This window comes from Dama dama, chromosome 26, assembly GCF_033118175.1.
Source record: "Dama dama isolate Ldn47 chromosome 26, ASM3311817v1, whole genome shotgun sequence".
NCBI classification, from domain to species: domain Eukaryota; kingdom Metazoa; phylum Chordata; class Mammalia; order Artiodactyla; family Cervidae; genus Dama; species Dama dama.
In genome coordinates this window covers 29,701,142-29,845,320 of record NC_083706.1, presented here as the reverse complement: position 1 = coordinate 29,845,320, position 144,179 = coordinate 29,701,142, and the positions used below count along the sequence as shown (strand labels likewise).

General features: G+C 40.1%; 2 protein-coding genes across 2 annotated transcripts; both read right to left on the bottom strand.

Annotated features, from left to right (window-relative positions):
- Positions 1–46,683: 46,683 nt before the first annotated feature.
- SLC35D3 (solute carrier family 35 member D3) lies at positions 46,684–49,812 on the bottom strand. Its single transcript, XM_061130207.1, has 2 exons — positions 49,339–49,812; positions 46,684–48,347 (listed from the first exon to the last, which is right to left on the bottom strand). The coding sequence occupies exons 1-2, from the start codon at positions 49,778–49,780 to the stop codon at positions 47,518–47,520; spliced, it is 1,272 nt and encodes a 423-aa protein (XP_060986190.1). The 5' UTR covers positions 49,781–49,812; the 3' UTR covers positions 46,684–47,517.
- A 5,749-nt stretch (positions 49,813–55,561) lies between these two features.
- PEX7 (peroxisomal biogenesis factor 7) lies at positions 55,562–130,837 on the bottom strand. Its single transcript, XM_061129981.1, has 10 exons — positions 130,625–130,837; positions 128,808–128,865; positions 127,634–127,784; positions 116,703–116,780; positions 116,207–116,315; positions 102,900–103,006; positions 101,187–101,300; positions 99,142–99,197; positions 74,433–74,532; positions 55,562–57,388 (listed from the first exon to the last, which is right to left on the bottom strand). The coding sequence occupies exons 1-10, from the start codon at positions 130,752–130,754 to the stop codon at positions 57,320–57,322; spliced, it is 972 nt and encodes a 323-aa protein (XP_060985964.1). The 5' UTR covers positions 130,755–130,837; the 3' UTR covers positions 55,562–57,319.
- Between the last annotated feature and the right edge of the window lie 13,342 nt (positions 130,838–144,179).

Here is a 144,179-nt window from a genome sequence, read left to right as displayed (position 1 = left end):
CAAAAGAGTCCAAAATGCAGTATTTGGATGCAATCTCACAAACGACAGAATGATCTCTGTTCCTTTCCAAGCAAGCCATTCAATATCACAGTAATCCAAGTCTATGCCCCAACCAGTAATGCTGAAGAAGCTGAAGTTGAATGGTTCTATGAAGACCTACAAGAACTTCTAGAATTAACACCCAAAAAAGATGTCCTTTTCATCACAGGGGACTGGAACACTTCACATAACCATATAAACCCTCACTAAGAGTATGTCGTGCTTCCCTTGTGGCTCAACTGGTAAAGAATCCACCTGTAATGCAGGAGACCTGAGTTCAATCCCTGGGTTGGGAAGATCCCCTGGAGAAGGGAAAGGCTACCCACTCCAGTATTCTGGCCTGGAGAATCTCATGGACTGTACAGTTCATGGGGCCTCAAAGAATAGGACACAACTGAGCAACTTTCACTTTCACTTTCAAGAGTGTGCCAGCTCCCTGACCTGGAACTTCTAGCCTCCAGAAACATGATAAATAAACATTTGTGTTTAAGTCATCTAGTCTATGATGCTCTGTTATAGCAAACTAAGATACTAACAAATTTAAAAGTAATTTAAAAGCCAGTCAGTTTTGATGTTTGTTATACATTCAGGTCTTTAGTGGGAATAAAGGTATCCTTCTTTGCATCATGCAGAGCTCTATCCCTCTTCACACATCCCGTCTGATAGCAGCCCAGGAATTTTTAAATACTTCAAATATAATGTGATACTCCAAATAAACATATATTTATTAGTTTGAAATTTATAAGAAATATCAATAACTTCAGATATGCAGATGACACCATGCTTATGGCAGAAAACAAAGAGGAACTAAAGAAACTTTTGATGAAGGTGAAAGAGCAGAGTGAAAAAACTGGCTTAAAACTCAACATTCAAAAAATGAAGATTATGGCATCCAGTCCCATCACTTCATGGCAAATAGATGGGGAGACAATGGAGACAGTGACAGACTTTATTTTCTTGGGCTCCAAAATCACTGCAGATGGTGACTGTAGTCACCATGAAATTAAAAGATGTTTGCTCCTTGGAAGAAAGCTATGACAAACCTCGTCAGCATATTAAAAAGTAGAGACATTACTTTGCTGATAAACATCCATCTAGTCAAAGCTGTGGTTTTTCTGGTAGTCATGTATGGATGTGAGCATCCGACTATAAAGAAAGCTGAGCACCAAAGAATTGATTCTTTTGAAGTGTGGTGTTGGAGAAGATCAGCAAGGAGATCAAACCAGTCAATTCTTAAGGAAATCAGTCCTGAATATTCATTGGAAGGACTGATGCTGAGGCTGAAGCTCCAAGACTTTGGGCACCTGAGAGCCAACTCATTAGAAAAGACCCTGATGCTGGGAAAGATTGAAGGCAGGAGGAGAAGGGGATGACAGAGGAAGAGATGGTTGGATGGCATCACTGACTCAATGAACATGAATTTGAGCAAGCTTCAGGAGATGGACAGGGAAGGACAGGGATGACTGGCGTGCTGCAGTCCATGGGGTTGCAAAGAGTCAGACATGAATGAGCGACTGAACAACAACAATTTCATAGGAAGCAAATGTCACTATTTTGATACTAAAAAGATGAATATAAAATAGATGATAGCCAGATCTTCCCTGGTGGCCCATTAGTTGGGACTGAGCTTCCACTGCAGGGGACCCGGGTTCAGTCCCTGGTCAGGGAGTTAAAATGCCACAAGCCATGCAGGTGGCAAATAAATAACATTAAATCAAACTAATAGATGTCAGCCAAAGTGTTGATTGAGGGCTATCTTTCATACTTCACAGCCAGTGTAGTGTGGGGAGCACTCCAATCTGGCGCTGGCTCTAGGGGGACTGCAGCTTCTTACCTTTTAACCTCCTCATCACTGCCCAACACTGTACTTTCTTGATCCTAAAGTCCTAAACTTTGCTGCTCTTTGTTGGCCATTATTGGCATTTTAGACTTTTGTTCTTTGTGTAAGAGAAAACTGAATAACTTTATTCACAGCCTGATTCTCTTTTACCTTGATGCATGCCCTTGATGTCAGAAAGCCTGGGAATTCTTTTTAAAGGCCTGAATCGATCCTCTCATTGAGAAGACTGGACCATGTGGGTTTGCAAGCTCAAGATGAAAAGCTGACACCCTTTCCAACAGCTCAGTTCTTAAGGCTGAGAGCAGGGCAGATGGCTCAGTGTCCCTTGATATGATCTGATTACCAGTCACTGCCAGATGCCCCGTCTGGGGTACGTGAAGAAAAGCACAGACAGACCGCTGGATTTACCCTGTTTAGGAATCAGATACTCTTTCAGTTCAGTGACTAAGAAGCAAAATGCTCCTTCAGGTTTTAAGAAAACATAATTGCCACTTCTGAAGAGTCAGGAGCAAAAGGAGGGTACTGCACACGCCCCCAACATGCAACACCACCTAAGGGGCTTCCAGATGGAGACAGTGGTAAAGATTCCACCTGCCAATGCAGGAGATGTGAGGGACTCAGATTCAATGCCATGGGTCAGGAAGAGCCCCTGGAGGAGGAAATGGCAATCCACTCCAGTATTCTTGCCTGGAGAATCCCATAGACAGAGGAGCCTGGCAGGCTGCAGTCCATGGGATCGCAGAGTCAGACACGACAACAGCAACAAAGGGTGGGCAGATCATCTAAGTCACCTCCCTGGCCAGACCTCTGGACACACCCCTCACCCCATAAAAGTAACAAGCTCACCTCTGCTGAAGTAGTGAGCAAGCAAGGGAACTGTGTTTGTTCTCGCTCCTTCTTCCTGTAGCAGGGGCCCCAATAAAGCCTGAATTTCTTGTCCAGCCTCTGATCACTTCCTATTGACTAAGAAGGTCAGTTGGGTTTCCCAGGTGGCAGAGTGGTAAAGAATTCATTTTCCAATGCAGGAGATGAAAGAGACACAGGTTTGATCCCTGGGTCAGGAGGATCCCTTGGAGCAGGACAACCCACTCCAGTATTCTTGCCTGGAAAATCAAATGGATAGAGGAGCCTGGTGGGCTACAGTCCAGGGGCTCACAAAGAGTCGAACACGATTGAACTCATACCCACACAAGGAGGCAAGTAACTTCTGGTCAGTAACAAGTCTTCTAGGGACATGCATACAGATCATGCATGCAGAGACAGTCAATATATTTTGACTCAGTACTTTCCTGATTTTGCTTTCAGCCTGCCAGAGACCTACCACTTAAGGGAATTTAAGGCAATTTAACACGCCACACACCCCATTAGTGTGGGGTACGCTTGGCTTGCCACTTTACCCTCCTATCTAAGTTTCTCCACCCAGAATAATTACTTGATTTTGGTACATAGGCTTAGCTTTTTGCAGTCCTGTGTCCCTTGCTATCAGGTAGAGCTAGTTGGAAAAAATGAGCCTCTGCTTATGGAGTTATATTTAACAATTTATATATGGTCAAGTAGCCTAGTGATGCCATTTGACTATATTAATTATATTCCATCAAGGCAAGAACTATGAAACTCATGAGGCAAATAGTAAGTATACCATTTGCAAATAAAAGGCAAATGCAAATGACTGACCCCAGCTCAGTCACAAACCAGAAACAGTAGGTTAAAGACACTGAAACCCTGAGTGTAGTTTACTTTGCAGATCAAAAGGGATGGTGGCCAATTGACTCCAAACTTGGTACCCTCTAATATACAGGAATAGTTTCCTTACTGTCTTTGGTCACTTCCCAAATGACAGGCACAGTGAATTGGGGCAACTTCATTCAAAGAACCACTGACCTTTTTTGAGGAGTAAAGAGAAATTAGAATAATGGCTATGAAGATTACCGGAAACTTTTTTCCAGTCAAAAAGAAAAAAAAAAAAAAATCATCTCCCCACCCTCTATACAACCTACACACACACAGTGTCTTACAAGCAAAATTTCCTTAGGCCTTCATTTAAGATACTACCAGAGAAACACACCAGTGATTGAGTGACTAATTGCTTTGCTTTTATACTCCAGCCAGATGTACTAGAGAAGCAAGAACTGGAATCTTGTTGAAGAGAAGAGAAAAAGAGCACCCTGGAGTATGAAAGAGTTTGGGGAAGTCATCGAAAAGTCAGATCCTGCCTGGAGTCAGTCTGCATATACCTGACCCTGGTTCCCACAATCAGATTCTCAAAGAACTCTTGGGAAGCCAAGCCACTTAAAGGGCCCATTTAAAGCCTCAAAACTAAGACTGGTGTGTACTATTTGCTCTGAAAAAGAAATTCAGAACATTCAGATATGCAATAAAACCAATAATATTACACACATGTATTGCCAACATACTAGCAGTCTCTTGAGCCAACTTTGTCATTTTTGGATTTATGTCACATCAGTTTAGAAAACTAATTTAGTATACCAGGGCTATAATTCTACATTAAGCAATTCAATTTTAGCAATCTATATTTGCAGAAAAATAAATTGGAATGGGGAGCCTTTAAAAGAAATTTTTTATCTGTAGAAATAATACATGTGTACTGGGTAGATACTGAAAACAAATGGTAGAAAATAAAAATCAGCAGTAATTACAGCGGCAAGGGAAAACCCATGTTGACATTTTAAGGTATTTATCTTCAACTCTTTTCTACTCATATATCTACTCATGTACGTAGTTATCTTATTGCTTTTGCAGGTTTTACATTTAAATTTATTTTTGAATGTGTAAAACATACATCTGGCATTAAAGTCTGATTGAACTACACTAACTGTTCAGAATTTTGTACCTTTTTTCTATTGTTTCCTTAGTGCTTTTTTCTTGATAATGAAGAAGTCTGCATAAGTTTTTCACTTTTATTGCAAGTCTTTTCCCTGTTTAGAATTTGTTTATTTTTTTTAATTTTAAAGGTTTCTAACAAATTTAGACAAACATCTACTACTGCTTCTATAGTTAAGAGTCTTTGATCTCCAAGGATGTAGTCATTTTTCTTCTATTTTTCTATTTTACTTTTTCATATTTTACATTTAATTTTAATCCATTTGAAATTTATCTGGGACTAAGATGTACAGTATCCAACCAACTTTATTTTTTTTTTCATAAAGAGTTAAATAAATTGTCATTTCTTGAATAATGGTTTCTTTCCCTACAGTTTTATGATACCACCTTTTATGGATTGAAATGTGTCCTCCAGAAAGATATGTTGAATGTCCTAAGCAGCCTCGGTATTTCAAAATGACCTTATTTAAAAAAAAATAATAAAGCCATTGCAAACCTAGTTAGTTAGGCTAAGGTCATGCAGGAGTAGGGCGGGCCCTTAATCCAATTTGAAGAAAAGAGTAGACACAGAGAGAACACCAAGTTAGGACTAAGAGAAGACCGCCAGCAAAGACGGCAGCAGAGACTGTGGGCATGCTGCCCATGCCAAGGAGCACCAAGGATGGCCACCAAATAGCAGAAGCTGGGAAGAGGCAAGGAAGGGTACTTCCTCAGAAACTCCCGAGGGAGCACTGTTCTGCAGATACCTTGAGTTTGAGCGTCAAGCGTCCAGAACTGTTAGAAAATAAATTTCTGTTGTTTAAAACCACCCATTTTGTGGTTCTTCATTACAGCAGCCCTTGGAAATGAATGCACCCTCTTCAGCAGATATAAACCTCTTATAAACTTGTATTTTCTTATTTAGTTCCATTGATTTATGTCTATTACTGTATGAATATAATGCTATTTTATTAAGGTTTTTGATTTAATATTCTGTATCTTTCCCCTCACTACTTCATCTTTTCTGAGCTTTCTTACTAATCTTACAAATTATTCTTCATAGTAAGTTTTATTTTTAGAATGAAAGCGTCAAGTCCTATTTCTTCCAAAATACAAACTTGATAACTTTTTATGTACAGTGATTCATCACTTAACAACAATAAAAATTCACACTCTGATTATGTTAAGTAACAAAATCTCCAGTTTCTTTGAAATAGGATTTCAGTTTTTAAAATTGATTTACATTTAACAATTTACATTTATTCCATAAAATTGGACCAATATGCAATCATAAAGCAATTATAGATCTTAAGGAATAAAAGTCTTCCATTGCATACAGTTGAAGGAAACTGTATTTTTAAATAATAATTTTATTATAATGATAATAAATATTCCCTTTTGATTTTCACATTATTTTAATGTTTAAAGATTCTTTGACGTCATTTAGTTCCGTGAACAATGTAACAGACATTCTGCCTCAAGGATGTTACCACATTCACCACCTACCCAGCCTAATGTCTCAACTCCAATTATAAATGTTTTTCTAAAATACTTACCCACCTTCCCTGAAGTCTTCCCCCTCCCTATATCCTGAATGTTTAGATTCTATCAATCCTTCAAGGCACCCTCAGGAGTTGCCAGTATCTCAGAGCTGTGAAATCACCTTAGTTGGAAGCACTTTCTTCCTATTGCTTAACTAGTCACTTTCTGTCTATAGTTCATCTTATATCCTGTGTATTGTGTAACAGTGTTATCTTTTATCTATGTGTAGGGTTTGAACTATGATTTATTAAGTCACCGAGTTTGAGCAATATATTTTGTTACAATGTATACTAAACCCTTTTTGAAAAATCAGATTGGCTAATTCCATGTACTCCTCCTAAATTCATGCGTCTAAATTACCTGTTCCTTATGTAAGAAACAGAGAATTGGCCTAAGACGTTTCTGTGGAGGGGAACGCCCAGCATCTACAGGGCATCTCTATGTAGGTCAGGGTTGGCCCTTATAGCTGTCTCTCAGACATCAGTTCTACAGTGATGCTCTCCAACAAAACTTCATACATCACTTTCTCAGTGTGATGGGATCTGCTTTGGGCAAAGGGTCAGAAGGACTGGATTCAAGTTCTGGCTTTGTTCTCATCTTTCCTTCTCTGGGCCTGTTTGTTTCTTCTTCTGTATCACGATGTTATTGCAAGGGGATCACTGAGAAGTGGGAGGTTTTCGTTGCGAGGTGGATTTGTTGCTTAGTTGACTTTTGCTTTGTTTTGTTTTGATTGCAGCAGTAGTAAAGACTTTCAAAAATTAAAGTGGGAGAAGGGGCAATAATTGATTAAAAAAAAAAAAAAGAGCCTCCCTGGTGGGAGCTTGGAGAACGGCTGGAAACCTGTCTCCTGACCTTCCCCACTTCTCCCAGCAGCCTTGCAGGCTCCTCTGTGGCCTGAACACCAGGGTGGTTCCTGAGAACACACTTTGAAACCATTAAACTAGGTCAGGGCTTCCGAAGCTTCAGGCATCCACGTACCAACTGATTCAGGCACGACTTTTGCCTGAATCAGCAGCTACCACGTGCTACTTATTCTTCCATTCATCCATTCAACAAAGATTTGTTGAGGCACATTACACTTAGATCAGATGTTATTTTTCTAACCTACCCACGTGTTTAACTTCAGTAATTTCCTTAGCCTCATTCTAAGCAAATAAATCTAGTATAGAACATCAGCTGTGTATTTCTAGAATATTTGAAAATATGTACACAGCAATTCCATTTGGAAATGTTCCTCTTCACACTTAAGTCATTTCAGCATCCTTATAGTATGTGGGACACATTTGGGAAACATAATTGCCTTCATTTCTTCTAGCATGACCAGCCCATGCTCTGGTCAGATGCAGTGGAAGGATATCATTCTCCTCTGTACAACGTTGTCATTACTATCCATCTTCAGAAAATAGTCATCAAGTGCTTAATTGCTGCAGTGTCTCATATCTAAGGAATGGCCTGCACTCATTTCTTCATCATCCAGATGGTCATCAAAGGCATGTGTATGTACCATAGCCTCTTGACCCATTCCTCTGTTGATGGACATTTAGGCTGCTTTTATGTCTTGGCTACTGTAAATATTGCTGCTATGAATACTGGGATGCATATATCTTTTTGAATAGAGTTTTCTCCAGATGTATGCCCAGGAGTGGGATTGCTGGATCATATGAGAGCTCTCTTTGTAGTTTTTTAAGGAACTTTCATACTATTCTCCATAGAGGCTTCACCAATTTATTGGCTTCACCAATTTCCACCAACAGTGTAGGAGGGTTCTTTTTCTCCACATCCTCACTAGCACTTGTTATTTGCAGACATCTGAAGATAGCCATTCTGATTGGTGTGAGGTGATATCTCATTGTAGTTTTGATTTGTATTTCTTTAATAATTAGTGACTTTGAGCATCTTTTCATGTGTCTGTTGGTCTGCATGTTTTCTTTGGGAAAATGTCTATTTAGGGCTTCTGCTCATTTTTTGTTGTTAATTTGTGGTTTTTTTTTTTTTTTTTTTTTATGTTAAGCTGTATAAGCTGTTTGCATATTTTGGAAATCAAGCCCTTGTCAGTTGCATTGTTTGTAAATATTTTCTACCATTTTGTATGTTGTCTTTTAGATGTGGAATATATATATACATACATATATATATATGTATACATATATATACAATGGAATATTAGTGAAAGTCACTCAGCCGTGTCCGACTCGTTGCGACCCTGTGGATTGTAGCCTGCCAGGCTCCTCTCTCCATGGAATTCTCCAGGCCAGAATACTGGAATGGGTAGCCATTCCCTTCTCCGGGGGATCTTCCCAACCCAGGGATCAAACCTAGGTCTCCTGCATTGCAGGAGGATTCTTTATGATCTGAGCCACTAGGGAAGCCCACAATGAAATATTCACTCAGCCATAAAAAGAATGAAATAATGTTATTTGTAGCAACATAGATGAATCTAGAGATGATCATACTAAGTGAAGTAAGCCAGACAGAGAAAGACAAATATCACATGGTACTGTTTATATGTAGAAATCTAAAAAACCTAAAGAAACAATACAAATGAGCTTATTAACAAAACAGAGATAGACTCACAGACACAGAAAACAAACTTATGGTTAAAGCAAAGAGGGGAGGGATAAATTAGGGGTCTGGGGTTACCATATACACACTACTGTATATTAAATAAACAACAAGGATCTAGTGTATAACACAGAGAACTATATACAATATCTTGTAATAACCTATAAAGACAAAGAATCTGAAAAAGAATATTATATCTACAATTACTGTGCTGAACACTTGAAACAAACACATTATTATAAATCAACTACATTTCAATTTTTAAAAAGAAACAAAGGCACCCAGGGTGTGATGAAACCATTTGCCCAGGTCAGGCAGGCACCTTGACAAAGAATAAACCAATATATGGAAAGCTGATAGAACATTAATATCACATAGTGCTTTAGAAGGACTTTTCAGGGTTAAAGACAAGAGTAGGGTCCTGAGAAGCTGGCAAGGGGAGCTTCAAGTTCAGATCACAAGTAGTCCCACTCCCTTTTCAAAGGCCTGGCTGCTTCATAGAGAGCCCTGCAATTCTCCCTTTCTCCTGCCTCCATTGTCCCCACCCACCCTCCAAGTCAAAGCTTGGGGACTCTACAAAGGCAAGGAGGGTCTCGAGTGAGGGGATCCCAGGCTGGAGACCTCCCTAGCCTCCTATTACGGAGAAGCACCTAAAACTGGTCTTTTCTAAAGGCCAGACCTTTCCTGGGGCCTGCCTTTCCAACTCTCCCTTCACCCAACTACACACAAACTTTCCGGCACCATGAATTACCTGCCAGTTATTGAAAGAGTCCCACAGCAACCACACAGAAGCAGAGGATCTTAGAAGTAAACGCAGAGGTTTTCTAGCGGCTGGGCTGTGGCCAGCCCTCTGTGCAATTCAGGATCTGTGTCTGCAGACATTCATTTTCCGCTTCAGCCCTGCACAGAGGCTACCAGCCGCGCTCGCTCCCCACATCCAGTACAGCTTTACAACCTGCTGGGTGGCCATGTTTGGGTATAGCTCAAGGTCAGTGTTCTCGTCCTGTCCTGGCTCTACGACTGGCCTGTTGTGTGACAGCAGAAAAGTGGAACCCTCTCAGCCTCGTTTTCCTCCTTTGTAAACTGGGGAGTGTGTCCGATGGGATTTCTAAGGTCCTTCCCATAACTATCACTTGACTGATCTGATTCCAACCACCTCTCTTTCCCATGACAGCCCTTCAAATATCTAACTGCAGCATCCATGTCATCTCTTCCTCAGCAAACATTCCCTTTCCCCTCCACGCGTCCCTGTCACGCCTGGTCTCTGGATCCCTCTCTGCTCTGGTCATCCTCCTCTGGAAGGGGGCCAGCTCATCAGCTCGGTTCAGATAAGGGGCACAGCAGAGCCTGCCTGGGACTTCTTCCAGAGCACCTGCTCATCGCCAGAACCAAGACTGTCTGCCTCAATTAGAACATCTGGTCACCTTCCCTTGTCCCCCTAATCCCATTGCAAACCCACGGGCTTCACTAATAGGAGAGGTTAGATTTTAAATACTGGCTGTTAGGAAAAGACGGAAGAGTCATCTGCTAATGCCTAACCTCATTGTTTCCAAGACATTAAGAAAAGAGAAACATTCAGAAAACTCCTTGTGATAAGTACAAATGAAGCTCCTTGGGTTCTCAAAGAGCAATTTGTTTCTGAAAGTACAAGCAGAGAGAGAGTCATTTCTTCTGCAGTTAAAGAAATGTGCCCCCTAAGCAAGTAGAGCATAGCCAAGAAGATGCCTCTGCCACCTTGTGGAGCAGTTATTACATTGCGTCTCTGTCCATCAGCAGGACTTAGGGACGAATCACTGAGCAAAATGCATGTCCACTGGCTTTCATATTAGGAATCCTGAGACAGAGAAGATGAATAGAGATGAATAGAAATGGTAAACTTGACCAAAACATCACCCAGATTCCTTCCCCTCTCTCCATTCTTTTCATCTTTCAGACCAATCAGCCTCCTCCCATCCCTCCTCCATCGGGAACCAGCTGAGCTTTGACAAGACCCCTGCAGCACGGTGTCCACTCCAAGGTGGAGGACAGCATATCTGTGACCACCCCCTGGGACTCCCAGAGCCTGGGTGGTTTCTGGACCACAGTGGCTGGCACTCTCTCATCTGCTTGCCCCTGCCAAAAAATGATATAGGCAGTAAGTAGCTGATTCCTTCAACATTCTCCACTTTCCTCCCAGTGGAGGAAAATCCCCTGACTGGTGCCTCAAATAACACCAACGAGGAGCAAATGTCCACAGTCCGCTAAGCGTGGCCCTGAGTTCTGACCTCAGTCCCTGTAGGGAAGATGAGTGAGTGTGTGCACAGCTGCCTCAGTGGTGTCTTGATTCGTTGCGAACTTCTGAACTGGGAGGCTCCTCTGTCCATGGGATTTCCCAGGCAAGAATACTAAAGTGGGTTGCCAAGCGCTCCTCCGTGGGATCTTCCCAACCCAGGGATTGAACCCATGTCTCCTGCATCTCCTGCATTGCAGGTGGATTATTTACTTCTGAGCCACAGAGAATTCCCTAGGGAAGATGAGCCTCCTCCCCCTTGTAGTATCATGGCCATATGATAGGTGCATGGTCTCCATCTTCTACCTAGAGATCTGCGTGCCTGAGCAGGGGAGTCTGGGGCACGCAGCCAGGACTCCAGGCTGGATGGGGCTACCGGCACAGATGCCAAGGTTGGTTCCTCCAAGTCCCAAGTGGGGACTCCAAGTCCCCACGTGCCTGTCTCCATTACAGTCAACACCACCAGCTTCTCCCCTCACAAATATGTCCTTCTTTCCTCCCAAATGTCCTACCGCTGGGCCATGAAGGGGTGGCAGAACCAATGTACATGGAGTGGGACGACAGTGCATATCTAGTCTACTAATAATCCCCGGAGCTGACTTCAGGGAGTTTGTCAACCTTAAAATATATTTTCTCCATCACTAGCTCACAAGTGCCATTACTGATGAAAAAGGTGCAAAAAGGAAGGAGGCAGTTAACAAATCTATAGTAGAAAAGTGCTATCTTAAGCTTATTTTACAGCACACGCTGATATTTACCTAAGTACTTTTCCTAGGCCATGACAAAAAGAACCGTTGCTGCCCTAAAGAGAGAAAGGGACCCAAGTGATCTGGTTAAAAGGGGATGAGGAGAAATGGTGTAAAGAGGAGAAGGGGTGGAAACATAAATCAAAAGGAATCTGGTGAATATTCACTGCAGAGAACCTCCTGCACATTGGCAACCTGCAATTTATGAGAAGGGTTTGCACACCAGCCAGTTACCAAGTGGAGCTGCTTAGCTACAAACAAGATGCGGGCTTGTGTCACGGGAGGTCATCCAGGCAGTGGTGAGGGCTGAGGGCACTGTGTCGGTCCCTCCAGTGCAGGGGTGAACAAACAGCCGCCACTACTATGAAACACTTAGAATAAGACCTGGAAAGATCCACGCCAAACTGACTGTGGTTACATGTCGGGGTCAGGACAAGAAGAATAGGAATAAAGAGGATTAGTAGGAAAATTAAGTTGTAATATCTTTTTTGTTTTTTGCAAAAAGAAGGAACTCTTTTATCATATGTATAATTTTTAAAATACATTAAAATATATTACAAAAATCCAGTCAAAGGAGCCTGAACATAGGTGGCAAACTGGGTTTAAGTGTCAGCTCTGTCTATATATAACTGGTGTCTAACTTTGGACCAATCACTGAAACACTTAAGCCTTAGTTTCCTTGTCTGTAAAACGGAGGCATATACGTAATCCACATAGTTGTTGTGTTGCTTGAGACTGAAATAGGAAGTATTTAAAATACAGTTGGTCTTAAGTAAATAATCTTTAAAAAGAGAGAGATGATTGCCCAGACCAGAGGTAACACAGGCTTATGAGGATGGTGGCAAAGAAAACGAAAAAGACAAAAATGAGAGAGAGATTTCAGAAACATGGCAGAAAAGAAGATGATTTGCCACCAAAACTGAGACTTCTGACTCAAAGCCTGTTTCCTATACCCGCTCCCCATCCCTGGCTGGAAAAGAAGATGATTTGCCACCAAAACTGAGACTTCTGACTCAAAGCCTGTTTCCTATACCCGCTCCCCATCCCTGGCTGTCCTTGGGTTCTGCTTTTCTTCTCTCAGGCCAGAAGGTGGCTGTGGTGGGAGAATATGAAGGGGAAAGAGAAAAAAAAGGAACAGGATGAATTTGAGACCCGATACAGTCCAAGAGAGTTCCAGAAAAGCATCTGTTTCTGCTTTATTGACTATGCCAAAGCCTTTGACTGTGTGGATCACAATAAACTGTGGAGAATTCTGTAAGAGATGGGAATCCCAGATCACCTGACCTGCCTCTTGAGAAACCTGTTTGCAGATCAGGAAGCAACAGTTAGAACTGGACATGGAACAAACAGACTGGCTCCAAATAGGAAAATGAGTACGTCAAGGCTGTATATTGTCACCCTGCTTATTTAACTTACATGCAGAGTACATCATGAGAAACACTGGGCTGGAGGAAGCACAAGCTGGAATCAAGATTGCCAGGAGAAATATCAATAACCTCAGATATGCAGATGACACCACCCTTATGGCAGAAAGTGAAGAACTAAAGAGCCTTTTGATGAAAGTGAAAGAGGAGAGTGAAAAAGTTGGCTTAAAGCTCAACATGCAGAAAACTAAGATCATGGCATCTGGTCCCATCACTTCATGACAAATAGATGGGGAAACAGTGGCTGACTATTTTTCTGGGCTCCAAAATCACTGCAGATGGTGATTGCAGCCCTGAAATTAAGACTCTTACTCCTTGGAAGGAAAGTTATGACCAACCTAGACAGCATATTAAAAAGCAGAGACATTACTTTGTCAACAAAGGTCCGTCTAGTCAAGGCTATGGTTTTTCCAGTAGTCATGTATGGATGTGAGAGTTGGACTGTAAAGAAAGCTGAGCACGGAAGAATTGATGGTTTTGAACTGTGGTGTTGGAGAAGACTCTTGAGAGTCCCTTGGACTGCAAGGAGATCCAACCAGTCCATCCTAAAGGAAATCAGTCCTGGGTGTTCATTGGAAGGACTGATGTTGAAGCTGAAACTCCAGTACTTTGGCTACCTCATGCGAAGAGCTGACTCACTAGAAAAGACCCTGATGCTGGGAAGGATTGGGGGCAGGAGGAGACGGGGACGACAGAGGATGAGATGGTTGTATGGCATCACTGACTCAATGGACATGGGTTTGGATGGACTCCGGGAATTGGTGATGGGCAGGGAGGCCTGGCGTGCTGCGGTTCATGGGGTCGCAAAGAGTCAGACACGACTGAGCGACTGAACTGAACTGACAGTCCATGGTCATATTGTTAAAAATGTGTGTGTTGCAATGAGTATTTTGTGAAAGAGTTTGCTGTGTCCCTGCTTTCTGTGAGGGCATGGGTGCTCGCATCCTGAGGATGTTCTCATCCTAACAGTCCTCAGCATGACTGCCTGCTTCCATCTTGACCTCTGAACCATTCTCAACACAGGCAATATCACTCCCAAGGAGGCAAAAATTGCTTCTCAGGAGTGTGGGGATGGGGAGGACAAAAAAACTTCTTCTTGTAATGTATAAAGCTCAGAGACAGATAGGTATTATACACACACATAGGGCATTTGAAAAGTGTATCTATAAAAGGCTCTTTAGGGGGATGATAATGGGAAAAAGTTGGGAAGCCTGCTTTCAGCATTCTGGGGGCTGGGATTCTAAATTCACATTCATCCTCCACATTGAGGAGGACACCTGTGGATATCAGCGATTAATAACAATATACTAGAGGGGAAAGGGGGGCCAGGGAGGGATGGGAGGTGGAGGGAAGCACTCCTGGGCTACAAATAATGGACTTAAATGATACACCACTGGCTCGCTTTGTTGTTAGCTTCTGGGTGGGTACGAGATGCCGCTGCAAATCTCAGTCCTGATAAAATAATCTCAGACAGAGAGCATCTTCTGAAAATTTGCCCCAGAGCCTCCAACAGTCTTCCCCTCGGGTCCCATTTGACTATCACATGACTTTCCCAAAACCAATGAAGGACAAGGAGGGTGTAGGCCTCTTCTTAGACCTGCAGGGACAAGCTCTGGAGCCGGGAAAGGGTCTGGTCTACCCAGGCACAAAGGGGCAGAGAAGTGGCAGGAATCCAAATACAACCGGAGTCTGTAGGGAAGGAGGAAGAATCGCGTGGAGCCTGGTTGGGGAAACAACAGAGTCCGCTGAGTTACTGGCTCAGATGTTCCTGAGCAGTTTCATTAAGAGAAATGGTTTCCACCATGTTCCTGCCATATTTTAGTAGCTCTTAACACAGCAAACAACCTTTATTTTTTAATCGAAGTATAGTTGACTTAAAGTTTTAGTTGAATAACAACCTGTAACTATTTCAGTATATATTAACTATTTCAGCTTAAATTTTTGAGTTAAGTGGACGACATCAAGGAAGTCCTTCCCTCTCTCACAGATTTGGTTTACTCACTTGTGAAACAAACAAAAGATTATTGCAGTCTCTGCCATCCCCAAGGGTCTGTGTCTTGGAATATGCTTCTACTATAGTATAGATTATAGAGGTTTGTGCAGTTTTACTTTTATAGGTGATTTTGCCAAAGAGTTTGAGTCCTGTTTACATTTTTTTTTTTTTTGGTATTTGAACATAAGCAAGCTCTCCATTATAATGCCATTTTGATAGGAAAATATCATCCATTTAACCATAAATCATGTCACCTCATGGTTTCCAAGAGGGAATATTTGTACCTACGGAAGAAGCCTATTGTGCACAATTTTAAAAGATCACGTTCAGTCTTTTGGATGGATGGTTGAGTTGATAGACAAACACAGATAATTGAATGAACAAATGATCTCGCAGTCTAAGATTAGGTATAAGCCACAGGTGATATTGAGGCAATTAAACGGCAGGTGTATGTCCTTCTGCAATTCAGGGCGCCAGACACTGTCCCTATTCTAAGAATAGGTCTATGAATGGAGCTTGTGTCCATGTCTGTCACACACTCTATTTGCCAGCTTCCCAAAGAGCTTACTGGCATTTTCCTTAGATTGTCCACTTTCTTTCTATTACACATCTGCACGCTTTGTTGTCCTTGCTGAGAGAAGCCAATGACTACACTAGGTCTGCAAAAGCAGGCAGCATCTCTCCTCCTAGCTTCCTTTTTCTGGTCCCTTTCCCTTAAGAATTATGAGATTTACAGGTTGCTACTAAAGAGACAGAGTGACTTTTCTTCTTATACAATTTCTCATATCAAAATTTAAAAATAAATATAGAAACACCACACACCTTGAACCACTTCCAAAGTTAGAAGAATTTTTAGATCAAGAGCAGTGATGCACTTAATAATCAAGTCAATTTCCCAACTACAATAGCTTGTTTTGAAACTATGTTTCAGGATATATGTTTATAAAGAGGAGACATCTGCAAATAAATTATCACAATAAGGGAATGTTTTTAATTCTACACCTTGAAAGTCAAGAGTTAAACAGAATCAAGAATCAAAGATAAACTTATAAAGCAACTTGTTGGAAAGATATATTTACCTGATCAATATGAAGTAATCCACAATACATTATATGGTAGAAATGTGTTAGAAAATATTTGGAGAAACATCTTGTCTTCTTTTCATTGTACTCCAAATAAGTTTATAAGCATGTAATTTACCTTGTTCATATTTATCAGTTAACGCGGTGGCCTACCATTAAAAGATGTTTTCAATATTTGAAAGAAAAAGAAGAGCAGGGACAAATTATCAATGTTTCTGGGATGAAATTGTAATCTAGAAGGGCTGTTTTAGAAGCACTGTTCTATCTTGGCTCAGTTAATGAGCAGAATCAAGCGGACACTACCCTCGCGGGCGCAGATGCCCCCTCCTGCTCCCCGTTCGGCTGAAGACCTGCCTGTCAACACTCCGCGGTGATTGTGGCTCTCCCGGCCGCTTCCTGCAGCTGCCATCTGGCTGATTAGAAGGGCGAACGCCTAAGTGACAAGCCCTCGGGGCACTGCTCCAACCCTTTGGGAAACAGAACCAGGAACCACTGATAAATCTTTCAAGCAGCCTTCAAGAGGAGAGGGCGTCGGGTGTGGAAGAAGTTGATCCCTTCATGGTCCATATTTCACCATATTTCACTTTACAGCAGAGGCTCCACGCACGCACGCCCCCGCCCTCCCCAGCCCTGGCCCAGCCCCGCGCGGGAGAAGAGGAGGAGGGAGGCTTCAGGGTTTCCGGTCCAAACTTCACTGTCCCAGGGGACTTCACTTCTTGTCGTTCGGTCGCTCAGTCGTGTCCGACTCTTCGCAGCCCCATGGACTGCAGCGCGCCAGGCCCCCTGTCCTTCGCCGTCTCCCAGAGCTTGCTCACACTCATGTCCATTGAGTCAGTGATGCCATCCACCCATTTCGTCCTCTGTCGTCCCCTTCTCCTCTGTCGCCTCCTCTTAAGAGCACAAATTCAAAGATATATCAGAATGGCAAGACAGCGACAGCAGAAATTGGGAGTGCGGGTGGGGGGTGGGGGCTTCTGGGCGCGGGACCCTGAGTGACCGCACGGGTCGCCCGCCCACGTGGACAGCCCCGCCCCAGCTCCGCTCTGGCTGGGAGCACTGCCTTCCTTCCCGAGCACGGGTCTGCCTGCAGTGGGCCACGTTTATCTTTTTTCCTCCTGTCCCCACTACCCCAGCCCACCACCACTAAGCTGGTTGCGATAAGCACAACCGGGGGAAACAGGGACGCCCTTCTTGCGGCGCGAGGTCTGGGAGAACACCGGAAATGCATGCCGCTTAATTACCAGGAGAAATTCTCTACGAGTGCTTTTGATACTATTCCTAGAACCAATTAGTCAGACCTTTCATTTAGATGCAACTTGAAGATGCAAAAAAAGAAAAGAAAAAAAAACTGTAGTACTGTATTTAACAGCTTAAACAGCTCCATTTGTTTAGCTTAAACAGTGGAATAGCTTTCCAGAAATACACGGAAGAGCAGCCCTTTGGGCCTGCTGAAAGCATAACAATGACAGTTGCAAAGTCACAAAGGAAGTACATTTAGGTGGCGTTTGCTAATAAGCTGTGTTCAATATTTAAAGAGAGAAAGAAAATAAAAAGTTAAAATAATGAAAGTTAAAGGTGAAAGACCTTCTCATCTACTTTATTTTGTGAATTAACAGCTGGATCATCAGTTGGAAATATGATCTAGTTGGCATTCGGCAGGAGAGTGTTATATAAAACATTTAATAAGGAAAGTTCTGTCTCAAAAGTCTTTTTTGACTTATTAAAACAGAAATCACATACACAGGATATTTTTATACCTGTGTGACTGTAACACTTGCTTTTATCTTGTGAAGATATATTTTAACAATGAAACAAATACATATACTTGAGTCATATTTAGAATACAATTTCTACAAATAAACAAGTGAGTTTTACAATTCCAGTTAAAATCAGTGCTAAAAAATAATTTGAAACATTTTCAAATATTTTCTTCAATTTTAACCTTATGTGTTAAAATATAAGTTCACTAAAGAGTCTCATGAACTTTGAATTCAAGCAAAGATTTTAAAAATTAATCTTATTTCTTTTCATTCAAAAATAGTTTTAAAAACTTAGCTTAATGAGTTTTCCACTTAAAGAGCCTAATCTTAACATAGGTAATTTTGGATTAACAATGTAAACCTGAGGGCAAACGTGTCCCAGAATTGATGCCCACCTGTCACAGAGAAATGGCCTGTTTCTGAATGACGCTGAACAACATTCATGTATATAACACACAAAGTAAAGGTTACACACAAAATGAAGGTTACACATAAATAAAGGCACTTAGCAGTTTTGAAAGGACCGAGAGATGGTATACTCTGGTTGAAAGATAACTGAACTGCATTATTCCAGCTCTAAGGACATTAAAATTTAATTTGAGAAGAGTAAGCAACATCTGCTGCTAACAGTGCTAATGACACAAACCAGGGACACAAAATCAGCCTGCCCAGTCTTTATCTTAAGTCCTCTCTTCTTTTTCCCAATTGAACTCTATCTTCTAATCTTGACCCATTTTGTAAACCACTTATTCTAATATCAATTCCTTGCTTCATTGAAACCATGAATAAAAATCAGCTCATCCAATACACACAAGACAAAAATACCAGGTTCTAAATCTTGGGCTGGCGAGGGTGAGTCAATGCCCAATATATGACACAGAGGGGCCAGTGACAGGCAAAGGGGGATTCGCCCTTTTCTACCCTTTCAGTTCTCCCCCGTTTTCCTGCTGGACTGCTACTTCCTTCCTCTTCCCCACTGCCCTCTGCACACCCTGCTCCACCCTTGTCATCCTAACTTTTGAAATAGTTCTTATCAACTCTTTCATGAATGTCCATCATGCTCTATCCCAGTGGTCCTCAAAATGGGCACAGGTAGTATTGTAGGAACCAATTCTCAGATCCTTAGCATCCACATAAGCTTGTTATTAAAACCATTCTCCCCGAGAAACAGCTTGTGATCAATGTGTCCTGGTTCTCTGTTCCTGTCTCCTCTTTCATAGGCACCCTTTTCTCACCTAAAAAAAAAAAAAAGAAGAAGAAGGTATACCACTCATCTATCAGGACTCAATTCAGAGTATTACCAGAAAGCTTAAAACTCTCTGAGGCACACAAAAATAAAATCAACTTAAAATAGTAGTGTTGGATGGAAAACAGTTTGGAGGGTCCTTAAAAAACTAAAAATCAAGTTACCATGTGATCTAGCAATCCTACCCTTGGGCATATATCTGGAAAAGATGAAAACTCTAATTCAAAAAGATCCATGCACCCCAATGTTCATAGCAGTACTATGTACAATACCCAAAAAGCAACTTATATGTCCATCGACAGATGAATGGATAAAGAAGCTGTGGTACATGTATCATTGGCATATTACCCAGCCAAAAGAAGAATGAAATAAGGCCATTTGCAGCAACATGGATGGGTCTGGAGATTCTCATACTAAGTGAAGTAAGTCAGAGAAAGGCAAGTATCATGTGATAGTCACTTAATATTCCACTTATATGTGGAATCTAAAAAAGTGTATAATCGAATCATTTTGCTACACACCTGAAACATTGTAAATCCACTATATTTCAATAGTAGCGTTGGTGCTGTGACTCTAATGACTGGCTAACAAATCCTTTTGCAAGTCAAGTACTTTCTTATTCTTTTGAAAATAGGGCTAATGAATCATTGGAAATAATTTTCCACAATAGATCACTATGTGATTTTGTCAGGATACATCTTGGAGAAGTGAGTGGCTTTCCTAACAACAAAACTCTTTCCATTACCACTCATTCAGTGAACAAAATTCCTCAAAATTTCAAACACCTATAAAAATGGCATAATGAAAATTAGAGCTGAGCCCTGTCTTTTTCTAACCATAAGTAATATTCATTCATGAATTCATGAAATAAGTTTTCAGCACCCCCTTTATATCTTTAAGAGATGGGCTTCTAATAGAATTCTATTTTTATAATTAGCAACTATCAACGTTTGTAATATATTTCTGTTGAGAACCCACTGAGCCCTGATAGTAATCGTGTTGATAACTCAATTCTAGAAGACAATCCTTACAGTTAGGATCTTGTTGGTCAAAAAATTAGTTTCAATTGCATACGTACTTTTGTTTAAGAAAAATATTTAAGACTTTCAAACACAGACAACACTAGGATAAAATTTTTATTAGAACGTAGAATAAAAATACAATTTCAAAAGGTTGTAGCAAAAAGAGAATATCAAGGTTCCCCTTGATTCTATGCCCATATCTTTCTTATCATTATGAGATTTAAGCTTTGTTGACTACATTAAAAATTACATATCAATTTTATTTATTTTTTATTTTATTTTTTAACTTATTGGCCATGCTGAGAGGCATGCAGGATCTTAGTCCCCCAACCAGTGATCGAACCTGTGCCCACTCAGAGTCTTAACCACTGGACCACCAGGGAAGTCCCTCAGTTTTATTTTAAATGAAAGTGGAAATTAAATCCTTTGCAACTACCTAAATTTGAAAACTTTTAGATATCAACTTAAACAGGTGCAAAGAATGCATAGCTTTTGAAACTTTTTCCAATCTATACCTCTCCCTCCCTAGCATTACCATCCAGAATGCTTTGTGTATACTCTGGACCACTACACCATAGAGGATTAAAGTAAGGAACATGCAGAGTATTTAGCAAAGTGCCTGTCTGCGGTCACTAATCAATAAAGGGCAGCTATTTTCTGTCTCCAAGGAGAGGATCTTATAAACCAATTCATAATGAGGCAATAATCACTCAAAGACTTAAAGGGTTATTATCCTCAGAAGGTTTGATTCCAGCAGGCTCTTGGAAAGGCAGCATTTTCACACATTTGCACATGTGCCCAGTTGCAGACACACACATATGTGCACAGAGAGCCAGGTGGCTCACAGGTAGAGGTTTTCCCCCTGTCCTTCTGTCCGTCCTCTCCCACTGCCCTCTGACCTCTGTTTACCCTGTGCTTACATTTCCTGCTCAAGAATGTCCCTGTCATTTACTTTTTTAAAATAATATTTATTTATTCATTTATTTATTTGACTGCTCCTGGTCTTAGTTGCGGCATGTGAGATCTTTTGGTTGCAGCATGCAGAATCTATTTTCAGTTGTGACATTTGAACTCTTAGTCACAGCATGTAGAACCTAGTTCCATTGTAGTTCAGTCACTAAGTCATGTCTGACTCTTTGTGACCCCATGAAATGCAGCACACCAGGCTTCCTGCCCTTCACTATCTCCGTGAGTTTACTCAAGCTCATGTCCATTGAGTTGGTGATGCCATCCAACCATCTCATCCTCTGTTGCCCCCTTCTTCTCAGGCCCTAAATCTTTCCCAGGATCAGAGTCTTTTCCAATGAGTAGGCTTTTCGCATTAGATGGCCAAAGTATTGGAGCTTCAGCTTCAGCACTAGTCCTTCCAATGAAAATTCAGGATTGATTTCCTTTAGGATTGACTGGTTTCATCTCCTTGTTGCCCAAGGGAATCTCAAGAGTCTTCACCAGCACCACAGTTCAAAAGCATCAGTTCTTCAGCGCTCAGAGTTCCCTGACCAGGGATCAAACCCCGGCCCCTGCATTGGAAGTCTTAGCCACTAGACTGCCCACAAAGGACCCTGTCTTTTTTAAAAAAACCTGAAAAAAAGGGAACTTACCTTCCCTTTGTGCATAGATATAAGCACTTAATCCACAAAATACTTTAAATAGAATACAATATAACCTAATAACATGGTCTTCAAAAAGGTATTATTAGTTGAAATACTAAAATCTTCAGGTAGGATGGTTTCCACATGGGTACAATGGAGAATTCTGTAAGAAGCCTGGTGAAGATTGGCAAAGTCTTCCTTTCCTCCTTTGGCTGTCTTAGTCTATTCAGGCTGCAACAACAAAAATACCACAGACTTGGTGGTTTATAAACAGTAGAAATTTATTTCTCACAGTCCTGGTGAATGGGAGATATCAGCAGATTTGATGTCTGGTGAAATCTGTATGCAGGTCAGGAAGCAACAGTTAGAACTGGACATGGAACAATAGACTGGTTCCAGATAGAAAAAGGAGTACGTCAAGGCTGTATATTGTCACCCTGCTTATTTAACTTACATGCAGAGTACATCATGAGAAACACTGGGCTGGAGGAAGCACAAGCTGGAATCAAGATTGCCAGGAGAAATATCAATAACCTCAGATATGCAGATGACACCACCTTATGGCAGAAAGTGAAGAACTAAAGAGTCTCTTGATGAAAGTGAAAGAGGAGAGTGAAAAAGTTGGCTTAAAGCTCAACATTCAGAAAACTAAGATCATGGCATCCAGTCCCATCACTTCATGGCAAATAGATGGGAAACAGTGGAAACAGTGGCAGACTTTATTTTGAAGGGGCTCCAAAATCACTGTAGATGGTGACTCCAGCCAAGAAATTAAAAGACAGTTACTCCTTGGAATCAAAGTTATGACCAACCTAGACAGCATATTAAAAAGCAGAGACATTACTGTGCCAACAAAGGTCTGTCTAGTCAAGGCTATGGTTTTTCCAGTGGTCATGTATGGATGTGACAGTTGGACTGTAAAGAAACCTGAGCATTGCAGAATTGATGCTTTTGAACTGTGGTGTTTGGAGAAGACTCTTGAGAGTCCCTTGGACTGCAAGGAGATCCAACCAGTCCATCCTAAAGGAGATCGGTCCTGATTGTTCATTGGAAGGACTGATGTTGAAGCTGAAATTCCAGTACTTTGGCCACCTGATGTGGAGAGCTGACTCATTTGAAAAGACCCTGCTTCTGGGAGGGATTGGGGGCAGGAGGAGAAGGGGACAACAGAGGATGAAATGGCTGGATGGCATCACCGACTTAACGGAGATGAGTTTGAGTAGACTCTGAGAGTTGGTGCTGGACAGGGAGGCCTGGCGTGCTGTGGTCCATGGGGTTGCAAAGACTGAGCGACTGAACTGAACTGAACTGAGGGCCTGCTTCCTGATTCACAGACAGCATCTTCTCACTGTCTATTTGCACAGTGGAGGGGTCAAGGAAGCTCTCTGGGGTCTCTTTCCTAACGGCACTAATCCCATTCATGAGGGCTCCACCCTCATGACCTAAAGCCCCCATCTCCTAATACCATCATATTGGGCATTAGGTTTTAACATATAAATCCCAGGGTGGGGTGGGGGAGAAGGAAGGGAACAGAAACACTCAGACCCTTTGAGTCTGCTGGTAAGACTTAGTTCTACCCATAAGCATCTCATTACCATCACTAAGTGTGAATTACAGAGGGTACAGTTCTGTGCTGGATACAGAGATGAGTAGACACAGCATTTACCTTCAGTTAGATTTAAATTGAAAGGGTATATGTGATTTCCTTTCTTTGCAACCCTGTTCTCTTTTCTAGCCTCACAATATCAAAACTAGTATTTATGCTTGTTTGTTAATATGTTGAGTCATGCCCAGAGTCAAAGAGATACAAAATGTTCATTCAACCCTTTTATGTAAGATAATTTTATTCACTCAAATATGTACTCATCAACAAATGTTTTGGAGTGCCAGGCAACTGTGTGGGTGCAGAGGATACAGCAGAAGCAAAGTAGAAAAAAATCCCTGCTCTCAAGACTTTTTGAGAGGAGCGAAGTAGGGAAGTATCTCTCTTAGTAAATTAAAACCCAAACACTCAAGGCTTTGGCAGCCAGGAAGATCTCAGCCTGTCTCCTGAGCCACCTGTGCTTTCTGCATCTCTTACTTGGTTCCTTCTGCCACCACTACCCTGGCCCTCAGGGATGGGTCATACCCCCTTTTCTTATCCACAGCACACTAAGGTCAGTGGGCCAATGACAGCTTGCTGCCTATTTTTTGTAAATAAAGTTTTATTGGAACCCAGTCATGCTCATTTATTTATGTGTTGCCTATGGCTGCTCTCACACTATAATAGCAGAGCTGAGTAGTTGTGACAGTCACCACTGGCCCACAAAACCTAAAACATTTACTATCTGATCCTTTAGGGAAAAAAGAACAACTCCTGGTCTAGAGTGTAACTCAAGTCTGTATCTTTTCCCTTAGTTCCCCTAACATATCTGGGGGAAAAAAGTTCAAACTTTCAAAGGGATTTTACTAAATATTTTCAGAAAATAAAATAGAAAGGAATACAGAGAATAAAATAAGCAACAAATATTCTGACACTGGACTTCAATATCTGATCCTGCCATGGTTTACTCCACATAGCATCTCTAGTCTCTGCCAACTAATCCAGCCCCAAAGGCAAACTGCAAGCTGCAGACCCCTGGCCTCTTCTACTCCCAGCCTAGTTCTTGGTGGACATTGCCACCTTATGATCCAACATTTGGGAGCTAATTCCCAGACCTCTTGAGACCCTCTGGTCAAAACCCCAATACATTCCCCCAATTTCCATAAGCATCTAAGTGCTGCAGATCTTCCTCAAACGACTGGCCTAGTCAGAGACTTCATCCTTCAGGCAAGGGTGGTGTTTAGACTACAAAATCAACAGTCTGAAAACTCATGGTTAATTTGATATCCCAATGAGGGTCTGTAAAGAGATGGCTCTATTTCTTAATTCCCAACTTAAGAAACCAGATCTCCTAGAGAATATATAAATTACTGGAGGTAATCAAACCTACTGATGGCCAATAATCTGAAAGGGACATGAGAAAAGTCTGTAAATAAGCACAGATGTGAATGTAGTTGCTGAAGGGTATGGAACTGCAGGGAGAGGCAAGGAAGACCTCTGGAAGGATGGAATTTGGATAAATGAAGGATAAGAACAGACAAGGAAGATGTGTGTTACTAAGAGTCCCTCTGCTACACGTTGTCCCTCCCAACTTCTCTACATTATTTTCTCCCTGGTAAATTATATTGAGGTTTCCCCAGTGGCACTGTGGTAAAGAATCCACCTGCCAATGCAGGAGATGCGGGTTTGATGCCTGGGTTGGGAAGATCTCCTGGAGAAGGAAGTGGCAACCCACTCCAGTATTCTTGCCTGGGAAATCCCATGGACAGAGGAGCCCAGTGGGCTACAGTCCATGGAGTTGCAAAAGAGTCAGACATGACTTAGTGACTAAATCTTACGAAATTATTTCCAGAGCAGCAGATACAACATCAAGTAATGAGGGGCAGGGGGCTTGGTCAGAATAGCTGAGGCATTAATGGCTGTGTTTACTCAAAACCAAACAAAATAGAGAGAAAGAGAGGAAGAGAGTGATTGAGAGGGAATGTGAAGAGATCTTAACTCTGTAGAGAAAAATAGACTCAGTCATCAGCCATAAAACACACTGCTCAAACAATCACTCTTTTATTCCCATTTTATAAGTAAACACCTACAAAAAATGGAAGAGGTCTGTGACTAAATAATAATTCTAAGTCTCTCACCTAAGCAGCATGAAGTTTATAACTATAAGGTAGCTATCTACAGATACTGATGTCCACAAAAGATAACAAATTTCCTCAACATTGCATTCTCTGTCTGCCCAATAATTTTTTAAGCTCAACAATTTTCCTTATTCACTGGGTCATGGAATAAAGATTCTTTTCCTTATGAATTAAGATGATATAGACTTTGAAGTAAAATAACAATAAAGACACTTATTAATAAAGATAAGATTGAGTTTAGTCATTTGCCTTTGGATTTTTATCTTCTATACTAGCATTTCTAAGGAAAATGGATGAGGTAAAAAACAGCATAATTAGCATTTATTTAACTTCAAAGGAACAAACATCTTTGTTTCTGTGGAATTGTTGGGCCCCTGATCAGCATCAATTTCATTCTAATGGACACTCTGTTTTCTGTTTTATAATTTACATTTGAATTCCAAGTATTTCCCTTTGATACATTCCCGAAGGAAGATTCAGACAAATTGTCTGTTTTTTCTTTTAAGTATAATATTAAAATCTCCTTCTCTGCCACCCCTCTGGGTGCCTCATTAAAATTTTTAATGAGCCATCACCTTTGTTCTATCCATGGAGGTTTTCGACGGGAGAGGGAGGTTGGAACAAGATGAAGAGGATGTTTTCATCAGAGGAGGATTGTTCCAGGATGACAAAGCTCACAGGAATATATGATGTGTTTCAGAAGAAGGAGGGGAAAAGCAAAGATTGGGAAGATTCTGCTCCTGTGGGTGTCAGCCCCGCCAGAGACACTGCTCACGAATGACATGTTTCAGATCACTTGACGCGGTCATGCAAGCAATAGAAAGTTATATGGTTTTTAGTCTTCAGGTAGCATTGAAATGATAATGTGGGTGGATCAGGGAAAAAAATGAACTTCTCATTTTGTATTTAAATTACTTTTGAGCTAGTTCTAGACTGTGGAGGAGTCGATAAGCTACCCCAATTCATACATACTCACACCTCCCCCTCCTCCACAGCCTCACCAAAGTTTCCCACAGACTTGCTGTAGCCAACTCATCGCTCACTCAAATTGCATTTATGGAGGGACTGGTACCTGTGGGCATCATGTTATGCCCTGGAAAAACAGATGAAAGAACACATTTCCTGCCTCTAATGGGAAAGTCAGACAAGGAGCCAGATAACCAAAATACAGAGAGGGAAGTCTCCTGTTATGAGATGGACACTATGCGCCAGGCATCCAACCCAGCTGGGGATGGACTGCAGAAGGTGAAGGAGAGGGAATTCTTCCTGGAGTTGACTTTTTTGAAAGATGGACAGGTGTTGTTCAAGAAAAAGGAAAGATATTGCTAGCAATCCCAGTTGTACAATAGCAGGATATAAGATATGAACTGAAAAAGTTAAATTTGGAAAAAGGAACTGGGGCAATCATAGAGGGTCTTGAAGGCTACACTACAAGTTTGAACTTCATTCTGGAGTTGATGGGAAGTGATGACCAGTGTTTTTAAGAAAGGATTACCCTGACTAGCATTCACAGCATCAGTGCAGTGCTTAGCCTGTCACCTCCACTCTAAATGACACCAATCAGGAAAACTAACTGATGAAAGTGAAAGAGGAGAGTGAAAAAGTTGGCTTAAAGCTCATCATTCAGAAAACTAAGATCATGGCATCCAGTCCCATCACTTCATGGTAAATAGATGGGGAAAGAGTGGAAACAGTGGCTGACTTTATTTTTGGGCGCTCCAAAATCACTGCAGATGGTGATTGCAGCCATGAAATTAAAAGACGCTTACTCCTTGGAAGGAAAGTTATGACCAACCTAGACAGCATATTAAAAAGCAGAGACATTACTTTGCCAACAAAGGTCCGTCTAGTCAAGGCCATGGTTTTTCCAGTAGTCATGTATGGATGTGAGAGTTGGACTGTGAAGAAAGCTGAGTGCTGAAGGGTTGATGCTTTTGAAATGTGGTGTTGGAGAAGACTCTTGAGAGTCCCTTGGACTGCAAGGAGATCCAACCAGTCCATCCTAAAAGAGATCAGTCCTGGGTGTTCATTGGAAGGACTGATGTTGAAGCTGAAGCTCCAACACTTTGGCCACCTCATGCGAAGAGTTGACTCATTGGAAAAGTCCCTGATGCTGGGAGGGATTGGGGGCAGGAGGAGAAGGGGACGACAGAGGATGAGATGGCTGGATGGCATCACCAACTCGATGGGCATGAGTTTGAGTAAACTCCGGGAGTTGGTGATGGACAGGGAGGCCTGGTGTGCTGTGGTTCACGGGGTCGCAAAGAGTCGGACACGACTGAGTGACTGAACTGAACTGAACCAAACTAGCATAAAAGGCAGGGCTAGAGCAGTGAGTGTGAGGACCAAGAATCAACGTATATTTCAAGAGGATTTATAAGAAAGAGGGGTACCAAAGCTGTTGACGGATTGGCTGCTGGTAGAGAGAGAAAGGTAAAATGACAGCATAATTGCTGGTACAATTCAGGGCTCAGGAATATGGAAAATCATAGAGGAGGAGGAAGCGAAGAGAGTGGACACAGTTGAGATGATTTTACTCATTGAAACATCCCACAGGCAGCTGATACAGAGATGCAGAGGTCAGGAGCCCGGACAGGACAGAGAGGCACATCTGGGTACCACGCGGCAGGTAGGAGAAGGCCAAGGGGAAACAGAGAGCCCAGAGACCACCTGCATTTCAGGAACGCTAAAAAAGAGACTGAGACGGAGAGGCCAGATGGGCAGAACGAAAACAAAGAACCATGCAAAAGCCAAGGAAGGAACATGTTTCAGAGACAGAGTGATTGACAGGGACAAATGCCACAGAAAAGTAACGACGATCAAGCTAAAGAAGGAACTTGGCTTTTGTAAGCACAAAACTTTGAGGATCTCTGCAGAGAAGTTGTAGTGCAGTGGTCAGGCTCGAATCTAGACCTCAAATTCTGAAGACAAAATGGGACAAGGAAAAGCAGAAATGACAAAGCAGACACGAATTTCAGGAGGCTTAGTATAGAAAGCTAGGGGAAAGAAGGGGCAGAAAACAAGAGACCCAGGTCCAGGAGGAATGTGTGTGTGTGTGTGTGTGTGTGTGTAGAAGGGTAGGGAGGGAGAGAGAGGTGAGTTTTGCTTTAAGAAGGCGCAGTCACCTTTTATTTCCTGCCCGCTGAGAACTCTGGGACTCATCTAATCCAATACTCAGGTTTTAAATGAAAGAAGAATCATATTTGTGGTGCAGGAATTTACAGAACACTCGCTGCCATCAGAGCTTTGTCTGTTTTCTCCCCTTTATCATCCCAGCGGTTCTACAGCATGAGCATTATTAGACTCTCTCTTTCAACTTCTCAGGAAACTGAATCAGCAAGGTCCCCTGGTTTGCCCACAGCCCAGGGTATGTAAACAATTGAGCTGGAATTTGGTTCCATTTCTGTGTGAATCTGAAGCACCAAGGTCCTGGGAGTGAGAGGGTCAGCCCTTCTCTAGCAGCTTCCCCCTCTAGGAGCCTGGTTCCTTCTCTGTGAAATGAAGGCTGTGGACCAAGAGATGACAATCATGTCTTGCTTCTGGTGCACCAGGCAGTCAAGACCCAAGAGCTCCGTCCAAGAAGCAAACGGCTCGGTAAATGCATGATGTGAAAATCCATCTATTTATCTTCTTGCCACTTAAACTCCCATCTACACACACCTGAGCACACAATTCTATTCTTTTCAAATACCAATTTGAGTCTAGGAGGAATTGAGTTCGCTGCAACCTAAGCAACTGGCTCGGCAAGATGAAGGCCCATTACACTAAACACAAAAACTTTCCCTGGGTAGTTTCAGAAAAGTTAGCCTGGAAGGAGATCTTTCTTCTTTCTCTTTATACCAGGTTTCTTAATATAGATATGTTTTTAAACATTGACTTGTCATTGATATGTACTATACATTCACAAAGATTTACATACCCAAAGTAGGCAGCTTTATCAATTTTCACAAGATGAATATATCCTTGAAGCCAGCACCCAAATGGCTGCCACTTTTCGAAAATTATTTATTCATTTCCACAGTTATAAAGCTTCCTTGGTAATTCAGCTCTCTACCTCACAGTGAATTTAGAAGGGCTAGCTAATTATAGCTTTAACTGTAAAACACTTTGACAAACTTGAAGTAGCTAGAGAGCTGCTTAAATTGATTATAATGTCACATGGTTTCTACTTAAATTATTTCACCTGGGAAAATGTCAAACTGTCCTCATTAACAGATCACAAAAGAGATGTGTTTGAAATTCATTTTTAATGGAGACTTGTGAATTTTTTAAACTATTGTGAGGCAGCTTGTAACCTGAAATATTCCTGTTGGAGTTCTGAGTCAGTACCCTTCCCTTCTCATAACTCTGTCTACATTCCTTTTTCTGTAGCTATGGGAAATCTTGTGTTTGAAAGTAATAACGGTTTCCTAAAACCTCCATGTATTACAAGTTGGTCATATGGTTGGCTATCACCAGTCCTTGGCTTCAACTACTGGTTTTCAGGCATTGTTAATAATATTTTGTACAGAGCCACAGTCAGATTTTAACCTTCTCCAGGCGTGGGCCACCTCTCAGTCTGAAATCAATCTGTGCTGTGCTGTGCTTAGTCATCCAGTCATGTTTGACTCTTTGGGACCCCATGGACAGTAGCCCACCAGTCTCCTCTGTCCATGAGGATTCTCCAGGCAAGAATACTGGAGTGGGTGGCCATGCCCTCCTCCAGGACATCTTCCCCACCCAGGTATCAAACCCAGATCTCCCACACTGCAGGCAGATTCTTTACCATCTGAGCCACCAAGGAATTCTAGGTCATTTCTAATCTGGAGGAGCATGGTTTGAAACCATTCAGGAGGATTCATCTCAGTGTGGGACAAGTGAGCAGAAAAGCAACCGGCCTCTTTTGAGGTTGATGCTACTACCTTCTCAAGGGGAAGAGGGGAGAGAGAACCCCCTATGTGACAAAGACTCTGACAATAAAATCTAGAGAATTTCAGAGTGAGCAGCAAGAAGAAAGGATAATTTAGCTGCACAAGACTTTGGTCCCAGAAAGTCGATAAATAGTGCATCAGCTACTGTGGTTATTCCACAATGATATGAATGGAGGAAGAAAAATGCTTTTTGTGGCACATAAGAAGGAATCTCCTTAATATTATTTCTATTTACAGATGTTTGGTGTCCAATCATTCCAGCCTGACTGGGAATTGCTAGAATGATTGGTCCCCTTTCCATTAGTTCTTTTGAAAAATCTAGTCATTTCACATTACCTCTAATGAATTCATTTTTCTTTCACTTGCCAACCTGTCTGAAAGATCTAGCTCACAATCTAAACTTGAACTATCTGTAGACCAATAGTTCTCACTGCCAGTCTGTACACCTCTAATCTTTTACTATAGTTAAAGCTATAATTTTAATTAGCTAGCCCTTCTAAATTCACTGTGAGGTAGAGAGTTGAATTACCAAGGAAGCTTTATAACTGTGGAAACAAAGAATAAATACTTTTCAAAATGAGGCAGCCATTTGGGTGCTGGCTTCAAGGATATGTTCATCTTGTGAAAATCGATAAAGTTGCATACTTTGGGTGTGTGCACTGTTGTGAATGTACAGTACATATTAATGACAAGTCAACATTTAAAAATATATGTATATTAAGAAACCTGGTATATCACCAGGGTAAGGTGACTGGAGATTCATACCCTGAGGATTGAAACTTCACGACAGGAATAGCAGGACAATTGAGGGAAGAGGCTGGGCCTTGACCAGACCACATATTTCTCATTCTTGAAGTCAGGAGACCTCCCTGACCACACAAGCACAGAAAGCCTCCTTAGAGGTCAAAGTGGAGTGATGCTAACTAACGCCAGGCTACCCACAGGCCTTAGCGGGAGAATCCATCTTGGCTAAGAGATGCGTGCACACACACGGGAAGATAATGAGATATACCAAATGTGGACTGTGAATTAGGCAAATCAAAATTATTGGCCAAAGGAAACCCAGAAGGCATGCCCCATATCAGTGATTTAAACTGCCACGAGGGGGCAACTCAGGAACTATCCCTCTGAGTCTGCCCATGTGTCTATCCACATGTACTGTATTATTTTTCCCTTAACAAATACTTATTTGCATCAATACTTTCTGTCTTTGTGGAAATTCTTTTCTGCAAACTGAAGGTCCAGGGTCCTTGTCACTGACCACTGGTCTAGTAGCTAGGATTTGGTGTTTTCATGCTGTGACCCAGACCCTATCTCTGACTGGGAATCCAAGCCCTACTTCAAGACTTGCAGGCTGAGGTCACAGAAGATCAGACTTACCAAGGGAGTAAAATTTAATCCAGCTTTGGTAGTTACCAACTTTATTCTGCCTTGGAGTAAACATCTATCGTTGGCAAGTGAATAGTCTGTTGCTTTGCTTTGCTTTTGGTACTGATTTATGTGCTATTTTGGACTGTTAGGTCACTCACCAGGTACATATGTCTTATCTTTCCAAGGAGAATGTTAGCTCCTTGAGAGCAGGAACTAAGTCTTACTTACATTTTTTTGTGTGCCCAAAGTGTCTTACTCAATGTAGTGCCTAAGAAATATTTGTTAACTGGATGACTGGTCAAAGAAACAGCCTGAGAGATCATATTCATATTTTTTAAATGTAGAAATATACTCTCTAATTTTGATCTGTCATAGTAGTTGTATAAATCCAGTCTTTTTCAAAATTAAACTACTGTTGCAGACATTGAACAATTCAACCATCCAACAAAGTTGAATACCTTTCCTTTAATATTAGGAGAGAGAGATTAATACCTTTCCTTTAATATTTCTGATAATCGCTTCAGGCGAAAGTGAGAGTCACTCAGTCATGTCCAACTCTGTGAGTTGACTCAGAAAGAGATTAATAACTTTCCTTTAATATTTCTAATAATCACTTCAGATGAAAGTGAGAGTCGCTCAGTCATGTCCAACTCTGTGGCCCCAAGAACTGTAGCCCACCAGGCTCCTCTGTCCATGGAATTCTCCAGGCAAGAATACTGGAGTGGGTAGCTATTCCCTTCTCCAGGGGCTCTTCCCAACCCAGGGACCAAACCTGGGTCTTCCACACTGCAGGCAGATTCTTTACCATCTGAGCCACCAGCCATCATAATCCATCTCAGAAAAGATAAGCCTTTTCTCCCATAAGCAGCCAACAAAAGCATCACAAACAAGCTAAATGTTGCTCCACAAAATATTTTAGGTCATATTCTTATTCTCAGCTTTGCCAACGTGTACAGTCCCAGGAAAACATCATTTTACATATCTGACAATGAAAATTATTCTCTCAGCCAAGTGCAACACCTCTTAAGCACCTCTATGAGAAATGACATGAAAAGCAGGAAATAAGAAAGGTGCTTTGGGATGCATGGAAATGAACAATGCAGGGACTTCATTGACCTTCTCAGAGAAGACACTCTTTATAAATCTTGAATGGTGGTATTATTAAGTATTTCATATGCAAAAATATGAATATATCTGTTTTGCTAATTAAGATGTCTGTTTAACACAAGTATTTGGCACCTCATTTAAATAATTATCTACTGAGGTAATAACCTGTGCTTCTGTGTTGTATATTAAAAGTGTTCAATCAGGAGAAATTCTAGCCTGTGTAAGAATGTTTGTTAATTAACAAATTTGGAGATTTAATCAGAGTATCTCCAGCTTTGGAAAGATCCTCAAAGTTAAGCCAACAAAAATTAGAGCTTGCATTGTTCATCCAGAACTAATAGGCTCTGGCAGGCATTTGAATGTATCCTCAGCCTTAGTTCCATTGATTAAGCCACTTTAGAAAACCACCTTTTCTATCTTTCCATAGCTGGACTCTTCCTACTCACCCTGCTTTCCTAGTTTCCCAGAGGATCTTTTTCCATTTTGAACCTGCAAACAAAACAACAAAAACCAAATTCTTTGTCTGTGAATGTCCAGCTTGAGTAACAATAACTTGCCCAGATTTGAGGACAACATAATTTGCAAGTAAGAAATGCATGGCCAAATTAGTAAAAAGGGAAGAATAATTAACTAAATGTCTGTGGCATAATTTGGTTTTTAATATTATGACAACAATGCCATAGCAGGAAATTGAAGGAGGATTTTCATTGCATTACTGTTTTTTGATGTCTGCCTTTGAAGGGCCTATTACAAGTGTTTCTTTGACTGAAACACATTTTCAACACAGAAGGAATTCATGCTTTGAAGCAAACACTTACTAAATACATACTAAGTGCTGGAAGAACACGGTCACTAGAAATACAAAATGAACAAACCCAAACCCTGTTCTATGGAAGCTCAGAATATTGGAGACACAAATACAAAAACATAAATAAGAACATAACTGGTGGAAGATGAGAAGGGAGAGTCCTCTAACAGGTGTTGATATGGATCTTACTAGGGGAGGCTTGAGGAAGTTGAATAGGTTCTTCCAGTGTAGATGTGGTAACTTTCCTTTTATAAAAAAATATTTATTGATTTGACTGTGCTGGGTCTTAGTTGCGGCATGTGGGTTTTTTAGCTGTGGCATGCTAGCTCTTAGTTGCGGCTAATATGGGATCAAACACAGCCCGCTGTGTCAGGAGCAAAAAATCTTAGCCACTGGACCACCAGGGAAGTCCCCAATGCAGTAACTTTCTAACCTAACCAAACCATTTTAGAATCTGTAAAGCAAATCATTGATTTTGTTTTTAATCAGATTTTGACATATTAAGCCTTTAAAAATAACCAAGGTGTATACATAGCTCTTAAAACAACAAAAACAGAGAAACATAAAACTTATTACTGAATCTCTTTGATTATCCCAGTTTTCAAAGAGGAAATCTGAGGCCACCCTGGGTAGTGATGGGAGCCTGGTATAAAGCATCAGCTCCTGCCTTGCAGTTAATTCTTCGCACACCTCTTTAACTTCTTCCTAATGTTGAATGCAGACTTGGTAACTAGATTTGATTTCTATTTCAGCAATCAGTCAATCGTCTTCTAAAGGGAAAGACCTCCTTAACTTTTCTTATTGAACCATTAAACCTTAAAATTCTATTGAAACCAGAATTTCTATTGGATTCTCAAACAATACCTCTAACAATATGCACCTTCTTCCTTGCACTTGAGCTGGTGACTACATATTCCTCTATTTATCATTGTGTTTTAATCAAAGGTTCTCTTGGATGTGACTTAGATTGTGTTAGCACTGGTTGTAATACCTATATATGCTCAGTCATGTCCAACTCTTTGTGGCCCCATGGACTGTAGCCTGTCAGTTCCTCTGTCCATGGAATTTTCCAGGCAAGAATACTGGAGTGGGTTGCCATTCCCTACTCCAGGGAATCTTCCTGGCCCAGAGATCAAAACTGCATCTCTTGCATCTCCTGCATTAGCAAGCAAATTCTTTACCACTAGCACCACCCAGGAAGCCCAGGGGTGTGTGTGTGTATATATATATATATATATACATGAGACACCTTTGGGGTCACTGGTTTACTCCCAATATCAGCAAACTCTTCTGTTGTCCTTAAAAAAGTGTCCTTTGTCAACACCAAGAGAGCAACCCCATTAAGAAAATGGGACCAAAGACCTTAATCAAAGAAGGTATACGGCTGGCAAATAAGCATATGGAAAGAAGTCCCACATCGCATATCATCAGGGAAATACAAGTTAAAACAACAGGAAGATACCACTATACAGGTATTACAATGGCCATTACCTGGAACACTGAACACCAAATGCTAATGACGATATGGAGCAGCAGGAACTCTCATCCATTTCTGCTAGAATTCAAAATGATATGGCCACTTTGTTGTTGTTGTTTTTTCCATTTATTTCTATTAGTTGGTGGCTAATTACTTTACAATATTGTAGTGGGTTTTGTCATACATTGACATGAATCAGCCATGGAGTTACATGTGTTCCCCATCCCGATGCCCCCTCCCACCTCCCTCTCCACCCAATTCCGCTGGGTCTTCCCAGTGCACCAGGCCGGAGCACTTGTCTCATGCATCCAACCTGGGTTGGTGATCTGTTTCACCATAGATAATATACATGTTTCGATGCTGTTCTCTCGAAACATGCCACCCTCACCTTCTCCCACAGAGTCCAAAAGTCTGTTCTGTACATCTGTGTCTCTTTTTTCTGTTTTGCATATAGGGTTATCATTACCATCTTTCTAAATTCCATATATATGTGTTAGTATGCTGTAATGTTCTTTATCTTTCTGGCTTACTTCACTCTGTATAAGGGGCTCCAGTTTCATCCATCTCATTAGAACTGATTCAAATGAATTCTTTTTAATGGCTGAGTAATATTCCATGGTGTATATGTACCACAGCTTCCTTATCCATTCGTCTGCTGATGGGCATCTAGGTTGCTTCCATGTCCTGGCTATTATAAACAGTGCTGCGATGAACACTGGGGTACACGTGTCTCTTTCACTTCTGGTTTCCTTGGTGTGTATGCCCAGAAGTGGGATTGCTGGGTCATATGGCAGTTCTATTTCCAGTTTTTTAAGAAATCTCCACACTGTTTTCCATAGCAGCTGTACTAGTTTGCATTCCCACCAACAGTGTAAGAGGGTTCCCTTTTCTCCACACCCTCTCCAGCATTTATTGCTTGTAGACTTTTGGATAGCAGCCATCCTGACTGGCGTGTAATGGTACCTCATTGTGGTTTTGATTTGCATTTCTCTGATAATGAGTGATGTGGAGCATCTTTTCATGTGTTTGTTAGCCATCTGTATGTCTTCTTTGGAGAAATGTCTGTTTAGTTCTTTGGCCCATTTTTTGATTGGGTCATTTATTTTTCTGGAATTGAGCTGCAGGAGTTGCTTGTATATTTTTGAGATTAATCCTTTGTCTGTTGCTTCATTTGCTATTATTTTCTCCCAATCTGAGGGCTGTCTTTTCACCTTGTTTATAGTTTCCTTTGTTGTGCAAAAGCTTTTAAGTTTCATTAGGTCCCATTTGTTTAGTTTTGCTTTTATTTCCTATATTCTGGAAGGTGGGTCATAGAGGATCCTGCTGTGATTTATGTCGGAGAGTGTTTTGCCTATGTTCTCCTCTAGGAGTTTTATAGTTTCTGGTCTTACATTTAGATCTTTAATCCATTTTGAGTTTATTTTTGTGTATGATGTTAGAAAGTGTTCTAACAAGTGTTAGAGTGTTCTTTTACAAGTGGTTGACCAGTTTTCCCAGCACCACTTGTTAAAGAGGTTGTCTTTTTTCCATTGTATATTCTTGCCTCCTTTGTCGAAGATAAGGTGTCCATAGGTTCGTGGATTTATCTCTGGGCTTTCTATTCTGTTCCATTGATCTATATTTCTGTCTTTGTGCCAGTACCATACTGTCTTGATGACTGTGGCTTTGTAGTATAGTCTGAAGTCAGGTAGGTTGATTCCTCCAGTTCCATTCTTCTTTCTCAAGATTACTTTGGCTATTTGAGGTTTTTTGTATTTCCATACAAATTGTGAAATTATTTGTTCTAGTTCTGTGAAAAATACTGTTGGTAGCTTGATAGGGATTGCATTGAATCTATAGATTGCTTTGGGTAGTATAGGATATGGCCACTTTGGAAGACAGCTTGGCAATTTCTTTCAAAATGAAACGTATCCTCACCATACTATCCAGTAATCATATTCCTTGGTATTTATTCAAGCAGTTGAAAACTTGAGTCCACACAAAAACCTGCACATGGGTGTTTTTGCAGCTTTATTCATAACTGTTCAAATTTTGAAGCAACCAAAATATCTTTCAGTAGGTAAATGGGTAAGTAAACTATGGTATATCCAAAAGTGGAATATTATTCAGCACTTAAAAATATGAGTATCAAGCCAAAAAAGGACATGGAAACTACAACGCATATTATTAAGTGAAAGAAATCAGTCTGAAAAGGCTAAGTATTATATCATTCCATCTATATAACATTCCAACTATATAACATTGGCAACAACCAAAGGATCAGTGCTTTCCAGGGGCAGGGAGTGTGTGAGAGGAATGAATAGGCAGACCACAGAAGATTTTTAGGGCATGAAAATACTCTATGATATTATAATGATGGATGCATAATGATAATGCATGTCATTATATATTTGTTGAGACCCATAGAATATACAATACCAAGACTGAGCTGTAATGTAAACTACAGACTTGGGGTGATAATGATGTGTCAATTTGATTAATCAGTTGTAGCAAATGTATTGCTCTGTGGTGGAGGATGTTGACAATGGGAGAGGCCAGGCATGTGTTGGGCAGAGGATAAGTGGGAAATCTCTGTGCTTTCAGTTTTACTGTGAACCTAAAAATGCTCTAAGAAAATAAAGGTTTTGCAAAAAGGCTTCTTTGTTTTCTGCTTGTTCACTCTCTTCCATAGTCCCTTCTTCCCTTAATCACTAGGTGCATTCTCTCTCTTACTAAAAAAAAAATATATATATATATATATATATATATATATTTGGCTGCACTGGGTCTTAGTTGCAGTATGTGGGATCCAGTTCTGGGATCAGAATCAAACCCAGGCTCCCTGCATTGGGAGCTTGGAGTCTTAGCCACTGGACCAGCAGGGAAGTCAGCTAAGCTCACTCTCTTGCTCTTTTTTAGTGTTATCCTTGGATGTTACCTGGCTTCCTTAAGATAACTGTGCTAACTGAGTAACCACTAATTGTTCTGTTAAGACCCACACTTCTCCGTACTCAGAGTGACAGGTATCTCAGGATGTCTTCCTCTGTGTTCCCATTAGGGAGATTGCTGGCCTCCAAAGGGCTCAGTCTAGTCATTTCCTATTTATTAGTTATATTGATCACCACCCCCAGAGGGATGACAGAAACCCTGGCACAGATATTAACTCCACAGTACAGAACACATTTGTTCATCAGCCAAGAGCTCTTTCAAACACTGTTCAAAAGATTAAAGAAAGGCCAGGACGACTTTACTCTTCATTTTTTTGTGTGACCTATTTCTATCTTCCCTGGCTGAATTGTTAACAGTGTTCTATATTATTTTTCAAGACAAGCATCCTAGCCAAAAAAAAAAGTTTCTTTATGAACATTTTTTATTAGATTGAGCCACAACAAGTCTCCTAAAGCCTGACTGCATGGAGCCCTGGGGCACCAAAAATGCTGGGCAAGAGCTCCTTCCTTGCAGAGCAGACCTCCAAACAGTGCACCAAACCTTCCAGCCTCTGCCTTTATGCAGAGACTACACAGCCAATTCCTTATCCAGCAGATTCAATTTACAGCATTTTATTTTCCAAGAATGGCACTTTAGGGAAATCAGGCTCACCAATTGGGCCATCTTAAAAGAGCTTATAATTGAATGAGAAAACTGAAGTTGTGCTTTGACTTCTCCTGACTTGGCTTTCTTTTGTCAGTCAGTCAACAAATATTAATTGAGTGCTAGACTGCGTTCTAGGCAGAGTGCTGGGCGGTGGGAAAGAGGAGGGCAGATAAGACAGTGGAATACCCGCCTTTGTGCGGTGAACTGTCTGGCCTACTGGTCCCCTTTCCACAATCATCTCTCCATTTGGTGATGGAATTAAAGGGGACGGTGTTTACTTACAAAGCCATTCACATTTATCACATGGAAGAGGTAGTGCCATCCTATGATCACAGCAGTGCTCTGGAAGGCTTAGGGAATATTAGGTAAAGTGAATTTCCCTTTATACCATCACAATGACAATAAGTGCCTACAGAAATGGCCGCTTACCAAGTCGGTAATAACATTTACAAAATACATTGCAGATTTTGGAAGACAGCCACTAGGCAAATTGCAAAATGTAAAACTTTTCCCTATTTGCCTATCAATTCATTTGAAAATTGAACATTCCTCTTGAAAGAAAAACAGGAAGCTAGTCTTTTGAACTGGGCTGCTTGCAATGGGCTTCTTTAAGGGTAACTACACACAGCAATTATTGATGAGAAAGAATGGTAGCCCTCCAGAGAACTGGGCAATCAGTGTGAAAGCACTCCACGTACAGTCAGGACTTTTGAAATTCAGACATGACCTGTGTTAACTCCCAATAATCCAAGGCAGGGGTGCTATACAGCAGAGATTTATAACTGGTATTATTTTATTAAATCACACCATAGATTAGCACTCTAGATTCATCATAATTGTACAGAAAGCCAGTCCAAGACCAACAGCATCTCTCACCCATTGAGAGACATTTGATGCAAGGACACACACATACATATGGTATGCATGATGCCAAAAGCCAAGCAAAAAGCAAGAAATTTGGTCCACTGCCCAAACGTCTCTGAATTAGGTCTTCCGCATCAAGATAGAAAAACATCAAGATTATCAGGTTTTTCAATTTTTCAACAAGTGTTTTGGCATTTTGGCATCAAATAATTAAAATCAAATTTTCTCTCTCCCATCACACCACAGGAAAAGGCTGATCCAGAGGCAGAAAAGAACCAAACATATTACAGCATGTGAAGAGATAAAATCAAATGCTTGCTCTTGATAATAAATAATTGTTCTTTCTGTTGCATCAAGTTTATCTTATGGATTATTTTCAGAATATATCACTGAAGTTAATCCATTGTTACATTCTGGCAAGTTCTGAAGATCTATCAAATTAGTTTGCCATAAAGGATGGATTTCAGAAAAGCGATGGGTCTACTCATTTGCTTTTGAGTTCCACAATCTTTTCTGTAGTGAAATCAAAGAAAGAAATGACAAATAGACATTACTCAGATAGCTAAGGAAAAAATGATTTTGCTCATTAGAATGCACTTGATACATTCAATTGATTCTGTTGGTGTGAACCATGAACTAATTCTTATTTAAGTTCTACTAAAGAATATTGTGCTTCCTTGATGGCTCAGTGGTGATGAATCCACCTGCAATGCAGGAGACTCAGGAGGCATGGGTTCAGTCCCTGGTTCAGGAAGATCCCCTGGAGGAGGTAATGGCAACCCACCACAATATTCTTACCTGGAAAATCCCATGGACAGAGGAGCCTGGCTGACTACAGTCCAAAGTGTCGCAAAGAGTTGGACATGACTAAACATGCAAAGAATATTGTACTCATTGAATTCTATCCACTGTTAATGAAATCAATGGGGAAAATGGATAGTAGTAACTTACTCTATATATATGGCCATCCCTGTGGCTCAGTCAGTAAAGAATCCACTTGCAATGCAGGAGACTGCCTGTGATACAGTAGCCCTGAGTGTGATCCCTGGGTCAGGAAGATCCCCTGGAGAAGGAAATGGCAACCCACTCCAGTATTCTTGCCTGTAGAATCCCAGGGACAGAGGAGCCTGGTGGGCTACAGTTCATAGGGTCACAAGAGTCAGAAACGACTTTGTGACTAAACCAGCCACACTCATATACGGTACTGGGCCTTCAGTAGTGCTGTAAATTAAGATGATGTAGCAGGTATACGAAGTGTGGAGTCTGGGACATTACACACGGAGTGTTGGTCAGGATGACGGAACAAAAGAGTAGGAGGAAGCCCTCATTCCCTGCCTCTGTTTTTCAAAATCATTCTTTCTCACTGTGACAAGTGAGATGACAGTGTTTTGGTAAGAATACTGGCTAAACTGCTGAACTAAAAAAGAACCTGAATACAAAAGCTCAACAAAAGTGCATTTCTTTCTCATAATAGTTTGAATGTAGGGGTGGGACTGTAATGGTAGAAACCCTCACTCACAGGAATATTCAGTTTCTCAGTTTTCTGAGACGCTATAACAGGATACTATGGACTGGGTGGCTTAAACAATCAACATTTATTTCTCACAGTTCTGGAGGCTGGGAGCATATGAGATGAAGGCATCGGGAGATCTAGTGTCTGGTGAGGGCCTGATACCCGGATTGTACATGGCCAGCTCCTCTTTATGCTCATCTGGCAAAGAGCAGAGAGAGGAGGCACATTCATCTGTCTTTTCTTATAAGGGCACCAATCCCTGGTAAAAGAGCCACACCCTCATGACTTAATCACCCCAAAGGCCCCATCTCCTAATACCAATGCCTTGAGGGTTAGGATTTCAACATATGAATTGGGGGTGAAGGAGGGAGATATTAACATTCAGCATATAATAATGTGCATTGTTTATTATCTGTTTTCTTTTCTGCAGAGGTGGTACTAATGTGCTTGCTCAAGAACAAACTTCCTTCCAGCAGCCTCACTGACACACATGTTTTCACTGTGGGTTAATTTGCTTTTTCCTATTTAAATGAGGTTGGAGTTCTCTGATGGCTCAGTGGGTAAGGAATCCACCTTCAGTGCAGGAGACACAGGAGATGCCGGTTCAATCCCAGGGTCAGAAAGATCCTCTGGAGGAGAAGATGGCAACCCACTCCAGTATTCTTGCCTGGGAAATCCCATGGACAGGGAGTCTGGCCGGCTACTCAGTCCATTGGGTAGCGAAAAGATAGACACGACTGAGCGATTAAACACACAAGGATCCTTTCATTGTACAAGAGCTATTTGATCTCCTTTGCCAAACACTTTTTGTTGATACCCTTTGCCCCTTTTTCATCACATTTCTGGGATCTTTTTTTAAAACTCTTGGTGACTATGGGAAACATTGTCCAGTTATGTCTTTCAGATAAACTTTAGAAGATAAACCTTAGAGTTTTTATTGCCCTTTCAAAGAATGTTTGGCTAGTCTTCATCCTCAAATTAGCCCTTTTGGAAGTAATCCTTCACGTACAAAAAAAAATCACCACTTACATTGACTATAAAGAAATAGTTTTAGAAAGGAAATAAACTGTTCAGAAGTTGTATATAATATTTACTTATTAAGTGTTTGTTGAATCAAGGAATAAATTATGGGTGGATGGATTAAAATTGATGCTGCAATGAAAAAACATTTTGCTTTTCAACTGTATTTTCTTTTTGATGCAAAATTAACTATCAAATTTAAATTTAATATCCATTGGGAAGATTTAGCTTAAAGAAAAAGAATGCCCAGCTACAAGTGACTTCAGAATAGGAATTTATCCTCTCCTGTAACAAGATGCCTGAAGTAGGCAGCTCTCGTTTTGCTAAACGAGCAGCACAATGAAGGCATCAAGAAACAGGTTGTTTCCCTCATTTTCTTGTTTGCCCTGAACACATCACTGTTCACACTTAGGGCTGTCCACTTGAGGCTGCAAAATAACTGTCGTAGCTTCAGAAATCACATCCTACCGACTGCATACAAAGGCAGGATAAAGGGTTAAGAGCATCTTCTGAAGAGCATCTTCTTATCATAGAGAACTTGCCCAGAACCCCTTTCCTAGCGTACTTATTCATCTCCTTCTCTAGCTGCATCGCAGGCCCTCTGCTAAACCAATCATTGGCAAAGAGCTATGGGTCCTCCATGAAGGCTTTAGAAAAATGATGATTAATCCAACAGGGGGTTGACCCACCTTCCCTGAGCACATTGCTGCTTGTACTGGAACAAGTTTAGAAGGAAGGAAGAAGGAGTGTGGGAGGGGCTGGGAGCCAACAGGTGGGCAGACAGCCAACTTTGCACTAGTTACAAACTTTTCCAGAATAACTTTCTCTATTTATCTATACCTCCAATATGTGCCTGTGTGTGTGTTTTGTGTAAAAAAAAAAATTTTTTTAAGCCTGTTTATTTTTTTGGCCACGCTGCATGACATGCAGGATCTTCCCTGCTATCAAGGATGGAATCCCTGCCCCCTGCAGGGGAAATAAAGTCTTAACCACTGGACTACCAGGGAAGTCCCATGGATGATATTTTTTTGATAACTATGGCTTTTCCACATTCTTGGAAGAGAAGAATTATATTATCAAATGATTTCTCTTTTGTTTTAGTGTTAGAGCTCTTCCAGGTACTTCTTCAGAAAAATAATAGGAAAATAAGCATCTTGGGGGCTTAAGCCTAAGGTAAGTGTGACTGTGGGGAAGGCACTGTTCTGAGCAGGAGTGGGCCCCACAGAGCAGCCGGCAGGGCCCAGGTTACAGAGGACCACTCAGAGACCCCAAGAGCAGAGACCCGATACTGACTTTTAAGTTTTCTTTTCCTGCACCGAAATGTCCTTAGGATAGGTAGTTGTAAGCATTCGGTAAATCTTACCACCTGCATCCCAACATCAACTTTTTATTATTAATAGCAGTACCTGGTGTTAAAAAAAAAACATGGAGCCCAAGAGCAGGTTAGGAAGAGCAGCTTGAAAGAGCAATTTCAGGACAGCAGAAAGCATTTAACCAGAAAAAGCAAACCCACAGAGGCTGAAAGTTGGTTAGTGATGCCAGGGGCTGGGGAGATTCAGGGGAAATGGATAGTGACTTCTAATGGGTACAGGATTTCTTTTCGGGACAATAAAAATGTTTTGGAATTAGTGGTAACAGTTGTACCATTCTATAAACATGCTAATGACTATCGTGCACTAAAAACGAGCAAGTTTTATGGTATGTAAATTATATTTCAATAAAGTCTGTTTTTAAAAGGATCAACACAGCAGCTGGGAACAGGAAGTCGTCAGCAACACTGGGCATGCTCAGTGAATCCTCAGAAACACTAGTCTGAAGGTCTGTACTTCTCAGGGTTGTTTAAGGTGAAGGGTTAAGTTGACTTGTTTGCATACTAAATGAGTGATGGACTGGAAAGTCTGGAGATCTTGGGGACTTGGTTATAATAGCAATAGCAAGCCCTTTCTTGGTTCTGTTTTCATGGTACCTCAACTGCTCCCTGGGTCCCTTGGTGCTCACAAACAGGACACTCTTCATATACACACATATAGGTTGTAGCCTTTCTCTTTCTGAGGACAGCAGACTCTATGGTCCTCACTGAGTTGCAATGAACTACCCACTGGAACTACCCACCAGCACTCCCACGTTCTCCAGCTTTAGGATGTCAGGTTGAATGCATCTCACCAAGAGGCAGGATAGCATAATGGCGAGACAGCTGGGCACAGGAGTCAGACTGCCCGGGTTCAGGTCAGCTCCCACATCTACAGGTTACCAGCTAAGAGGTCAGGGGAAGTTACTTAGCCCTCCACACCGCAGTTTACTCTTTGTATTATTGGGATAATATTGATGCCAACCCGTAGAAATATTGTAAGAATTACATGAATTAGTCCATGTAAAACACTGAGAACTGCACCTAGCACCTAGCACCTAGCAAGGACTATAACAATAAACCTCAGATATTATTATTTATAATAGTGTGCGATACAAAACATTGCTCCAACATCCAGTGCATTTGAGAAGCATGAATGTAGGATTCACCTGAATTGTAAACTGAAGGCAAGGATGATAGGTAAAACCATGGGTTGTTTAAGACCATGGGTGATACAGAATAGATGGTAATTTTTAAGAGACCAGAGTGGCATATCTAATCCCGAGTCAGGGGTAGGGGTAAAAGCTTGTGTGGTGAAAAATGAAAAACAAACAAAACAAGCAAAAAAAAAAAAAACAAAAACCTCTTTTTAGTCCTTTTACCCCACGTTGTTGCTAAGAACCAGTCATTTATATTTGTGTCACTTGGGATTCTTTGTTGTTGAAAGTGGCAGAAATCTCAACTTAATGACTAAAGCAAATAAAAACAATTTTAAAAAAAGACCTTGTTTTATATCTGATAATCTGAGGTCTAGTGCTAACTTACAGGAAAGTCGTCTGAATGCCAGGACCCTGTGAAATCAGGACTCAGGACTCAGTTTCTCTCTCTCTCTACCACCCTGGTCCACCTCTCTGGATTGACTTTTTCCTGTTGTATCTTTTCCTGGTGGTAAGATGACAACAGTATGTCTGCCCCTCCCCTACCCCACCCTCTTAGGTTCAAGGCCAGTGAAAGGAAAAATGTTGTTTAGTCGCTCAGTTGCATCTGACTCTTTATAACCCCATGGACTGTAGCCCACCAGACTCCTCTAGTCATGGGATTTCCCAGGCAAGAATGCTGGAGTGTGTTGCCATTTCCTTCTCCAGGGGATCTTCCCAACCCAGGGATCCAACTCACATCTCCTGCACTGGCTGGCAGATTCTTTCCTGCTGAACCACCAGGCAAGCCCAGAAGAGAAAAATAGGAAACTCAAGTCTTACCAAAAGTACCTTTGCACCTTCCTGCCTCTGACAGGTCCCAGGACCATCCCTGAATGAATGGAGTTCATCCATCCAAGTAGAGGAAATGCTTCCATTGGACTGGTTGGAGTGTCTCTACAAATGTTTCTACAAGTCTATTGACAGAAAAGAGTTAATTTTTTTGTCAAAAATGCAAACCCACAGTTTTAACCAGAAGGGAATTTTTTCAGTGAAAAAACAATCATTTTATTGATTTGTCTGATAGTGGACTTAAAAATATATATATATTTTGTTCAGCTTCGCTGCTTTTCACGAATTCTCAGCTTCATAGAGTAGCTACAGGATGTTGCCTTCTGGCATGCTGGCTTATTTTGAAAGAAGTCATTATAACTCTAGTCAACCATTTCTAACTGCAGCCATATGACAGCTCCTACCACTTAAATGGCTTCTAGAGGTACCTATGGAAACATCAATTGCTGATGAAAACAAGCAAGCCAGAACCAACCACAAACCATCACAATGACACTTCCCAGCTTGTAGAGACAGACTGATGCCTCTGCTTTTTGCTTGGTTTTGATCTTTGGAAAATAAAGAAAAATAAAGTCTCAGAAACATGCTGGCAAATAATGATTGTCTTCACCCTCCAAGTACCTCTCTGAGAGGGGGCTGACAGGAAGACTCCCCCTGGCTTCCCGCTTTGATGACGTTTCAAACTCCATTTAACTGAAGTCAGTTGTGGCTGGCTTTCACAAGACAGCATGAGGCAGGACTTTATTTTCACTTTACTTTTCCTTGACTGGAAAATGGGAGTGTTTCTGATGTTGTTGTTTGACACCAAACTGCCATGCTAATTTAGGAATGGGGGGTGGGCCCTGCGCCCCAGATACTAAACACCACTCACAGGGGGCAAACACAAGCCACACGGTGACAACAGAACACAGATGAGTCCAAGGCAAATTTCTAACAATATACCTTTTAGCAGAGACTCATACTTTATTTTGACAAATTTAAGATAGAAAAATATCATAAAGTGAATATAGCAGTTGCTCTTTTTGTAACACGGTTTAGGATGTGCAGTGCGACTTGAAAGGCCTAGCTTAACTGAACGGTCTCATTTCTGTTTGGGTTTCAGTTAACACTGAATTATACATCAGCCATTGCATTTGCTTGAAAGAAAACTGGACACAGTAAAACTGTTTTTTAAAAAGGTTATGGCAGTCAATAACAAATATTACAAAGCAATGAACTAAAACAACCTTTCAAATATTTTTAATTACTAAAAGCCAACTTTAAACTTCATGATTAAAGCTAAGAATTCAGTTTCAAAATAGTTTTAACATTTTCTACCAATAGAACACTAGAGCACTTATATATCTTTTCAAAGTGAGAAAAATTAGAATAAACATATTTCAGGTGACTTGAAACAGTAAACATCAATTCAGTGTATTTAAGTACATCATTTCAATAATATATTCTTCCAAAGTGGCCATAAAAACTATAGTTCAAACTATCCTCAAAAAGGTGCCCCTGCATGTAATCTTTGAACTTAATTAAGTGCTGCCATCATCTCTATGCTCCATCTTTGGAGGGGGTGGTTGAAGGACTCTCCATATATGCAGATATTTGGTTATGGTCATAATGACCAAAAATGTGCCAGGAGTCTGCAGCTGAAACCATGCCTTAGTTTGTTAGTCACCTTCCCATTCTTTTGCCTCTGTGATGCCTCTGGTATTCTCAGGCTAAATAATTCACACGGGTACTAATTTTGTTGCAGTCAGGCGTTTCAGCTTCTTTCTTTGCTCTCCTTCCCCACTCCTCCAAGCATGAAACTGGGAGGCTCCTCATTAAAATATGTCATCTTTCACATATAAAATAAGTGTATGTACATATATACATACGTGCATTTCCTTTTCAGGGACTGGGTAACTCCTCATTTTCTATCAAATAATCCTTCTTTATATACTTGGCTCCCCTAACTAACCTCCACACTTCGAGGTAAGCATCCTTTAATGAACTCCTGCCCACTTCTTCAGGGCTGTCTGAGATCTGCGAGCTCCTAGCCAACAGCGAGACCCCTCTGGGGCCGCCCCTAGCCTCTTGCCCACCCCGCTGAGTGGAGCCACCTGCTGCCTTCCCACCTACTGACCCGCCACTTCCACCCTCTGGGGGCAGCCCCTCCATGACGAAGGGCAGCTGATCTCCACTCGGCTGCGCCTCTTCTCCCCCTGGCTGAGTCTCCAGGTCCTCATAGTGGCTCTGCTTTCTAGTTTCCAAAAATTTGGCCACACAGTAAATGATGGAGCCCAGGGTGTTCACCACGACGCCGGCAATGAATAGAGAGGTGGGCTCCACATCGCTGAAGGCCACCATACCCACCGTGATGGTAGCGATGCTCTTCACCACCCCCACGAAGCTGGTGGTCACCGCCGAGTTGATGTAGGTGCAGTGCAGCGTGGTGAAGTTCATGGCACAGCCGATCAGGATGCACGCCACGAAGATGGTCACCATGGCCGGGTCCTTCCAGCCGGGGAAGGTCCAGGCGTGGATCGAGTCGGTGCTGGCGAAGGATAAGACGACCAGCAGCGGGGTGGCGGACACGGCGATGACGTACTGCGCGGTGAGCGGCCCGTGCTCTGTGTCTGCGCTCGCCTTCTGGATGAGCACCAAATAAGCGGCGTGCACCAGCACCGCCAGCACGCCGGTGACGTACCCGATGGGGTCGCCGGTCAGGTCACCGGCTCCTGGAGCGCATCGAGAGAGGGCGGAGGAACGCGGGCAGGAAGGAAACAGAGAAGACACTGGGTTGGCGGGAGTTGGTATCCACTGGGGGCAACGGCGTGGGTTGGAAAGTAGGATGTGCGCCCTAGCTCTACCCACGCCTATCGAAAGGAAAAGCCAAGTACAGTCAATTGCCCAGTTCGAGGCAGGAGAGGCGCGCCCTCCCTTCCTTATCCTCGGGGGCGTCCCGTCGGCCTCTCTCCAAGACAGAGGCTCAGGACAGCACCGATGCCCTCGGGGTAGGCGCTGTGGCTTCCCCGAGCTGGCGCGGGTGTCACCTGGGCACGTGGTACGACGGCCGCCTCCGTGGGGCACAGAAGAGAGAGAGGGGCCCCGACTCGTGGCTTCTCCCCGGGCAGGCTGGGCATGGGGCGGCCCTCGAAAGAAGGTTTCCCGCTCCGCTGGCGCCGATCTCGCTCAGTCCTCCGCGCCCAACCTGCCCGAGTCTCAATCCGCCCACCTCTGCCTAGCGTCCGCAGCCCCCCGCGCGCCGCCGAAGATCCCAAGCTAGCCTCGGGGCTCAAGCTTGGCTCGCATCGTCCCTCCCCACTCCGGCCCCGCGTGACCCAGGGAAGTTCGCGGCCCCCTCCTTCCGTCTCGGTCTGGGGGCTCTAGCTCCAGGGCGGCTCGCCCACCCCCTCCCGGAGGAAGGAAGAAATAAAGGGGGAAGACGGAAGGGGGAGGGCGAGGAGGGAAGGGCGTGACGGAGCGAGACAAGGGCGGGGGTCGGAAACCCGGAGTAGTAGTGGGAGTGGGGGCTCTAAAGGAGGAGGCCGGAGCGCAGAGGAAGACTCGGCTGGGTCTCAGGGGTCCCATCTGCTAGCGGAGCCACCGCGTTCCAAGCTCTCTGCCTCAGTCTACCTATCTGGAAGGGAGAGCTTTGTGCTGAGTGATCCCCGAGGTCTCTGGCTGGTGGGGCGGGGTGGGCCGGGGGTCCGCGCTGGTCCAGCTCACCTGCCAGAGCCGCGCCGCAGGTGGTGATGAGCACGGCCGCGAGCACTCCCGGCGAGGGCGCTCCGTTCTTGAGCACCAGGACGCCGATGAGCATGGTGACCAGGGGCAGGCAGCGCTTGAAGACCACGTACATGGGTAGGCTGAGGCCGCGCAGGGACCACAGCGTGAGGCTGGACTGCAGCGTCGACAGCACGGCGACCCCCGCGAAGGAGCGAGCCAGGTTCAGGCCGAAGGGGGGCACCGCGATGAACCCCAGGCGCCGCAGCAGCTCCAGGCTCAGCGCCGCGGTGGAGCTGGTCAGGCACTGCACCAGGGTCAAGAAGGAGAACTGGTAGCGGCTGATGAGGAACTTAAGCAGGATGTTGAGGGAGCCGGAGAAGACCCCGTGCGCGATGGCCACCGCGATGCCCAGCACGCGGCCCCGGCGGCACAGCTGCCGCATCGCGCCTGCCCCGCCGCACCCGGCGGTGGCTAAGCTCCGGGACCGGCGGGAGGAGAGCGCGGAAGAAGGCCGGGATGAGCGGAGCGAGGGCGGCAGGGGCGCCCGCCCAACACCGCGGCCAAGGGAAGGGGGCGCCGGCTCGGCTGCGGAGAGAAGGCAGCTCCAGGCAGGCGTCCTCGCGGCTCGGCGGTTCCGCGTCCGACTGCCCTGCAGCTCCGGGGAGGCAGGGACGGGGGCGGGGGACTCCGAAAAGTGGCAGAGGTGGGGGGGCTGGTCTGAGAGGAGTGGCGGGAATCCTAGCGACAGAGACTTGTAAGTAGGTGACGAGCGGCGATGGGTTGTGTCCCGCGCGGTTTCACCGGCAGGGAGGACGCTCTGCGGCTGGAAACCCCGGCAGCTGCCGCGAGGGGGACCGGACTTGCTCCCCTCGGGCGCCCCAGCACCCGCCCGGGTCGGCTGTCGGGGCGCGGGCCCCGCTTCTGCATTGCCAGCCGCTCGCGCTCGTCCCTCCTTCCCGGATCCGGGCTGGAGGATCGCGGGCACAGTTAAAGATTTTAGAAACAACAGCGTTCCGGGGCCGCGCCGCGTTTATTAGCCGCAACAAGTGACAGCGCTCGCAGCCCCCTTCCCCGCGAGATGCACCGGCTTTTCCACCCACGGTTTCTCCTGGCGCAGCCGCCGGACCCTGTTCAGCTGCCTGCCAGGGAAGAGAAACTTCGGTGCCCGCGGGTTGCCGGGCTCCCGGATGCTCGGGTGCCAACGCCCCAACGTTGAAGGAACCCAGAGCCCCCCAAGGACGCCACCGGGGCGTGCTTCACTTAGGGCGCGAGCCGTTCCCTTCCAGTCTCAGGCGACGCGCCTTCCACGGAGGGACCCGGGGTTACGCTCGCGGCTAGGAGGGCAGGGATGTTCCGGGGGGCGCCGTGGCCTTGCGGGGCTGCAAAGCCTGGGGGCGGGGGGCATGGACATCTATTGCAAGCGAGGCAACGATGTGAAATAAGCCAAAAAGCAGAATCTGAGTCCCAGTAGTGTCTAATGGTTCCGGAGGATCGCCGGTTCCCAGGGGTGAGCCGGGAGCGACTGGAGGCTCTGGGGGGTGCGGGCGTGGAGGCAGGGGAGGGCACAGTCCCGAGGGCGGGATCCCGGGATGAGACTTGATACAGCTTTCTCTGGATCCGCGCAACCGACAGCCGGCCGCTTTGGGAAGCAGGACAACCCCTACCTCCTGGCTCCCCGGCCCAGAAGATGTCCGCCTCCCACGGGACTGGTGGGCTGTTTACTTCTTATTTGGCTCAGAGTAAAAATAATGAAATTCTTAATTTCTGCAGGTGCAACACTTGTGTGTTCCATTGATCTGAATTTCGTTTTCTGTAAAGTAACGTCCGGACCTGTAAATTCAGCATCAGAGGGGTTCGCCCAGCCGAGGTCACCGCTAAGAGTGAACACAGTTTGGTTTTCGCGCTGCTTAAACACGGCAGGCTTGACCAGGGCTTGCGAGCGAGGAAGAGCGCTCGAGATCGCGGCGCCCGCCCTCTCCTTTCCCGCACTTCTGTTACCCACCAGGATCCCAGTCTTCTAACCACGACAATGACACACGACACATTCCCCCAGCAATTCTTTTTTGTCCTCCACACTTCCACCGCATCATTTCCAGTCCAGATGTTGAAGTCGCGATTATTACTGGTGCCAGAAGGAAAAGAACCGTTTACGTCGGGGATAGGTACCGTCATAGCGATCTTTCATCCTAGCCGGCTCTGTGTGTGCTAGGAGCTCACGTGGGTGGGAGACCTGTCTCTCGCTGGGATGCCCAGGGCCTAGCAGGGCCACCTCCCTGCCCCCCCCCCCCCCCAGGTGAGTATTCAAGAAAATGTCTTCAGAATGGCCCCTGTGTCAATTTCCCAGGAACAGCACTGGATAGTATTATACTTATAGACAGTGCTTCCAGTTCCCTGGGGAATTCGTGGGTTTTGGGGTTTTTTTTTGTGTGTGTGTACCTACAATCTGTGGTTACACACCATTGGCTATTTCAGGGACTCTGTTCTTCAACTGTTGATGTTATTTCTTTAGAAAATGAGGTTTGAAGCAACAGTTGACATTTATGTGTGTGGTATAAGCCTATATTCAAAGTACACTCATAAAAACTTTGAAAATTAATTTTTTAAAGACAGCATCATCAAATACCACAGTTCTACTTCTGGGGGCTGTTCCAATCAAAGAATGGTGGTTTTAAGCCATATTAAGTGAATATAAAGAATTGTTTGCACAGACCTAGTTTTGGAATGATTCATTTCTGCCAGCAATTATAATTGCTTCCATTTGTGATGCTAACATTAAGTAAAAGATTTGAGGCTGATTCAGCTATCTTACTCTTCTCATTTAGGCAAGAATATTTAGCTTAATTTGAAACCTGCTTTGGCATAGAACAGTACATTTTCTCCACTTTACTGCAGATAATTCTTTTCCATTAGGGCTTTCATTTTTAAAAAAGTTAATACCATCTCCCTCACCAGTTACTAGATAAGCTCCTAAAAGAAAAAATGGGAAATCTCCTGAAGAAAAATGGGTGGTGGGTGGGAATAAGAATACCATTCTTAGCAAGGTTAATTGAACATGAATGTCAATCTGAAGGTCAAAAAACTTATTTGACTTACTGGTATCCAAGGTCTAGGCTCAACCTCCATTTTCTTTGGAGCCACACAATAAATTTTTACAGCGTTAAATAAATCCTTTAGTTCATTTATTCAGTGAATATATCCAGCTAGTGTTTTGTACCAGGCCATCTCTTAGCCACAGAGGATTCAAAGATAAACGCCCATCTTAGTCCTTAAGGGATTTGCAGGAGATAAGGTAACACAATGACATTTATACAACAGTGGGGGCTTGTGCTAGAACCAGGGGAGTGCCAAGGAGGGCAGCAACATCAGCCTGAGAAGTGCATCAGAGAAGGCTTCCTGGAGAAGGAAATAAGGTCTTATTTCATTATTTTAATTGCAAAAATAATGCATGCTTATTGTACTACGTAAGAGGAAAACAAAATTTATAAATAAGCAAACATGCTGTCTTCAATATTTCCCACCCCCAGGCCCACTAGAGAGAGCTGGCTACTATTAAGAGTTTGACATGAACATTTCAGGTTTTCTTGTGCACATATGGATGCATACATAAGCCCTCCTTCAAAAAAAATAAACTTATGCTATCATACACACCTGTCTATAAAAGCACATTGTGGCAACCAGCCTCTAAGAGAGTCCCCAAAGATTACTGGCTTCCTCATCTTCATACCCTGTGAGCCCTCTCCCACATTCTACCATAGGTGGTCTGAGGGATGCAGCAGAAGTGATGGCGTCACTCCGGAGATGAGTATGAAAAAGACCGAGGCTTCCACGTTGAATTTTCTTTCTCTTGTATCAGTGTCTCAGGGAAAGCCAGATGCCATGTTTCAGGGACACTCAGCCAGTGGAGGGTTCTACACGGTCAATATCCGAAGCCAGCTAACAATCACCTGGGTGACTTTGGAGGCATTATTTACACGGGGAGTTTGTGAGCACGCTGGTGTTCCTGGGGCACAAATCTGTGACAGTGTTGAGGGAAGCAACGCTGCAGATAGAGGCGAGGGCTAGCCCCAGAGGGCCCTGGCTGCCTGGTTAGTGAGCTTGAACTTTGTCCTGTAGGCAACCCTATAAGCAGAGAAAGGTTCTACACTGAAATTGATGTAATCACATTGCATTTTAGATCAGCCTTCGGCAACTGTGTTGAGAAGGATGACTCTGAGGGCCCAGAACTCGAAACAGACACATCATTTAGGAAACTGCAGCAATTGTCCAGAGAAAAAGCTAATGAGGGCTTGAACTAGGGCAGTGGTGTTTGGATTGAGGAGAAGAGACAGAGCGGAGAAGTATTTAGCGGGTAAAAGGTATAGGACTTAGTGACTTATTTGATGTGTCTTGGAGTGGAGAGGTGGGACTAAGGAAAGGAGCAAGGATGGCATTAGTTTAGCGTGAGCTCCTGGGTGGACTGAACTGACAACAAATGAAAAACGCACGTGCAGGAGCCCATGTAGTGAACAAGATGAATTTGGTTAAATTGGGAGACCGAGGTGGGAAGGCAGGAGATTCAGGAGTAGTCAGTATGGAAGTCAAGAACATATAAGTAGATTATCTCTTTCAAAAAAGAGGCCTATTAAATAAGAAATTAATGAATTCATTTCTGGAAGAGCCAAATTATAGCTAAGATACAGAGAGAGTGCTCACTGCCAAAAGCAGAAGGGACAAGCTGACCCTCAGCCTGGGTCTTCCCAGATGAGAGATGCTTTAGGAGGGCCACCCCAGGACCACGGTGTTTCTTAGCTCTTTAGACTTGGAAACACAATCTTGTCGGTTTAGACTTGGAAGCAATTCTCTTAGCAATGATGAGGATCTAGTTACCAGAGAGTCCCACAACTTTCTATTTCTCAGTGGGCTAATTTCTGTTATTCCTAAGAAAAAGGCCATGTGGCAGGACCAGATCCAGTCACAGCTGATTTCAAATTCCAGCTCCATACTTCCTGGCAATTATGGCTCCTAAGCGCCTTCGTTTCCGTGTCTGGAAAATGGGAGGGCTTCCTTGCAGGGATGTCATAAAAATTAAAGGGAATAAGATACAGAAAGCATCTCGTGTGATGCCCAGGTCACAGACGATGCCCAGTGACCCGAGCTCCCCTTTCCTGCAGTCACTCCTCAGGGCTGTGCTATCGCTGCAGGTACAGGAGGAACTGAGGAGGCAGACGGGGATGAAACTTGAGAACTCAGCCGCCAGGAGACAAATTCTGATTTTCCCAACCTAGAGGGACGGACTGGCTGTCCTCACAGAGTCCAGAGGCAGTTTGGCTTGTGAATTACTAAGAAGTCAAAAATCTTGTGCATTCTCTTTCAGGATAGAATCCGGCTCCTTTCCCTCTAGCTTGACAATCCTAGCTCAAGGCACTCACTGAATAAATGTTCCTCCACCCTCCTTCAGATTAACAGACCCCAAGCACCTAAGGTAAGTGTTATGAAGTAGTGTTCTAAACAGCTCTAACATCCCCAAAACAGAGGGGGAAAAAAAAACCGAGAGGGATATTAGTTTTTAAATGACCAGTGTCTGTTTCAAATGATACATGGTAAATTATTTTAATAAAATCTCTTGCATTCTAAAAGGAAAATAAGTCATTTCCTTTCATTGTAAACATGATCTGGGTTAGGTATTTTAGAAGGTCTATTATAAATTCTGCCCATACAGAGGATACCAACTGTCAACCTGCTTTTATTGAGCTACATACACTTGGTGCAACAGGTTGTCTTTCTTACAGAGGGAAGCAACAGAAAAGCAGCTTATGAACTGACCTCATCATCGTGCCAGCTCTAAGCATGTGCTTGAGCGACTTGCACCTTACAAGACAGTCTTGTGAAGCAGTGTCCTCTCTATGGGGGCCTCTCAAAAACAGTTAGCACTGACGGGTCTAAGAACCAAAAACAGTGAATACTTTCCATGAGACGATTCATTCATTCGACAGATATTCACTGAACACTTTCTGGGTGCCGGGCACAGTGCCAGGGCCAAGCCAGAATGAGGTCCTTGCCCTCAGGCCCTGGCCACTGCATCCTGTATTTGACCAGACTTTCCATTTATGCTTCCAGTAGCAACTTTCTAAAACGTCTTCTCAGAAAACATATATTTTCAAGTCCACACTTTGCTCCACTTTATGTTTCCTTTTTTTATCTTTGTATCTTGTAAGGTGTGTTGTTTTTCTGCAGAAACCAGGAAATATGTAAATTAGACAATATACATATATTTTATTTTTGTTCTGATAACTGCAAGTGTATTTTGCTCTTTACAAATTCTCAAAAACTTGTTAAAAATTTAATGACAGTTTTTGCGATTTGTAACATTTTTAAAAATTTATTCATTTTTTAATTGAAGGACAATTGCTTTACAGAATTTTGCTGTTTTCTGTCAAACCTTAACATGAATCAGCCATGTGAAAGTGAAAGTTGCTCAGTCATGTCCAACTCTTTGCGATCCCATGGACTATACAGTCCATGAAAGCGATCCCATGGACTATACAGTCCATGAAATTCTCTAGGCCAGAATACTGGAATGGGTAGCCTTTCCCTTCTCCAGGGGATCTTCCCAACCGAGGGATGGAACCTAGCTCTCTCACACTGCAGGCGGATTCTTTACCAGCTGAGCCACTGGAGTCAGTCACAGGCGTACATATATCCCCTCCCTCTGAACAAAGTTGTCTATTCTACTACTTTTTCTTTTTTAACCTAATTTTTTATGGATCATCACACCTTAAGGTTTTTCACAACTTAAGGAGGTAGTGAAGATGGTTTATGGCATTAATTAGGATATTTCATTATTAGTAATGAATTAACTAAGTATTTCATTACTTAGTTTTAAGGTAATTTCCTGAAACCTTGGTAGGACCTAAGACTTCTTGCCCAGTGACCAGTTTTTCAAAAATTTGATTATAGAGAAATAGGAAGAGAGAAATATAGGGTCATGGGTATAATATCTAAAACTATTTGAATAAAAGTAAAATACATGTAAGCTCTTAACTCTCAGCATCCTTTTTTTAAAAATAATTTTATTCACTTATTTTTGGCTTGCTGGGTCCTTGTTGCTGTGCAGGCTTCTGTCTGAAGCTGCAGTGAGGCGGGTACTCTCTAGTTGTGTGCAGGTTTTTTAACTGTGGAGGCTTCTCTTGTTGCAGAGCACGGGCTCCAGGCATGTGGGATCAGGAGCTGTAGCTCCCGGGATCTAGAGCACAGGCTCAAAAGTTGTGGCACATGGACTTAGTTGCTCTGCGGCATGTGGGGTCTTCCTGGACCCAGGACTGAACCCGAGTCTCCAGCGCTGGCAGGCGGATTCTTTACGCCTGAGCCACCAGGAAAGCTCCTATGTTCTTATGTATGATGGACACCAGTCCTTGAGACACTCCCATTCATTCTGTGTGTCAAGCACGTAGTAGATGCTCAATAAATAATCGCTGAATAAATCTGCAGCTCTTAGAGCCCTGTTACTATAACCATAGCTGTATCTATATTATATGGTGTTATATATAGATACACTGTATTAGAAAAAGTAACCTTGGTGGGGGTGTCATAAAATCATAAATGATCAAGAGATGCCGTTTACTGTGATTTTTTTCAATAGTAGTCATTCTATTTTAAATCACAAATGACAAATTAAAAGTGAAATCTATCACTATCAATATAACCTACAGAGCTCCCATATTTTAATCCATTTTATAATAGGTTATATTTTAATAGATACTACAAGATACACCATACACCATAACTTCAATTATTCTTAAGATTTTTAAGAAATATGGCTTATGTACCAGGCTTTAAATAGTGAGCCAAGGTCTTTATCAGCTGCCTCAAAATTGATTCCAAAATGAATTTGTAAAATTTGAAATATGAATAGTATATAAAACATAAAATCTATATTATCAATAATTTCCTGCTAAGCAGTTCTTCAGTGAGTCTCCTTGGTTTCTGAATGGAGAAGTTTGTCTCAAGCCAGCATGGTAAGACAAACAGGATCATATATCTTTATTGTTTCATCCCAAGCACAGTCAGCCACCTGGAAAACAAAAAGGAAGTGAGAAGAAACAATCCACAAACATTCAAAATTGGGAGAAAAAAGCCTAAGTCACTTGGAGTGTAAGTAGATCATCCACCACAGAACAGATCTTTAAATAGGAGGAACACAGGAACGCGTTTCTGGAAAAAAGTCTATTACCCCTTTTTAAGATACACTTTGGGGCTTGTTTCCAACTGACTGAAGTTGCCTGTAAGGGTTTCCCACCAGAGCTAACATAATTCCTGAGATCAATGTTGAAAAGGTACATTCCTAAACTGTGAACCAAGACACCATACCAGCTATTATGGGGATAAAAAGAAGGTAAAGCATAGTGCCTGCCTTCAAAGAATGGCTCATTCAAAACCAAAAGTGGAAAGTGCTCTAATAGACTCTCAGGGAAGCAATTCTTTGAATCTAGCTGGTAAAGTGTCAGAAGATTTCACAAATGCCATTGCATTCACACTGGCCCTCTTCAGGGGCAGATATGGGGTAGACACAGACATTCAAGTCTAAAAAGTCATATAAAAGCATGAAGGGAAGATAGTTCAGGGTGCTCAGGAAATGTGTGTTAAAAAATTGGTCAGTGTAGCAATATCTCAGGGCATCAAATCAATCGTATTTCTGTATACCAAGAGAAAATTTTTAAAACTGAAAATAAATTTATTTAGAATAGCATCAAATAACAAAATACTTAGAAACACATTTAACAAAAGGTATGCAAAATATCTACCCTAAAACGCAGCTGAGAAAAATTAAAGATGACCCAAATAAATGGAAAAGATACCATGATCATGGGTTTGATATTTATTAAAAAGTTAATTTTCCCCCTAAATGATCTATAAAAAATTCATAATCTCAGCAAGCTTTTTAATAAAAAATGTAGAAGATGACTTTTATGTAGAAAGACAGAGGATCTAGAATAGCCACAAAAATTTTGACAAAGAACAACAGAGTTGTACTGTTTACACTACTGGAGGTGAGACTAACCATAAAACAAAAGCAATCAAGACAGTGCAATACTGTAAGAAGGATATACAAGCAGATCAAAGGAACAGAACACAGGTCTGGAACAGACCCAACACTTGGACAGCTGCTTTTTAACAAATGTTCCAAAACAATCCAATAGGGAAAGAGAAGTCTTTTCAACAAATGATCCTAGAACTGGATGGCCATATGGAAAAAATTAGAATTAAACCCCAACTTCACACCATAAAACAAAAGTTCATTTAAGATGGATGGATCACAGACTGAAATATAAAAGCTAATGGTATAAAGCTTTTAGAAGAAAACACAGGAGACATATAGTCTCAATCTGAGGGCAAGCAAATATTTCTTAAACAGGAAGTAATAACCATAAAGATTAGATAATAGACTCAATCAAATAAAACTTTTGATCATCCAAAGACACTCCTAAGAAACTGAATAAGCGAGTGGGAGACAATATTCACAAAACAGACATCTGGCAAAGAACCTGTATCCAGAATATACAAATAATTACTATAACTCAGTAATAAAGACAACCCAATTAAAAAATGGACAAAAGACTTTGTTAACAGATAAGAATATATAAATGATCAGTAAGCACATAAAAACATTCAATATCATTAGGCATGGAAATGCAAATAAAAAACCACAATGAGATACTATTACATACGCACAAGAATGGCTAAAATTAAAGATGTGCTGTGCTGTGCTTAGTCATTCAGTCGTGTCTGATTCTTTGTGACCCCATGCATGGACTGTAGCCCGCCAGGCTCCTCTGTCCATTCGGATTCTCCAGGCAAGAATACTGGAGTGGGTTGCCATGCCCTCCTCCAGGGGATTTTTCCAACCCAGGGATCGAACCCAGGTCTCCCACACTGCAGATGGATTCTTTACCATCTGAGCCACCATGGAAGCCCAACAATACTGGAGTGGGTAGCTTATCCCTTCTCCAGGGGATCTTCCCGACCCAGGAATCAAACTGGTGTATCCTGCACTGCAGGCAGATTCTTTACCAGCTGAGCTGCCAGGGAAGCCCCCAAAGTAAAGATAGACAACATCGAATGTTAGAAGGGATGCAGAGGAGCTGTAACTCTCATTGTTATGTGTATTAAGCTGCTTCTGTCGTGTCCGACTCTTTGCAACCCTACGGACTGTAGCCCACCAGGCTCCTCTGTCCATGGGATTCTCCAGGCAAGAATACTGGAGTAGATTGCCATGCCCTCCTCCAGGGGATCTTCCCAACCCAGGGATGGAACCTGTGTCTCTTATGTCTCCTGCATTGCCACATTGGTTGTTCTTTACCACTAGCGCCACCTGGGAAGCCTGTGCTGGTATAACCACTGTGGAAAACTGGCTGTTTCTTATAAAGTTAAACACTCACCGAGTGATTTCACTCCTAGAGGGGCTTCCAACAGAACTGAAAACATGTTTACAAAACAGTGTATATAAGCATGTCCTTAGCAACCTCATTCACAATAGCACACAACTGGAAATGACCATAAGACATACAAAAGAACGGCTGACAAACTGCAGTAAATTCAAATAGAATGCTGCTAAGCAACACAACGGAGGGAACTACTGATGGAGGGGGGAGCAACATGGATGAATCTCACAGACAGTAAGTGGGTGAAAGAAGACAGAAACAAGAGTGCACACAGGAGATGCCATCATGTAAGTTCTAAAACAGGCAAAACTAATCTCAGGCAAAATAAAAAATTAAGGAAATGATTGTTTTGTCTTTTCAACTGGAGGGAGGGATGGGGCTAGGGAGAGTCTGGAAAGGAGAACAAGGAAATTTGAAAGGAAGACGCAATTGTTTTGGATTGCAATGAGATGTAGATTATACAAGTGTATCTGTTCGTCAAAAACCTATATATAAGATTTGTACATTTCAGTGTATGAAAATGACACCTAGAAACAGTAAGAATAATAATGATGGTAATAAAAATTGAATGAGGACACGAGTAGAAGAATAAACAAAACAAGAATGTTGGTAACTGTCAAATCTGGATAATGGAATTGTATTATCCTATTGTTTACTTTCTATACATTTGAAATTTTCCAGAGTAAGTAAGAGAAGGAAATGAAAAAATGTAGACAGTAACATCAAGGATGAAGCAGCAAGAGAGGGATTTGACCAAAGTTATTTGCACTGTATTTCCCGTCCTTTAATGGGTTGCAAAGGCTGAAAGTTACACAAGGGAACTCCAAGTCTTGGTCAATCAAATTACCTGGCTGTCACTATAGAATACAGGAACTACAGAGATTAATCAGAACAGAGAGTAAAGTGAAAGTTGCTCAGTCACATCTGACTGTTTGCAATACCAACGCACTATACAGTCCACAGAATTCTCCAGGCCAGAATGCTGGAGTGGATAGCCTTTCCCTTCTCCAGGGGATCTTCCCAACCCAGGGATGAACACAGGTCTCTTGCATTGCAGGCGGATTCTTTACCAGCTGAGTCACAAAGGAAGCCCAATCAGAACAGATTAACTCCTTATCATTCACTAACAATACCTCAGCTCAGAATCCAAGCTAGAGAAGGCATGAGAGACCTTTTAGTCAAACTTTTTAAATGTAAGCATTAAAAACCAGACTCTTCAAGATTTGGTTGCTACCTACTTCTGTTTCTCCGTGCACCAGGCTCACACACTCAAATCCTGGCATCTTGTCCATGCCTCTGTGCACACGTCCTCTTACTGATCCCCTCCCCTGAATAACCTTTCTCCTTCCCTTCCTCTCTGGCCCTTATCTTGCTTTGCCTGGAGATGACACCTCTTTGCAGAAGAATCCATTTAAGCATCACCTCCTCTGTGAAGTCATTCACTGTACCTATAATGTATCAGCTGTGCTCATTTATTAACAAGTGTTTCCAGCTCTTTGAGGGCATGGACCATGTTGCGCTATAACTTAACAATGATTCAAAAAAAGATTAGCTCAAAGAATGAGTTTTATAGATTAAGATTGCAGAGCTTAACTTTTTCTCATATTCACACTACAGCAGCCGAGGTGGAACCAGAACCTAACACTGCTGAGTCTGTCCACTGAATATCATGGCCTCACAAAAGGCTGATCAACACTCATTATCCGCCTAATCCTGAAACTGTAAATTTTTACACCCCAAAACACAAAGATTATTATACAAATTTATTTGTCTCATTTATGTATATAGTTTTTCAAGTGCTGGGCCTTTCTGTATGTTGTGTCAACTATTACAGAAAAGAGAATCAGAGAAATGAGACTTAAGCTTCTAATATAACTATCTGTAACTTATGTTTCTGAATCCTTATTCAGCACTCTTCAATCCAGCTTCTTACCTACTGAGAACTTCTATTTATATACATATATATACATATATATGTATATATATATAACTAACAAATGTCAAGGCCACTGAATCAGCACATGTTCATAACTCTACACTAAATTAATTGATAATATGAGAAAGACCTAAAATTTCAAGGATACAGAATCATGGCTAGATTATGGGCTTCCCAGGTGGCGTGAGTGGTAAAGAATCCACTTCTTAGTGCAGGAGATGCAAGAGACATGTGTTTGAGCCCTGGGTCGAGAAGATCCTCTGGAGAAGGAAATGGCAACATATTCCAGTATTCTTGCCTAGAAAACCCCATGGACAGAGGGGCCTGGTAGACAAAAGTCTACGGGGTTGCAAAGAGTTGGACATGACTGAGCATGCACACACAGCCAGTATTCCCGCCTGGAAAATCCCATGGACAGAGGGGCCTGGGGGGCTACAGTCCAAGGGGTTGCAAAGAGTTGGACATGACTGAGCACACATGAATAGACTGATTCAAATTAATGTAAACACTCTTTACACATTAACTAATTAATTAACTATTTAATTAAACCCCATCCAGTGCTGGGCTTCTCCAGTAGCTCAGTGGTAAAGAATCCTCCTCCTTGCTAACACAGGAGACACAAGTTCAATCCCTGGGTCTGGAGGATCCCCTGCAGAGGGAAATGGCAACCCATTCCAGTATTCTTCCCTGGAAAATCCATGGGACAAAGAAATCTGGCGGGCTACAGTCCATGGGGTTACAAAAGAGTCAGATACAACTGAGCGACTAAATAAACAACATTGAATGCTGTGAGTTTTAAAAAGCTAACAAGTAAAAAAAAAAATAATAATAAGGTAAGAAAGAAAAGCACTTTACTAAACTAACAATAAGGCTCCAGATTCTTTAAGACAGGCAATGTAGAGACGAGACTTCCTGATAAAGAAAAGTGACCATGAGGTCACTGGGGGTCCGCAGTGGGGCGGTCATTAATTACCATCACAACCACAATGGCCTTGAAGGGACTGCTTCCCACTTAGTTCTACAAATTAGGGTAAACAGGGCCTTTTCTTAACGTCCCATGCTACCTATCTGAAGCCAGTCTAAAAGACTTTGCTAAAAACTAGGGTTAACAGAAAGACCAAAAAATAAGTAAGTAAATCAGATGACATGGGTAATAAATACTCTTGTTTTACTGGATGAGATCCACCCATTGCAGTAGCTTGTCAAATACAGCAAGCAATCTTTCCCAGCCCCCATCCCGCTTCTCCATGGCAAAGCCATCTTTCCCTCCCATCTCTAGGAATTCACTCCTGGACAGGAAGACTCCTTCAAGGCCAGACTCACGACAGAGAATGAGAAGACAATAACAGGATATCTCCTTTCTCATCTACCGAAGATCCTCTTTCTCCGTTTCAGGCTCCTATATGAGGACTCATTTCTTTGCTCATTACCTTGCTGTCAGGAAAAACTGTGAAAGATTGTAATGAGCAGATAGACTGGTAGGTGTTCTTTCAGTGGAATGTTGGCATTGTTCTAGAGCCTCACAGGATCACTGGAATCTATAAGGGTCTTATGCCTTCCACTGGCTCTGACTGGATTATTTTACAACTCTAAAGTTATAGAAACTGATAGTAATCAAATGATTCTCAGCCATTAAAATTGCAAATGAAGGCTGTCCTATAGAGACACAATCCATGCCTTGTCCTGTCTCCTGAGAGATGATTCTAATCATTAAGTGTTACTGTCCATGGATACTGACTAGTTCTGCACCTATTATAAATTCATTTTCACATTCATCAGCTGCCTATATGTGTTTGTTCTTTGGTTCCTTTGAGCTAGCTGTAAAATCCTTCACAAGTTACAAAAGGTCTTTGACACATGTTCATATTATACTTGCATGAGAGCCATGACTGCCATATTGAAAATTACCCTTGAATATGGCCACAGAAAAGCCATTTCATTAAAAGAACAAACATGAAATGCGAATAAGGGGCTGACAATCATCTAGAAAAAGGAGGCTAAGAATAATTGCTAAAATAGGGTATGAAATTGAGCTCTATCTACATATTCTGGCAGCAAAAGTGAAAAAGGCAAACAATAATATAAGATACACAAATATAATGAATTTACAAGTTCATCAGGGGAGATAAAGTTTTTTTCTAGAACTTGACTATTAGAGAAATACATAATAGACCCCTGTTACAAAAAGCAATATAATGCCTAAAGAGTAGATTTAAAAGAGATAAAAAATCATTCTTCATATCGCTGTTTTAAAAATAAACATCTCAACCCTCAAATAAGACAAAAGCACACTGTTAAACTTCAGTTTCCTAGAGGCATTTCTACTATGCAGTGGTCTCAAGCTTTGGTGTACATTAGAATAGCTTCCCAGGTAAAGAATCTGCCTGCCTGTGCAAGAGATGCAAGAGACGTGGCTTCAATCCCTGGGTCAGGAAGATCCCCTGGAGAAGAAAACAGCAACTCACTCCAGTATTCTTCCTGCAAAATTCCATAGACAGAGAAGCCTGGCAGGCTACAGTCCGTGGGGTCGCAAAGAGTCAGACACGACTGAACCGAACTGAAAATCTGTGGATGGGGAAACCATGGTACAGAAGGTTTACTCTATATCAATTACCTGGGCTTTCGTCCTGTGCACTAACCTGGAGTTCTGAGAAAGTACTTTATGTGCAAGAATTTTTGGTTATCAACTAAAAGGAAATTTAGCATTATTGAAAAAAATCTTTTTAAGGAAGATTTCTCTTCCAATCTTGCAGGAAAAGAAGAGGTTAATTTGCCACTAATACAATGGAAGACACTTTGGGCCATAGTTTTACACTTTTATTTAGAATCTAAGTTTCAAATCTGGTAGGTTGATATGTGATGGGAAGACAGTGAGTTGTGAAGAGGACCAAGAAAGAAGAAACACTGAACTATCTTTAAAGAAAATCACTAGTCTTACACCTGAAGCATTCTTAACCAAAAGTTTATGTAGCTTCTTGACCTGATTCTCCATAAGCAAGAATCCAGAATTTCTACTTGAACACATTAGAAAATTCTATTACTCATTTAAACTCTGGTGAATAACAGTATTTTTATGTTACTTATTTTAGATTTGTACCCTGGTGAGTTCCAAATGGGTTAGAACAGTTTATAGATAAACCCACAGGGCCAAATAAAATAAAGACAGATTTTTAAAAAATCTGTTCTGAAGGGGACAAATGTAGCAAAACCTTCCAGGTTTCAGAGCAAATCATATTACGACACCTGCATAATAAACTGGGCTCTTTGCTTTACAATAACTATGGAGAAAATGAAACTGTTCTGGGCAATATAGCTTCTGTTTTCTAACAACGTTCGCATGTGGATGGAAACACTTCTGTACCAATACACCTAAACACAATTTTTTCAGTCGTTGATTATGTGTCTTAGCAGAATCTGGGAATTATACCCACTATCTTATAATAATAACTATACATCGGCAACAAAAAAAGAATAAATGAGGAACTAAAAAGTTCTAGCTTAAAGGCAACTAAATTGCATTATAAGTCCTCTGATAAAACCCTTAATCTTTTAAGAGAGGCTTTTCTGACTCCTGACTACCATCTAGGGAGTCTAGGGTTTCTGAAGGCTGGCTGCCAAGGCCTACCTTGTTTGACCCTCTCCTCCGAAGGCGTGCATGTGGACATCATAGCATAGGAGCCAGCAGGCTCTGCATCTTCTGCCCGAGGATACTGAAGTGGAAAACTTATTTCTTACCCTGCAAGCTCCCATTGTTGTACATCTCATCCCTATGTCCTCTAAACTTCCTTTAACTGAGATCAAAACGCCAACCTTTTCAATAAAACTCAGAATGAAAATTATCAACATTACAGGAAAAATGGTTTGTTAGACTATATTTGTTTAATGCAAAATTGGAAGAAAAGATTAATCTTTTTCATTATTATTTTTAAAAGCTCCTATCTTCTGGGGTAGTGAGAAATAATCAATAAGGTGAGAGCGCATACAAACATCTATTTTTCGTTAGTTCAATTTTACTTTGAACAGTGCATTTGATATTTCTAATTTTAAGAGTAAGCACATTAATTAGAAATATGAATTTCTTGATATTATCCTAGCACATCAATTTCTTTAAAACATGTAAGGAAGAATTTTTGAAAAACAGAATAGAAACTTATTATCTACCGAAAAAGCCTATTAATTTCTGAATTCAGCTATAGCTATACATCATGACATCATACATGGAATGCTTGAAAGCAACTGTATTAAATATTTTACCATTTTCTATGTGTAAAGTACTAGGCTAAGTTCCACAGTAGACCCAAGGATATTAAAGAAACAAATTCAGTCAATAAGGAGTTAATAATAAAAATTTATCATTGATGGGTCAAGTAAGACTTGTTATAAAGCATCGTCAATAATAATGATCCTATAAATGCAAATTTTGGAAAACATTATAATAAAAATATAAGACTTTATATACATGTGTAATTTAGAAATGATTTATATTCCTAGTTTATCAATGTTCTCCATTTTATTAAAATGTTTACACATGCCATTGGTAAGGTAATTTATTTCAATTGATTTAATACAGCTGTTAATATAACAAAGACATCCTACAGACCCATTAAAAGGTTTACTTTACTGACAAGTTTTCCATTTCTTATTTATCATTATACTCTTTCCTCTCAATTTTGTGCACAATTGTTTTTGCCCTTGGGAAATTTATTTAATCTATTATAATTATCTGTATGATACATACAGATAGCTATAAATCTTTAGCAAAAATGGACAAGAGAAGTAAGCAGATGGATGTAAAGAAAATGAAAGAAATCACAAAGAGTCAAATCTAAATTTTAAAAAGTAGCACAGACAGTATGTTGCAGTGTATTAAACTACAGACTAAACAAAACATGTCTTATTTACTCAACCAGCTTCCTAAAGGAAGGGACTGCAGAGAAGAATGTGGTTTATTATGTTAATCAGTATGGGGTTTAAGTAAAGGTAAGAAAAGTTTTGACTAGTATATTAAAAAAAGGGTCTTTTCATTCATCCACTCGTTCATTCATTCAACATTTATTCAGTACCTACATATCAGGGAGTTTATGTAACTTCTGGCAAGGGGCTGGCACTCAAATATTTACTGAAGCAAAAAAACGGAAAGGAGAGAAGGGGGAGAAGACCTTGGCCAGGACTTGGAAAGGCAGAAATACTATGCACAAGCAGAAGTGGAGGGCAGAGAGGGAAACAGTGGCAAACACATGGAGATGACAAATAATAAAATATGATTGGTATAAAATAGGGAGATTACATAGGATAGTGAGAAGTTAAATCAGAGAGCAATACAGATTACATTGAATCTTGAAAGTAAGATTAACAGTTCAGACTATTCTGGAGGTAATAGGCTGCCTCTTGAAATGTTTCTGGGAGGACATGATGAAGAGGACAATATAACTAAGTTGATTTGTAAATTAAAACTAGTATGTAACTAGTATGGCAGACAGTTAATGGTCAGAGTCCTTAAAGAGCAGTCACAGGAATGGCTGACCATGTGTTTCAGATGAGAAAGATCTGCTGCTGCTGCTAAGTCACTTCAGTCATGTCCGACTCTTAGCGACCTCATGGACTGCAGCCTACCAGGCTCCTCTGTCCATGGGATTTTCCAGGCAAGAGGACTGGAGTGGGGTGCCATTGCCTTCTCCTGAGAAAGACCTATTAGGAGGCAAATGTAGTATCTTTTATAAGATGAGAAAGATAGCCGGAAGAAAAAAAAGAGAGTATTCTGCTGCAAGAACATGATGTGTCTGTTCATTTATTCCAGTCATTTTTTAAGGTCCCTTAGTAAAGGTACATAATTTTCTTTATCTAGAGTCCCGCACATTTTAAAACTTTTATTCTTCTATGTATCATACATACCAAATACACAGTTGTTGCCATGTAAAAATAATTTTCCTATTTTACTCTTTAACTGATGATTATGTATATCCACATGGCATTCGTTTTTTATATATTTTATTGCTCTTTTTATTGAACTCTTATTATTTTTAATGGGTTTAAAATTGAGGCTCTTAGATTATAACACTTGACAATTATATGAAGTACAAAGATAAAATTTTCAACCTTTTAAAAATTTTCTATTTTGTTTTCTCCTATTACTAACTGGTAACAATTTTAGAACCATGTTGATTAACAGTAATAATGGTGGCAAAACTCATCTTGTCTTCAATGGGGCCACTGATATATTTAAGGTCAAGGATTAAGAAAAATCAGATTTGCATGATGCAGAGCTCTGCCAATAAGCAGCCCTGAGAAATTGATGGAAAGAGCTTAGAGACCGGTTAGGAGATGACATCCATGGCAGAGATACTAATAAATGCTTATCTAAGGCAGCAGAGCTAGAAGAGTATGGCCCACATTTCAGAAATACTGCTAAGAAAAAATCCATAAGCTTGATGCCCAGTGAATTTTAGGGGTGCAAAGAGAAACAAGAAAACTAGGATGGTTTGCCAGGTCTTGAGTCTGGCTCCAAGATGCAACATTAGGAATATTGAAAGAAAAGTAATGAAACATCTGTTGAGATCACACAGCAAAAGCAATTGGATAAATAGGTCAAGCATCACTGACATATAATTAAAGGCCAACTTAAAGAGGAAGGTGTGTAAAAGTAAGAGGACTAACACTTGTATACTGGAGAACATCTGGTTTTGGAAGGATGGTAATGAAGAAACTGGCATAGGAGATGGAGATATTTAGCAAAGAAGTAAGGAACAATTGGTTAGCATGGTTTACATGAAAGCAACAGGAGGGGAAGATTTTTCTTTTATAAAAATTATATAGCTAAAAAAAGAAAAGTCCGAGAAAAGGCTAACTTGGTTTTCAGAAGCTTTTACTGGTGACCTTTTGGGACTTAACTTCAATTGAATGATGAAAGGGAGACAGGTACAGGGGCTAAAAAGAGAGTGTTGACTTTGAGAAAGTAAAAGCAACAGTTAAGCTACTAATTCTTGATGTCTAATAATAGAAGAGAAACTAAATTTACTGGTAGGGAGGTAAGACAGTGGGGTCAAGTGAGTTTTGAAAATAGAGAAAAGAACTGACTGGAAATCTAAACAAAAACGAAATCCCACAGTGGATTATTGAGGAAGCAAAGATATGAATGAGAAAGCCAGTGAGAAAATTAGGAACCTAATGGAAAGGGGGAAAACAGAGCTGAACATAAATATTGTGAGGTTAAAGAACTGAAAGGAGACATTCATTCTTGTCTATTTATACAATAAGGTAGGAGGTAAAGACAAATGTTCAGAGTGTTAATGATGTCGCAGAAGGCTGAGGGAAGATATTGTGGAGAATGGACTGGAAAATCAAAAAGTCTTCAGAGGCAAGTTGAGTAGGACCAAGAGCCTAAATGAAGTTTTTGTCAAAAAGTAATTTGCTGTGTGTTGTCAGCAATTTTGCCTGTTTTTTAAGAAGCAATGCACCATAGTCGAGAGAAAGAAAAATGAGTAAGAGTGAATGACTGATTCAGGAAGGGAACCCAGAAACAGCAGAGGCCAAGGTGGGAACAATTTCAGAACCTCTCATTGCAAGGACTGTTCATGGAGTGCAGGGGGCAACAGAAACAGGATTATATCAAGATCCCGCAGAGCTGGGCCAGGGGAAGGTTTTGTGGCTGGGGGAAAACAAGCACTTGTTATACAATTTTAAGCTAAATGTTACACAATTATGAAAGCCTTAAAGAGGCAACAACAGAGCCTAGTGCCTGAGAACACTGGGTGCTTCTGGAACCTGCTCTTTGGAACTCTAGAGCCAGTCTAAGACAGAAGCGCAAATACCACCTCAGGCTAAAGCTGACAGGACGTGTATATCCCATCTACCAATAATGCTAGCTGTCTTCTCAAACCTGATTTTCCAATCTCATACTGAGAATTTTAAAATATTTTATCTACTGTCAACCTTTAAACTTGGGATCTCAATCAAAACATGAGCTGAATGTTTTAATGATAGCCCAGTATTTCTGTTGTTTCTTTATTATTTTATTTTAACTGAGATAGAACTGACAAGTTAACATCAGTTTCAGGTATACAGCATAATGATTATATATATATATATATATATATATGTATCTTATATACACACACAGAGAGAACCAAATCTAAGCATCTTTCGCTGACACCAAGTGAAAATACACAAAATTTCTTCTGCTTTATTTTAGGGAAAAATCTTGCTTCCCTGGTGGTTCAGAAAGAATCTGCCTGCAATCCCATGGACAGAGACTGGTGGGCTACAGTCCCTGAGGCCACAAAGAGCGGGACACATCTGAGCAACTAACACTTTCACTTTCACACTTTATAGTACCTACACGTTCCTATCATGGATAGACAAGGAAATTCATTCATTAAAGATTATGATTACCAAGTACTGATATTTTGGAGTCCCAGAAGATAAATGCACACATGTGATACAATCACGACAATGAAAAACATGTACACAAAATGACCAGAAGAGTATTTCCCTTTGGGAAGGAGAGAGGGGGTGAGATTTGGAAGGAAGCGTGACTAGGCTTTTTGGGATGCTAGCAGTGTGTTCCATACTTAACCTAAATGGTTGTTACACAAGTGTAGTTACTTGGTAACTTACTGAATTACACACTTAAAATACGTGTGTTTTCCAATGTATATATTATACTTCAAATAAAAATTCCTAGAAAAAGGCTGAAAAGAAGCAAGTTAATAAGGTATAATACAGATTCTTTCTAGAGTGGCAAAACCATGGATAATCTTTATACTTCTAAATATAACTTCTCAATTTCATAAAGGAAAAAAGATATATTTATTAAACACACAGATGAGGTATCTTGGAATGAACTAGTAATGTTTGCTTTTTAGAAGAGAAATAACTATCTTCCAAATGCATAATGATACAGAAACCTATACCCAGCTTATAAATACTAAACTAAATATCAATGAGCAGAACTGATACTGAAGAGACAAAGTCAGGGATTCTAAAAATACATTAATACAGAAAATTTCAATTATACCAATGGACATATATTACAGGTCTAGAATCATAAGCCTAAAGACAGAAAAAAAGGTTTCCAATTTAGAAATAATAAGGGTAAGAGAGAAAAGAGAAAATGCCAGGACTATATAAATCAAGATCAGAGGGAAAAAATTCAAAGAAAAATGTTCTGAAGTGAAAGATGATTTCAGTCTGGTTAACAAGAGGGCACAGAGTATTTCTTAGCAATTATCCTTCAAGAATGACCCCAGACACTTATTTGTCAAGTTTTAAACTTTTAAAGACAAGACCTTACACTCAGTCAAAAAGAAAGGAGGTTATAACACAAGAATCTCTTTGGATCTCATTTTTCAGATCTCTAAGAAGGGAGAAGCTAAAAAGAAAATTATAAATACAAGAAAAATCTCTTTTAAGACAGGGAATATATTAAAGCATGGAAGTCCAAAAGTATGTCAGCAAAGTCTCATAGCTATTAGAATCAACACAAGAGATGACAAGTTTTTGAAAGAAGATTGAAAGGTATTCTCTAAGAGGTGAGAGAAAACTACTTTCTAATAGAATAAACTATGAACAAAGAGTGAGATTAAATTAACATGCAATCAGTAATCTCGAATACATATATATGAGAATAAAGGATAAATACATGTTAAAAATAACTTAAACTACCAACAAAAGGTTAATGTGGTAGATTTAAAATGGTTACAAATTCTTTGCACCTACTTCCAACAAGAGGTGGAGTCCCTCTGTCACTCTGAATCTGACCTGGCCCTTTAACTTATTTTGCAACAGAAGGAACGTTGTGTGACTCTGAGGTCTAGTCCTGAAGACACCTCGCTATCACCCTCCTGGAAATCTACAACTGCCAGGTAAAGAAGCCTGGACTCATCTGGAGACACGTGGCTCAGAAGAAAACCAGTGCTATACTCTATGTATTTGTGTGAAGCCACCTTAGATCACACAGCCCTGGTTAAGTCACTAGATGACTGGAGACACATGAGTGACCCCAGGTGAGATCAATAAAGGAACTACTTGGCTGAGTTTGGTGCAAATTGTTAAATCACAGAATTAATTGTAAGCAAAGAAAATTGTTGTTTAAACCACTAGGTTATAAGGGACTTTGTTACAAAAGAGAACTTTTTTTAATCTTTTTTTGTTTTTTTTTTATTGTTTTGTTAGCAAAAGATAACTGAGATAAGATAAGTGAGAGGAAGACAGGGAGGTGAACTAAGAACTTGATGCTTATTCCCCATGGAAAGGAGTTTAATGTTACTTGGTAAAGCTATACATTAATAATATAAATAAAACAAATGCTTGCATTAAAATGTGATGATTTTAGATATGCTCTTTCAAAAAAAAAATGTTGCTTTTAAAAAAAACTTAAGTTTGAAAGAAAAGTTTAAAGTCCAAGACAGAATATAAATAAAATAAAGGGAAAAAGATAAATTTACAGGGAGAAGAAAAGTATAAACTAATCATTGAAAATGTTAAATCATATGAAACATTTAGAAATGTATTCTGAATCTTTCCATCTTTATATTTCTAGTCATACCCGTTGGTTGTTCTCCCACAATAGCCAGAACGATCTTTTAAAACACAAATCATGGGACAGCCACGTGCAGTAAGAATGAAACTGGACCACTATCTTACACCATAAATAAAAATGAAAATGGATTAAAGATTTGAATGTAAGACCTGAAACTATAAAACTCCTAGAAGAAAATATAGGCAGTAGTACTCCTTGACACTGGTCCTAGTAGTAATTTTTTGGCTCTAACTCCAAAAGCAAAGGCAATAAAAGGGAAAAAAAATCAAGTGGGACTACATTAGACTAAAGATTTTGCCCAGTGAAGGAAAGTATCAAAAAAGAAGAAAAGATAACCTATTGAGTGGGAGACTATGTTTGCAAGCCATATATCTGATAAGAGGTTACTATCCAAAATATGTAAAGAACTCGTATAACTTAGCACCAAAAACAAATGATCTGATTAAAAAATGGGCAGAGGAAGTGAATAGATATTTTTCCAAAGAAGCCATACAGATGGCCAACAGGTATAATACATGAAATCGTGCTCAAGGTCACTATTTAGCAGGGCAATGCAGATCAAAACCACAATAAGGCATCCCTTCACACCTGTGAGAACGGCTCTTAACAAAAAGACAAGAAATAGTATGTGGTAGCGAGGATGTAGAGAAGAGTGAGCCTTTATATACTGTCAGTGGGAATGCAAATTGGTACAGCCACGATGGGGGGAAAAATGAAGATTCCTCAAAAAATTAAAAATAGAACTACTATATGATGCAGGAATTAACACTTCTCGGTATTTATCTGAAGAAAGTGAAAACACCAATTTGACATTTGGCACTCTCCAAGACCTGGATGAGGAGTTGCCATGCATCATAGATGCACATGTATTGCCTCAGGCCACAGGCTGGGGATTGTAGAGATGGGTCAATGGAAATATATGAGAAGGAAAATATCTAATTGAGGGTCCCTTTTGGGGTACTGTCATGCTTCAATAGGCACATTACAACATTTTTGTAAACTGGAATAGCAAACATGTATAATTATTTTATTAAAAATAGGTTCTATGATAAATGTTTTTCTCAGAAAAGGAACTAATATATTTAAGGCACATTGTATTTACATTAAGGATCATACCATTTCACTCATCATTATTTCAATTTCTTCTCTTCTTAGATGCTACTAAGTCATTTTCAAACAATTATTCTAATGCTAATGAGAATATTTTAATGTATAATGGGAATATTTTAAACTTAGAATTATGTCTTGAATTTCTAAAATAAAAAGAAACCCATGTATTCATTTAAATTTAAGAACACAGTAATGAGAAACAGAATTTGCTTTGTGTTTAACTTCTAAAAGTTATCATAAATGATTAACTTCTTAGTCATCCAGTAGAATTTCCACATATTATTTTGTTTCAGTAATATGATAGCATTTTCACATAGCCTGCATTATTAAAGTATCTTATCACTCAACGTAGTCAAGTGTTTCTGATCTGAGTTTACACTTTCCAAAACTGAAACTACTTTATTAAAAAATCTGAAGAATATTTAAAATTCAAAAAAGTCCTCAAGAGAACAAAAAGGGGAAAAGATGAAGTTTGGTAACTAAAACAGTAGCCATTCTCCTCTACTTTGCTCCCCATGTGGAGCCTCTCTTCTGACATGGCCTGAGGAGATGAGGGTGACCGTCCTGAGAAGGAAATGACAGGCCCATAATCTCGACTGCTTGGCAAACAGCTCCCCATGTGGAGGAACTCTCTTCTGACATGGCCTGAGGAGATGAGGGTGACCGTCCTGAGAGGGAAATGACAGGCCCATAATCTCGACTGCTTAGCGGACAGCTGAATCCAGGGCCACACACTCTTGACTTCCATCAACCTCTGGGGTCGATCCTTCCTCACTCCATTCTTCTCCTGTTACCCTTTCCATTGGAAGAGGTCTACAAGCTAGGCACAATAATTTGGGGGAAGTTTCCTTTTCCTCTCAGCAAAGTTAACCCTTCGAGAGGAAAAAAGTATGTCAAGTTTCTGGATACCTCTTCTTCCCTAGTATTTCAAATGCTCAAGTTTACACAGCGAAAAAGGTCAGGTTTCTTAAGTAAATGTACTTTACCTTGCCCTAAAGGCAAGAATTTTGTTCATAAAAGCAATGCATGCCACACGCAGAGTTATTTGTAAACTGTACGGGTAGGAAAAAATATGAGGAGATTGATCCATTACCTGAGTAGGACTCTGAAGACTTAAATCTAAACCACAAGTAAATTCTGTATGATGTTCCACTGTTTCAAGAAGAGGGTCAGGCTTTGAAAAGTTCCAGAATCTGTGAATATAAAGAAAAATAAATAATTTAAATATTAAAACTACAAAAAACCTTTTAAGAAAAAACAGATACTAAACATAGCAAAGATTTTATCAAAACAGGCTCAACCAATTCATAAATGCAGAGCCCCACTATTAATCTATGTAAAAATCTAATAAAGAAAAAAAATGTGTTTTCTACTGTATATAAAAAGACAAAAACCAAATGGAATTATTAATCAATGCACTCCCATAGAAGTTTATTATATTCCCATTAGTATACTTTATAGGACAGAAGTTATAGTTCATTTTTTTTTTAATATTGTCCAAGGACATTTGAGATGAGAGACACTAGGCTTTTTTAGCAATTCTAAAAGCATTCATGGCTATAAAATAAGGATATTGGATTACATGAACTCTTAACATTTTGTTTTTAAATACTACTTCATTTCTCAACAAGTGACATGAACAGATTGTAGGTTTAACTTACATTTCAACAGCAATTCAAAGTCTTTAAAAAGAATCTGTTCTCTTATGAAAATCTCTGTAATTCTGAAATTATCTTTTTTCTGAGGCAGGGCCTTTCTTATAGATTCCACATCAATGTAATTTCTAGAGGCAAGAAAAACTGAAATATGTTTTCCTCAGCCAAAATTAAATATTCTATTTATCATCTACAGACTGGGAGTGGTAATATTTATCATAATATATCTCTGATTTCTACTATACAGAGAAGAATTTTGTCCTGTTCTCAACGCACAAAATAGTACTTTATGTCTGAAGCTTTATTTGCTCCTCATCTTTATTATTTGACTCTACACACACCAAAAAATGGCATATTCAGAATCACAGAGTCATACCAATTCAGCTTGCCTAATCATCTACAACATGGGACATGCTGAAGGTTTAGCAGATCTCTTTGAAAGAGAGTAAATACACAGAACTAACAGTCAGTTTGTTTAACCCGGTGGTTATTATTTCCCTAATAAATACAGAGTTGGTCTTATTAAGTTTGAAAAGGACTGTTGCTATGGATAATCCACTGTGGGATACCACAGAGACAATGAATAAACAGCCCATTTATCAGATCACTGAAATCTACACAATATTTAAGGAGAGTGATTTTACTTTTGAAAAATTTCTTGTCTAAACAAATGAGGGTACAGGCTGCGGTCTTTCTCAGAAATTATAAAAGTGGTCTCTGCTGTTTTTGCATATTTGTTCATTTGGATCTAGAGACAGAATTGTACTGAAATCTAATTTTCTAGATCTTGATAATGTTTATAAGCAAAAGTAAATATATAATTGTATCATTTCATTCCTGAAACATGGTTATCCACTGATTTGCATTATTTGAGGCAATAATCAAATGATTTTGTACATACCCACTTTGTTCCAAAAAACGTTAACAATGGTTTTGAAAATATGCACTTAATACGGCAAAAAATATATAAGTTAAAGGAAAAGCAAGGGTAGGAAAGTCAATTCAAACCTGTATTGAGAGTGGTAAACAAAAATATATATTCATGAAGTTGTATATACTTGACAGGGAGGACCTTGAGATGCTAAGCCTTGCAGCAGTCAAAGCAGAATAGGAGACTTGACCAGGCCCTGAATTCATAGTGTCTACATCCAAATTGCTCTTGGAAATTTCAGAAGGAAATTCATCCATGGGAATTCACATTACCTAATCCTATACTTAGGTAATGAACAGCATCCTCAACATTCCTTAAGGAAACACAGAGATGTTGCTTCATGGGTTCTTCCTCGTGAGTCAGCATTATACCAAACGGTGGTTTAGCAGAATCCTTCTATGCGAAGGTCATTTAATCCAGGTACCAGCTCTCTTAACTTCATTTGAGATTTAGATTTTTTTTCAGTACAATGAATTAAATACAAACCATAAAAAATGGTTTCTTTTAGAAATTTTTTAAAATATAATAGGAAAAGGAGTACGTCAAGGCTGTATATTGTCACCCTGCTTATTTAACTTATATGCAGAGTACATCATGAGAAACGCTGGGCTGGATGAAGCACAAGCTGGAATCAAGATTGCCGGGAGAAATATCAATAACCTCAGATATGCAGATGACACCACCCTTATGGCAGAAAGTAAAGAAGAACTAAAGAGCCTCTTGATGAAAGTGAAAGAGGAGAGTTAAAAAATTGCCTTAAAGCTCAACATTCAGAAAACTAAGATCATGGCATCCGGTCCTATCACTTCATGGCAAATAGATGGGGAAAACAGTGGAAACAGTGTCAGACTTTATTTTTTGGGGCTCCAAAATCACTGCAGATGGTGACTGCAGCCATGAAATTAAAAGACACTTACTCCTTGGAAGGAAAGCTATGACCAACCTAGACAGCATATTAAAAAGCAGAGACATTACTTGGCCAATAAAGGTTCGTCTAGTCAAGGCTATGGTTTTTCCAGTAGTCCTGTATGGATGTGAGAGTTGGACTGTGAAGAAAGCTGAGGGCTGAAGAATTGATGCTTTTGAACTGTGATGTTGGAGAAGACTCCTGAGAGTCCCTTGGACTGCAAGGAGATCCAACCAGTCCATCCTAAAGGAGATCAGTCCTGGGTGTTCATTGGAAGGACTGATGCTGAAGCTGAAACTCCAATACTTTGGCCGCCTGATGCAAAGAGCTGACTCATTTGAAAAGACCCTGATGCTGGGGAAGATTGAAGGCAGGAGGAGAAGGGGAGGACAGAGGATGAGATGGTTGGATGGCATCACCGACTCGATGGAGATGAGTTTGAGTAGACTCCAAGAGTTGGTGATGGACAGGGAGGCCTGGTGTGCTGAGGTTCATGGGGTCACAAAGAGTCGGACATGACTGAGTGGCTGAACTGAACTGAACATGGATTTGTTTATACCCTCCTGACAAGGTTCTGGAAAACAGTTTTTATTGTTCTTTTGTTATTTTAGGCCAGTTAAAGGATAAGGCAGCACTGAAGACAAGACCTTAAGGCCTTAAGAAAATTTGGCTACTAATAAGGGCATGTGTGTGAAACCATCCAACTTTAGCTTGAACAAGTGTGACACAGAAAGTCACACATGCAGGAGGGCTGAAATTCTACTCAAAAAGTTTGAATTTGCTCTAATACACAGTTTAATGGGCGGTCATGGCCCCACCCATTTCCACACCACAGATGCACCCCATCCTAATTTTAACATACGAGAAACCATCAAGTATTACTGTGCATTTTGCAAAACCCTCATGAAACAAAATGCATGCTAACACTCTAAGGTTACTATTTGGTGAAAGGAGGGCTAGTCTAGTGAATGTCCTAATAGCATTACTGACTGTTACTCTAATGTAATTATGAAATTATGTAACATACAAAGTGTTACAGTGCAAAAACAATGAGACATTCATTCCTAGCAGAATGGCTGACTAGGTGCCTAGACCAATACTCCTACTGGAAAAAACCCCAAATCCTACATAATATAGAAAAACAAACACACACCAGAAAAACTTCACAAAAGCATCAGCAAGGAACACTCAGGTAAAAACCATGTGAACACTGAAACCCAGAAATGGATGCGGAACAATGACGCCAGTTTCTGCATTCAGAGGATCTGCTAAATAGAGAGAACCCAAGCTTCAGATTTAATTAATAATAATTTTAACCAAATTAAAATGTCTTAACAAAAATATCAAGTTAAACACAGTAAACTGCATAAGCTAAATCAGTTGAGAAAACCAAAAGCAGAGCCATGTGACTATGTAATTTGTTTTTTAATTGCAAATGGCTCTTTCAATAAATAACAAAAAGAAATGTATTTTTCTTCATTCCCACCTCCCAATGGCAATCACTGTTAACAGTTTGATACGTATACACTGCCAGAATTCTTCTGTTACGTTGCAACAGGAAGGGGTGAACTGTAAGGAGGAGGTGAGCTTTTCTCCAGGTTTTCTTGCAATTGCAATGGAGGGAGTGGGCAAGTTCTCTTCCTGCAGCCTTCCTCTGGACTCTAGGGCTCCAGAAGTTCTAAATATCTCAGGACTTTCATATGCCTATCATGCCAGTAAAATTGGCTCCTTTTAATTGGGAGAAGTCAGGCCACATATATCATTGAGTGGTCAAATAAGACATATTATTTTTAAGTGAAATGTTTGTTTTGGTCTAGCACATATACTACTTGGTGCCTTTTTGTCTTTTTGCTGATGAAATCACTGACTCATGGGAAGTAAATATATTAGAAAGGCCTCCAATGATTAAAAATACTACAGAACTGCAGGAACATTTTTCATTTAAACTGGAAATGGAAAAAGAGAAAAATTCATCATAGTATGATGTCTGGGTTGAGTTTCTTTTTGTCTCTGACTCTGTCATGAACACAGCAAACATGTAGTACTGTGTCAAACAAAACATCAAAATTACTTCAAAAATAAAGCCAAAATTACTTTTTACTTATTTAAATGTAATTTGAAAACTCTATACTAATGCTTTTGAAATTTAGCCTATAGGTGAGTTCAGCAGAAGGTTTAAAATATTTTTCTAAGTTCTTTCTTTTCCTTTTCTGTTTTCAACTTTAGAGTTATTAACTCTTTGTCTTTCCTAACTACAAGAAAAAGATGGGAAAATGTTTTGGCAACTTTTCAATGTTTTATATGTACATTAGTTTTAATTAATTAGTAATTAGTTAATCATGAGGCTTTTGTTTTCAAAAGCTCATAATTTAATTTTTTAGGGATCAGAAGGCATTTTAGGTCCTTTATTAGTGAGTCATGGTCTTCTCGTGTTTTTAAAATTTTAAGCGAACTGCACCATTAAAAGTTCCTCTGTTTGCACTGTTTGGGTCTAGCAGTGATAAGCAAAAATGTCACAATGGCTTCTTTTCTCATTATTTAATTACTTATTTATTCAACAATTTGTAAGTCCTAGAATATGCCAGGTACAAGCACCAGAAGCAAGAGAGCTGACCTCAGACTTCCTGCAGCTCATTGTCCAGTGGGATAGACTGACATTAAAAAAAAAAAAATCACAAAAACACAAATGTAATTGCAATTGACAAGTGCCCCCAAAAGACAATGAAGAAGGATGTAAGAATGAATTCACAAGGAAAGTGACCCTGAGCTGAAATCTGAAGGTTGAGGAGATAGCCAGGTGGAAAGCAGAAAAAGCAGCTTGCATTTAAGGTGCTAGTAGTGATGATGAAGAAAGGCTGGTAGGATGGAGATAAATTTAGGCAGAATTAATAGGACAGAAGAAATCAAGGCTGATTCCCATGTTTCTGGCTTCTAGCATAATACTTACAATGCTTCCACTAGACATTTATTTACAGATCTATTGTCCTCCAGTGGGGCTTCCCTGGAAGTTCAGCTGGTAAAGAATCCGTCTGCAACGCAGAAGACGCCAGTTCGATTCCTGGGTCGGGAAGATCCCCTGGAGACGGGATAGGCTACCCATTCCAGTATTCTTGGGCTTCCCTGGTAGCTCAGATGGTCAAGAGTCTGCCTGCAATGCGGGAGACCTGGGTTTGATCCCTGGGTTGGGAAGATCCCCTGGAGGAGGGCATGGCAACCCTCTCCAGTATTCTTGTCTGGAGAATCCCCGTGGACAGAGGAGGCTGGCGGGCTACAATCCATGGGGTCACAAAGAGTCAGATGTGACTAAGCACAGCACAGTTTCCTCTAGTAGGTTCCTTGAATTCAGGGACAGTATCCTATTTGTATCTCTCACATGTATAAAAATGTCTGTCTGACACATGGACACCCGAAGAATGTTTCATGAATGGATGAATAAAAAAATTAAGTGAGGATATAAAGGACAAGATAGAGAAATAACAAAGGCCAACCTCACAAATAAGGTAACATTTAAATCACCTTTAGACCTGGTTCCCAAATGATGCACCCAAAACTCCTTATACCAGACATTCAAAAAATACACACTCCCCAGCTTTGCTGAGGAATTTTTTCCTGGAAATTCTGAGTAGATCAGAAATGAACCCAGAAAGCTTTCCACAGGAAATGCTGATGCTCAACCAGCTAGGTTTGGGAATCACCATCCAAAGCAGTACTTCTTAAGCTTAACTTATTTCAAGATACCAATGTGACAAATTCCCATGAGAAACAGCAGAGCTCTTAGGCAGAAAGGGAGGCTAATAAGGCAGTGGTTCTCAACCCTGACTATCGGAATCAATTGAGAAACTTAACTCATCTGAGGTGCACCTCAGGCACAGGAAGGTGCAAACATTCTCCAGGTGATTACAATGCGCAGTATAGGTTGAGAACCTCATGAGAACCGTATTTTGAGAAATATTCCTTTGCTATTGAAGCTAGCTCAAGATGGTTTCTGTTTCACACTTGCATGCATGCACACACGCATGCAAGCACGTGTGCACACACACACAAACACAGGATCTAATACTGGAGAAAGAAAAGGAACGCAACTGAATTTTGTTTTAAGATGAAAACATTAATAACTATTGGTTTTTATTCTCTGTATTGTCTTCCTCTATTTCTTTGCATTCTCTATATAGTTAATCTATTAGGTCAAATCTCTAAGAATTCAATTTTAGAACATTTAGTGCTGGCACATTCTAGACTAGGGTTTCAGGACAGACCTCAAGGGTGAATTATTTATCCCTGAGCTCTCAGGAATAGAGTAAACTACTAATAGCTGACAGGTAGTACCCCGTTGTTCAAAATAAAGACTTACTATGGGTCCGTCTAGTCAAGGCTAAGGTTTTTCCAGTGGTCATGTATGCATGTGAGAGTTGGACTGTGAGGAAAGCTGAGTGCTGAAAAATTGATGCTTTTGAACTGTGGTGTTGGAGAAGACTCTTGAGAGTCCCTTGGACTGCAAGGAGATCCAACCAGTCCATCCTAAAGGAGATCAGTTCTGGGTATTCATTGGAAGGACTGATGCTGAAGCTGAAACTCCAATACCTTGGCCACCTCATGCAAAGATTTGACTCATTTGAAAAGACCCTGATGCTGGGAGGGATTGGGGGCAGGAGGAGAAGGGGGCGACAGAGGATGAGATGGCTGGATGGCCTCACCGACTCGATGCACATGAGTTTGAGTAAACTCTGGGAGTTGGTGATGGACAGGGAGGCCTGGCGTGCTGTGATTCATGGGGTCGCAAACAGTCGGACACAACTGAGCAACTGAACTGAACTGAATGATGCATGCAAATAACAGAAGAAAACACTGAGGTTCTCTGCTCTGTAACCCTCTTCTTAAAAATGATAACTGCACAGATTAGAGCCCATCACTTCTGGAAGGTTCATGACAAACAGCAGATGCTTCCTGATGCACCTCCTCAACCCTTCGCCTCAGAGGCAATCACTTTAAAGTCTTTTAACTGTTTCTTCTGATCTCTTATTCCATATTTCTAAATAATACACACACAGAAATCACTGATTATCTTCATGTTTAGATTTTTATCTTTTGACTCCCTACTATGGAAGATGAGGCAAAGCAACATCTACATTCGATGTTGTATAAACATACACAACAAAATCCAGTCAGTTGCCTTCCTGACACTGCACAACAGAATTTTTAAATTATAATGCAAATTAACTGACAAAAATCCATAAATTTTCTGTTGGAACTAATCAGCACAATTCAAAGTTCAAAGCGGTGACTTCTACTGCATTAAGCTAAGGCTTAACATTCCTCACTCCTTTTAGATCTATTTCTTCATGCACTTGCATTAGGTTATGAGTTAGACATGGATTTGGTGATTCTTACAGAAAAATGTTAGTAATAAATAATTCTGAAAAATGTTCTGCAGTTATGAATCAAGGTACTTAAAATCCGAAGTCTTACAAGTATTTTTTTTCTAATATGTTGTTTCATTTTATAGGAAATTATTTTCATTTTTTTCACCCAGCATTTAACGAGCAAATTTATGCTTCACTTCATCAAAAGATCTTTCCAGTATGAAAATAATTACCTTAAGAATTTTCTAATTTAAACAAGTCAAATGGAAAAAATCTTTTGGAACATACTAACAAGCCTGAGACTTACTGGTTCATACCTACAAATATCTTAACCATTAGGTATATAAAGCTTAGAGAGAAATAACAGTAAAGTGCATATTACGATTAACTGCAGAAAAAGACAAAAATATATTTCTATAATTTCAGTTAACAATCAGGATACCAATAAAAGATTCCAAATTTGTTCAATAGTAAAATTTTGCAATCAAGTCATTAGTGACTAAGCGCACACACATGTTAAACACAAGAGACCAGCAAGCTTTCTCCTTGGTAAATATCATTTTTTTTTTTATCACAGTATGACTTTCTACTTTAAATTCAGTTTTACGAATTACTACTTAAAACACAAAGTGAAAACCTAATTTGTATACAACTGTTTGCAGGCTCTTAAGGTCGGCGTGTCCAAAGGATATCATAAATTTTCATATAATTTAAATTCGCTTGTATTCATAAACAATTATGTTAGTATATCCACACCCCAGGTGCCACGGACAAAATGAAGAAAGAGATATGAGTCTGACCCTGTAATCGGGCAACATGCTTTACTAACACAAAATGTATTCAGTACTAAAATATCCTTCCAAGAATTAAAGAAACATGTGAATGCAAATATTCTCATTATTGAAAAAGCAAACCAGAGACGACTACATTAAGATGCTTTCTTAACACCAGGGATGAAGTTTAGTGAACCTTTGTCACAAAGCAAAAAATGTGATGAGTGATGAGAGTTACAAACATATTATACCTATGAGCTCTGAAAGCCATGGAACATTCAACAACTCTGATCATCTTAAGAATCTGTTCCAACAAACTAACAATTAGCATCCTATGGTTAGCCACACAATTTCTTGTGGTTGGAGGAACAAATGTAGAGGAACTAAAAGCAACTGTCTGAAAACAACGAAGTAAAATGATCATGTGAAGCGGCGCAGGCGCTCACGTTCAGCTCCTCACATTTCTCATCTGTTTACTTTGACTGACCTTTTTTTTTGTGAGTAAGGGGGACTGGGTAAAGTTGAAATGAAAGGTTTGTGAGACAGAGTACATATTCAGCTATACTATCTGTTTGCTTTGGCTGACCTTTTTTTTATGGGGAAGGGGAAGAAAGAGAAGTATCTGCTTGTGGAAATCTCTGTGCTAATAATCATAAGGATAAAAAAAAAAAGCCTGTCATGCACACCAAAGTTAAGACACTTACTGTATAAAGGCAAATCCCCGGCGAGTAAATGTGACAAAGATAAAAGGTATTTCTGTGTCTGCTGCTTTGTTAGGCTTTTAAATTTACTACAATTCACCTAAAGGCCGTTTTCATGCTTACACAACATAATAAAGCTATTTATCTTATTTTACGATGAAACATTATAATTATCACATTTATTAGAAGGTATTGATAATAAGAAACATTTTAAGCATTTTATTTCACATGATCAAACACTGCTTATTTTTCTTTCAAATGTTTTTATTTTGAATTACCAACCCACAGAAAAAGTCAAATAATATATATTGAACATCCATATACTCTTCATCGAGATTCACCAGTTCTTAAGATTTTGCCACATTTGTTTTTTCTCCCTCTACACATACACATATAAAATAATATCTCTGCTGAACTATCTAAAAATAAACTACAGACATATGAGGGCTTCCCTGACAACTCAGTTGGTAAAGAATCTGCCTGCAATGTAGGAGTTGCTGGATCAATTCCTGGGTCAGAAAGATCCACTGGAGAAGGGATAGGCTACCCACTCCAGTACTCTGGCCTGGAGAATTCCATGGACTGTATAGTCCATGGGGTCACAAAGAGTTGGACACGACTGAGCAACTTTCACAGACATTTGAGTGTTTCTGTGATTCTGCTAGTCTTTTTTAGCAATTTTGATCAGAAATAAAAGAACCCTGGACTTAACAAGAAATTTTCAGGTATCAGGTAATATAAAAAGACTGGAAAGAGAAGGTCGAGGTTCAAGTTTGGGTCTATTACTTGCCACCTACGTGACATCAGTCAGTCTTTCCGTCTGAGTCAACTGTCTTCTGGATAAATGGGCACACCCTCCCAGTGGTGTTGTGTGAAAATACTTAAAATTAAAATGTAAGAACAGATACTGATGTGTAAAGATTTTTTGGCATATAAAGACTTAGCTACTCTTGGCCCTACCCCACTCAAAAATCGGAGCACTTCTGACAGTGGAAGAGGGAGAGTCAATTCATAACTGTAAGGACTGTCATGGCTACTGCAGGGCCTTATGCATGGTCACCGCCAACAAAATGCCGGTAGGGTTGCCCACCACTGCCAAAAATCAACTACGCCCCCACTAGGAATGCACACAGGTGTAACTCAGAGTGTAAATGTAACTAGAAAACATGCACAGCAAGCCTCGGGCCCTATTACCTCCAAGGGAGGGTAAGAATGTTCTTCTGAAAGCCCAGGGAGACAATAGGAAGGTTCGAGAAATCTAAGACGCACTGCAGGGAAAAAAATGTTCTGCCCATAGGGCAGAAAGCAACTGAAAAGAGAGGAGGTAGAGAATGCCTGAGTAAAAGTTCACCTGGTGTATACCTTTCCTTTTCAGACATTTTTCAATGAAAATGAATATACATTGGGTTGGCCAACCCGGTGATTACAGAAGTTTTAAAGAATCAACAATTATGAAGACAGCAATCATGGAGGTCTAGGGCCAGCCCCAGTGGAGGGCACTGGCTTGTGAGAGCTGGTGTGGATGTCTCTTCTTGACCCCAAGTTTACTGACATCATATCACACTGGTAGCTTGACCCTGCCATGCACGGAGTACTTGAACCACTGAACTCCTACTTCAAACACTACACATCAGGCTCCCCCCACTCACCTAGATGGCTGGTTGTTAAACATCTATCACCACACCACCGGTCAGCCCTCACTGTGTTCTATGTTGAATAATAAATTGTTAATAAACTCAAATGCTGTCACTATCAGGTCTACACAAAAAAGAAGCACAGATAAAAAATACCATAAAAATACTATTACCTTATATATATATATATTTAGAACTCAAGGCTAGAACTCTGAATTTCAAAGTTATGTACCAGAGAACATATTGATAAGGTTCACACTGTTACTGGAAACCGAACTCCAAGGATGCAGAGGACCACCAAAGGCCAGGTTGGGGCTCACTCTTTGTGTGGCCGTAAACAAAGACTATTACCTTACCCTTGAAGACTAGACCTGGACTCGGCCTCAACCCCATACAGACGCTCTTCTGTCACCATCCATTCAACACTAATAATGACTACAGTAGCGAAAACCTATATAGTGTCTGCTATGTGCCAGCATTTGTGTGTATCAACTCACCTAATCCTCACAGCAGTCTTATGTAGTAGGTACTATTACTACCTCCAGTTTACAGATATTCACACGTACACAGGAAGTAAAGGGCAATCTGGCTCCATAGTCTGTGGTCCTAACTCCTATGCTACCCACGAACATGCCAACCCACAGTTAGTCTATTCAATGTACAGTCAGTCTATTCAAATGTATCTTTCACCACCCCGCATCTGTTTTTGTCACTATGTATCTCCCACTATGCCAACACAACTGACATGCTTCAGGTTCCTTTATGTGCTTCTATTTCTCTTTAAGTCTTTGCTCTTATTATTTCCTCAGCAAGATAGTCCAAACTGTTTATTACAATAGCTGGCAGATAACAGCCATTCTGTAAAATATGCCTAAATTTTAAAAGCAGAGTACAGCTGTACCATTTTATATCCAAAAAAGAGCTTAACAGTTCAGTTGGAAACATTAAAATTGCTGGTATGAGCAAAGAGTTTCATATAAGCTGTGGATAAGTACAGTTTGAAAACATTGGAATTAAAATGCACTTCAAAATTTTTCTTGCAAAAAGAATTTAAGTCTAAAAAAGTCTAAAAAAAAACCCCTGCTGTTTGGTTTATTGTTATCAAAGTGCACTGATTTTAAAATGTTTTAAAAGTTAGAATATTTATAAAACTATCCTGAAACAGAAAAGTGTTACTCTGTTTGAGACTAATCACTTTAGCTTTATCAATTTATGAAAGTTATATCTTTATCTGAGAAGTATTTGTTATGTACATGGAAGAGACAAAATGTCCTTCCTAATGAAGAAACATAATTATAGCAGCTTTTACTTTTGCTTGGATTCATACATATCTACTTTGTTGATTTCTGCCTGTGTTTATGAAAGGATCTATAGGTATAAAACCAAATACTAGCCTTTAGAACTCAAACCATACTTAAGTGTGGCTGGTGCAGCAAACATGCCTTGGCAGAAAAAGCAGTAACCTAATGAAGAGTATATCAGAAGAAAGGTAACACACTAACATCGATGATGATAACATTCATAAAAGAATGTAAATAATTCATTATTAAATATTTTAAAATTAAGTTCTATTCTGAGGGAAGTTTAGAAAGAACCAATGTGCATTTCTATAGAATATACTGCCCATCAGCTGAAGGAGTTCTGATATTTTTTCCAAAAGATTGGAGTTTTTATTTAACCTAAACTATACTAAATAATTTCAAATCTTATGTTATACATTACTTTTTTAGATCGTTATTAGTTAATTGATGAAACATAATGAGCTACTCTACGGGTAAAGAAAGGACTTAAAACTTTTCCCAGTGAGATATGATAATCTCCCCATATAAAAAAATATAGAACTTGAATTTTATAAAACTAAAATATCCGCCATAGCATCAGTTTTGATATAATGCCCACCATATAAACTGTTTTAAAAGCTTAAAAACTGAACAAAATATAAATTGACAAGTAAATGAAAATATATATTTGAAGAGTCTATGTTAGAGAAACTAGCCACACAGAATCTACATGCTATCGCTAAAATTATCAGTGCTAAAAACTAAACAGGTGACTGCTCGCCTTATGTCTCAGATCTTTTTTTTGTTTGTTTTAAAATAATTTTTCTGTCACTAAAAATATTATCAATCCAATGAGATTTAAAATTCTTCAGAGGATAAATTTAACTAATACCACATGGAGTAAAAATCTACCCAAAATGCACCTTTCCTGACCTTTCCAGTGAGTGGTCACCACTCACAAGTAATGAGAGACAAAAGTCAAACAACGAATTAGTACAATTAAAGTCCTATTTTCAACATGTGTTGAGAGTTACAAATGTGCATACATTTATACATACATTAAAAAATTTAAGTTTTTCAAATCATTTTGATTTTTCTATTCATCTTCCTTTGCATAAGACAGTCTTTGATAACCCTATACTGGGATATATGACTAGTAGCTTCTAGTCACATCCTGCATGAAGCTGGAACAGCAGTAGCTATGCAAGCAGGCTAAGCTGCTTCAGTCGTGATCTGACTCTTTGTGATCCTATGGACTACAGCTTGCCAGGCGCCTCTGTCCAGGCAAGAATACTGGGGTGGGATGCCAGTTCCTCCAAAATTATATGTTAAAATTAAAATCCTATTTCTGGAAGAAAAATGATTTTGTCTCTATATACTGCCAGTGAAGAAACTGGGTTCAAATCTTTTTTATTCCACTTCATATTGGGAAAGTGTTTCTCAATTTTATAGAAAAAAAGGAGAACTCCAGGGTTTAGATCTGACTAGGGCTACTGTTCTCAATAACTGAGACAAATAACGTAGAGAAATATGCAAACCTTGCAGACTGAAGGAAGTGAATAAAGAATGAGATGCCTGTGTGGACACTCAGCTGTCTGCATCCAGGAGAAAGCTGAAGAAGTGGGCCTGGGCTGGGCAAGCGAGGTCAGAGCTGGACAAGGGGGTGGGCAGTATCAGCTAGAATGCACATGTAAAAGTACACTGAGCCAGAGTTTACCAAGTTTAAAGGGGAGAGAAAAAGATTCCATGATGAAGTACAGAAAGGAAGGGATGGGGAGGATGAGAAAATAAAAACAAAAAAGAAGAACATGGAATCCCTAAGGTAAGGAGTTTTAAGAAGGAAAGCCTGATCAACAATTCGAAATACAGCAATAAGGTCCAGTACGACAAGTGCTGACAAGTGGACTGGATGTGGTATTATTGAGGTCACTGATGCTTCTGCCAGAGCAATTTCAGTAAAGAAGTGGGGCTAAGCCAGCTTTAGGCTTAGGAGTAAACGGACATATTGCCCTAAGTGTGGAGGACTATAAGCTTTCAAGGATCTACAAGAATGTCTGAGAGCTGACAATTAAAATCAGTTTTTAATTAAATACATATAAATTTAACATTATTAATTGTTAAGTGTTGTATTTAAACATTTCTTTCCATTTAAAAACAATTTTTAAGCTGGATTTTTTTTTACTTCCCCAAAATTCCTAAGTAAGCACAATGATTGCCAAGAAATCATAATCCATCACAAGTAAGCCACTCATTGCAAGATGACTTCAAAAGCCAAAGCATACAAATCTTTCAAGGTAATTAGCCCTGTTGAATCAGTGATGTGGATCCATTTTATAGATTCAAATGAGATAGGCTAAGTAAGACCTCCAAGCAGAGCACCCTGGGACTGCTGAGCTTTTTATGGTCTTGGCGCATGGAGCTTCAGGGGGCTCTAAAGCTTGGCTAGGGCTTCCAGGTGACTCAGTGGTAAAAACAAAATCTGCGTGCCAACACAGGAGACATGGGTTCAATCCCTGGAGAAGATCCCAGGGAGAAAGAAATGGCAACACCAGTATTTTCACTTGGGAAATCCCACAGACTGCCATAGAGGAGTCGGGAGGGCTACAGCCCATGGAATTGCAAAGAGTCAGACACAGCTTAGCGACTATAAACAACGACAAAGCTTGGCTAAGAAAGAAAGAGAACTTAAAGGAAAATACAGGACACAGGAGGAAGTTACAGGCTGAGGAGAAAGTCAGTAGAGAGTTGCAGACGGATGATACAACAGAAAGTAGGCATTTACAGGAAAAAAGTGCTGAAGGACATAGAAGTGTATGGGATTAAAGCCATTCAGGTGCACGGGTTCTGATTGGCACAGAAGAAATGGATAGGTACAGGTTTAGATAAATTTACAGGTTTGCAGTGAAAATCGGGGCTTCCCTGGTGGCTCAGATGGTAAAGAACCCGCCTGCCAAGACAGGAGACATGAGAGACATGGGTTCGATCCCTGGGTTGGGAAGATCCCCTACAGGAGGGCACGGCAACCCACTCCAGAATTCTTGCCTAAAGAATCCCCATGGACAGAAGAGCCTGGCAGGCTACAGTCCATGGGGTCACAAAGAGTCAGACATGACTGAATGACTAAGCACAGCACAGAAAAAATTAAGATAATTTGTGTTAGAGCCCTACAATTATTTTTTTTTTAAAGAGAGAGATAAGGTGGTGTGCTGAAAGTGCAGAGAATAGGGCAGGGGAGGTGACTTGAGAAGTAAAGATTGGAAACCTAGATAAAGAATTAGCACAGTATTTTCAAGTATGTCCTTTTATGCAGTTCTTCAATCACTCTGGAAGCTTGTGAGGACATTCCACTTTCATACTAAAGAAACCTAAACTCTAGTTATATAGACAAAATTGCCTATTTGAAGTCTTTTTCAGCGATGTTAAAGATCTCACATAACCTAATTATGATCACAGTCTTGCCAAATGTTTACCAGTGATGCTTCTGATCTTGCAGTATGTCACAGAACCAAGACCTAAGCCATCTCTCTCTCCCTAGAAGCACTGAATATCTATCCCCCAATCTCTATTCCTGCTCAGGATTAAGGAAAAAAAAAAAAAAAAAAACCCTAATTCTTAAAAGTGGAGAGAAAAAGAATCTATAAAAGTAGTGAATCACTATGTAATACACCTGAAACTAATACAATATTATAAATCAACTATACTTCAGTTAAAAAGTAGAGGGAAGACTCTGTGCCACAAAACTGCAATGCTATCTGAGCATAGTTATGTACCTACAAGATTTCAGAGTACTGCAGTCTGCATTCAAAAGCCCAGTCTGGACAAATATTCCTGAGACAAACCTACATCAACAAAAGTGAGGCATCTCCCAACTGTGTGTTTAGGGATACTTAAGTATATAGATAAAACAGGGAGTGGTCAGTAAAATTAAGATCATAATGACAATTTTGAAAAGCAAGAACAAGCAGTCACTAGGTTTTCCCCTTTAATTAGAAAAGGTCAGTGAAATGGATTTAAGATGTCCCAAGATTAATGCCCCCACTTCAGTTGTCAAGCCTGTGGCAATCAGCTTCAAACTCCAGAAGAGATTCTGAAATCCAAGAACTGGATTCTATATTCAGAAATCTCTTCTGAGCCCACAAGTGACACTATGTGAGAGAGAAGATTCCAAGCTCACTTTTGGTCTTGTTAGTCTCCCTGGAGGATCTCATGTTACGTAGGCCACCCACGTGGGGTTGACATCCTCGCCTGCAGTTTCTCTGACATACTGCATGCTCCGAGGCCTCCTCTAGTTTTGGGTAACCTGTTCCCTTCTTCCTTCCAACATTAATTCCCTCCTGACAACTGTTTGTTTGGCTTGCTCTTCTTTCTCTAAACTTATCTCCCTTTGATTGATGCATTCTTCTGGACTAAACCATCTAAGTTAATGGCCTTCAAATCCATGCTTACAGCCCTCACCTCCAGCCAATGATCTAGCTCCATAGGTGCAGTCTGGAAGAGCTTGAGATGGGTGGTGAACAACTGATATGTTTTCCTCCTGTCTACCATGTTGCCATTTTTTGGCTCCCATGCTAAAAATTCTATAATCACTTCAGACTATTTTATACAGACTATTACATTAAAAAATTGGTCATGGTATCCTTTTAATTGAGAGCTGGAAGACTTAGTGTGATTATACTTCCCAGTGTGTCTGCCTGCTTGTATTGGATCAGTCCAAAAAAAACCGAGTTAGGGCATGTAATTTCTCCTCAGGCATTGTTGTAATTTATTCTATTAGAATTACATTCCACACAAATAAAGTTACATAGCTTCTGCCATATCAAATACTGACTTAGAACTAAAGGAGAAAGGAATACTGGGTATTGAAGTAATGAGGCCATGTAAATCCAAACCTCTTAGTGTATCCTCACAAAAACCAATACAGGACAGCAAAAAGAACAAATAAAACTCAGGCCTTTAACAAATCCCAACTTGTAATTACACGTAAAAAGAATAAAAACAGAATCTCAGTGAGCATTCTCCCATGTTCTAGATCTAAGCTTTACTGAACAGCAAGGGGAATTTAGGAAAAACTGAATAGAACAGAGAAGAGCTAGGATCAGGTCAAAAACTGATTTAAAGCTACCACCACAAAGAGAAAGCCCATCCTATGAGTGAAAATACTGAAAAAGCTTAGCATAGAAGAGAGTACAGATTCTAAAGTGCACAGAACACAAGGTGGTATTTTAGGAAGTTAATAGTTTAAAGGGAAAAGAAGACTAAAAGGAAAGAAAGCTACCAGTCCTAAAGCATCAATCCTGTACACAGATATGCAGAAACACATAAAGTCTTACTCTACTGTAAAAAAAAATTTTTTTAATTGATGTCATAAACAATTCACCTGAGAAAAGATCGCCTCAAAAAAATAAATAGCAAAGTGTAAGAAAACTGTAATATAACATTCTAAATGGAACTAATATCTTCAAACAAGCATTTGGAGACACAAACAAAAAAACTTGACCTAGATCAGTATAACATAATAAGAATTATATTTGATCTTTACCTGCAGTTCCTGGCACAGAGCTCCTAAAACCCCTGGAAATTCCCGAATAAAGGAAGAAGTGAAGTTGCTCAGTCGTGTACAGCTCTTTGCAATCTCATTGACTGTAGCCCACCAGGCTATTTTCCAGGTAAAAGTACTGGAATGGGCTGCCATTTCCTTCTCCAGCAGATCTTCCTGATCCAGGGATCGAACCCAGGTCTTCTGCATTGTGGGCAGATGCTTTAACCTCTGAGCCACCAGGGAAGCCCAAATAAAGGAATGTATTTGTTATTTATAAGGACTCCCTCTGAAGCACACCTGAGATTATGCTAATAAGGTGACTGAAGATGGAGTCCTTAGATAGTCTCATGTGACTCAAGGGATGGAATTTTCAGCCCCATCCACTGAATACCCAGAGAAGAGGAGGGGCTGGTAATAAAGTTCTATAAATCTATTGAACAAGATTTGATGAGCTTACTGTTGAAATTACTGGCAAGGATGGGAACCATAGTGCATCATTGGTGGGAATGCAAATTGGTGTAGTCAATACGGAAAACAGAAGAGAGGTTCCCCAAAAATTTTAAAATAGAATACCGTATGATCGAACAATTTCAGTTCTGGATTTTTATCTGAAGGAAACAAAAACATTAACATGAAAAGATATATGTATCCCCATGTTCCTCGCAGCGTTATTTACAACAGTCAAAATGTGGAAACAACCAAAGTGTCCATCAACAGATGAACGGATAAAGAAATTGTGGCATATGAATACAGTGGAATACTATTCAGCCATAAGAGAAGAATGGAATTGTGCCAATTGCAACAATATAGATGAACAAAAACAAAAACAAAACAAGGTTACACAGAGAACAGAGATTGGTGGTTGCCAGAGGCAGCAAATATGAGAATTGAGTGAACTGCTTGGGTTTTTTTTTTTCTTTAAATTTAAATAAAATAAAGGGAATAAAAGCATTACAAAACTTATAAGACCAAAGGCAACCACTAAAACAAAGCAAAAAAAAACCTTACCTAAATATAATTTTTTAAATAAAAGAGCAAAAAATCAAATTACAACATAAAATATATCACATACAGGAACAATAAACAGAACATATGACATAATAATCATAACAAAATACAACAGACTTGCTACCAAACATATTTTTATCAAAAAATATGAATAAGTTAAAGCTTCCCAGGTGGATCAGTTGGTAAAGAATCTGCCTGCAATGCAGGAAACCCAAGTTTGATCCCTGGGTGGGGAAGATCTCCTGGAGGAGGAAATAGCAACCCACTTCAGTATTCTTGCCTGGAAAATACCATAGACAGAGGAACCTGGCAGGCTAGAATTCATGCGGTCACAAAGAGTCAGACATGAGTAAGCAACAAACTAAACTTGCATATTACAATAAAAAGATTTTTTATTTAGTTCACCAAGCAAAACCCAAATATATGCTCTGTATGAGAGACATACCAAAAACAACATGGATCAAAAATACTAAAAGTATAGAAAAAGATATCTGGAAGATGGAAACAATATGAAAGCAGGAGCAATGATATCAATAAGAGATAAAGTATAATTAAACCAAAAGCAATTAACTGTGTCAAAGACAGACTCTCTTTTATGTTAAAAGTTTCAGTTCATTAAATGTATATTATAAATAACTATGCACCAAATAATAAAGCATATGCCTTTATGAAGTCAAAACTAGAAGAGATTCAGGGAGACATAGACAGAGGCCCACTGATAATAGGATTTTTTAATATTCCACTCTTGGTACAAAACAGATTAAGTGAACTAAGAATAAGAAAGGATACAGATGATCCAAATAACATAATTACTTAGTAGAGCTTATGGTTACAAGGTGGCACTAGTGGTAAAGAACCTGCTTGCCAATGCAGGACATAAAAGAGACCTGGGATCAATCCCTGGGTCAGGAAGATCCCCTGGACGAGGGCATGGCAACTCACTCCAGAATTCTTGCCCAGAAAACCCCATGGACAGAGGAGCCTGGTGGGCTACAGTCCTCAAGGTCGCAAAGAGCTGGACACAACCGAAGCAACTTAGCACATACATATGCATAGTTATTTATTTAACTTTACGAAGTAAAAGCAGAGAATAAAGCTTCTTCTCAACTGCATATGTAACATTCAAAAAATTGACCTTTTATTAGGTTCTCCCCCATAAAACAGATTGACTAAAAAATAGTATTCTCTGATCACAGTGCAATAAAACTAGAAATTACTCACAAATTTTCAAAAATTAAAAAGTACTTTCATATGGAAATTAAATAACTTCCTTCTAAACAACTCTTGGAAGAAACATGAAATACAAATAGAAGTTATATATTTTTTAACAATAATGAAAATATTATGTATCAGAATTCATGGGTTACAAATGAAATAAAAACTAGAAGAAAATTTATAGTCTTAAAAACCTTACTAACAAGATGAAAGAATAAAAATAAGTAAATTCCCAGTTCAAAATGTGGAAAAAGCCAAAACAAAGTACCAAGAAGGAAATAAAGGCAATAATTAATGAGGTACTGAATAGAAAAACATTAGTTCTCCTAAACAAATCAAAATTTTGTATGTTTAAGAAAAAAATAACAAAATAAACATACCATTAGATAAGTTGAAGTAAAATCACAAATATCCAAAATCAAAAATAATAAGAGTGAAATACCACTGAATCAGAAGAAATGAAAAAGTCATGACACTATAGACATCTGTATAAACAAATGTAAAAAGCCATAAGCAGAGGATAATTTCCTAAACTGATCACATTACAGACAGAAAGTTAAAAGAGAAAAATTCCCATAGGAGAAATAAAGTTATCAAGAAGTACTCCACAAAAAGACCCATGCCCAGATGGTTTCACAGGGAAAGCCTATCAAAGCTGCAAAAACCAAATTCCTTCTATGTTGTAAAAATTGTTCAGAAGCTTAAAAAATGTAGAAAAACTTAATTCTTTTTTATGAAGCAATTTAAACATTGATACACAAACATTTTTTAAAAGAAACAGGAAAAAAATCCCTACATAAACCCTGTGTGGTGTGGATCCAGAATTAGGGTTATGATTAGAGATACACATATGATTAGAGAAACATATAGGCCAAAATCACCTCTGAATATTGATGTAAAAGCTCTAAATAAAATGTTAGCAGACAAAATCCAACAAAATATCTTGTTCTATGTATAAGATAATGATATACAAAGAACAGGAGAGATTTACTCTAAGAATGCAAGGCTAATTTGATCCATTAATAAAACACATCATATGAATAGCTCAAAAAAAATCATGATCATCTCCATATATGCTGAAAAAGCCTTCAACAAATCTTAAGACCCATTCCTGATTCTAAAAAAACAGTCAAACACTCAACAAAACAAGAGTTGATGAATACTTTCTTAGCATGATAAATACACTTTGTTTTAAAGTCAACATCCTTCTTTAAACAGGGAAACATTAGAGGCATTTTTACTAAACACATCAATTAAGACATTATTTGTTAACACTTGTCTTCCCTTATAGCTCAGTTGGTTAAGAATCCCTCTGCAATGCAGGAGACCCAGATTCAATTCCTGGGTGGGGAAGATCCACTGGAGAAGGGATAAGCTACCCACTCCAGTATTCTTGGGCTTCCCTGGTGGCTCAGCTGGTACAGAATACACCCGCAATGTGCGAGACCTGGGTTCAATCCCTGGGTTGGGAAGACCCGGCTTCTCCTGGAGAAGGGAACGGCTATCCACTCCAGTATTCCAGCTTGGAGAATTTCATGGACTACATAGTCCATGGGGTCGCAGAAAGTCAGTCACTTTCACTTCAGTTCAGTTCAGTCACTCAGTCGTGTCCAACTCTTTGTGACCCCATGGACTGCAGGACGCCAGGCCTCCCCGTCCAGCACCAACTCCTGGAGTTTACTCAAACTCATGTCCATTGAGTTGGTGATGCCATCCAATCATCTCATCTTCTGTCATCCCCTTCCCCTCCCGCCTTCAATCTTTCCCAGCATCAGTCTTTTCCAATGAGTCAGTTCTTCACATCAGGTGGCCAAAGTATTAGAGTTTCAGCTTCACCATCAGTCCTTTCAAAGAACATTCAGGACTGATTTCCTTTAGGATGGACTGGTTGGATCTCCTTGCTGTCCAAGAGACTCTCAAGAGTCTTCTCCAACATCACAGTTCAAAAGCATCAATTCTTCAGCACTCAGCTTTCTTCACAGACCAACTCACATCCATACATGATTACTGGAGAAACCATAGCCTTGACTAGACAGACCTTTGTTGGCAAAGTAATGTCTCTGCTTTTTAATATACTGTCTAGGTTGATCATAACTTTTCTTCCAAGAAGCAAGCGTCTTTCAATTTCAAAGCTGCAGTCACCATCTGCAGTGATTTTGACACCCAAAAAAATAAAGTCTGACACTGTTTCCAATGTTTCCCCATCTATTCGCCATGAATTGATGGGACTGGATGCCATGATCTTAGTTTTCTGAATGCTGAGCTTTAACCCAACTTTTTCACTCTCCTCTTTCACTTTTATCAAGAGGCTCTTTAGTTCTTCACTTTCTGCCATAAGGGTGGTGTCACCTGCATATCTGAGGTTATTGATATTTCTCCCAGCAATGTTGATTGCAACATGTGCTTCGTCCAGCCCAGCGTTTCTCATGATGTACTCTGCATATAAGTTAAATAAGCAGGGTGACAATATACAGCCTTGATGTACTCCTTTTCCTATTTGGAACCAGTCTGTTGTTCATGTCCAGTTCTAACTGTTGCTTCCTGACTTGCATACAGGTTTCTCAAGAGGCAGATCAGATGGTCTGGTATTCCCATCTTTTTCAGAATTTTCCACTGTTTGTTGTGATCCACACAGTCAAAGGCTTTGGCATAGTCAATAAAGCAGAAGTAGATGTTTTTTGGAACTCTTGCTTTTTTGATGATCTAACAGATGTTGGCAATTTGATCTCTGGCTCCTCTGCCCTTTATTAAAACCAGCTTGAACATCTGGAAGTTCATGGTTCACACACTGTTGAAGCTGAAGCCTGGTTTGGAGAATTTTGAGCATTACTTTGCTAGCATGTGATATGAGTGCAATTGTGCAGTAGTTTGAGCTTTCTTTGGCATTGCCTTTCTTTAGGATTGGAATGAAAACTGACCTTTTCCAGTCCTGTGGCCACTGCCAAGTTTTCCAAATTTGCTGGCATAGTGAGTGCAGCACTTTCACAGCATCATCTTTTAGGATTTGAAGTAGGACAACTGGAATTCCATCACCTCCACTAGCTTTGTTCTTAGTGATGCTTCCTAAGGCCCACTTGACTTCACATTCCAGGATGTCTGGCTCTAGGTGAATGATCACACCCTCCTGATTATCTGGGTCATGAAGATCTTTTTTGTACAGGTCTTCTGTGTACTCTTGCCACCTCTTCTTAATATCTTCTGCTTCTGTTAGGTCCATACCATTTCTGTCCTTTATTGAGCCCATCTTTGCATGAAATGCTCCCTTGGTATCTCTAACTTTCTTGAAGAGAGCTCTAGTCATTCCCATTCTATTATTTTCCTCCATTTCTTTGCACTGATCACTGAGGAAGGCTTTCTTATCTCTCCTTGCTATTCTTTGGAACTCTACATTCAAATTAGTATATCTTTCCTTTTCTCCTTTGCCTTTCACTTCTCTTCTATTCACAGCTATTTGTAAAGCCGCCTCAGACGACCATTTTGCCTTTTTGCATTTCTTTTTCTTGAGGATGGTCTTGATCCTTGCCTCCTAAACAATTCACAAACCTCCGTCCATAGCTTCAGGCACTCTACAGGTCTAATCCCTTGAATCTATTTGTCACTTCCACTGTATAATCAAAAGGGATTTGATTTACATCATACCTGAATGGTCTCGTGATTTTCCCTACTTTCTGCAATTTACGTCTGAATTTCACTTCACTATAACACTATTTAACATTGTAATAGAGGTATCTGTCAAGGCAATTAGATAAATCAATTAGGGGCATCAGAACTTGAAGATATAAAACTATATTTATAGATGTTATGATCATGAACTTGGAAACCCCTAAAGAATCAATGATCCTTAAATGGTAGAGAAATAGGCTCTCAAACACTATTGCTTGGAATGGAAACTGGAATATTCCTCATGGATAGGAATATATAACAAAACAGAAGATATATATTTATATCGTTACCTTTTAATTTAGCAATCCCACTTCTGGGAATATATTCTGAAGCTAATTCTCTAGTGATGTGAACATACGCACATACAAGGTTATTACTCACTGTGGCACTGTTATTTATAAAATACTTGAAATAAGTTAGATAACCATATATAGGAGAATAACTGAATAAACTATTGTATATGTACATAAAGGAGTTATCATGCAGGATGAAAAAGATCTTTATGAATTGATACAAAATGATTTCCAAAGTACTTTCCTAGAATTCTAGAATAGCAAGTAAGTAAAAATGTTGTAAATGATAAAAATCAGGAGTTATAAATATAGAAAAGGAGAAAAAGCAGAATGAACCTTGTGTGGTGTGGGATCAGAACTTGGATTATGATTAGAGATACATATATACATATTCATACATAGATACACATGTATACACACATACATACAGTCATCCACAAACATACATATGCTCATGTTTTTTTAATATCAATTTTAGCAGTAAGATTCATATAATTAGACCTAAGCAAATAAGATTTCACAACTTTTGAAATCTAAATTTTAAAAGGTACTAGCTAGTCAATCTATGGCATAGGAAGATACTACTTTAGGAACAACAGTCAGGAAAAAAGACTTAAACAGAAAGATCAAGCAAATCTTTAAATAATAAAGAATTCACTCATCCATGTAACCAGATCATAAAAACAGGAAAATATAATATTAATCCCAGTAGAAAATATTCTCATGTGTCCAGCTCAGATTATTTTTATATTAGCAAAATAAATATGTTATCCTTAATAAAAGTTACAAAGATGCAAATGGTACTTGGTATTTTACAATGAAACATATCAAAATCCATTTTACCTCACAGTAAAGTCATAGGAGCAAGAGGCCAGCACAGAAGCATGAAATGGTGAAAACTACAAAAGAAAACAAAAAAATCCTTTTTGAGGTTAACTGTAATTATAACATGGTACTTCATAAGATCATTCCCATGAACATTATTACAAAGTCTAGACAGGACTGTCAGAAGTACAGACACTACTATATGTCAAATAGACAACTAATAAGGACCTACTATATAGCACAGAGAACTCCACTCAATACTCTAACGGCATATATGGGAAGATAATCTAAAAAAAGAATGGAGATATATATATATATATATATATACACACACATATATACGTATAACTGATTCACTTTACTGTACGCATGAAACTACCACAACATTGTAACTCAACTATACTCCAATAAAAAAATTTTTAAGTATGCTTTTCCAAACCTTATTACACTTTAATTCAAGGCAAAAATCTTTTAGTCTTTTAAGTATCCACCTACAGGGAAAATGGTTGTTTTTACATTCTTCAAAGAAAGTCATTTCTCAAGCTTTTTAAATCTAATTTAGAATTAAATATTCCCTAAATGTTGCTATTCCAGAAAAATTAAGCACAATTTCATATTGGCTATCCAAAAGTAACTTATACAAATCTAAAGGACATAAGTGTGTGATGATTCATACACATAATTATATAATTTACCAAACTTGTGAATACATTTTATGACTGCTATTAGCACAAGCATCAAACATTTAAATGTTAAAAGTTTTTAAATAATTTTTATGTTATTTGTATATCACATCTAATGGAAATGGTATCAAGGTCAAAAACTGCAAATTTTAAAGACAAGTTATGTACAAGTATTAACATACATCTTTTAACTGGCTGCCCACTGTAATTTTATTTCTTCAGAATATTTCTTACCAGTACTTTAACGTCTATATACACATATATACTTACATTTGAATGTTCTTCACAGTTTGCAAAACACTTTCACTATTTCACCCTATTTCATTCTCAGAAGCACTATGAAATATATATAGAAAATATTTTTTAACTACCAAACCTTGTGTGCCATTTAAAAAAAATCTGGGCACTCGGTCTCATATTTTGAGTTATAACCAGAAAAATTTTAAATGTTAACTGCAATTTAGAATTTCTAAAACAGGAATAACATAACTATCTTAATTAAAAGATCAAAAAGGTACTTATCTGTAATGTAAAAAACCAAAAGTGAAATTGGGAGATGTCCCTTAACAAGATATTTTCCACAGTGACTTAGCAAAATTTAGCTAAATAAAAGCTGGGAAGGACTTCCCTGGCAATTCAGTGGTTAGGAATCCACCTGCCAATGCAGGAGACATACATGTGATCCCTGGTCTAGGAGGCTCCCACATGCAGTGAAGCCCACGTACCACAACTACCAAGCTTGCACTCCAGAGCCCACGGGTCCAGAGAAGAGAGGCCACCACATGGGACGTCCCGCCTGCCGTACCTAGAGAATGCCCCCGCGGAGTAACACCCAACACACCAAAAAACAAAACTGGGAAACTAACGCTGGTCACTTTATAACCTGCCAAGTTCAGGAGAAGCAGGAGAAAAAAATTCTCTCTACTATTTACAAAGTGGAAATTTTTCTATACTCTACAACTTTTGTGAACATTCATATATATAATCATGTTAGGGAAAAGAAAGAATTAACCACCTCTCTGTACACGTTTCAACCAAATAAACTTTTCCACTGAATGAAAAATTATAAAGACTATAATACTAAAAGTAAATTACTATAGTTATAAAGTTTTAAAAGAAATAGTAGCATGGGGATGACAGAATGCAAAAAACATTTTTATTCACTCCTGAGTACCACCTGACTATATTGTTATAGGTCACTCAATAATCATTCCAGTATTTTACCTAATTTTAGCTTTCAATGTTTACTACCATTCACTGGGTAACAAAACATGAAAAAAACAACGAATCAATAACCCCATCCCTTAAACACCTTCTGAATGTACTTCATTGACTATTTATCTTTTTGTTCTGTGTAGAAAAAGAAAAGATAAAACTTACTTTCACTCTCCTGATAGCGTAAGTGTGACCAAGAAGTTCAAACACAGGCTGTCGTACATTCCTCAAGTCCCAGCCTCGCAAACTACAATCGACCGCCCCTGTCACCACCAAATTCTGAAAACAATTTAAAGCAAGGTTAAGTGTGCCTCTTTACAATTAAGCAGTAGCCAAGCTTTCCTACTGGAAATAGTGTCTATTTTCTGGTACTTATTTAATCTGAACCCAGGAGTCATTCTTGAAAAGTTAACATAACATTATAGAAAGAAGTTAAAACATACAGCAAAAGCAAAACTTAGTACGACCTGAAAGAAAAGGAACTCAATATGCCTCAGGCATATGAAGGAACACAGCATACAAGAGAAAAAGGCTTAGTCTCAAACAACATTGTAGCTTCCCCATCTATTTTCAGCGATATTAATAAGAACACAAGTTGTTAAAAGTTACAAAAGAGCCCACCTGTCTCTTCAGCATCCTCTGAGGTTTCTACCAGGCATTAAAAGGCAAGAGACTGCTAATTCACAAATATTTGAAAGGGCAAAGGTATAAATTAAATGCTGTTTTCCTAATTCTAGATCAATCATTGCTCCTAACTCTCATGGACCATGTCTTAATGTAATAGCTAACTCTATCTGAGAATTTATGCAAATAGTGGGTAGTCTCCTATCTAGAACCCTAGGTGAACCCAGAGTTCACGGCTGAATAGGCCAAGAGCTGGGTCCACACTCAGCCGTATTCCACATCGACCAGGGCAGTTAGCTATCCATTGTCTGAACATTCTGGACTTCAATATAAGCTCATTTTAAAAAAAGCTTCAGTGATTGTTTTAAAAAAAATTTTAAAGAAAAGTGTGTATCAGCATCTTTTTTAGAATTCCCAAAAGTATGACATACAGTCCACAATTTCATTTTCTTTTTCGGAAAATTCATGGGTGAGATCTGAACTGTAGTCATCAGCACTGAAAATTTTATTAAAATCAAGTATTATTTTCAATATGTTCTATATCTTCTTTTAATTTATTTCTTTTTAATTAAAGAACTCAGCCAATACAATGGTCCCTTAATTTTCATTGACAAAAACTGGGAAAAAAACAAAGTATATGTTATACTTAACTGTCACAGTCAACAGACCACTTCAGATAGATAAATATATTTAAACGGCATATCAACACATATTTAATCCATTTCTATTTCTAATTCATATGCCCATATGGTTAGCTGAAGGTTACAAAAGGTTGCAAATGGACACTGCTCTCTTCCAGAAACATGAAGCTTGGTTAGGCTTGTAAGGGAAAATGAAACAGAAAATTCCTAAAACCGATGAACTGTCAAATTAAAAATCAAGTTACAAATAGCTCAGCAGCCTCAATAGCAACGTGCACAAAAAATGAAGGCAAAAGATGATACAAATTGGCAGGGTTAAGAGGAATAAAGTAAAAAATTACATAGATTGTAAAGCAGTTTCCCAAACAAACAAGTAAGGCTGCACTATTGAACTTTTCAGAATTTCTGTTTCTTATTCAGCCTGTTTTATGTGCACTTAAATCCAATTAATGCTAATGCAGGTCACTCACAATCATCAATTAGAAATGAAAGGGACTGAATCTAACTTAATGGCCCGTAAACACTATCCAAGTCCACATAAACAAAGATAAAATCTAGAACATTTCAACGTTAGGAAGGACTCAGTAGCTCAGGATAGAACCAGATAGGGTACCTCATTATATTTACACCAGTCACAGCTCAAAATTTCTGCCTGATGTGCTGGAACCACAATTCTGACTCCTGTTGTCTTCACATCCCAAATTCTCAAAGTCTGATCGCCTGGTGAAAGAGGAAGACTTGATCACCCTTTATCACACCACTTGGATGCTTGATACCCATGATGACAAGTCGGGGAAAACACACCACTTCCATTATCAGGACATTTTCATCTGTATGTCATATACACATATACATTGTTTTATACTATAATAATATATAAGAACTACTAAAAGTGACAACTAAAAAAATAAGGCACCATATTAAGTTTTTAGATCTACTCAAAGCAGGACAATCTGAATCTCACAAGCAGAGCAGTGACTGAGCACACACCCAGTGCATTTTTCTTCAGGAAAGGAAAAGGCTCTGAAAATCCTTGTTAGCACCCTATACCAGCATATTCTACAGGAAGCAAAATGGTAACAGTTTTACTTTAAAATGTGTGCAAAGTCTACCACGTCAGAATGGATCATTTCAAATCTTAGCTTTTACATTGATTACATTTTAAAGGGCCATCCAAAGGTATGGATTTCACCTTGAAAGAAACAAGTGGAGAAAATGTAAGGATTGTACTCTGAATTACTACAAAGATGATTTATACCACTTAGCTGCGCAAAGTCAACCGTGATTAACTGTTCTAGATGTCAACCCTGATTAAATGTTCTAGATATGAGGAAACAATGAAATGACCAGGTGAAAAATTCTAACTACATGTATATCTCCATCAAAAGTAAATTACAAACAATAACCGATCATCTGAGAAAGCCAGTTCAGGTTAATGTAAAAAAAATAACGGTGTGATGACAGTCATGGTCTTGATTCCACTTAGTAGTTGTGTGACCCTGCGCAAGCTGTATAATGTCTCTGAGACTAGTTCCTCAGGATGCCTGGATGGAGGATGGTACAAAAACATTTCATGTAATAAAGTTTCTGTAAAGCGTTAGAATGGTCTCTAGCATATAGCAGATATGCTGCTGCTACCGCTGCTAAGTCACTTTAGTCGTGTCCGACTCTGTGCGACCCCATCCCTGGGATTCTCCAGGCAAGAACACTGGAGTAGGTTGCCATTTCCTTCTCCAATGCATAAACGTGAAAAGTGAAAGGGAAGTCGCTTAGTCGTGTCCGACTCTTCGCGACCCCATGGACTGCAGCCTACCAGGCTCCTCCGTCCATGGGATTTTCCAGGCAAGAGTACCGGAGTGGGGTGCCATTGCCTTCTCCGAGCAGATATGCTAATAGGTGGTATATAAAAACATTAAATTGTAAACATTTCCTTTAGCTACCTATATATAATTTCCTATCATCCCAATTCAAAATTATTTGTCATTTAACTAAGTTCAATAATTTCAGGCAATTTTTTTCTGATTTCTATTCAAGTTAAGAAAGATAAGAATTAAACTGCTTGTGGTAATGAAATGTAGAGTTTAAGAATAGGGGCTTTGGAGCTTCAGAGCTTAGCTCTAGTCCAGCTCAATCATTTCATAGCTGTTGACCTTCAGTCAAGATACTTAATGTCTCAGACACTTATTTTCCTTACCTATGGTAACATATCTGCCTCATACAGACCCACAGATACAGGGAACAAATCAGTGGTCACCAGCTTGGTGAGAGAAGGACAGAAGGACAATACAGGGGTAGGAGATTAAGAAGTATAAACTATCATGTATAAAATTAGATACAAAGATATATTGTACAACACAGGGAATATAGCTAATATTTTATAATAACTATAAATGGTGTATAACCTTTAAAAATTGTGAATCACTATTTTGTACACCTGCAACTTACATAACTTTGTAAACCAACTATACTTCAAAAGACACAAAAACATACCTGCCTTACAAAGCTGCCCCTGGCACAGCTAAACTGGCCAAAAGGAGATATTTAGGATTTTTCTGAACTATAATTGAAAAAATAATGCTAGTCCCTCTCACACAGGAGAATTTAGAGGTTATAAAACTGAGGAATCGTTGGTGGCCATGTGTTTCACTGTATAGAGAACACTGACCTGCACAGCAGTCAAGTCACCCAGCAGAGAAAAGTCCAAATTAGAGAATGTGTCCTGAAGTTGTTTAAGCATCCGTTCCCCTTCTGGAGTTGCTTTTCAATAAATTCTACAAAGACCTACAGTTGCTCAAGTTCTACTATTACCACCTGCAGGCAGAGGTGATTCCTCATCATCATGGCAGCAGTGAATGGAATTCACCTGAAGCTTCAGACTCTCAAAGCCTAGCGCCAGAGAAAGAGATGAAATTCAGCACAGGGCTTCCAGTAAAAACATAGGAAATGTTTAAATGATGTACACCAGATTTCAAAAATTCACATGTTTTATCAAGTCTGATATAACATGTAACACGGGTCATGGTGGAGATTTCTGACAAAATGTGGTCCACTAGAGAAGGCAATGGCAAACCACTTCAGTATTCCTGCCTTTAGAACCCCGTGAACAGCAGGAAACGGCAAAAAGACAGGACAATGAAAGATTAACTCTCCAGGTTGGTGGATATGCTACTGAAGATCAATGGAGAAATAACTCCAGAAAGAATGAAGAGATGGAGCCAAAGCAAAAACAACACCCAGTTGTGGATGTGACTAGTGATAGAAGGAAGGTCCGATGCTGTAAAGAGCAATATTGCATAGGAACCTGGAACGTTAGGTCCATGAATCAAGACAAATTCAGTTCAGTTCAGTTCAGTTGCTCAGTCATGTCTGACTCTTTGTGACCCCACGAATCGCAGCACGCCAGGCCTCCCTGTCCATCACCAGCTCCCGGAGTTTACTCAAACTCATGCCCATTGAGTCGGTGATGCCATCCAGCCATCTCATCCTCTGTCGTCCCCTTCTCCTCCTGCCCCCAATCCCTCCCAGCATCAGGGTCTTTTCAAATGAGTCAACTCTTCACATTAGGTGGCCAAAGTACTGGAGTTTCAGCTTCAGCATCAGTCCGTTCAATGAACACCCAGGACTGATCTCCTTTAGGGTGGACTGGTTGGATCTCCTTGCAGTCCAAGGGACTCTCAAGAGTCTTCTCTAACACCACAGTTCAAAAGCATCAATTTTTCGGCGCTCAGCTTTCTTCACAGTCCAACTCTCACATCCATAAATGACCACTGGAAAAATCATAGCCTTGACCAGATGGACCTTTGTTGGCAAAGTAATGTCTCTGCTTTTTAATATGCTATCTAGGTTGATCATAACTTTCCTTCCAAGGAGTCAAGGCAAATTAGAAGTGATCAAACAGGAGACGGCAAGAGTGAACATCAACATTTTAGGAATCAGTGAACTAAAATGGACTAGAATGGGTGAATTTAACTCAGATGACCATTATATCTACTACTGTAGTCAAGAATCCCTTAGAAGAAATGGAGCAGGCATCGCAGTCAACAAAAGGGTCCAAAATGCAGTGCTTGGATGCAGTCTCAAAAACAACAGAATGACCTCTATTCACAAGGCAAACCATTCAACATCACAGTAATCCAAGTCTATGCCCCGACCAGTAATGCTAAAGAAGCTGAAGTTGAACAGTTCTATGAAGACCTACAAGACCTTCTAGAATTAACACCCAAAAAAGATGTCATTTTCATTATAGGAGACTGGAATGCAAAAGCAGAAAGTCAAGAAACACCTGAAGTAACAGGCAAACCTGGCCTTGGAGTACAGAATGAAGCAGGGCAAAGGCTAATAGAGTTCTGCCAAGAGAATAAACTGGTCATAGCAAACACCCTCTTCCAACAACACAAGAGAAGACTCTACACATGGACATCACCAGATGGTCAACACCAAAGTCAGATTGATCATATTCTTTGAAGTCAAAGATGGAAAGGTTCTATACACTCAGCAAAAACAAGGCCAGGAGCTGACTGTGGTTCAGATCATGAACTTATTGCCAAATTCAGACTTAAATTTAAGTAGGGAAAACCACTAGACCATTCAGTATGACCTAAATCAAATCTCTAACATTTATACAGTGGAAGTGACAAATAGATTTAAGGGACTAGATCTGTTAGACAGAGTGCCTGATGAAAACAGAGGTTCATGACATTGTATAGGAGACAGGGAGCAAGACCATCCCCAAGAAAAAGAAATGCAAAAAGGCAAAATGGTTGTCTGAGGAGGCCTTACAAATAGCTGTGAAAGGAAGAGAAGTGAAAGGCAAAGGAGAAAAGGAAAGATATACCCATTTGAATGCAGAGTTCCAAAGAATAGCAAGGAGAGATAAGAAAGCCTTCCTCAGTGATTAGTGCAAAGAAATAGAGGAAAATAATAGAATGGGAAAGACTAGAGCTCTCTTCAAGAAAGTTAGAGATACCAAGGGAGCATTTCATGCAAAGATGGGCTCAATAAAGGACAGAAATGGTATGGACCTAACAGAAGCAGAAGATATTAAGAAGAGGTGGCAAGAGTACACAGAAGACCTGTACAAAAAAGATCTTCATGACCCAGATAATCAGGAGGGTGTGATCATTCACCTAGAGCCAGACATCCTGGAATGTGAAGTCAAGTGGGCCTTAGGAAGCATCACTATGAACAAAGCTAGTGGAGATGATGGAATTCCAGTTGTCCTACTTCAAATCCTAAAAGATGATGCTGTGAAAGTGCTGCACTCACTATGCCAGCAAATTTGGAAAACTTGGCAGTGGCCACAGGACTGGAAAAGGTTAGTTTTCATTCCAATCCCAAAGAAAGGTAATGCCAACGAATGCTCAAACTACCACGCAATTGCACTCATATCACATGCTAGTAAAGTAATGCTCAAAATTCTCCAAGCCAGGCTTCAACAGTATGTGAACCTTGAGCTTCCAGATGTTCAAGCTGGTTTTAGAAAAGGCAGAGGAACCAGAGATCAAATTGCCAACAAATTGCTGGGTCATCAAAAAAGCAAGAGAGTTCCAGAAAAACATCTACTTCTGCTTTATTGACTATACCAAAGCCTTTGACTGTGTGGATCACAGCAAACTTCGGAAAATTCTGAAAAAGATGGGAATACCAGACCACCTGACCTGCCTCTTGAGAAATCTGTATGCAGGTCAGGAAGCAACAGTTAGAACTGGACATGGAACAACAGACTTGTTCCAAATAGGAAAAGGAGTACGTCAAGGCTGTATATTGTCACCCTGCTTATTTAACTTATATTCAGAGTACATCATGAGAAACGCTGGGCTGGACAAAGCACATATTGGAATCAAGATTGCCGGAAGAAATATCAATAACCTCAGATATGCAGATGACACCACCTTTATAGCAGAAAGTGAAGAACTAAAGAGCGTCTTGATGAAAGTGAAAGAGGAGAGTGAAAAAGTTGGGTTAAAGCTCAACATTCAGAAAACTAAGATCATGGCATCCAGTCTCATCACTTTGTGGCAAATAGATGGAGACACAGTGGAAACAATGGGAGACTTTATTTTGGGGGGCTCCAAAATCATTGCAGATGGTGGCTGCAGCCATGAAATAAAAAGATGCTTACTCCTTGGAAGGAAAGTTATGATCAACCTAGATAGCATATTAAAAAGGAGAGACATTACTTTGCCAACAAAGGTCCATCTAGTCAAGGCTATGGTTTCTCCAGTAGTCATGTATGGATGTGAGAGTTGGACTATAAAGAAAGCTGAGTGCCGAAGAATTGATGCTTTTGAACTGTGGTGTTGGAGAAGACTCTTGAGAGTCCCTTGGACTGCAAGGAGATCCAACCAGTCCATCCCAAAGGAAATCAGGTCCTAAATGTTCATTGGAAGGACTGATGCTGAAGCTGACGCTCCAGTACTTTGGCCATCTGATGTGAAGAGCTGACTCATTTGAAAAGACCCTGATGCTGGGAAAGACTGAAGGCAAGAGAAGAAGGGGACGACAGAAGATGAGATGGTTGGATGGCATCACCGAGTCAATGGACATGCTACTGCTGCTAAGTCGTTTCAGTCGTGTCCGACTCTGTGCGACCCCAAAGATGGCAGCCCACCAGGCTCCCCCGTCCCTGGGATTCTCCAGGCAAGAACACTGCAGCAGGTTGCCATTTCCTTCTCCAATGCATGAAAGTGAAAAGTGAAAGTGAAGTCGCTGAGTCGTGTCCGAGTTGGTGATGAACAAGGAGGCCTGGGGTGCTGCAGTCCATGCGGTCGCCAAGAGTCGGACACGACTGAGCGACTGAACTGAACTGAACCGATCAGGTCTGAGTGGCTCCCTTCGTGGCTCAGATGGTAAAGAACGCACCTGCAGTGCAGAAGGTGTAGGGGACACAGGTTCAATTCCTTTGTCAGGAAGATCCCCTGGAGTAGGCATGGCAACCCACTCCAGTATTCTTGCCTGGACAATCCCATGGACACAGGAGCCTGGCAGGTTACAGTCCATGATGTTGCGAAGAGTCAGACAAGACTGAGTTACTAACACTTCATTAGGTCTGAAACCATAAAGTCTGCTATATAACCATGACTAAAGCATTGTTTAAAGTTCAGTGAGCTCATGTTCATCCTAATAATTACATTCTGTGGGTGTATGTGAATGCTGTACAGTATCAGAACATTACAATAAACATGGACTAGGAGGTTAAGAAGTAACTAGTAATTTTAGCAACAATATGGATGAATCTCACATAACATAATGCTAAGCAAAAGAAACCAAGACAGGACAACATAAAAACAGGAAACATCAATCGATGCTATTAGGAGCCAGTTCAGAGATCACCTTCGAATGGACAGGGGTGGGTAATGACTGGAAGAATGTAAGAGAGGCCTCTGAGAACATTCTGTTTCTTGATCAGGGTCCTGAGAACCCAGGTCTCTGGAGTCTCGGGGACAGGCAGGCAGATTCTTTACCACTAGTGGCACCTGGGAAGCCCCAGGACACAGGTGTGTTCATTGTGAAAATTCATCATGCTATAATTAGGCACTGTTCTGTGTGTGTATTACAAACTGCAACAAAAGATGAAACAAATAACAACCACAAAGGCTGGGTGGATGCCTATATCAAATTTCTCTGGGACAATATTCTGGCTCTTCACCAGCATAGTCAGGCAAAGTTTTTTTTTTTTTTAAAAGACCATGGTTTAGGTTGTCCCCTCTGGCAGTTAACTTACAGAGCACAAAGAGAGAGCAGCACTCAAAGAGAGCTGAGAATCCCACCTCTGCTGCACACCTTCCTCCTCCTCACTTTCATCTGCCAGGCAGGAGAGAGGCCTTCTGGCCAACTGGTACCATGACTCATTCAACTCTTTTAGCCACCAGGACATCTATATTCATATTGCTTTTTTAATTGCATTTTCCAGACAACTGGCCTTTCATTGTGAGCCAGACGTTTACCAGGGCCCTGGGGCAGTGCCATAGACCCACCTGAATTACCAGCTTCTCTTATCAGTTGCAGACTCGCCACTGGCAACAGAACCAGTGAATTTAAGTGCATATATGGCACAGGAAGTGCTGGCTACTACCATGTGTCATTCAAGCTCGGCATTAAGCAGCAGCTGGGTAAGGAGAAAGAGTGTAAACGGGGAATCTGAAGCCAGGAAGTGAAATGAACAGCAAAAGATTCATATTGGGCCCAAATAATTTAATTTATTAGAAATGCCAGATGCCTATCAGATGACTTTTTTCTTAGAGTAGAATGATGTTTTTTTCAAACTACTGGACTCCACACATTCAGGCGTGGCTATGATTTATGCAATTATATGGAGTCAGTAATAGCAGTAATTTAGTTTTCTTGGTTCAAAAGAAAGTTTACTTCATATTAATCCTCCTCATGTAAAGAGCTCAAATATTCTTCCCTTCCATCTCATATAATTTGGAAATGTGAATTATGTAAGAATAAAACTTTAACGAACTAAACAAAACCAATGCCCTTAGAGAACTCTGCTAAGGAAGATCTACATCTTAAAGTACTCCTTCCTTTTGGTTTGTCTTAACTTAGCTAATGATAAATTTAGTACTACAACTTTGAAAGTGATCAAATTCTTGGAAAAACTTAAATATTATATTCTCATGAAAGTGAAAGTGTTAGTTGCTCAGTCGTGTCCAATACCTTGCAAACCCATGGACTGTAGCCCGCCAGGCTCTTCTGTCCATGGAATTCTTCAGGCAAGAATACTGGAGTGGGTAGCCATTCCTTTCTCTGGGGGATCTTCCCGACCCAGGGAATGAATTCAGATCTCCTGCACTGCAGGGGGATTCTTTGCTATCTGAGCCACCAGGGAAGCCCATATTATTATATACTACCTTAAAATATAAACTGGTATAAGCAGTTGAATGATATAATTAGGTATATGTGTGCCACAGGATTAGACATAAAACTACGTCTTGACTGCCAATTATATAAGCTGCTTATCATTTTTAATATTTGTGAAGACAAATATTTTACAACTTTGTGTTCCTCAACCATGAATTTTTCAGTTGAGATGATTTTTATGCAAATATTATAGTATGTTTCATAGCAAAGTCTTGTCTGTAAGCAAGAAAACAAAGAGAATTAATAGCTAAAAGACTATAATAGATCTCAAACTATAACTGACAAAACTCAGGAAAAAAACCAAGTTCTCCATCTTAGGAAACTGCTGCTTCTTTGAATTCAGCACTGAAACCATTTTATAGTTTTTAAGAGATAGTATATTTCTATTAAAAATAAACACAAAATTTCCATCACACCAACAGAAATAAGCTATTCTTTAGACATCTTAAACAGAGCAACATCACAGACTAGTATAGTGTTTCCCAAATCAGGCTCATCACTAGACTTGGCTAGGGTGATTAAAAAATATACCTCTCAGAGGCATCTGATTCAGCAGGACTAAGATGAAGGCTAGAATTCTGTTGTTTTTTAAGCTTCCTCTTCCCTGGTGGCTCGGGGGTAAAGAATCCACCTGCCAATGCAGGAGACACGGGTTTGATCCCTGGGTCAGGAAGACCCCGTGGAGACAGAAATGGCAGCCCACTCCAGTATTCTCGTTGGGAAAACTCCATGGACAGAGGAGTCTGGTGGGCTACAGTCCATGGGGGTCGCAAAAAAGCCAAACTCGACTTAGCAACTAAACCACAGCAACAGACTGCGATGGTGGGCCAGGTTTCAGGATCACCGGACAGGTATGTGATTATACAAGCATACATTTCAGGTTCTACCTGGAGCAAGTTACCCTAGACCTTGGTTCCCAGAGTTGTAGTTCCCAGGTAAGCACTGACTCTATCCTTGCAGCACATCACGCATGCAAAGACCATTCAAATCTTCTTCGAACATGGCCTGTGCTCTCCACATTCATCGCTTTACTCCCACTTCTCATCTCCTCATCTACTTGTTCACAAGGTAGCAGCTGAAGCGCTATTTCCTTAGGGAAGCCGCTCTGACCAGCCAGTTCTGACAAGCTCAAGAACCAACTGCTCAGGCTCCAGAATCCTTTGCTGTGTTCCCACGGAATCCTGAGCACACATGTGAATGACAGGAGGCACCACCCAGAAAGGCCTTACTCTGTGCCAGGCACTGTCCTAAGCCGTTAAGCTTGTATCTGAATTAATTCACTTAATCCTCATCAAAACTCCACAACACGGGTTATTACTATCACTCTTATTTTTTAAATGAGGAATGAAGAGACAGAGGTTAAGGAGCGTGACTGAAGCCATGCAGGAGCAGTGAAAGGAGAATCTGATCACAGGAAGTCCAGCTCCAGAGTCCACGTCCCTAACCACAGTGCTGTGACCTCTCTCTCAGAGAACTTCATGCTCCTCATCCTTGCTGCCCCTAGGCTTTTTTCCTTAACATCTCTCTTCCCCACTGGACTACATGCTCAATGTAACTTCAGTGCCCAGACAACAGCAGATCTGTTGCTAATTTAGTGATTCAGATCACTAAAGAGCTGAATGATTCACCAACAATATCCCTTTCAACAATCAAAATTAACCTTAAATATATTTTAAAAATTTTGATAATATTGTTATTTCCATAGCTTATATAATAGTAATCAAAAAATTGTAGTGTTTGCTTGTGTTAGGCACTCAGCTATGTTGAAGAAGACACATGCCCTATGGGAAATATATGAAAACAATTCAAGCAAAGAAAATATGCAAAGAAGTGCACTGTACACAACTTGGGAAGCAAATTTTCTTGTCTCTCTTGAAATGGCAAAGGCACAGTGAGAGTTTTAGAGCTTACCCCAGCTTTTACTATGCCATAAACCCTCCTTTTGTAGAATGGAGGTAAGCTTTACATCTTTTCAACTTTATTAAGTAAGCTAATGTTGGAAAATTATCATGAAGAAATATTTCAGGAAAATGTCAAATGCTTGATAAATAAACCTTCCAAGGAGTTTCCAAAATCAGAAAAGCTGGCAGAAAACGGCTTTACTGATTTCAATGTCTTTTAAAGGTACATAGGTTATAGCTCACAGGTTCAGTACTAGGCTTTGATCAAATCCCTTCTGATTTATTCTAAGCCTTGGATGTGGAGATAGCTTAGTTAATACTGGACCCCTACAATGTATACATCTGATAGTGACAAGACCATGAACTGATACAGTTGATTTAAGTGTCAGGCAGAATTGTATATATATGAGCCCTTTATTTGGGCTGAGTCACACACACAACTCTTTGTATTACACTGGCCTTTTGTGCAGTGTGGATACAGAATATTGACTCTAGATATTATATATAGAATACTCCGTGTGTAAGACTGAATAGCAGAAAAAGATGAACTGTGTGTAGACAGTGAGCAGTATAATCATAAAACTTGACTATCCATACTTTGTAAACACATAGTTTATAAAAACAGTCTTTTATCAACAGAATGTCCACTTGCTGTGATAGGAAAAAAGACTGTCTGCTTAAGACATTACCTTCCTTAGCTGTATTAGAAATTAATGTAAACAGTGGTCATCCAGTCAGGACATCTGTGGTTGAACGTAAAAGAAATTCTGACCCAAACTGCCTTATAGAAAAAAATAATTTATTTACTAACATGGTTGAATTAAATAACACGTACCGAATTACACCTGGCTATATCAAGCAAAAAACTGACAGTTTTGACTATCAAAAAGTTTTGACACTAACAAAGTAAAAATTAAAATATAATAAATAGTTTGAAAGACAGAAAAAAATGGGGAAATATTTATAACAGAAATAAGATACAGAGTACTAATTCCTATATAAAAAGAGCTCATACATCAACACAGAAAAACAACAACGAGCGGCTCTCAGTAGAAACATGGGCCGAAGACATGGACAAGTGACTCAGAGAAGAACAACTATGGCAGCCAAGTGACATACAAAAAGTATTCACTCTCCCCAGTAATCAAATACGCGAATCAAAACAACAATCAGGTATCACCTTCATTCATCACATTGGCAAACGTTTAAAAGATTGAGGGGACATACCATTTCAAGGTCTAAATCTTAAAATAACTGTTACCTTGACAATATCAGAATTCTTATTATCAGAATAAATTGACATCACTTAGACCAAGAAGGCTGTTGTTATTGGTTTGTCTAATCTATAACATGTTGCTGCCCTGAAATAAACATTTGAAAATACAGTTTTCAACCACAAAAGTTCTGTAGCTATAAGCATGTAAAACCTAACATCACTAAGCAAATTCAGCCTTTAAAGATACCTTCCCTATTAATAATTCTAATCTTTTGAACATACATTTTGGAATGGGCATAGACTTCTTATGGAGGAATACAAGAAAATGCTATAACTGCAGTCTGTAGGAGAGGGGGAATGAGCACTTACTTTTTATTTGGCATTCTGTGTTGTCTGAATTTCTTTACTACGTATATGCTCAAATAAGAAATTTTCAGGGATACCATTTCTGTTTTCTCTTCATAAATTTACTTTTTGATAGTTATACAAGAAACAAGGAATGCTGATATTATCTTGTCAATCACCACAAATATTTATGATAAATTAACACATGTTACACATTACTGTAACTGCTACTCAGACTTAGCAACCTTATTCTGATAAACCAAAGATAAAGCTATCTAAGCCAAAGCAGCTCAGTAACTAATAAACGAAGCTAGACTGGTTTCCAACTTGGAAAGATTCATAACTGGTTATGATCTACCTAAGACAGACTGTTAATCATGAATTAATCATTAATTAAACCATATTTGTTCATTAATAGTTGTGCTTGTCAAATTTACATTATGAAAAGTCATGGTGTGACAGATATATTACTAAGAATTAATATTCTATTCTAAACCACATGAATATAACTCTGACTTCCAACGTACTGTTTCCCCACTGGAAATGACTCTTCCTTCTAACCAGGGACAGAAAGGAAAATTGTTCCTGCTGTGTCAAGCCTCTTCTCCCCATCACCCTCTGGGAGGACCCTGCCGCTGAACTTGTTCGTGTAAAGCCAGGACCACAGAAGTATGACAGGCTAGGCTGGTGGGAAAAAAAGGTAAAAGAATGAAAGTACAAGAGCTGTGAGGGCAGGGCTGCAGGGTATGAGAGAGACGCAAATGGCCAGGAGAGAGGTGCCCTAGAGCGGCCGGGGCGAGTGAAGAGGAGGACAGCTATTTCAACGACCACTTGGCAGGTGGCCCATGTTGTTTTAAATGGACTGCGGACAAGCTGTGTGATGCTTCTCTACAAATTATGTATGTTATATTGTTCAGATTATACGTGATTTATGAATCGGCCTAAAGAACCAAATTTGTAAACCCTCATGCAAACAGTACAAAGTCTAATTTTTAAACGTCTATGAAATGACTTCTCTCCATAAAAAAATAGAGATATACAAATGTATGTATCTACTTAATCTTAGAATTGAAGATATAAATTAAAAGCAAACAGGAAAAATGATCACACCAAATACAGTCTTGCTATGGCTTAGTGGCAATGAATTAAAGAGAATATCCCTAAAAGGGGGGTAAATATCAAGCAAAGGAGCTTAACTATGTGTGGGACATTTTGTGTGTTTCCTTCTTTCATCCTGAGAACAACTCCACAAGTCAGACATTCTTAGCCCCATTTTACTGATGAGAAAAGTCATCACATCACCCTGAGGTCCCACAATCGACCACTTATTCAGTTTCCAAATTCAGTCAAGTCCGATGTCAGAGTCCTCACTCTGTCCCCTACCTCTCACCTCACCAAAAGAGTACGTGTTAAGGCAAAAGGTTGGAAGCAGGCGCGGCTAATTCTTGTCTAGAGACTGAGAAAGAATGAAATAGTCTCAAGAGTTCAAGTAGGAATGCTTTCTTCTCTAAACCTAAGGTACACAGCGCCACCTTCTGGGGACAGTGAGGCCACCATTCACCACAAACAAGGTTTTTGGTAAATATCATTTACCTGAGGATGAAGCAAAGCAGCCAGGGATGTGGGGAGACCAGATGGTGCTATAAATGACACTTTCATGACCTCTAAAAGTGCACAGGGACTTTCCAACAGTTGGATCCCACTACAAATAAAGGAACAGATCAATTACTTAACAGAAGTAAATTAAAATGTATGCTTTATATATACTATATATATCATATATATATTAATATGTATATACACATACAATATACACATATATCTCAAGGATTTATGTAAAGTATATTTTTATATAAAGCAATATAGTATTTAAGAGGCCAAAATAATCAATACTGAGCTAATTATTAATTTATAGTTCAAAGATTAGAAAATTTTAAACTCTAATAAATGCTTTAGTACAATGTTTTTTGAAAAGAAAATTACCTGTCTAACTGAAAAGCAAGAGAAGTATGTTCTAGAAAATAAAAAACTTCAGCAGACACTCTGGGGAAGAGAATATTTGGTTTTAAATACAGTAATGCTGACATACCAGTTTGACAGTTTGATCCCATGAGCCAGACACCACAAGCTGTTCACCTCTGGTTTGGCTCCAATCAACACTGTACACCTAAAACATTTAAAAGTGTCATTTATAAAGCGAAAGAGCTGGGTCAGGGGAGACACATGTATGCCTGTGGCCAATTCATGTTGATGTACGGCAGAAACCATCACAGTATTGTAATTATCCTCCAATTAAAATAAATAAATAAATTTAATTTAAAAAGGGAAAGAGCATCAAGTTCAACATTACATCTTATCTGTTTTATAAGAGAATAGTCAGTTAGAACAACTAATTCACTTGGTTAAAAGATAAAAGTTCTACAAATCTCCACATGGTGTCGGAGAAAGGTCATCGTGTATATTCCCCTAGACTTACCCCTAACAGATAAAACTCCATTCTACAGAGGTGAGAATCCTACAGAGTATTTCCAAGACCTTCTTCACTAAAACAAATTATACATATGTTTAAACCTCCCAATAAATCACTGTCTGCAGCACCCTGAAGAAACATCAGAGAAGATTAGAAAGTTAGTCATCTAAAAACACTTGCCAGGTCAATGTTTATCAGAAAGTATTCAATTAATATCCCTTTTTTAGTCTTTCTTCATAAAAGCATAGAGGAATGAGGTTTTCCTTTCAGATTTCTTGGTAAACAGCTTCAGTTATCTAATGCTGCTCTCAGTAAACCACTTCAAGTGAATTATTTGAAAACTTATGGAAACAGTTCTAATCCTGTTATCAGATACAACAGGTCATATACAGATCACTACTGGAAGCTAAGTTCAACTAAATTATGCACATAATTAAACTTCACAAAAGCAGTCCTGCCCCAGACCCAAGAACATGCCATTAAGTGTGAATAGCCAGCAGGTTTATTTTGAATCTAAAAACTCTACCATATTTATGCAGGCAGTATGGCTGTCTGGAGTTTGTGGCGGCTAAAGTACGGGTCCCCTGTTCTCTGCTGCCTAATGCTATGCCTAGCCATATTGGAACCTGAGTTTAAAACCAAAAAAATTAGTAACACTGATTCTGCCTTTATTTAAAAACTTTGATATTTTGCTCATTGTAGATTTACGTTAATTTTGATTTCAAAAATACTGCATTAAGAGATTGTTTAGGGCTTCCCAGGTGGCGCTTGTGGTAAAGAACACGCCTGCCCACACAGGAGATGTAAGAGACTCAAGGCACACAGGTTCAATCCCTGGGTCAGAAAGACCCACTGGAGGAGGCAACCCACTCCAGCATTCTTGCCTGGAAAACCCCATGGACAGAGGAGCCTGACTGGCTCTAGTCCATGGGGTCACAAAGAGTCTGACACCAACGGAAGCGAACTAGCATGAACATAAGACAAAGTATTTATCTTGACTCCTGAGATTTTTGTGTGCAGTCACTCGGTCCTGTCGGACTCTCTGCGACCCTATGGACTGTAGCCTGCCAGGTTCCTCTGTCTGTGGAATTTTCCAGGCAAAAATACTGGAGTGGGTTGCCATCTCCTCGTCCAGGAGATCTTTCCGACCAGGGATCAAACCCATGTCTCTGTGTCTCCCTCACTGGTAGGCAAGTTCTTTAGCATTAGTGCCACCTGGGAAGTTTTTTAGGGTGGCTCAGACAGTAAAGTGTCTGCCCACAATGCCGGAGACCTGGGTTCAATCCCTGGGTCGGGAAGATCTCCCGGAGAAGGAAATGGCAACCCACTCCAGTATTCTTGCCTGGAAAATCCCATGGACTGAGGAGCCCGGTAGGCTACAGTCCATGGGGTCGCAAAGAGTCAGACACGACTGAGCAACTTCACTTTCACTTCACTTATATTATATACTCAAGGTAAGCACTTCACCACTCTAGTTCTGGCCCAGCTGCAGCCTGTATTCTTACAAAAGAGAGAAGAGCAGTTGGAACACTAAAGAAATCACAACCCAGCAACAGAGTAGCTCATAAAGTACACAGTGGGGTCAGCAAAACCCAAAGAGGTGCTGCAGTCATCTGTCAGTTACGGATGGGAAAAAGACAAGCTTGGAGGCAATCAGAGATCTTGAGACCTAAAGAGTCTGTGCTCATTGCAATATAATGATTAAAAAAACCAAATTTATCTCCACAACCTGCATCGTTGCTAAGTAATTATAAAGAGCTACTGCTAACGTCATTAGCTCAGACTCCTCTGCCCCTACAGATCTCCAATGTGACAGAGGACTTGAAACCTTATGACTTCTCATTTTTAAAACTTCAAGAGCTCAGAGAAAATCCAGCCCCAATGATAACAAAAGATAGGACATAGGAAAACTATGCTGCTGCCAGCTCTTCTATGTGACACAGGACAAAGTGACCAGCATCAAGGTCTAGGACAACAAGACCGAGCACAGAACACGTGGTGAGGTTTAAAATGGGATAAAAAACAAGGAGATAGAGGTGACTCAGTCAATAAATACTTTTTGTTTGCTTTACTGTTTAAAATACTAGGACATGGAAATGTAACAGTGTAAGCCAGGATACTGTGTTTAAAACACAAAAACTGTAGACCATGAATACAAAAGCTGGTGGGATGGAAAATTCAGCTTGATGCCCAGAAGAGAAGAATCTTAGCGAGGCCCCGAAGGCTGGCTAAAATGTCAATAGCAGAAGGCAGAGGTGAAAACAGTGACTAAAAACTCCCTCAGAGACATAAATGGGGGCATAAAGCTCCCTCGGGATGGGGACTAGTGAATGCTGCAAGATAACACCAAGGTTTTGTGCCTGGGGACTGTCAGCGATGGTGGCATTAACAACACTGGAAGACTGGAGGAAGAGTGATAATGTGTAATTTTAGACATGGTGAGTTTGAGGTGACAGCCTGATAGTCAAGTGGAAATGTCTAGGAAGAACAGGGTTTGGGCATTAACCTCAAGCCCTGAAAAAAATTTACAGCAAGAGAGATGTTTGGGAGCCAGCCAAAAAAGAATGACTGGATTCCATTATCCCAATCTCAAGTCAAATCTATTCAATAAATGTTTACTATGAACAAGGGACGAAGAGTATAGTGTTAGGCAAGACAGATAAAGTACCAGCCTTCATGGATCTTATACTTTAGCAAGGGAAGATGTGCTGTAAGTATATAATTTCAGGTTTGCGATTAAAAAAAAAAAACTATTCAGAAAAATAATGCAGAGTAAGAAGACTAGAAAATAATAACAAGGGTGGAGAGGGGGCAGGTCACTGCTGGTGGTCAGTGAAGATGTCTCTGAACAGAGACCTGAGTGCAGTAAGTCTAGAGAACCCTGCAGATTTGAGAGGAAAGGTTTCCAAAGCAAAGAGCAAGCCTGAAGTAGGAAACAAGCTCATCACACCTTAAGACCAGCAAGGTCAAACGGTTCAGAGGGACGAAACTCCAACGGGCCATGAGTTTGTATATGATTTCTCTGAAGAGGCTACAACCATCAACCGTAAGCGACCACCTACATTACAGGATGCTTCTAACGGCTCCCTCCTCCACTCTTCTTCACCTCCAATCCATTGCCCATTTGCTGTTGGTCAGTTGGGAAGTGGTATCTGACTCTGTGACCCCATGGGCTGCAGCATACCAGGCTCCTCTGACCTCCACTATCTCCCAGCGTTTGCTCAAATTCATGTCCATTGAGTTGGTGATGCTATCTAACCATCTCATCCTCTGCTGCCACTTGGCTTCCACGTGGTTACTACATGGCTCCTACAACTTACCATCTTCACTCAACACTGAGATTCACTCATGCTGTTGCTTTTTAGCCAAAGGTCAAAATCATGCAAAGCTATGCATGAATTAGGAGTGCAAGTATATGCATAAGACTAAAAGGAAAAGTACAGAAGATATAAACAGAAATTTCAGGATAATGGTTGCTCTTGGGAAAAAAAGGAGGATGAAGGACTGACTCAGAGAAAGGAACTAGGGGAAGAAGGGAAGCAGCAACCAGGGGCTCCAATGGTACAGGTGATGCTTTATTTCTTAACCTAAATGATGAATATGTAAGTGCTCACTCTGTATTTTTACAACTCACATATATTTTATATGCACAAAATGTATCATAGGAAAAGTTTTAAATCTTCAGTATTCTTCCACTGATCTTAGCATAACAGCCAAAATGCTAACTGCTCCAGGCACACAGACTCAGCCCTACCCCTGCAAGCAAGCACTTTCTTTCTCCTTGAACATGTCCTCTGACATCTCCACCTGAATAGTTCATTCCTACTATCTCCTCAGACTCAAAGATAGCCTCCCGGTCCCTTCCCCCAGACCAGATCCTCCCCTCTCATAGCACTCTGGACATTCCCAGCATGTATTACATTCCACATGAGATAACCTAGCAGCTCAAGCCTCTCTTTCCCAGAGAGGGCAAGGACCTTGCCTGACCTGTTCGTCTTCCCTGTTAGGCTTTATACAGTTCCTTGCAGACAGAGTTAATCAAAGTTTTTGGACTGAATGAGGAACAGAAGCAATCTGGATGGAAAGTACATCTCACATTAGTCTGTGCCTCTACCTTTTCCCCAGTCCCAATTCCCGGCTCCACTCCCAATCAAAGATCGGACACACGGCAAATGGTTAAGTTAAATATAAAAAGAAGAGTGATATGCAGCTATGCTTTAAAAACAGGGTCCTCTGAAGGCCTATCTTATGAAATTACTCTTGGTAGTGGTGAAGAAAATTAATTGGGAAATTGCAAAAGGGGAAAAAAAAATGGAACAATACTTCGTGGGGCATTATGAAATCTGAATCTCATCAAAACCAGTTTGAGGAGGACAAATTCTATTACTGAATCCAATTCCCATAGAGCTCAGTTTTAATCTACCACACAGTATTGCCCTTTTTCAAGTTGGTCTATTTAATTAAAAATCATCAAATAAAAACTATATCCAGAATGTTCATACTTATCTGTATCAATACAAAGGAAAGGGACACTGAATTTTAATTACTGAGCGATTACAAAGGGCTACATTTTTTTAATATGAAACAAATTAAAAAGTATTTTCCATTATAGATATTTTAAAATGCACATAAGAGTAGAGAAAACAGCATAACAAATCCTCAGGTATCCATCATTATCAACGTTTTACCCATCCTATTTCATCTGTTCCGTTACTGACTGAACGACTGTTGGAGTATTTTAACATCAGACTATTTCATTCACAAATACTTCAGAAGTAAGAATGTTTCCACCTTTTACATGAGCACAAGGCCATTTTCGCACCCTAGCGTAACAACAGTTCCTTAACATCATCTAATACTTAGTCCATATTCCTATTTCCCTAACTGCATAAAAAACATCTTTTCTAGTTGGTTTACCAGGCAGTGCAGTTGGTTAAAAAAAAAAAAACAACAAAAACCCGCATCCAATGCAGGAGATGCAACAGATGTGGGTTAGATCCCTGGGTCAGGAAGATCCCCTGGAGGAGACAACGGCAACCCACTCCAGTATTCTTGCCTAGAAAATTCCATGGAAGGAGGAGCCTGGTGGGCTACAGTCCATGGGGTTGCAAAAAGTCGGTCACAATGGAGCACGCACACACAGATCTGAATGAGGATCCAAAGTTCACATTTTATACTCAGCTGTTATGTCTCTTAAATCTTTACTAATCTAAGAAAATTCCCTCCCCACCACGGTTTTCCTGCCGCCTTACCCCACCAATGACATTTATTTGTTGAAGAAACAAAGTTATTGGTCCTACAGAATGTTCTACATTCTGAATTTGACTTGTTTCCTCATGGTAGTGTTCAACTTTTTCCTCTACCCTTCTTATTTTATTTAAATTGGAATTTAGATCTAGAGGCTTGATTCCATTCAGTTCAGTCTTTTTTTTTAGCTTCCTATTGTATTAGGAAGATTCTATTACAAGAAATTTTCCACACCAACTATTTGATTACCCCACAATGAAATTCATACAGGAAAAGCAGGATAAATGCCTTCATTCTTTATTTATCAATTCATGATGAAAGACTTTATATGGATCAAATATCTCTTAATTAAAGTTTTTCAGCAAACTGATACGCCTATTTGACAATGAAGACAAACTTTTACTATTTTTAAAAACTTTAATAAGCACACCGAGAATCAGATGTTGAAGTACTAAACTGAATCTGTCATCTTTAAAGTCACTTTAACTCACTCTCAACAGTACTATGCTATAAGCCATGAAGTCAGAAACAAAACTCTCAATTCACTCTTTTTTCTCCTTCTTGCTGAATCTTTTAAAATTTTCTCATTCTTCCATTCCACTTATATATTCAACAGCAGGCTAAGCTAAAGGCATTCTATGGGGCTCAAAAGACACAATGGCCTCTACAGTTAAACAATATAGAAAAAATTCCTGCTTTGATGCTAAGTTTAGAAGCCATGCAAAGGGAAAATATCCATGTGTTTCTTTCTTTTCATTTCACCTTCATGCCTTTAGGCCTAAAATACATCTAGGTCTTGGATGTCTCATTTTTACTTCAGTGACTGTTCATCTGACTATCAGAAAACTAATGGTTGAACTTAATTTATTCAACACTGTTTGCTGAATATTCAATGAATATTTAGTAGCTCTGCAAAACTGTTTGATTTTAAATCAGTCCTTTTAAGTGTTTCTGCATACTTGGTGTAAGAGACAAACTTTAAATAAATGCTAGATACTTGGTATTTTAATACTGAGCTTTTAGGCCGATCACCAGAAATTCTCTAATCTCATGGAGGACGACCTTTCCGAGAGCCTGACAGTCCTCCACTCATCACCCTGCTTGGTGTGGTCTGACTTTTACTAACCAGCATGAGAAAGACAAGAAGTAATACTGCAGCACGCGCTGATGGGTGCCTTCCCAACCACCAATCTCCCTTTCTCCTTGCTCAATGAGTCACACCTCTGTCCTCAGGGAAAGCTCTGTCCCTTCCTCACTCGTTCCAGGGGTGATCTTACGCAGGTGAAAGCACACGAGTGGTGGCTTGTTTCCCTCACAAGTGACAAGAGTTGAGACTGGGCATATGGTGAGATGATACCAGGCTGGTGCAAAAGTAATTGAGCTTTTTGCAGTCGAAATGTGCCATTTGATGTTGAAATCCATTCTTAAACAAATGCGGTTATGTTATACATCATTTAAATGCACATTTCTTGCTTTATGTTTTTTTGCTAATGACTTATTACTTGCTGTTTATATGTAGTTTAGACCATGGAAATGATGTTAGACAAAAAGCAAGGTCAAGCAATTTTCTTATTCAAGTTCAAAATGGGTCATAAAGCAGCAGAGACAACTTGCAATATCAACAACGCATTTGGCCCGCATTTGTTAGGAACTGCTAACAGGCAGTGCAGTGGTGGTTCAGGAAGTTTTGCAAAAGAGACAAGAGCCTTGAAGATGAGGAGCATAGTGGCCAGCCATCAGAAGTTGACAACCACCAACTGACAGCCATCACCGAAGCTGATCCTCTTACAACTACACAAGAAGCTGCCAAAAACTCAATGTTGATCATGGTCATTCACCATTTGAAGCAAATTGGAAAGGTGAAAAAACTCAGTAAGTGGGTGCCTCATGAGCTGACCACAAATCAAAACAATTTTCTTTTGAAGAGTCACCTTCTCTTATTCTGTGCAACAATAAACCATTTCTTGATCGGATTGTGATGTGTGACAAAAAGTGGATTCTATATGACAACGAGCCTTGACCAGCTCAGTGGTTGGACACAGAAGCTCCAAAGCACTTCCCAAAGCCAAACTTGCACCAAAAAAAGGTCATGGTCTCTGCTTGGTGGTCTGCTGTTGGTCTGATGCACTAGAGATTTCTGAATTCCATTACATCTGAGAAGTATGCTCAGCAAATAGCTGAGACCTGCCAAAAACTGCAATACCTGCTGCCGGTGTTGGTCAACAGCAACAGCCCAATTCTTCTCTTTGACAACGCCCAATCGCACATTGCACAACCAATGCTTCAAAAGTTGAACAAATTGGGCTATGACATTTTACCTCACCCACCATATTCACCAGACCGCTGACTAACCAACTACCACTTCTTCAAGCATCCTAACAACTTTTTGCAGGGAAAACACTTCCACAACCAGCAGGAGGCAGAAAATGCTTTCCAAGAGTTCATTACATCCCACCAAAGCATGGATTTTTATGTTACTGGAATAGTTTTTTCTCATGGCAAAAATGTGTTGATTCTTAATGCTTCTGATTTTGATAATAAAGATTTTTTTTTTTAAAGAGTCTAGTTATAATGATTTAAAATTCATGGTCTGGAACCACAATTACATTTGCGGCAACCTAATAACTGGAACCATAGGGAGTGTAAGAATAAAGAAACCCACTGAGGAGAGCGGAGTGGAAAGGTGGGAGAAATCCGGGTATTTGATGACACTGTCAAGCCTAAATTAACCAAACCTGGACCCATACCACCTCCATATGCCTGGTTATGTGAAATAATAAACTCTGATTGTTGAATGCACTTTTACTCAGGTTTTCTCTTATTCTAATGGCCAAGGCATCTGATACAGATGTTTATCAAAAATTGCATTTGAAAAGAAAATGAAGAAGGACAACCTAGAATAAAAGTCTGAAAAAACAAGTAATAACATGTCTTCAGTTCAAAAAAATCAGTTATATAATTACATAAAAAAGCTAGTAAAGTACTAGTTTAACAGTAACTCAAATAACAAAGATCGAGGTACTTTTTACAAGTGGACTAAAAGTAACCCAGCACTACAGCTTGGCTCAGGAAAATATTACAACCATATTAAGTAGACCATGTTAGAACCAGAGGCTTAAGATCACGGTGGCAGAGTCATAAAAAGTTCAACACTAATAATCATATTTCTGGAATAAATTAGGCTTACAACGTTAAAAGCAACATTGTAAAACAGGAGATTACCCAAAGGGGTTTACCAGGAGGGTGAAAGATAAAGAGACTGTATGACCTGAGGACAGGCCAAAGGAATTATTAATACAAACGCACAGTCTGGAAGACAGAAGACTTAGAGAGGGCATGATGGCTACTTCCAAGGGTTCTTGCAAGGGGGGACAGGACTTAGTTTCGTCATGTCAGAGGAAGGCATTAGAAGCAATAGTAGGTTGATACTGAAGATAGATTTGCTTTTAAGAAAGCAACTGTCTAACCAATAGAGCAATCAAAAAGCCAAGAGAGGCTTCCCCGGTGGTTCAGTGGTTAAGAAACCAATTTGCAACACAGTCAATACGAGTTCGATCCCTGGTTGGGGAAGATCCCACATGCCACAGAGCAACTAAGCCCCTCTGCCACAACTACTGAGCCCACCCACTGCAGCTACTGAAGTCCATGTGCCCAGAGCCCGTGCTCTGCAATAAGAGAAGTCACTGCAATGAGAAGCTCGCACATCGCAAAGAAGAGGAACCCCTGCCTGCTGCAACTAGAGAAAGCCTGTGTGCAGCCACCACAGCCAAAAAATAAACAAAAAACAAAGCCAAATAAGTCATCACGTAAGAGAATGAAATTCACTTTCACTGAGATGAAGTAAAGATGGAGTTGCAATCACAAAGAACATTCTAAAACAGTATTTTTCAGAATTGTAGCAGTACACACACATCATTGGTTGTACAAGACATGATTTTAACTGGTACCTACATTTAATCTTATTATGTATTCATTTTACCATACATGAAATAAATGTATATACTAAGTTAGCCATCAGTTCCATGGTTTCATGAATACATGATGTTTTATGATAAGTGAAATAACAATGTAAAGTTCATTTAAAGGAAAACATTAAATCAGTATCTCGGATTTAACATAACTGGATATATTATTTTGTGATTTGTTAGTTACAACCCTAGAATTTATATAGATAGGCAATACAAGGCCCAAAGATTTAAGAAAAAATTTTTGAGAGGAAAACTAATTTTAAAAAAGAAAGAAAAAACATTCAGTTAACTATAAGTAATACATGGAAATGGTAAAAATTATGAAGGTACCACAAAAATGACTGAATTCTGGACATGATGCTTTGTGAGGATTCTTGCACTGAACATCCTAAAACTAAAGTTCCTCCTGATAAAGGAGCTTTGATAAAAAGCTGTCTTAGTGTTCAGTGGTTCTATCAAAATATAATCATTCATAACTACATCTACTCAAAGATCCTCCTTCACAATAAAATGGAAGAACTGAAATTTTCTATTATTTTCATCACAATCTCAGAAATTATGATTTTTAATAGCTAGAGCAATAAAAATGATGTTTAGAATCTTCACACATAACTACTCTGCTATTACAAAAAACTAACACTCTTGCATGTAATAAGCATTTACTGAAGCCAGGAACTGTGGTGGACACAAATTTGAAAGTAAATTTGCAAGTATTCATTTGAAGGACCTACTGAGAAAATTTTTAAAACATACCCAAGGAGAAAATTTTTACTACCATGTTCAGTAAAAGTATACATGCATTTTAATATGACTGAAGACCAAACTACTTTCTGTGCTACCCATGCACACAGACAATATCTAGTACATGAACGAGATTTAGTTTTTAAACTTATTCGGTAAGCTCTGCTTTATATTCAGGATTTCATGCTCATGCTTAAATATATTCTGAAAATTCTTGGCGAAGCCCTAAAGGCAAGTCTTACAATGTCTGGGTGAAAAGTCTGCCTACTTCTATCTTAAAGCAGTGTATGGAAGCATAGCCTTTCTAAAGCCTAAAGACAGTAATGGACCTCTGGAGGAAACAGTGCCACAGTAAACTTCCTACCAGAGGCGTTTTTACTGACTAATGAGAAGCCTGACCTTTTCTTCTTTCCCAGCTCCTTAGGCCAAGAGGTACTTGATGGCTGGATAATCAAATAACCAGTGACAACTAACATGTACAAGAAACACTAAAACTTAAACTTCTTGTCCCCTGAAGACATTTCCCCATGTGTCCACCCCCAAATGGATTTCAACCAAAGAAAAATAATCAGCCCAGAAAGACGTCCTTCCTACCTCCTGAGTGTGCTCCTTGAAGACCTGCAGCGGCCCCGTGGCCCTGGCGGTATCCCAGAGCTGCAAGGAGCCGTCGCCACTACAGGTGACCAGCACATGCTCATTGTTCTCACTCCAGGTCACATCAAACAAACCGTCATTCCAGTCAAAGCTACACCAGGAAAAGTAAAACCAAAAAATCTAGTTACATAGGCAGCTGAACATACAATAACAATCTTTCTTTTTTTCCAGTTGGTCAAATATTTTAACACAGTATCTCACAATGTCTTCACAAATATGGGAGATTCGTGGAGGAGGCACTTGATAGATGCCAAAACAAGTGCAGAGAACCTTAAAAGAACAGCCCAGTCACGAGGCCAGAGAACGGCACAGCAAATTAACATCAGGGCTTCCAATTAGAAATATGGCACCGTTTACGTGAGAACATGCTGCCACACTTGGGAGCTCGCTGTGTCCTGTGGTTCAAAGGAGGGATCAGCAAGCACTTGAAAATATCACTTTAGATCAATAATTTCAGTGTTTCCCATAAATCTTTCACCTGAGGTATCAGCAGGTAGTTATTTTCTGAGGAAATTTCCTTTCCTTTCTCCCCCCTTGACTAACTCTGATGGAGGTGTTAATGAGTCTAACAGTCACATAGGTAAGAAAAGTACCATTCATTAAAGAATGAAGAAAGGGAAAGAGGTGATAATTAGTCCCTGAATGAGTAAAGCTAACCTACACTAAGACACAAAGGTGACTTTGTGGTCCAGTGGTTAAGAATCCACCTTGCAATGCAGAGGATGCAGGTCTGGGAACTAAGATCCCACAGGCCCTGGGCAACTAAGGCCACACACCACAACAAAAGATTCCGCGTGACACAACAAATATCCTGTGTGCCACAACTAAGACTCATGCAGCCAAAAAAAAAAAAAAAAAGACAGCAAAGATAGGAATGTCAAACAGGACACCAACTAGCTCACATTTTTGTATGTCTAAGTTTTATCATTGATAAGTGAACACTGAACAAGAGATTTAGAAGTGACATAATCACAACTTAATGGCAAAAATCAGTTCTACACTATGCAAATCCTGAAAGCTCTTTTATATTGCAAATTAAAACATCTTACTGATCACAAAGATTCAAAACCAAAAGCAACAGAGAATACATATAATTTTAATAGAACCATCTTACCTTCTAAAAAGCCTAAGCCCAGATTCATGTTGATCCAATATTAGCAGAGTTCCACTGCCTAAAGGAGAAAAAAAGTTGAGGTCAAGGCAAAGGGGTATCAATAACGGAGAACAATACTACAGTCACAAATTTCTCCCTAAAGTTTCTTGAGACCACATAAACAAAATGATCAGGACTGTGTTCTCCATTTCTGTCTCTCTACATTGTACTTCATTAATTAAATATTAAATTTACTATCTCACCGAAGCTTGGATTCCAGACACAGCTCAACAGGGGAGAGAGATTTAAGTGCATCCTCTATGGCCAGGATGACATGCACACAAACCTCCCAAACATGTGTGATCATTCCTATTCACAGGTGAGAAAACTCAGGCTTATAGACACCAGGGACTGCACCTTCTACTATAATACATCACACTGCCTCCACAAAAAACCTAAAATACATTGTGTGTGATTTTAAAACAAATACCTGGTGGATTTTACCACATACTTGGCAGTAAAGTGCTGAACACAATATACCATTACTTACCAAAGAGGAATTATTTTACTGAAGGATCAGTGTATTTTAAAAAGATATTTGTTACACGGGGGGAAAAAAAGCTCTATTTATACACGATTGACTTAAAAAAAATACCAACTCCTTTCAGAGAGATTTTTAAGGATTTAATTTAAAATATCATTACAAACTCACGAGTCTTCAACCTTAAAGGTGGGCAAGTATTGTAAATCTGAATTTGCAACCACTAAAAGTTAATAGTGAAAACATAAACAGCAAATATTTCTCTCTTTCTGAGCTGCAGAAATCACTTTTTTCCAACTATGATTCTACCAAAAAAAAAAAAACTATCGCGATCTGATATTATTCAATGAATTGTTTCATAGAATTTCAGTGTGTAAACAATAGCTAGGAAATGAATTAAAAGAAAGTCCAAAATCAAGAAAGGAATCCTTCCTTTCAACCAGAGACAATTAACTTGAGCCTCTAACTGCCTGTATATATCTGTATTCCTCCCGAGACAACAAAGGACTCAGCGCTTGATGAATTTCTTGCTGGTTCTTGCGGGGAAACTCCTAGCCTCTGTTCATTGGAAGGACTGATGCTGAAGCTGAAGCTCCAATACTGTGGCCACCTGATGCGAAGAACTCACTCCTTGGAAAAGACCCTGATGCTGGGAAAGATTGAAGGCAGGAGGAGAAGGGGACGACAGAGGATGAGATGGTTGGATGGCATCACCGACTGGATGGACATGAGTTTGAGCAAGCTCCTGGAGCTGGGGATGGAGAGGGAGGCCTGGCATGCGGGAGTCCATGGGGTTCGCAAAAAGTCTGACGCGACTGAGCGACTGAACTGAACTGAACAGGGTGCATCCTTAGGACGCACAGCCTGTGGTGAATGTGGTCCAATTAGCCGGTACTGAGTGATCCTGCAGACCGTCTTCCAAGTGCTGTGGGTCCGGTCGGACCGGTAGGAGGAGCCACACGGGTTCAGCCAGCTCTCCGCAGAGCCACTCGTACCCGGCGGGGTGTGTGTCATGCGGGCGAAGGAACTGGTGCGCTTTTTAACAGTAAGGACTACGGTTATTAGGCACCTTCCACATCCTGCTTCCGCACAGTAAGCGGAAAGGTGAGGCACTCTACTCTAGACCAACTCCGCACACTGGACAAAAGCGGTCAGGAAGCCAGCCAACTCCTTGGCTACCCCTGGCGTTCTTTCGCGGCGCCGTCTACAGTCGGAAGTGATTTCCGACCACGGGGAGGAGCCGGAGCTTGGCTGGAACCCGCCCTCGCCCCGGAGGCTGGCCGCCACCCGGCCTCACCCGCGATGCCGTAGTGCTGCGAGGCGGCGCAGGCCAGTCGGCCCGGCAGGTACGGGGAGAACTCGGCGGCGTAGCCGTGGCGGCCGGGCACCCGCAGCGTCCGTACCCCTCCGCCGGGCGTCGCGCTCATCCCGCCCGCTGCCTCCGGCCCTCGCCGCTTCGGCCGCCGAAGCCGCTCCGAATGGAAGGCGGACCGTCGGGACTCGCTACCGGAGTTAGACTCTAGCAGCCAAGGCGGAAGTGAGGACACCGGGTGCCCTGAATGCTAGATTTCGATTGGTCCCCAAGGGAAAGGGAATCGACTCTGATGGAGGCCATACTTGTTTTGGGCAAAACAAACGCTTGACGCCGGCTGTAATGAATTAAACCTGAAGGTAGTTTTTCAAGGATTAAGTGGTGATTCTGACACCTTTTGTTTTTACATCTCAGCCTCCACCGCGGGCTATCTGGCTCTTATTAATTCGTTGATCTTTTGAAAAACTGGCATCAGGGAATGTGGTTGATGATTACAAAATGAGACAAGTTATAGCAAAGTCTGAAACCATGCCGCGAGTCCGAAAGGCTACTGAGTGATTTGTTCCTCAGGGAAACTTAAGGCATAGTTAAATCCACAGGCGTGAAGCTCAGGAAAGAGACATCATTAGCAACTAACTTAAAAAAATTTTTTAATTCTCATTATATTTGTTGTATAGAATTAACTGCTCAGATGTTGGAGCTGATTAAGAAAAACGAAGGCTCATTCATCCATTCAAATATTTACCAGGCATACACCCTATAGGGTTTCCCTTGTGGCTCAGCTGGTAAAGAATACGCCTGCAATGCGGGAGACCTGGGTTCGATCCCTGGGTTGTGAAGATCCCCTGGAGAAAGGAAAGGCTACCCACTCCACTATTCTGGCCTGGAGAATCCCCATGGACAAAGGAGCCTGGTGGGGTAGCAAAGAGTCAGACATGACTGAGTGACTTTCACTTCACATACCAATATAGTGTGCTAAGTCGCTTCAGTCATATCTGACTCTGCGACACTGTGGACTTTTGCCCACCAGGCTCTTCTGTCCCTGGGATTCTCCAGTCAAGAATACTGGAGTGGGTTGCCATGCCCTTCTGCGGGGGATCTTTCCGGGCCCAGGGATCGAACCTGTGGCTCCTGAATTGCAGGCAAATTCTTTACCGCTGAGCCACCAGGGAAGATCTATACCATATGGAGAGTGGCCATATAGTACTTATCTGCCAATAAGCCCCTTTTGAGAGTGGAAGAGAGTGCAGTTAATAATTAAACCAGGTCAACAAGTACAAACCCAGTCATATGGCCACTTTAAAATATACACCAGGTGCAATGCTAGGCACTGGGGATTCCAAAGCAAGAAAATACAGTCCCATGTCATTAGTTAAGTGTAACCAAAATACTGTAGGTGCTATGAGGAGTATATAGGGGCTATTTTTTTATATAAAACTAATTGTCAGTGTTGGAGGATGGGGTACAGGAGGAAAAGCTTCAGAAAGCAAGTAATATTTGTGTAAATAATGATAAGCGCTAAGTTGCTTCAGTCACGCCTAACTCTGTGACACCATGGACTGTAGCCCGCCAGGTTCTGCTGTCCATGGGATTCTCCAGGCAAGAATACTGGAGTGGGTTGCCATTTCCTCCTCCAGAGGATCTTCCCGCCCCAGGAATCCAACCGGAGTCTCTTACATCTCCAGCATTCGCAGGCGGGTTGATGATAAGGTTTCCTTTAAATGGACAAGGAGATGGAGGTCATTACAGGAGCAGGAACAACAAGAGACCTAAAACAGCGTGATCTACAGGAGACTATAGCTGCCATCAATCAGCCTGGCCGCGTGGAAGAGGTATAGTGAAGAGTATTGGGTGGAGTTGTGTTGTGTCATGAAGACTCTTGTGTGTCATACCAAGGGAATTTGACTAATATTGTAATTTAAACAATGGGTAACCATCGTTTCTTAAGCGAGAAATTAAATGACCAAGTTTCATTTTATAAGATCTTCTCGCAGCACAAAACTGGAGGACAGTGATTGGGGATAGGAAGGCCAGTTAAAAGACTTTAGCAATAGTTCCAGCAAAAGATAAGAATGTAAACAAAGATTATGCTAATGGGAGAGAGTTACACTCTACAGTATTGTGAGATTTACTCCTAGGAGGGCAGCCAGGTTCTCCTAGTAAATATCAGAAGGAAAAAACAAAACAAAACATCTTCTGCAGAAGGAGTAGAAAAGGAACCATTTTTAAATATGACTTAATAAGACCTGCTCTCAGGGAAAACTAGTTAACTAGAGTCTAACCTACTAGGGTATTTTCCAAGCCTAGCTAACCGGAAAGTTCTCTTGTGCCTCTTTTCATTCAAAGCTACCCCTACCTCTAATCAACCAATGACCTGGTTTTCCTGTTAAGAACTGCCTGAAATTCCAATGCTAGAAATGTATTACCAGTGAGTTTTTTAATTGATTAATATTTAAAGATTCCTCTTTTAAACACAAGTAGGCTATAGGACAAAAATTACTGAGGTTTGATTTCAATTCGCCCTATAGTTTTCAGTAATAAACTTTGCCTAGATTCTTGTTTCTTCCTATGTAAAATGGAAAAGTTTCAACTGAATCAATCATTTCTACCTAGGTGGTCTTGAAAACTATAACAGGGTTAGAGAAACTGATCTAAATATTTCAAAAACCAAACAGGAATTGCACATTTATAATTCTGCAGGAAAGGCCAGCCTGAAATTCTAATTTTCTTTGTTTTTAGGCTGGGATTATATGAATGCAGTGTGGTTACAGTCATTCTCTAATGTTGATATTAATTTCAGATTGACTGCTTATGAAAGTATGATGTTTCTGGAGCTCAGGGAAGAAAAAAATGAAAACATTTATAGGTATTTAACGGGCTTCCCAGGTGGTGCTAGTGGTGAAGAACCTGCCTGCCAATGCAGGAGACATGAAAACACAGGTTCTATCCCTGGTTAGGGAAGATCCCCTAGAGAAGGAAATGGCAACCCACTCCAGTATGCATGCCTGAAAAATTTCATGGACAAAGGAGCCTGGCAGTACATAGGGTCACAAAGAGTTGGACATGCCTGAAGCGACTTAGCACACACCCATTGGTATTAAACAGGTTGATCTCTAAGATTCTGTACAGCAAAGAGGACTGAGGTAAATAGAGTTGCTGTCCGTTGTGCCCACCTTATTGGAATAATTGAAAAATATAAATGATAGTTAGATAAAAACAGTTGTATCAGTCCATGTCCCAAATTTGATGACTGTTCTCTGGTTGTATAAGAGAATGCCCTTATTCTTAGGAAATACTTAAGTAGTAATAAGAGTTAAAGGGAATTATACACTGACATGAATCAGCCATGGATTTACATGTGTTCCCCATCCTGAAGTAATTAGCCTCCAACCAATACAAATAAATTAAAAAAAAGAGTTAAAGGGAATTATAAAGGAATAACTCTTCAAATGGTGCAGGAAAAAAATGAAGCATATAGACAGGCACAATAGAGAGAAAGATAAAACAAGTGTGGTTTAAAATGTTAAAAATTTGATAATCTGGGTAAAAGATATATGGGCATTTCATGTATTATTTTTGTGATTTTTTCTATGTTTGAAATTATTACAATTAAAAGGTTTTCTTAAGGATGTGACTAAAGATTTTACTAATTCAGACTTTTCTGTGTCCAATGAGTTTAAATTAGCAAGAACTGGTTCTAATTTGTTAAGCACACCCTGGGGACCTGTGAAAAATTCCTTTACTAGTAGTGCCTACATAGTCCCAGTAGGTGAATCATATGCCAGAAATGTCTGTGGTGTGACTTTTGACTGGGACTTCTGACTCCATAAATTTGAGGGCATATTTGAGAAGAACAGCAGAAGTTTCTTGCTGCTTAAGTCTAGAATGAAATGGAGCTAATGACGTGGAAATGTCAATGAGGAAATCCAGGTCAACTGTAATTCCCATCATGACTAAGTGGCATAAAGACTCAGAATATGATGACCTAGAGCTGACCTCAGGGAGGAATCACAGATTAAAATTGCTCATTTCTCGGGTTCTTGGTAAGGTTGATTCAGCAACTCATAAATCTTACCATTTACAATGAACACAAACCTAGGTAACTACATACATTTCATTCTCTCAGGCAAATATGCAGTGTATGTGTTTACATATTCTTAAGAAAGATAAGATCAAGTAAAGAAACAGCTTGCGCTTGCTAGCACTGTTGCTAAGTTATGTCTGACTCTTTTTGACCCCCTGGACTGCCAAGATCTTCTGTCCATGGGATTTTCCAGGCAAGAATACTGGAATGGGTTGCCCTGCCCTCCTCCAGAGGAATCTTCCTGATCTAGGGATCAAACCCACATCTCCTGCATGTCCTGCATTGGCAGGAAAATTCTTTACCCTTTAGCCACCTGGGCTTCAGCTTTTGTAGCAAATACAAAAGGAATATACAAGATCATCTTAAATGTGAATATCAGACTTTGAAAATTTAGTATCTTCATTACCTGCCTTGGATTTCTTAGCTCAGGAAAATAGCGTGTTCTTCAAAAGTGACCCTTTTCATTAACTGAGGAGTAGAAACAACACTGATTTACTTCAAAACTGTTAAAAAAGGCAGGCATGCTTTCATGTGAAAGAGGAATCTTAGATTTTTGTCTGGCATTCTTCTCATAGCCCCCGGGCTCTGTAACATTTGTTAAAGTACAGCATTATTCACAGTAAAAAAAAAAAAAAAGAAGGTGAATTCTTTACATTGTGAATCAATTCATTGCAAATAATGCTTAATACACATTTTAGCGCAGATGTTGACAGTATGTTTTTAAGCCAATAATTTATCTCTTTGAGTCTCAGTTTCTTCATAAAATAGAGCTTCTTGAGAAGGGCAAGCAGAGCAATGAGGAATCTGGAAGCCATGTGACTTAGAGATTTTTTAAGAGAACTGAGATACCACTACATACCTATGTGTATGTACACTTAGCACACCTATGTGTGTGCTAAGTCGCTTCAGTTGTGTCTGACTCTTTGGGACCCCGTGGACTGTAACCCACCAGGCTCCTCTGTCTCTGGAATTCTCCAGGGAAGAATACTGGAGTGGGTTGCCATTTCCTTCTCCGGGGGATCTTCCTGACTCAGGGATCGAACCCACATCTCTCGCATCTCGTGCATCGGCAGGCAGGTTCTTTACCACCGGCGCCGCCTGGGAAGCCCCTACATACCTATAAGAATGATCAAAGTGTCTAATTCTGACAACACCAAATGTTGGTGAGACTGTGGAGCAGCAGGAACTCTCATCCATTGCTGGTGGAGTGCAAAATTGTACCAATACTTTGAAAGACAGTTTGGTGGTTTCTTACAAAACTAAACATACTCTTATTGTACAATCGAGCAGTTGTGCTCCTTGGTATTTACCCACAGGAGTTGAAAACCTATGTCCACCCAAAACCCTGCACAGGGATGTTTATATCAGCTTTATTTATAATTGCCAAAACCTGAAAGCAACCCAGATGTTTTTCAATAGGTGAATGGATAAATAAGCTGTGGTGTATCCAGACAATGGAATATTACTCAACACTAAAAATAAATGAGCTATCAAGCCCTGAAAAGACATGGAGGGACTATATATAAATATTATTAAGTGAAAAAAGACAATCTGAAAAGTCTATATATTGTATGATTTCCAACTACGGCATTCTGGAAAAGCAAAATTATGGAGACAATAAAAAGATCTGTGGGTGCTGGGTCGGGAGAGGAGGAAGGGGTTGGAAGAGATGAGCAGGCAGAGCACAGGGGATTTTTAGGGCAGCGAAAACATTCTGTATGATTCCATAATGATGGATACGTGTCATTATGCATTTGTCCAAGCCAACAGAATGTACAAAACCAAGACTGAACCCTGATGTAAACTATGGACTTGGGGTGACTAAGATGTGTTATTGTAGGTTCATCAACTATAACAAAGGTATCAACCTAGTGGGGATGTTGATGTGGGAGAAACAATGGATGTGCAGGGCAAGGAAGGTATAGGAATTCCTGTACTTTCCCCTCAGTTTTGCTGTGAACCTAAAATGGCTCTAAAAATAGTCTTAATTTTATAGGAAGTCTAGTGCATTAAAAACGAACTGTAATGGCAATTAATGTTCTTAAATAAATCAAAAGGCCTTAAAATTTAATTTTATTCTCCACTACCCTTCAGAGAGAAAACTTTCAAAAAGCTATAAAAGAAAATAAAATCTCCCTTCTCTCATCTCACTAACACGGATTGCTGCATACAGCTTTCTTCTGAAAGATCCTTTTGTTCCCTACACCCACTAACTTTTCTGGGTGTTCTTTAATGCTACCCCCTACGCAGGAAAAGTCTTTTGCTTTCTTATCCCACAAACTAACTCTCTGTCCTCTTCCAAATTCTCCCTCAAGGTTGAATACTTCGAGAAATTGTAGCTCATCTCTAGAATTTAACTTCCAAATATGAACACGGCACACATCTAATATCATCTGTAACAGTTGTAATTGCTTTTCTTATTTTTTCTTTTTTTGGGGGATTGTATGGATCATATCCTTTTTGTGACAAATTTAATGAATAAAATATTTACAAGGATAATTATTATTAATGGAGACAGCAGTAGGCTGAATGTCAAGATTCTCTTTTACGTTTTGGGACATATTGCTTTACTTTTTGGTACTCTTATACGTAAAATAAGTGTGGTAGATTCTAATTCTTTTTATCTTTTACTATCATGACTCCAAGACTTGTCATAAAGAAAACTTATTGTATGAAGGTTTTTTAATTCAAAGTAAGACTACTTTGATGTTGCCACATGTTATCCCAAAATTTGGATTCTATATTTCATAGACAACAGAATAACATTTCCTATTAGATGTGAGTTGATTTTAGGTAGCATTATAACCCGAAGCTTAATTCAGAAAGTAATGATGCTGAAAATCATTCTCCTCAAGATGTAGAAAGATACCACAGAAAGAGATATAAAATGGCCTTGAATTAGTTTTCTTTAAAATCTAACTATTTGTTTTTAAGATCTTCATCCAAATATTAAGAATATGCACGTTTTCTTGCATATATGTTTTACAACATACACAGAAGCAGTCTCCTTCTCACTCTAACTTTTCAGTGCCCCTGCTCAGAAATATCCTGTTTACCAAAAAAAGCAAAGTGAAAAACAGCGTTTAATATGCCACCGTTCGTGTCTTCAAAATATGTGTATGTGTGTACATGTCCTGCTATTCAGTTCATAGAATATCTTTGAAAAGAAACAGAAGGAAACTAATAATAGTGGTTGCCACTGGAAAGCAAGGGAAAAGACACTGGACTAGTAATCAAGACTTACTAGTCACTGGATATTTTTTCATCTTTTAATTTTTTACCATATGCAAATATCAGTTAAAAATTCTCACAGTGTATCTTGTAGACCATTCCATAAACACACATAATTTTATCCCATGCTTTTTAATAATATAGAAGTCTCTTAATCTCCTTGAAATTATGTATATTCAGTTTTACCCAGAATAATATTGCTGAGAACACTTTGGAACTAAGGAAATATGGGTTGAAATCCAGGTCCCACCACTCTCAGTTCAACTGTGGACAAGCCACTTCACTTCAGTTTCCTTCTCTGTAAATGGATACAATAACAGCCCTTAGGGTTGCTGTAAGGATTTGGTGAATAATTATGCCCAGAGCCTATTATTATGCCAACAAATAGTAAGTGCTCAGTGAAGTTTAGATTTTTTCTCTTTTGGCTTTTTAGTAATTTGGAAAAGTTAATTAAATGCTTAAAATAGGAAGACAAATGTATAGTGTTAGTGTTGTTATTAATTATTACTGTCTTTGTGTTCGTAGTGGACTTTTGCTCTGAAGAAATGAGTTCTGAAAAGTGTTAAATGGTAGCTAAGGTCATGTACCCTTTGAAAGGAGGCTTGTATTTAATTTTTCAAGTGGTTAAATGAGAGAACATGGAATGATTATACAGTTTTGTTGTCAGTCATGCTATCCAATTTGAATAATTTATGCCCCAAGTGAGGAAGCTATTTGAAGCGTTAAACTAATGTATAGCTTATGTATTTCATCTACTGCAGTGTTACAATTATCAGGAAATGATGGTAGAACATTGCTCTCTGTGTTACTATTGTGGTGGTCTGAATTGTGTCTCCCCCTGTCCCCACACCAGTTTTTATGTGGAAACCCCAACCCTTAATGTGACCAGAATTGGTGATGGATCCTTTATAGAGGTGATTAAGGTTAAATGAAGTTGTAAAGGTGGGGCCCTAATCCAAAAGGATTGGAGTCCTTATAAGAAGAGGAAAAGACATCAGTGTCCTTTTATTTCTGTGCATACAGTGAGGAATAGCTGTGTGCGGGTACAGCAAGAGGGTGGCCATTTACAAGCCAGAAAGAGAACTTCTCACCAGAAACTAAATTTGCCAGCACCTTGATCATGGACTTCTAGAACTGTGAGAAAATAAATGGCTGTTGTTCAAGCAACTCAATCTGAAGTATTTTGTTACAGCAGCCTAATAGACTAATATCTATTGAAGGAATATCCCCCCCCAGCAAGACATCTGGAAAATATGCTGTTGCTTTTGTAGATATGCCTGTCTTCAACCAAAAGTGTTTCTAAAACAAAAAAGAGAGAGAAAGAGAAAGATAGACAGTACAAATTCAGAATCTTTTCAAGAAATTATTTAGTGATTATTCTAACAGTTAAATAAAATGCTGAAACAGTAATTGAACTTAATCACCTTCATTTTACAAATTAGGACACTTCGGCCAAAAGAAACAATGTCAACTCTTTCCTGACTGAGCCAGAACTGAGAGTAATCCTCCTGCACAGAGCTCTCACCATTAAACCCACTGCTTTAGAGCCGTGGGTATCTTCCGTTAGTGATTATTCTAACAGTTAAATAAAATGCTGAAACAGTAATTGAACTTAATCACCTTCATTTTACAAATTAGGACACTTCGGCCAAAAGAAACGATGTCAACTCTTTCCTGACTGAGCCAGAACTGAGAGTAATCCTCCTGCACAGAGCTCTCACCATTAAACCCACTGCTTTAGAGCCGTGGGTATCTTCCGTTCCTGGGACTACAGTAAAGAGGTGCAGTAAAGAGGAAAGGAAGGGAGAAACTAACTTCACTCTCACTTCCCCGCTACATCATTAAGAGGCCAAAGATTTAAGGACACATTATTTAACCTGAACCAAATACAGGACCTCTCAGAGAAGTTCTTTTTTTTTTTCTTCTTCTCTTATTTAGGACATCAGTTGAGATCTTTTTGATTGAGATTATGAACAAGGAATAAAATTTGCAGATTATTTTGAGAACTAAGAATAGTGGATTTCATTCAATTAATGAGTGACAGCTCATAACCGATACTTCTTAAATAATAATGACATGGGATTATCAGCATTGTAAAAACTTAAAGATAGGTAGAAGTCTAATATTTAAAGATAGGTTTTATATATATGATTTTTTACAAGAGTTCAGTTCAGTCGTTCAGTTGTGTCCAACTCTTTGCGACCCCATGAACCGCAGCACGCCAGGCCTCCCTGTCTATCACCAACTCCCGGAGTCCACCCAAACCCATGTCCATTGAGTCGGCGATGCCATCCAGCCATCTCATCTTCTGTCATCTCCTCCTCCTACCCTCTATCTTTCCCAGCATCAGGGTCTTTTCTAATGAGTCCGCTCTCCACATCAGGTGGCCAAAATATTGGAGCTTCAGCTTCAGCATCAGTCCTTCCAGTGAACACCCAGGACTGATTTCCTTTAGGATGGACTGGTTGGATCTCCTTGCAGTCCAAGGGACTCTCAAGAGTCTTCTCCAACACCACAGTTCAAAACCATCAATTCTTCAGCGCTCAGCTTTCTTCACAGTCCAACTCTCACATCTCTGACCACTGGAAAAACCATAGCCTTGACTAGATGAACCTTTGTTGGCAAAGTAATGTCTCTGCTTTTTAATATACTGTCTAGGTTGGTCATAACTTTCCTTCCAAGGAACAAGCGTCTTTTAATTTCATGGCTGCAATCACCATCTGCAGTAATTTTGGAGCCCAGAAAAATAAAGTCAGCCACTGTTTCCCCATCTATTTGCCATGAAGTGATGGGACCGGATGCCATGATCTTAGTTTTCTGAATGTTGAGCTTTAAGACAACTTTTTCACTATCCTTTTTCACTTTCATCAAGAGGCTTTTTAGTTCATCTTTGCTTTCAGCCACAAGGGTGGGGTCATCTGCATATCTGAGGTTATTGATATTTCTCCCGGCAATCTTGATTCCAGCTTGTGCTTCATCCAGCCCAGCATTTCTCATGATGTACTGTGCATATAAGTTAAATAAGCAGGGTGACAATATACAGCCTTGATGTACTCCTTTTCCTGTTTGGAACCAGTCTGTTGTTCCATGTCCAATTCTAACTGTTGCTTCCTGACCTGCATACAGGTTTTCTCAAAAGGCAGGTCAAGTGGTCTGGTATTCCCATCTCTTTGAGAATTTTTCACAGTTTATTGTGATCCACACAGTCAAAGGCTTTGGCATAGTCAATAAAGCAGAAATAGATGTTTTTCTGGAACTCTCTTGCTTTTTCGATGGTGCATTGGATGTTGGCAATTTGATCTCTGGTTCCTCTGCCTTTTCTAAAACCAGCTTGAACATCCTACAACAACTGCAAAGCACTACATACATGTGATAATTCCCCCTTATGATGCTCTAAAATTTCTCCTTGTACATCTTTCTATCCATCTACCTACCTACCTAGCTATCATCTCTCTATTTATAGATAAATATATACACATGCACACACATTATGTTGAAGATTAAGATATATGTGAGAAAGATTGTTGCTTATCCTACATCCATTCTTTCCTTCTTCCCTGGTAACAAACCCCCTAAATTGTTGCCTGTGCGTATGGGCTATGTTTAAAGCTACAGTTTCCAGCCCGCCTGGTGGATATCACTTCTCTAATTGGACATAATTGGGTGAGGCTTCTAGGAAAGCTACTTTTAAAGAGCTGGTTGGCATGAAGTTACGGTCTTTTGCCTTCACTCCCCGCCCTTCTGCCTCTTAGAATGTGGATATGATGGCCGGACTGTATCAGCCATTTTCTGATCATGAGGTGATTCTTAGGATCAAAGCTATGAGATCGGGCTGAGGGAAGAAAAAACAGTGAAGGAATCAAGAACTTGAGCAAGAGTGGAGCCACCAATGGAGACCTGGAGTGACTAAATCTGGGCTTATTTTATATGAGAAAAAAAGTTATGTTCTTTCCAGCCTCGATTATTTTGGATTTTTTATTATATGTAATAACTGGAGTATGTGTTCCATGAGGGCAGGAATCTTTGTCTGTTATGTTCACTGGCATATCCTAGTACCTGACTTAGGCATTCAAGTGATACTGGTGTGGCGTGACTGCAGGGTCAAACAAGCCTAAATCTTCACTGTATTTTCCTTAATAGTGCAAAAAGTAAACTAGGAACGTTCTGGAGTTTTCTGCAAGGCCAAAGAAAAGTTAATTGAATATTGAAATGAGCAAGCACAAAGCAGCTTGGAACCTTGGCCAGGAGTGGTACAGGAAGATTTCCGGTCTAAGCTAAAAATAGTGTGGTGGTTCTGGAAAGCACAGAAGCTGGTTCCAGCTGTGGTGAACCGTTTCCGATGGTCCTGATCGTGGGAGAAATTCCAAGGGACTCCGAGATATTAGCCACCCTTCCTGACCAATACGTGACTACAGCATTGTAAAATATTTCATCTCACAGACTAGGTTTTCTGCTGCTGCTAAGTCACTTCAGTCGTGTCTGACTCTGTGCGACCCCATAGACAGCAGCTCACCAGGCTCCCCCGTCCCTGGGATTCTCCAGGCAAGAATACTGGAGTGGGTTGCCATTTCCTTCTCCTAGGATAAAAACAATTAGACCTACATATAAATAAACCACACTCGTATGCTGGATTTTAGGCACTTAAAAGTCAAGTTCAGGTCTAATTTGTTTTTATCTCCAGAATTTTAAAGAATTCTCCATGTACAGTAGCCTGCTATCAATGTTTGACAACTTGAGTTGAATTGGAAAATTAAGGAACAGGAGTTATGAAATATCTGTCTTCTCCTCTATCTCTCTGTCCCCCTCTTCGCATCCCGCCCCACACGGGAACTCTCCAATGTGGAGTCTAGTTTCCTAGAGGTATGGATGAAAGTAGAGTTAAGGACTGCCTAAAACTCCAGTACTAGAAACGTATTCTCTGTGACTTTTAAAATTAATTACTTGAAGACTTCTTTTTTAAGTGCAAATGAGTTATGGAACAAAGAATACTGAGCTTTAATGTCAATTTGTTTTAATGTCAATTCCATACTTCCCCTACATTTTTATTTCTTCTGATGTAAAATGGAAATTTCCAGTGGATCAATCATTTCTAGCTAGGAGGTCTTGAAGACTGTAGCAGCAATGGAGAAACTAATCTAAATGTTTCAAAAGCCAAACAGGAATTGCACATTTATAATTCTGCAGCAAAGGCTAGTCAGAAATTCTAATTTTATTTGTTCTTATTCTGGAATTATATGAAGGCAGTGTGATTACATTCATTCTCTGATGTTGATATTAACTTCTGACTAAACACTTATGATGGAGAAGGAAATGGCAACCCACTCCGGTATTCTCACCTGGAAAATTCAGTGGACAGGGGAGCCTGGCAGCTACAGTCCATAGGGTTGCAGAGTCAGACACGATTTAGCGCCTGAGCACAAGCACTTATGAAACCATGACATTTATGGAGCTCATGCAGGAAAAAAATTTGAAAATGTTTATGGTATTAAACAGGCTGATCTCTAAGATTCTGCACAGTCAGGAAGACTAAGGCATAGCGTTGCTGCCTGTCATGCACACTGTATAGGAACTCTTCTTGGTATACTTTTTATTGGTATACTTGATATTGGTATACTTGTTAAATTGGTATACTTGATAAATAGAAAATGTATATATCTATACCTGTTTTGTTACATTATACATTGTGAAATGAGCTTCACAATCACACTAGCAGTGCTGCAAACATGCATCTGCAGAGGCTACAGACGAGAAAATTTGTCAGAGGAAAACCACATTTCAGACTTTCTCTTTTTTCTCCACAAATTTGTAATAATAAAAAGGACTAAAAGTGAGCAACAGGACACAAAGCACATTACTTTCATGGCTCCTCTTTACTGAAACTGCATCCTTTGGCTCAATATGGACTCCTTTCAACAGAGCAATACCTACACTTGGAAATGAGGCAATCAGCATCACCTCCACGCATGTGTGACAAAACTATAATTTCTGCATTTAGTTATAAAGGACTATAATGGTGTGATAAAGATATCTCAGCTCGTTTGGGAACAAACATGGAATGCTTTCATTTTCCAGTTATGTGACCAACTATTCTTATCTAATCCTTTTCATGCTGGGTAGCAGAACTGGTGGTAAAAGCAGGATCTCCTTCCTGTGACTGACACTTGAGTACTCAGCAAAGTAACAGTGTTACAAAGCTCAGATCCCAGGAAATCCTGATGGGCATCA

Excerpts from the sequence above, each read along its gene's own strand:
- SLC35D3 (XM_061130207.1), bottom strand. The coding sequence starts at position 49,780 with ATGCGGCAGCTGTGCCGCCGGGGCCGCGTGCTGGGCATCGCGGTGGCC. Across the intron at positions 48,348-49,338 it reads CTGCGGCGCGGCTCTGGCAG|GAGCCGGTGACCTGACCGGC; the intron begins GTGAGCTGGACC and ends GATGCGCTCCAG.
- PEX7 (XM_061129981.1), bottom strand. The coding sequence starts at position 130,754 with ATGAGCGCGACGCCCGGCGGAGGGGTACGGACGCTGCGGGTGCCCGGC. Across the intron at positions 116,781-127,633 it reads TCAAGGAGCACACTCAGGAG|GTGTACAGTGTTGATTGGAG; the intron begins GTAGGAAGGACG and ends TAAATGTTTTAG. Across the intron at positions 57,389-74,432 it reads GTCTTCAGAGTCCTACTCAG|GTGGCTGACTGTGCTTGGGA; the intron begins GTAATGGATCAA and ends TTTGTTTTCCAG.